Below are 144,179 nucleotides of genomic sequence, written 5' to 3' on the forward strand. Positions count from 1 at the left end.
TTATGCTTCAAAAGAACTCTAAAGCTACTGACCTAAAAAATATGAGGGGGTCTTCAAAAATTCATAGAAAGTGCATATTTTAAAAAAACTATGCATGGAGTTGAAACAGTTTTGCATCAAAATAAACATATCTTAATTTTATTTTTCCACAATTTTTGAAGCCCCCTTGTATACAGACTCTATAAATATTTCTATCAACACTTTTTATCCTACATAATGTTCAGTACTTGTTGACATCACAAGAAACAAGATTTGGGTGAGAAGACATTGCTCAAATAACCGAATCTTCAAAAAATTCCAAAGATTTTCAAATTATATCACTCCGAAGATGGATAGACATTTAAGCTATTTTGTAATTACATTCAATAAAAACACAAGCTATTGCTTTGGAAGATTATGTTTATCAGTTGACAGTATCAAATCAGTCAGCATAGGCATTTGGTTCAGTGGCTACGCTGCCTCTTGGGACACCTGCATTGCATACCAGAGCGCCTGGGTTGAAGTCTTGTCTCTGCTCCTAATTCCAGCTTCCAGCTAATGCAGACTCTCAGAAGGGATCCAATACTTGGGTGTGGGAGACCTGGATGGAACTTCCAGCTCCTGGCTTTGGCCTGGCCAAAGCCTGTCTGTTGCAGGCGCTTGGTGCATGAACCAGCACATGAGAGTTCTGTCTGTCAGTCTTGCTGCCTCTCAAAAAAAATCTGCAAAACAATATAAAAAGAACAGAAGCAAAATCAAGAGTTGGAAATGTGAATTGATCAGGAGGACACCTTCCCGACAACTTGATTTGTGCTTCCTGATCCGTGGTTATTCTCTCCATTCTTCCCATCCCCATTCAAGCTATGTCAGTGAACACTTCCCCCACTGTGAGATTAATCCATCCTTGATCCCAGTCCCTTCTTATGCTACTTTTTACCCTATAGTTAATCTGGCAGTGAGATCTCACCTATCTGAAATATGGCTTTTCAGAACTCAGGTCAAGTTCACTGATGTCTAAATCAAGTTCTTGTATACAGTTTTATACTCTGAAGATAAACACAATAATAATTCTCTACCCCTATACTTATGTGGTTATAAGTCCTTAGGGTAACCACAAAAAACTAGAATATCTATAAATTTTAATTAATTATCTAACTTAGCTGCTTAAGAAATACTCAAATGTGAAAACAAGCCAAATACATAAATCTTAAAAAAGAAATTATGACAACAGTTGTCATGAGGGAAAGGGGGCCAGTGCTGTGGCGTAGCAGGTAAAGCTGCTGCCTGCAGTGCCAGAATCCCATATGGGCTCCGGTTCAAGTTCCAGCTGCTCCACTTCCGATCCAGCTCTCTGCTGTGGCCTGGGAAAGCACTGAAGGATGGCCCAAGTCCTTGGGCCCCTGTACCCACATGGGAGATCCAGAATAAGCTTCTGGCTCCTGGCTTCAGATCAGCACAGCTCCAGCCCTTGCAGCCAACTGGGGAGTGAACCAGTGGATGGAAGACCTCTCTCTCTCTCTCTCTGTGTGTGTCTGTAATTCTGCCTTTCAAATAAATAAATAAGTCTCTTTAAAAAAAAGGGGGGCAGCACTGTTGTGTAGCAGGTAAAGCTGCCACCTGCAGTGCTGGCATCCCATACGGGCGCCCGTTCAAGTCTTGGATGCTCCACTTTTGATCCAGTTCTCAGTTATGGCCTGGGGAAGCAGTAGAAGATAACCCAAGTCCTTGGGCCCTCACACTCATGTGGGAGACCTGGAGGAAGCTCCTGGCTCCTGGCTTCAGATAGACTCAGCTCCAGCCATTGTAGCCATCTGGGGAGTGAACCAGCAGATTGAAAACTCTCTCTCTCTCTCTCTCTCTCTCTCTCTCTCTCTCTCCCTTTCAAATGAATAAATAAATCTTTTAAAAACAGGAATATCAGAATGTGTATCTATAAACAGCTAAAATCTTTTTTTAAAATTATTTATTTGAAAGAGTTACACAGAGAGGGAAGGAGGCAGAGACAGAGAGGTCTTCCATCCGCATCTTCTACTGCTTTCCTAGGCTGTAGCAGAGAGCTGGATTGAAGTGGAGCAGCCAGGTCTCGAACCGGCGCCTATATGGGATGCTGGCACTACAGGCAGCGGTTTTACCCACTACGCCACTGCACCTGGCCCATTGCTAAAATTTTTTTTTTTTTTTTTGACAGGCAGAGTGGACAGTGAGAGAGAGAGACAGAGAGAGAAAGGTCTTCCTTTTTGCCGTTGGTTCACCCTCCAATGGCCGCCGCTGCAGCCGGCACACCGCGCTGATCCTGGCAGGAGCCAGGAGCCAGGTGCTTTTCCTGGTCTCCCATGGGGTGCAGGGCCCAAGCACCTGGGCCATCCTCCACTGCACTCCCTGGCCATAGCAGAGAGCTGGCCTGGAAGAGGGGCAACCGGGACAGAATCTGGCACCCCAACCGGGACTAGAACCCGGTGTGCCGGCGCCGCAAGGTGGAGGATTAGCCTATTGAGCCACGGCGCCGGCTCTCTAAAATCTTTTAAAAGAAACAGTAGCAGTTGCAATAAGAACTTGCATTCATCACTGTCCCACCCTCCCTGTAGATTTGAGAAGGAAATTGCTTTTGAAAACAATCATGTCAACACCATGCAGGAAAAACAGAGACCATCCAACTTTATTTAACACAGTAAGCCCACCAAGTCCAGTGCAGCCACCTGCCAAACCAATCAACCTTACAGGATGTCACTATGCAGACATGATAGAGTAATACTGGAAGCCACACAGGGAACATCAAGTTAGTTTCAGAGATCAGATATCACACCATATTACAGGTCATCATGTGGACCTAAAAATCAGTATTACAGGTCACTGTCCAGGCCTCATACTAGTTTCAGTGGCCATCTTTTTTTTTGACAGAGTTAGACAGTGAGAGAGACAGAGAGAAAGGTCTTCCTTCCGTTGGTTCACCCCACAAATGGCCGCTATGGCCAGCAATGCGCCGATCCGAAGCCAGGAGCAAGGCACCTCCTCCTGGTCTCCCATGCAGGTGCAGGGCCCAAGCACTTGGGATATTCTCCACTGCCTTCCCGGGCCACAGCAGAGAGCTGGACTAGAAGAGGAGCAACTGGGACTAGTATCCAGCGCCCCAACCAGGACTAGAACCCGGGGTGCCAGCGCCACAGGTGGAGGATTAGCCTAGTGAGACACGGCGCCAGCCATGGATATCTTATTGGTAGATATCTTGTGCTTTAGGTGGAATTTCTTCCCCCGTCCCCCCAGACCTTTCTGTGTCCAGCACTCTGAAGACCTGTCAGCCAGAGATTGGAAGCATTTTACAGAGTGCAGATCTGAGAGTTCATCCTTGCTGGGAACCTGGCGCACTTCTCACACCCTTGATGGCTACAGCCAGAAGAGGCTGGCTCGCGCGCCCTCTGGTGCACTTCTCACACCCTTGATGGCTACAGTCAGAAAAGGCAGGCTCGCGCGCCCTCTGGTGGCTTCTAGGACTCCGCACAGGACTCGCGGCCGTTCGCCACAGACTCCATCTCCCAGTGGTCCCCACGGGCATCCTGCTTCAGAGGACCGCGTCTCCCAGAACACCTCACAGGCTCTGGACTCAGACTCCATTTCCCAGGGTCCTGTGGGCGCCCGCCTCAGACTCCATCTCCCAAAGCCCCATGGGCGCCTGCCTCAGACTGCATCTCCCGGAGCCCCGTGGACAGCCGACTTCCGAGTACTCCTCTCACGGAGGGCCCTGCGGGGGTACCCTCTTTGAGGAGCCCGTCTTCCGTCTTCCAGAGCACTCTGCGCAAATCCCTAAGACCCCATCTCCGAGAGCCCCATGGGCGCCTCAGACTCGAACTCCCAGAGCCAGCGAGCGACAAGCCTCAAAGGACTCCATCTCCTAGTGGTACCCGCGGGTGTCACGCATCAGAGGACCGTGTCTCCCAGAACACCTCACGGCCTCTGGACTCAGACTCCATTTCCCAGAGCCCCGTGGGCGCCTGCCTCAGACTGCATCTCCCAGAGCCCCGTGGGTGTCCAGCTTCCTAGGATTCCGTCTCACGGAGGGCCCTGCTGGGCTGCCCTCTTTGAGGACCCCAGTTTCCAGAGCCCCCTGAGCATGAAACCCTCAGAAAGCCATCTGCGAAAGCCCCGCGGGCGCTCCCCGCGACTCCAACTACCAGAGCCCAGCCAGAGACAAGCCTCAGAGGACTCCATCTCCCAGGGGTCCCCGCGGGCATCATACGTCAGAGGACCGCGTCTCCCAGAATGCACGGTGGTCTCCCGCTTCAGACTCCATCTCCCAGAGGTCCCCGCGCTCATTGTTCGTCAGAGGGCCACGTCTTCCAGACACCTCGCGGGCGCTCATCTCAGACTAACTTTCCAGGGTCCTGTGAGCGCCTGCCTCAGACTCCATCTCCCAGAGGTCCTAGCAGGATGCTCACGTCAGAGGACCGCTTCTCCCAGAACACCTTGCAGGCGCTTGCCTCAGACTCCATCTCCAGTGGAAGCTTCAAAGGACTCCATCTCCCAGCGCTCCCCGCGGGCACCGCGCGTCAGAAGACCGCGATTCCATGAAGGCAGCGGGGCGTCCATCCTCAGACCCCATCTCCCAGCGCTCCCCGCGGGCACACACACACACACACACACACACCCGTTATCCTCAGAACGATGGAGCCCTAGAGTGTGGAGTGCAGAGCACGACAGGACATCTGTCACAGATGCGTGGACACTCACGACGCGTGGTGGGAGACGGCGCTTGTGTGGAATCCACAGGCCGGAATGAAAGTGGAATGCACACGAGCAGTGCACCGTCCTTCTTACAGGGCCAACAGAGGCTTCGGGCGTCAGGCGTTGCGGCACAGCGGCTTAAGTGGCTGCCTGCAATGCCGGCATTCCCTATGGGCGCTGCTTAGATCAAGATACTGCACTCCCAATCCAGTTCCCCGCTGATGTGCCTGGGAAAGCCTTAGGTGGCGGCCAGAGTCTTGCACCCGTGCCACCCCCATGAAAGACACTGGGGGAGTTCCAGGCTCCTGGCTTCAGCTTGGCCCACCCCACCATTGTCGCCATTTGGGGAGTGAACCAGCAGATGGAAGATGTGTCTCTCCCTCTGTCACTGTAGCTCAAGAAAGAAAGAAAGAGAGAAGGAGGGAGGGAGGGAAGGAAGGAAGAGAAAAAAAAAGAAATTTAAAAAGACAAAAGAAAAGGAGTCTTAGGGAGCCTGTTTCACCGTCCCGCCATTCAAGGCCACAGCTGCAGACCCATCAGTGAAGAGCAGGTCTGCACCAGAAATCTCCAGAGCTTTAATCTTTGTCTACTGTCCAGGACCACGGGCAATACATTACTGTTGAGATCTACTTCCTGAAAACCCATAACCCCAGGCCCATTGTGAGGAAAGTCAGAAAAGAGAAACATGGCATAAAGCTGGAGACCTAGAAGCCATGAGCGATTTTCTAGTAAAAATACATAAAAGTTGGGGCCAGTGTTGTGGTGTAGTGGGTTAAACCACAACCTGTAGTACCAGCATCCCATATGGGCACCGGGTAAGTCTCTCCCTGGTACTCTGACACCATCAGAAGCACATGTCCTGCCTCTCCAGTCTACGCATATCCTGGAGCCTGTGTGAAGTGGCACAGACCCTAAATGCCTCCCTTCCACTTTTATCTTCACTCATTTCCCAGCGTGCAATCTTTTCCCTGAGGGCATGGATTGCAGGGGACACAGTGCACATCTGCGCTGGGAGATAAGTAGGAAGTGAGAGAAGCCTGGAAGTGGATTCTCTGAATCTGAGATCCCCAGAGGCGATCCTCGGCTCTGCCCTCCACTGCCCTCCTCTACAGTGGAGACTCCCTGGGTTCCTACAGCCACGGGACAGGTGTGGAGAGTCCTCCCCTTTGTGGTGCATCCTGCAGGGCAGTACAGTCGTGCACATTTATGTCCTTTATGTCTCAGCAAAGCTGAGTTCCCATCTCCATGGAGAACCTTAGGAAAGGTCATGTGGGGTGAGCTCCTGTTTCTATGTCAGCTTTGCAACACTGAATGTAAAAATGGTCACTGAAAAACCCAGGAAGCTTGCTTATTGTGAGAGTTGAAGGATCAAATTCCACTGCATATTAACTGTAAATTTCAATATTTAGAGGTAACTTTTTCTTTTTATAGTTTTCTTAAAGATTTTAAAATTTATATGAGAGTTACAGAGAAAGACAGAGAGGTCTTAGATCTACTGGCCCAGTCTCCAAAAGGCTACAATGGCCCAGACTGGTCCAGGCCAAAGTCAGGAGCCCAGAGATCTTTCCCAAGTCTCCTGCATGTGTACAGGGGACCAAGCACTTGAGTCGTCTGCCACTGTTTTTCCAGGCAAATTAGCCCAGAGCTGGACTGGAGATAAAACCGCCAAGTCCTGGACTTGTGCCCATACTGGATGCCAGCGTCACAGACAGCAGCTTAACCTGCTATACCACAACGTCAGCCCAAAGTAGTTTTATTTTTAAACATTGCCTTTGTTAATGAATTAATAAATCTATTCATCCTTGATTTTTCCAGTCATTTCTTTATTCTCTGTGAATTTGCATTTGCTCTTTGGGATACCAACCCTTCTGCATTGTTGACTGCAAACATTATATGAGGTTCCCTCAGTCATTCATGAAGGGATGAAAGCATAAACTCATTTTAATGTGAACCTAAGGAGATCATTTTAACATTAAAGACAGATAATCTTGAGGTAGCTTCCTTTTTCCCTTCATTTGCTCGATTTTATTTATTTCCCCACCTCTCTGGTGTAAGCATGGTTTTAATAGCACAAGTTTCCATTAGTTGTGTTTCCAGAGTGGCCATGAGAAGCCGCTCAGCTGATGCCTAGTAATAGTTCTGCAGTATAAAGCATAAGCACATCAGAGCACTGTGTTGGTTTCTGATTTTCAGACTGCTTTTTCCTTTGCTTTTTATAAACATCACAACTTGAATTAACATATCTCAGTCCACTGCTGTGGATAGAAGTTAAACCATGTGTTGTAGAAAATAGGGTGTGGAGGGAGAGTTTCTGGGGGATGTTCCATCTCTGTCTGGCTTCTTGGTGATTTGGACCTGGGTCAGTGATAAATTCATGATTCTCTCCGGTCTGCTTTGCCTTCTAGGAGTCCAGCTGTATATTATTCTAGCTATTTGTTCCTCCAGGTTATTGCTTTGCAGGTTCCTTTGAATGCCTGTTATAATTCAGGCCTATTTTTGGTTAGGAACGGCAGCAGTGGAGATGAATGTATGTGTTACTGTCGTCCCACTAAGCAGCCTGGAGTAGAGCCGATGGGTTTACTTGACAGTGTGAACTTCCCTTAGTGTCCCTGGAAGCAGCCTCGCCCCCTGCATGCAGGCAACAAGGTAGCAGGACAGAGGCACAGCAAACAATGCCATGGAAATTTACTGTTGCAGGGAGCTAGGCCATGCTGCATTGGCTTCTGCATTGGCAGTGCTTAGCCTTGCCAGCAGGGCCATCTGCTGGGGCTGCCTCCTTCATACAGTCAGCCCTTCTTTCTTAGTGACCATGGCTCCTGTGACAGCAAAGCTACAGGTTTGGGTGGTGGAAACCATGGAGGAGTCAACAGTGTGGAGCAGCTTGAGTATATTTCTTTGGTGCTTGAATGATCCTGGCCCACCCGTACAGCTTCTGTGTCTAACATCACTGCCTTCTGCTGCATGGTGGCTCTACTCTGTTGTGTGTCAGAGACCTTTGGGTGGCATTTCCATTTATAGAGCATGAGCCTAGAAATGTCACTTCCCCAGTGGTTTTAAGTATTAGTTCTTTGGCCTCAGTTTCTGGAAACTCTCTGTCTTAGTGTCATGGCCCAGCACAGAGATGGTGTTTTTCTGGCACTTGCTGTGTTGAGATGGCTGTGTGGCCTTCCTGCTTTATTCCATAAGTGAATGAAATCCTGTTTCAAAGATCAGAAACATGATTTGTTCATTTCTGAGTCATGGACAGCAGGCTACCTCACTGGCAAGGCATGCATAAATGGTTATCCCGTGATACCTGGTAAAAGCCACTTGGTTCTTTTTCCTTTAGTTCTGAAAAACTAGAGCTTGTAGAGTGTTTTTGTAGGCTACAAGCTGACCATTATTGAAGGTGCTGTAAGCATGTGGTAACCCTGTATTCCTAGTCTTGGTTAGCATGTGAACGGTTGTGTTTAATGTATAAAAAATATATAGATATATATTTCTAAACCTCCAAGAAATAAATAAAGGAAACAAATTGCTTTCAAATGCTTGTGAGTATTTAAATCTTTGGTAAGTAAAATAGTAGTATCATAGGCTTAATAATAGTAGCTCTGTCTCCCCATACGTACATGTTATAAAAAGTTACTAGGAAATTACTGAAAACAATGGCTAGCTTTCTTTAATATTATTTCTCTCTAGAGTAGAGTCTAGATCCTTTCTAAGCCAGATAAAGTACTGAAACAGTAATTACTGAACATAAGTTTATGTATTCTATTTGACATCTTGCTTCTGTATGATAAGGAGAAGCAAAATATCTTGGAGTATCTTAATGAATATGAAAAAGATAAGCCGGCACTGTGGCTCACTAGGCTAATCCTCTGCCTTGTGGCACCAGCACACCAGGTTCTAGTCCCGGTCGGGGCACTGGATTCTGTCCCAGTTGCCCCTCTTCCAGGCCAGCTCTCTGCTGTGGCCTGGGAGTGCAGTGGAGGATGGCCTAAGTCCTTGGGTCCTGCACTCCATGGGAGACCAGGATAAGTACCTGGCTCCAGCCATTGGATCAGCGCGGTGTGCCGGCCGCAGCACGCCGGCCATGGCAGCCATTGGAGGGTGAACCAATGGCAAAAGGAAGACCTTTCTCTCTGTCTCTCTCTCTCACTGTCCACTCTGCCTGTCAAAAAAGAAAAGATATCACATGAGGGTCCTTATTCCTCTAGAAATTACAGATTCACAAATGTGTTAGTCTGCTATCAAATGCTGCTCCATGACTGCACTATAATGTTAATGTTCATGGCTGCCTCAAACATATCTGGTGGTATATTTAGCCTGTTGTGATGGTCTTCGATACTGGGGTTATTGGTAAATGATATGGTCACTCTTACAACAGAACCCTATGTTTTTTTGTTTTTTGATGATTTCTTTTTTTTTTTTTGACAGGCAGAGTTAGACAGTGAGAGACAAAGAGACAGAGAAAAAGGTCTTCCTTCCATTGGTTCACTCCCCAAGTGGCCACTACACCTATCTGAAGCCAGGAGCCAGGTGCTTCCTCCTGGTCTCCCATGGGGGTGCAGGGCCCAAGCACTTGGGCCATCCTCCACTGCCTTCCTGGGCCACAGCAGAGAGCTGGCCTGGAAGAGGAGCAACTGGGACAGAATCCAATGCCCCCTCTGGTACTAGAACCCTGGGGTGCCAGCGCTGCAGGTGGAGGATTAGCCAAACGAGCCACAGTGCCAGCCTAGAACCCTATGTCTTAAACATTACTTGGCTGTTTCTGCTCTGAACAGCCCTCGGCAATTTTGACAAATTATTTCAACCATAATTGTTTCCATACTTCTCAGCATGTCCTAGGAAAATAATTTATTTGAAATCACAATTAAAAATTACAGAATCAAATTGTTGCAGGATTTTGAGTCAATTTTTATTTCAGGTTGGATAATGAGTGTGTGAAAAAGGAGAAGTAAAGTTTCACTGAGGAGGGGATCCAAGGGAGTGTTCCAGTAAGGTTGTGGACAACACAGCTTATTTAGCAATTGCCTGTTGATTGATTAATTGCCTATATCGGGGCCTGCTTTGTTGTTTTGTTTCATGTTTGCATATGTTTTCTTCAGGGGTCTGGTTTCTGGTGAATTGAGAAATGGCTTCCTTACATACATTTCAGGAAGTGGTCATTGTCTCTGACCAGGTTATCTCTCTATTGAGGTCTGATCTGGCTTCCAATACCTGGAACATTCTATACATCAAGGAAGTGGTCCTGGTCTCTGATGAGCTGAGAATGCCATCTTTCTGAGTAGAAAGAGTTGAAAGACGTTACCTCACTGATCACTATAGAAATGCCATAGTTGGAAACTTGCTGACGGGTTGAAAATGTGGTGGTCTGGCCGTTGCTGTGGCTCACTAGGCTAATCCTCCACCTTGTGGCGCTGGCACACTGGGTTCTAGTCCCGGTTGGGGTGCCGGATTCTGTCCCAGTTGCCCCTCTTCCAGGCCAGCTCTCTGCTGTGGCCAGGGAGTGCAGTGGAGGATGGCCCAAGTCCTTGGGCCCTGCACCCCCATGGGAGACCAGGATAAGCACCTGGCTCCTGCCTTCGGATCAGCATGGTGCACCGGCTGCAGCGGCCATTGGAGGGTGAACCAATGGCAAAGGAAGACCTTTCTCTCTGTCTCTCTCTCTCTCTCTCTCTCACTGTCCACTCTGTCAAAAAAAAAAAAGAAAATGTGGTGGTCTGCTCCAATACCAGAACCTGGTATCTTGTAGTTATTTAAGAAAAAAGGGCACTTCTATATCCCAGAACCTGTTATTTTCCTATCTTTCTGCTGGTATTTCACTTACTGCATTCTCACAAGATAGTTACTCAAAGAGCACCCCTCTGCTACCCTTACAATGCTATAGTTGATCTGCTGACTGATGTGAGATGAGAAGGCCATAGATATCCAACTGCAGCACCAGCAACAATAAGCACAAAGAAACACATAGGAACATCTGACTACAGAATTGCCCACTTTTGGCAACTGAGGTTTATCTTCAGTTATTGAAACTGGAGTTAGAGAAGTATTTAACTTCATAATAGTAAATGAGAAATGGGCATATCTTTCCCATTCATAAGATTCTTTTTTCAGTTGCTGACTGAGTGTGGTGGCTGCAGCTGAACAATTCTACAATAGCTTCTCTGTGCTGAGAACTACAGGCTGCACTGGGAGGCCACGATGCAGCCCCTCTCCTACCAACACCTCTTTTTCTGTTCTATCCTCCATGGTAGGAAGGTTTGATTGCTTCTACAACACAAAACTCAGAGATCGCAACCAGTTAAATTTGTGTTTTAACTCTGGTATACTATACATAAAACATGAATGCCCTGGCATTGTTCTCAACCATCATTTTTGTACTATGTCTATGATGATTAATAATTATTCTGTAAAGAACTTCGATGGTGTTCATGTTTGCAGGGAATTTCTCCCTATATTAATTATCTGTTTTTTTGAAGTTCCTTCTCCATAGACTTCTCTTATAATTCTGTTTCTGTGAATTCGTTTGTAACAGTCTATGTTTCACTTCTGAGTTAAGATTCTGAGTCTCTCCTTTGTAATCTAAGTGTTTGTAATATGTGTTCATTTGTCAAAGAATAAAGTTTGATTCTGGTGATTTTTAAAAAGATGTACTTATTTAAAGGCAAAGATGGAGGGGGTAGGGAGGGAAAGAGAGAGATATCTTTGACTTTCTGATTTAATCACCAAATCAGCACAGTTGCCTGGGCATAATCAGGCCAAAGCCAAGAGTACAGAACTCAATCAGGGTCTTCAAAATGGTGGCAAAAACCCAGGTGTTGGAACTAATATCTTCTGCCTCCTATTTGCACAGCAGTGAGCTGGATGGGGAGCAAAGCAATGTGATTGTTTACTTCCCACATACTCAATACAGTCAGGTCCAGGCTTGCCAAAAGCCAGAAGCTTGAAACTCTACAGCTATATCCCACATTGGTGGCCAGGACCCAGGTTCCTGTGCCATCACATGCTGCTCTCTGTGATCTACATTAGCAGAACAGGTACCAGTAGCCATAACTGTGACTAGAAACCAAGTATACGCATATGGTGCTTAGGCATCCTAACTGGTTGGTATCTTAACCAATAGGCCAAATGCCTATTCCATATTGTATGTTCTTTTTTAAAACATTTTATTTATTTTATTTGAGAGGTAGAGTTACAGACAGTGAGAAGGAGAATCAGGAAAGAAAGGTCTTCCCTCCGTTCGTTCACTCCCCAAATGGCTGCAATGGCCAGAGCTGCACCAATCCGAAGCCAGGAGCCAGGAGCTTCCTCCAGGTCTCCCACATGGGTGCAGGGGCCCAAGGACTTGGGCCATCTTTCAGTGCTTTCCCAGGCCTGAGAAAAGAGCTGGATTGGTGGTGGAGCAGCCAGGACCAGAACCAGCAACCAGATGGGATGCCAGTGCTGCAGGTAAAGATTAACCCACTACGCCATGGCAATGGCCCCTCCATATTATATGTTCTTTTTTTAAATTTTTTTTTATTTTTTTTATTTAATGAGCATGAATTTCCAAAGTACAGCTTATGGATTACAATAGCTTCCTCCCCCCCGTAACTTCCCTCCCACCCACAACACTCCCCTCTCCCACTCCCTCTCCCCTCCCCTTCACATCAAGATTAATTTTCAATTATCTTTATATACAGAATATCAATTTAGCGTATATTAAGTAAAGATTTCCACATTTTGCTCCCATACAGAAACACAAAGTGTAAAATACTATTTGAGTACTAGTTATAGCATTAAACACCTAAGAGTAATTGTGTGTTAATTACAGAGTTCAACCAATAGTTTTGGGTAGAATATAAAATGCAACTTTTGTATTGTTGTGGCTTCCCCCCACAACCTCCCTCCCTCCCGTGGCCCTCCCCTCACCCACTCCCTCTCCCATCCTGCCCTTCATCATGTTTCATTTTCAATTACCTTCATATACTGAAGATCAACTTAGTATATCCTAAGCAGGGATTTCAACAGGCTGTACTCACACAACCGCACAGGTATAGGGTATTGTTTGACTAGTAGTGTTGTTTTTGAGTTTCATAGTAAAACACATTAAGGACAGAGATCCTGAGTGGGGAGCATGAACCCAGTGACTCCCGTTGTTGATTTAACAATTGGCACTCTTATTTATGACGTCAGCAATCACCCGAGACTCTTACTATGAGCTGTCTAGGCTATGGAAGCCCCTTGAGTTCACCAACTCTGAATTTGTTTAGTCAAGGCCGTATCACAGTGGAGGTTCCTTCCTCCCTTCAGAGAAAGGTGCCTCTCTCCTTGATGGCCTGTTCCTTCTGCTGGGGTCTTGTTCACCAGGATCTTTCATTTAAATTGTTTTTTGCCACGGTGTCATGGCTTTCCATGCCTGTGAGACTCTCATGGACCTTTTAGCCAGATCCAAATGTCCCAAGGGTTGATTCTGAGGCAGGAGTGCTGTTTTGGGCATTTGTCATTCTATGAGTCTGCTGTGTGTCCTGCTTCCCCCACAGAATCATTCTCTCCCTTTTGATTCTATCTTTCATTATTTGCTTACACTGGTCTTATTTGTGTAATCTCTTTGACACTTACCCTATCTTTTTGATAAGTTGTGTATTTATATTTATCACTTTACCAAGTGTGCTGGCATTGGTACCTGCCTCCTTGGTAAGGTTGAGTTGAAATCCCCTGGCACATTTCTAGTTCCCCCATTGGAGGTAGGTCTGAGTGAGTATGTGCCGTCCTATATATCTCCTCCCTCTCTTATTCCCACTCCTATGTTTCACAGAGATCAATTTTCTGTTAATTTTTAAATGCTTAAGAATGGTTGTGCATTGATTGCAGAGTTCAACCAGTGGTCTTGTGTAGAGCAAACCGAGCAACAACAACAACAACAACAAAAATACTAAAGGAAACAAAATAGTAAGTTGTTCCTCAACAGTCTAGACAAGGGCTGCTCATGTCATTGTCTCTCACAGTGTCCATTTCACTTCAATGGGTATCATTTAGGTGCTCGTTTAGTTGCCATCGATCAGGGAGAACATGTGATATTTGTCCCTTTTGGACTGGCTTATTTCACTCAGCATGATGTTTTCCAGCTTCCTCCATTTTTTTGTAAATGCCCGGATTTCATTGTTTTTAACTGCTGTATAGTGTTCCATAGAGTACATATCCCATAGTTTCTTTATCCAGTCATCCGTTGATGGACATTTAGGTTGATTCCATGTCTTAGCTATTGTGAATTGAGCTGCAACAAATGTTGAGGTGCAAATGGCTTTTTTCACCCCTTTAATTCCATTTGGGTATACTCCAAGGAGTGGGATGGCTGGGTCCTGTGGTAGTGCTATATTCAGGTTTCTGAGGATTCTCCAGACTGTCTTCCATAGTGGCTTTACCAGTTAGCATTCCCACCAACAGTGGATTAGTGTCCCTTTTTCCCCACATCCTCGCCAGCATCTGTTGTTGGTTGATTTCTGTATGTAAGCCAATCTAACCGGAGTGAAGTGGAATCTCATTGTGGTTTTGATCTGCATTTCCCTGATGGCTAGGGATCCTGAGCATTTTTTCATGTGTCTGTTGGCCATTTGGATTTCCTCTTTTGAAAAAATGTCTGTTAAGGTCCTTGGCCCATTTTTTATTGGGTTGTTTGTTTTAATTCTGTGGTGTTTTTTGATCATTGTGTAGATTCTAGTTGTTAATCCTTTATCTGTTGTGTGGTTTGTGAATAATGTCTCCCATTCTGTTGGTTGCCTCTTTGCTTTCCTGACTGTTTCCTTTGCTGTTAAGAAACTCTTCAATTTGAGGTAATCCCATTTGTTTATTTTATCTTTGATTACCCGTGCCTGTGGGGTCTTCTCCAGGAATTCTTCGCCTATTCCAATATCCTGAAGGGTTTCTCCTATGCTCTCAATTAGTTTCATGGTATTGTGGTGCATCTCTAGTTCTCTGATCCATGTTGAGTGGATTTTTGTATAAGGTTTAAGGTAGAAGTCTTGCTTCATACTGCGACATGTGGACATCCAGTTTTCCCAGCACCATTTGTTGAAGAGGCTGTCCTTGTTCCAGGGGTTGGTTTTAGGTCCTTTGTCGAATATGAGTTGGTTATAGATGTTTGGATTGATCTCCGGTGTTTCTATTCTGTTCCATTGGTCTATCCATCTGTTTTTGTACCAGTACCAGGCTGTTTTGATTACAACTGCCCTGTAGTATGCCTTGAAGTCTGGAATTGTGATGCCTCCAGCCGTGTTTTTATTGTAAAGGATTGCTTTAGCTATTCTGGGTCTCATGTTTCTCCATATGAATTTCAGCATCATTTTTTCTAGGTCTTTGAAGAATGACTTTGGTATTTTGATTGGTATTGCATTGAACTTGTAAATTGCTTTTGGGAGAATGGACATTTTGATGATATTGATTCTTCCCATCCATGAGCATGGAAGGTTTTTCCATTTTTTGTGTCGTCTTCTATTTCTTTCTTTAGTGTTTTGTAATTTCCATCATAGAGGTCTTTGACCTCCTTGGTTAAGTTTATTCCAAGGTACTTTATTGTTTTTGTGGTTATCGTGAATGGGATTGATCTTAGTAGTTCTTCCTTGGCCCTGGCATTGTCTGTGTATACAAAGGCTGTTGATTTCTGAGCGTTGATTTTGTATCCTGCTACTTTACCAAACTCTTCTATGAGTTCCAGTAGTCTCTTATAGGAGTTTATCGGGTCCCCTATATATAGTATCATGTCATCTGCAAATAGGGATAGTTTAACTTCCTCCTTTCCCATTTGTATCCCTTTAATTTCTTTTTCTTGCCTGATGGCTCTGGCTAACACTTCTAGGACTATATTGAATAGCAATGGTGAGAGCGGGCATCCCTGTCTGGTGCCAGTTTTCAATGGAAATGCCTCCAACTTTTCCCCATTCAATATGATGCTGGCCTTTGGTTTATCATAGACTGCCTTAATTATGTTCAGGAATGTTCCTTCTAACCCCAATTTGATTAGGGTTTTCATCATGAAAGGGTGTTGTATTTTGTCAAATGCTTTCTCTGCATCTATTGAGATAACCATATGGTTTTTGTTTTTCAATTTATTAATGTGATGTATTACATTGATTGACTTTTGAATATTGAACCATCCCTGCATACCAGGGATAAATCCCACTTGGACCGGATGAATGATCTTTCTGATGTGTAGTTGGATTCGGTTTGCCAGAATTTTGTTAAGTATTTTTGCATCTATGTTCATCAGGGGGATAGGTCTGTAGTTTTCTTTCTCTGTTGTGTCTTTTCTGGGCTTAGGAATTAAGGTGATATTAGCTTCATAGAAAGAATTTGGAAGGATTCCCTCTCTTTCGATCGTTTTGAATAATTTGAGAAGAACTGGGGTTAGTTGTTCTCTAAATGTCTGGTAAAATTCGGCAGTGAAGCCATCCGGTCCTGGGCTCTTCTTTTTCGGTAGTGCGTTTATTACTGATTCAATTTCTTCCATGGTTGTGGGTCTGTTTAGATTTTCTATATCTTCACAGCTCAGTTTAGGAAGGTTGCATTTGTCCAGGAATCTATCCATTTCTTCCAGGTTCCCCAATTTGTTAGCATACATCTCTTTGTAGTAGTTTCTGATGATTCTTTTAATTTTTGTTGTGTCTGTTGTTACATTTCCATTACTATCTTTGATTTTACAGATTTGGGTCTTCTCTCTCCTTCTTTTTGGTTAGTTGGGCCAATGGTGTGTCGATTTTGTTTATTTTTTTCAAAGAACCAGCTCCTGGTTTTGTTGATCTTTTGTATTTTTTTTTTGGTTTCAATTCTGTTTATTTCTTCTCTGATCTTTAGTATTTCTTTCCTCCTTTTGGATTTGGGCTTGATTTGCTGCTGTTTTTCTAAATCCTTGAGGTGCATGGAGAGTTCATTTGTTTGGTTCCTTTCCAGCTTCTTGATGTAGGCACTAATTGCTATAAACTTTCCTCTTAGCACTGCTTTTGCTGTGTCCCACAGGTTTTGATAGGTTGTGCTATCATTTTCATTTGTTTCTGGAAATCTTTTGATTTCTCTTTTAATTTCTTCAATGACCCACTGTTCATTTAGGATCATGCTGTCCATTCTCCATATATTTGCATATGGTGTAGAGATTCTTGGGTTGTTGATTTGAAGTTTCACTGTGCTATGGTCTGAGAAGCTACATGGTATAGTTTCAATTTTTTTGAATTTGTTGAGGCTCCCTTTATGGCCTAGTATATGGTCAATCCTAGAGAATGTCCCATGTACTGGGGAGAAATACGTGAACTCTGTGTCTGTGGGGTGGAAGGTTCTGAAGATATCTATTAGGTCTATTTGGTCTATGGCATCAATTAGCTCAGTTGTTTCCTTGTTGAATTTCTGTCTGGTTGATCTGTCCATTGGTGAGAGTGGGGTGTTGAAGTCCCCTGTTACTATTGTATTTGAGTCTATATCTCCCTTTAAATTCTTTAGTAATTCTTTCAGGTAGCCAGGTGCCCTGTAATTAGGTGTGTATATATTTATAATAGTAATGTCTTCCTTTTGGATAGATCCTTTAATCATTATATAGTGCCCTTCTCTGTCTCTTTTAATAGTTTTTATGTTAAAGTCTATTTTGTCTGATATTAGGATGGCCACACCAGCTCTTTTTTGATTTCTGTTAGCTTGGAGTATCTTTTTCCATCCTTTCACTTTCAGTCTTCATGCATCTTTGCTGATAAGGTGTGTCTCCTGAAGGCAGCATATAGATGGATTCTCTTTCTTTATCCAATCAGCTAGTCTATGTATGTCTCTTTGTTGTGGAATTAAGACCATTCACATTCAATGTGATTACTGTTAAGTACTGTCTTTTCCCTTTCATGTTTCCTGAAACGAGCTGTTTATGTATTTTGAACTTTGTTTGTGGGTTACTCTACATTCGCTTTTTTTTTTTGTAGTGAAGTTCTTGTTTTTGTATTTCTGTGTGCAGCACGTTTTGAGCAAGTGTTGTAGTGTTGGACGCGTGGATACAAATTCTTTCAGTTTCTGTTTGTTGTGGAAGATCTTTATTTCCCCTTCATTCATAAATGATAGCTTTGCAGGATATAGTATTCTAGGTTGGCATTGTTTGTCTTTTAAAACTTGAAATATATCATGCCATTGTCTCCTTGCCTGTAGTGTTTGCGATGAGAAGTCTGGGGTGAGTCTGATTGACTTATCCCTGAATGTGATTTGTCGCTTTTCTCTGGCACATTTTAGGATTTGTTCTTTGTGTGTCACTGAACTGAGTGTTGCCACAATGTGTCGTGGTGAATTTCTCTTCTGGTCTACTCTGTTCAGAGTCCTGGCTATCTGTTGTATTTGTGTGTTGTTATCCAGCTGCCTTTGTTTGAAGTTTTCTGATATTATTTTGTTGAAGACACCTTCCAATCCATTCTCTCTTTCCACCCCCTCAGGGACTCCTATTATCGGAACATTACACTGTTTGATTGAATCTTGTAGGTCTCTGACAGTATTTTTTAATTTCTTCTTCCTGCATTTGAACTGACTGTATTATTTCTGGAAGTTTGTCTTCGAATTCTGATATTCAGTCTTCTATTTCATCTGTTCGATTTCCAAGGGATTCCAGTGTTTTTTATATGGTCAATTGAGTTTTTCAGTTCTAGAATCTCATTCTGGCTTCTCTTTAGGATCTCTAATCCTTGGGCTTGTTTTTCATTCAGCTCTTGACACTGTTTCTCATTATTTCTAAGTATTCTGATTATTAATTTTCTGAATTCTTTTTCTGGCATGTTTTCAACTTCTTCTTCTTCTGCCTCTGTTATGGTTGGTTTAGCCTGCTCCATTGGCAAGTTTATATGTTCTTCTATATTCTTATTGTGGGTTTTTGTTTTGTTTTTTGGCATTCCGTCTGGGTGGTTTTTCAGGTTGATTTCCCTCTGCTATAGGCTGCTGTGAGTCTGCACCAATATCCAGTGTAAGCAAGCTGCTCTACACAGCCCGAATGTAAACAGACAGGATGACTGCTCTCTGCCCGCTGCAGCTCTGGATGCTGCCCTTTCTCCCCCTTCAGGTGCTTCTCAGTTTTTTTTTTATTGCAACTTGAGTAGGTGGGCGTCAGGGCTTTGAGCTGCCCTCCCTCGAGCAAGAAGTGTCCTGTTGCTCTGCTCCACCTTTGAGCTCCACCTCTGAAGGTTAGTGTGGAGGCAAAGACAGTTCTCCTTTAAGCCCAAATGTAAACAGACAAAATGGCTGCTTCCTGCCTGCTAGAGCTCGGGGGAGGCGCCAAGAGATACTGGCTTACTCAGTCTCTCAATTAGTACCCCTGGATTGCACACTCTTTCTGCAGGTGCCACTCTGTTCTGTTTTCTATTTCCTCCCCCACTCAGTCGTGTGTGTCTCAGTGTCCATCCCAGGGTGGGTTGGGGGAGGGGTGGTGGTGGCTGTGCCGCGGTGCTGGGCCAGCGCGTCTCACCTCGGCTTCCAGCGCTGGTGTGTACACACTCCTGCTGATGTCCTGCGCCTCAGGCGTCCACGTCCTCCTCGTGTGTCCACCCTAACTCCCCAGTTTAAGGAAGGGCTTCTCGTTCCTTAAAAACTACAAATTCTCACCCCTCTTTGAACCTTCCCTTACTGGACCTTTGATGTGCTCCCTCCCTATTCCACCATCTTCCCCCAGAACCAATATGTTCTTAACACAGTAATTTGTATCAATATGTAATGTCCTTTTTGTCTCCTGCAATGATTTTTGTCTCTCATATAATTGTCTGATGGTAGTATAACCACACCAGTTGGATTTTTACCTATGATACAATTCTACATTTCCTTTTCTGTCCATCACTTTGAACCTCCTTTCTATTGAATCTACAGTGATTTTATGTAGACAGTGTATGGTTGGGTTTAGTTTTAAAGCATTCTGATATCTGCTTTTTCATTAGAGTGTTGACACTATTTATATTGGAATAATTATGACATTACTTCTGAAATTTCACATTTGCTTTTTGTTCTCAGACTATTTTTATCTCATTTCAACCCACACAGCATTTTCTTCATTTCCTTGAATTTTGTAGTGGACACTTTTGATTCCCTTCTCATTTTCCTATTTGTACATGTTTAGGATACTTTTGTTCTTATTACCAATACTTACCTTGGCAAGATTAATATAGGAGACAAAGAAGAACATTATTTTGAGGAAAATTACTGGGTCAAGAAGACAATATGGGGTTGGAATTGGGCCCGTTAGTTAATGCACCAGTAACGATGCATGCCCCAAATATGTAAAAAATCTCAAATGTATATTATATATAACATTCTGAATACATAGCCACTTAGCTTGAGTTGATGCCACCTGCAATAGCACGCAAAGACAATGTTCCTATACACCTCAGTCCAACCCTTTTTTTTCTTGGTCAAAGATAACATTATTAAAACTTCTGTGCACGAACATGCTTATTTCTAATTATGTTTATGTATTTCTCTTTTAATTGTAATAAGAAATAAAAGGAAAGGATGGACAACTATAAAACCATCCTCAATTCACCATCCTCTCAAATAGAGCAGGAGCTGAGGAGGGTCGTGGTGTAGTTGGTTTTCATGGTGGCATTAAACTTTGTTCCCTCTCTACATTCAGGAAACACCTTCAGAGCAACAGGTATTTCCCGGAGTTACCTTGATCTTTTGTCTTTGTTCTCAGTCATCTGGATTCTCCAACTTTCCTTCTAACAATGAACACATGGCCACTATGCTTGAATGTGCACTGGTCCTGGGGTTCTTCATACATCACACTTTTTAAAAATGCTTTGGGATGTAGCCAGAGTGCCAATTTCAGGGGTTCCCAATGGCCAGCCCGAATCCCTTCCTCATGCAGAACAATGTGTCATTACAAGCTTCTTCTGAAACTTTTTCTCTGGAACAATGAACAGTCAAGGTGAATCCAGATCATGTACCTGCTTCATGCAACATTTGAGGGAACTACAGGTCAGGGTGGTGAAAGCCATGGCCACAAGTGACATAGCTGGCAGGCATGGTGTTCTCTAGATGGTCAGATCCTCACAACATTTTGTTTCTCATCTTATAAAATGTGAACCATTGTCTTCTTTCCTCCTTCACCAAAAGTTCATCACACCAGAGTCAGTTGGCATATACACTGGGAGGAAAAATGATCCTAAGAAATGGTGTGTGTCACATTTGCACATGAGATGCTGGATAGCCTGAACCACAAGGGATCAGGTTTTAGGAAACTGCTCTCTCACTCTAGAGTTTTACACTTTCTGCTTGACCCTATGGGACTGTTTGTCTTTGGCTATTCACCTTTCCAGCATCATCATTTTCCTGCTCCCTAGTAAAATCCTTCCCTCGGCTCCCTTGTGAACCTGTTCTCCACTTCCTAACCCTTCTTCCTCCTCCTGCCTGTCTTTGCTTATCTAGGGTTATGGCTATGAATGCCAAAATCCTGCCTTAATCTTGGAGTTTCATTTTCTGTGTGCTCATAGTATGAACGTTAATTTTATATAATAACTGGCCTGAACCACCAACTGCCCATACATTTGGCCCAGCCTCATTCTCGATGTGTCTATGTGGGAATTTCTGGGTAGGTTTAACATCTGAACAGCTAGAGTTTGTAAAGGAAATTGCCCTTCCTGGTGAGGCTTGAATAGAGCAACAGGACTGAACAGTCTGATCAAGAGGGCACCCCCTCCCTTCATAGAACATGTGAGAGAACTTAGGGGCAGGGAAGTGAAAGACCTCACCCCAGTTGACACAGCTGACAGCCATTGCATTTTCCTGGTGATAATCCCTCTCACCATTCTGGGTATGTCACAAAATTTGAGCATAGGAACCATTATCTGCTTGCCTTCTTCAGCAAAGGATCATTGTAACAGCGCTGGTTGGCATATAATTTAGGGATGACAAATGATTCCAAGAAGCACTGTTTCACATTTGCACATGAGCCATATGATGCCCTGAACCATGAATGCTTCTGAAAGAGATACTAGGGATCTCTGAATATGGAGAAAGGAGGGGAAATGTCCCAGATGCTCCTGAGGAAGTAGGAGCATTGGATTCCCCCTGCTGGGTGTTTCCTTGGTGGAGAAGCCATTGCAGGTGCATGTTTGACATTTTGTTTTTGTTTTGTTTTGTTTCAGATGAATAATTCCAATTCATATTTATCTGGAACCCAAGAGAGAAATGAGCAGAGCCAGTGTGGACTATTGGAAGCAGGCATGAGGTGAGTGTTTTCCATCATCATCCACACAGCCCCTCACTCCATCCTCAGAATATCCCCAAGGTGCAGGCATCATTATCTTCACTCTGTGGGTGAGAAGATTGAGGCTCACAGAGGTAAAGGAACTTGTTTTAGCAAAGAAGGACTCAAAACCAGGGACAAAAAATGGCCAACTTGGACTTGATATAGAAAATTTGTAATGCTGCAAATCTACACCATCCTTTTAGGTTTCTCAACCAAAGAACACTTTGATGAAAACACATGGAAGAGCTGGCTGGTAGCATTTATAAAGGATTTACAGAGGTAGGAAGAAACTGGAGCATAGAGCAATGGCATAGAAGGCTGTGACTGCAATCCAGACACTGGAGATGGAGCAAACAGAGTGTGGAACTAGCAAACCTTGGTCCAGGACAGGCCTACTGGTTAACACAGTGGTTGGGATGCCCATATTCCATATTGGAACATCTGGGTTCAAGTCCAGGCACAGCTTCAGATTCTAGCTTCCTGCTAATGTGCACCCTTGGAGGCAGCAGGTCATGGGTCAAGTAGTTAGGTTCCTGCTACCCACAGGCAAGACCAGGATGGAGTTCTTGGCTCTCAGTTTCAGCCTGGCCCAGACCTGGTAATTTCTGGCATTTGAGGAGCTGGATTAGCAGACAGGAGCTTGTTTTCTCTGCCTCTCAAAAAATACATTAAAAAAAAAAACCAAACACCCACAAGACCTTGTTCTAGCCTTGTCCCTGCCATGCTTCCATTACTGCTGGGGAACCCTGAGAAAGTCACAGCCATTTCTCTGAAGCTTTGTAATTTGGCCCTAAGATGCTGATGAACTTGTAATAGAAAACCCTGAGGTTCTTTCAAACTCTAAAATTCTGCCTGAGATTTATAAATTTTAATGCACTCTGAATACCATCTTGAATCCAGAAGAGAATATAGATGTAGTAATTCTTAACATAATCTTGTCAAAGTACAAAGGAATAGGCTTGATTTTAAGAATGCCTTTTTTTTGGACAGGCAGAGTGGACAGTGAGAGAGACAGAGAGAAAGGTCTTCCTTTGGCATTGATTCACCCTCCAATGGCTGCTGCGCTGATCCAAAGCCAGGAGCCAGGTGCTTCTCTTGGTCTCCTGTGTGGGTGCAGGGCTCAAGGACTTGGGCCATTCTCCTCTGCACTCCCGGACCACAGCAGAGAGCTGGCCTGGAAGAGGAGCAACCGGGACAGAATCCAGCATTCCGACCAGGACTAGAACCTGGTGTGCTGGCGCCGCAGGCGGAGGATTAGTCTATTGAGCCATGGCGCCAGCCAAGAATGCTTTTTAAACCAGATTACATCACAACAAGCCCATCATTTCAGCATCTTTCTGTTTTCCTTGTTTATGAATATGATTTGGACACTGCTGCTATAGCAGTGGTTGACATTAAAGTCAAATAAGAATATTATGTTTGAAACAGAGGAGAGGATTTAAGCTTATCTTTCTAAGAAATTTATGAAAATATACTCGGCAGACAGAAACTGCATTGTCATCAAATTAGTTTTCTAAGCTCAAATTTAATTAAAATGAGACACTTCTACAACTGGTTCAATCAACAGAGCGTAAAGAGATTTTGGAGGGGCTGGCACTGTGACACAGTGGGCTAATGTCCTGGCCTGAAGCACCGGCATCCCTTAAGGGCACCAATTCAAGATCTCGCTGCTCCACTTCCGATCCAGCTCTCTGCTATGGCCTGGAAAAGCAGTAGAAGATGGCCCAAGTCCTTGGGCCCCTGCACCCATGTGGGAGACCAGGAAGAAGCTCCTGGCTCCTGGCTTTGGATCGGTGCAGTTCCGGCCATTGCGGCCAATTGGGGAGTGAACCAGTGGTTGGAAGACCTCTCTCTCTCTCTCTTTCTCTCTCTCTCTCTCTCCCCCTCTCCTCTCTCTATGTAACTCTGAATTTCAAATAAATAAATATTTTTAAAAAAAGAGAGATTTTGAATAGAGCACACAGGAAATAAATACAGTACTGCTCGAGCAAATAACCAACACAACAGTTGTGTCTGCTGTTGCTGGTGATGCTTCTCAAATATCTTTAACGACTTCTGGATGAATTGGCTTCTGTTGGTGTGAAGCAGGCTCATCACGCCTGGCTCACACTTGCAAATTTAGTTCTATAAGAACAAGAGCTCCCGGCCAGCACCACAGCTCAGTAGGCTAATCCTCCACCTTGCGGTGCCGGCACACTGGGTTCTAGTCCCAGTCAAGGCACCGGATTCTGTCCCGGTTGCCCCTCTTCCAGGCCAGCTCTCTGCTGTGGCCCGGGAGTGCAGTGGAGGATGGCCCAAGTGCTTGGGCCCTGCACCCCATGGGAGACCAGGAGAAGCACCTGGCTCCTGCCTTTGGATAGGTGTAGTGTGCCAGCCGCAGCATGCTGGCCATGGTGGCCATTGAAGGGTAAACCAATGGCAAAGGAAGACCTTTCTCTCTGTCACTCTCTCTCACTGTCCACTCTGCCTGTCAAAAAAAAAAAAAAAAAAAAAAACAAGAGCTCCCTCTTGAGGAAAAGACCTTAATTCATTTATCGAGGCTCCACTTCTATAAGTGACACACTTCCTACTAGGTGCCATGTCCAAAAACTGTCCCGTTGAATAATTAAAGTTCCAAACCATGAACTTTTTTTTCTTTTTCCCAGAATGTAAGTCCACCATTTCAGCTGTTTTCATGAAAGTGTAAGTTGGCAACTCTTTTTTTTTTTTTTTTTGACAGGCAGAGTGGACAGTGAGAGACAGAGAGAAAGGTCTTCCTTTTGCTGTTGGTTCACCCTCCAATGGCCGCTGCAGCTGGCACACCATGCTGATCCTAAGCCATGAGCCAGGTGCTTCTCCTGGTCTCCCATGTGGGTGCAGGGCCCAAGGACATGGGCCATCCTCCACTGCACTCCCTGGCCACAGCAGAGAGCTGGACTGGAAGAGGAGCAACTGGGACAGAATCTGGTGCCCCAACCGGGACTAGAAACTGTTGTGCCGGTGCCGCAGGTGGAGGATTAGGCTATTAAGCCGCAGCGCTGGCCCAAACCATGAACTTTTAATGGACATTTTGAAACCACAGTGCTATTTAAACCCTATCAGGTTTTTTTTCTTTGGTAGAATAGTTTCCTGGTTGACTTTTGTGATACCTCTCAACCAAGGGATAGGAGACGTGTATACAATTAATACTTTCCCACACATTGATTGTATGCTGGAGATAATATAAAGGGCTGATGTCAGATGCTAAGCATTCAGTCACAAACACCAAGTGGATTCATGGGGTGATTAACTGGGGACTGTTGGCGGAGGCCCATGAGAATGTCACTTAAGTAAGTTAGTTGACCCTCGCAGCCTGGTAGATGATGACGAACAGTTAACAATGCATCTGGTTACATGAAATGTGTGAGGTCTGGAAAACCTTGGGGATATCAAAGTCACATAAACAACACAACCTTGATCTGACTTGCATGATCCAGGCAGGGGCTAGTCATAGTTGTGAAAAGCACCAACATATCTCCCGGGATTTCTGGCTTCCCATCCTTATTAATCCTATGAGAAAGCATATTCTCACACTGGCAATTTTACCATACAGCTGTGTATGTTGGGGACCTCTTGACCAAAGGAATAAGATGCTTCTCTGAGAGTTCTTTACAACAAAGCCAAATTAATAGGAGAGATACATGAGGGAGCAACATTGTTTTCAGTTTGGTTTGTATTGACTGCATAGTCAGATACTCATGATTCATTTAAGGTGCACTCCTGTCCATGTTTGGCTTCGTCTCCATTGTGTAGCTTATGCTAACAGTTTTGGCAAGAAGGCTCTGCATTGCTTTGCTTGGAAGGTCAGGCGGACACGCAAGAAGGGCTCACAATCCCTTCTCACTGTATTTCTTCTGAGCAGAAGCCAGGTGAATTGGGTTGAAGTGATAGGTCTTTTCCCGTAGCAGAAATTCCCACCTGGGTCTATTCTTCTGGGAAGGGCTCAAAGCCAATGTCATGACACCAAGCACTTCCCTGTAGCTGAGGGCATTGGGCTCTAGTCACAGCCATGGCTACAGATTGCTTTTCACAATGATGTAGCTGACAGACAGCAGTATGTGATGGCTGAAGTACTATGTGGGAGATACCACATAGTTCTCAACTTCGGGCTGTGGATTGGCCTGGAGCTGACTCTTTTGAGCATTTGGGATTAGAACATTCAGATTGCTCTGCTCCTGATTCAGCTTGCCACTACGCAACCAGGATGCAGCAGATGATGGCTCAAACACTGAGTATTTGCCACCATTTGCAGGACCAGATGGAGTTCTGGGCTCCTGGCATTAGCCTGATTCTGCCCAGGCTACAGTGCTGATCTAGGGAGTAAATCAGCAGGCCAAAGACACATTCTCTCCCCAAATTGTGTGGCTTTGCCTTTCAAATACATTCATCTTTTTAAAAAAAATCACTGAAATAAAACATGATTGACTTTTTTAAAGTAAGACTGCTAGGTTATGTGCACCTGAAAGCTTTTACGCAAACAGATGAAACAAATGCCAGGAAGATTGTGACCTCAGCCAATTGTAACTCAGGCAATGAGGATTCTAACTCAAAGACTGTAACTCAGCCAATGAGGAACCAGGGGAGGGATCTGCATGCTAGGTAATAAATAGGTCGCACTAAACTTCCCCTCGTGTGCTGGCCTACCAAGCATGATGTCTTGAAGGCAGATAATCCAGTCTCAATTTTGGTGCACTTCCAGATTCCATCGCTTGACTGGATGGGTGAGGCTGTTTCTCACACAGAGGTGCCTTAAAAATCAACAGTTGACAAAGGCAGGGCCATCTGTGCTGAGTGTGTGTGCATTCATGAGTAAGTAGGAGTATTGGATTCCCCCTTCTTTGTGTTTCCTTGGTGGAGAAGCCATTGTTGCTCTTGTTTAAGATTTTGAAATTTGAGACCCATGCCTGGAAAGTTACTTATTCTGCATGCAGGGCTGCGTTCACTGGCTCTCTGGGATGGAGGGTCTGATTGCTACCCCAGTAATTTTCATTAGAATGAGGTTCCAGGCCTCATGTAAGAGGACTCCTGGGCCATTGGGCATGGTTTCAGGGCTCATTTAGGGACTATCATTATCTGAAGTCAGCTGATAAATGTGAATTCTTTGTTTCTCCAGCCTTTTGATTTGTTGTAAGCCAGATACCAGACTGGATAATCTACACAATGGTTTATTCTGGTTCATGGTTCTGGGAGCCAGGATTTCCAAGGTCTGGTAGTTAGAGCTGGTGAGACTCTGAGGCTGTCTCGTCTTGTGGCAGAGTCAGTGGAGGGCAGTGAAGGGAACAACACAGAGGGGGAGTCCTTGCTTTATTCCTACTCACTTTTGTGATAACAAATCTGATTTGGAAGAGAAAACACTCCTGGGAGAAAAACATGAATTCATTTATCCAGGGTCTACTCAAATGGCTGACTCAATTCCCACTATCTACCACTCCCTAAATCCTTCCCATTGAGTAATCAAGGTTCTAACCTGTGCACTTTTAGCAGACACTTTGAACCCATACCGTTACTTAACCATTATAAGATTTTTGTAGAGAAGCTTCATGGTTGACTTTTGTGACACCTCTGAATCAAGGGAGAGGGGAATTTCACGTGAATGCTGACTCTGCACACATTGCTTCTACTCTGAAGTTAATATGAAGGTCTGAGGCAGACACTTAGCATTCAGAGAAACAACATGTGCATTCCGTGTGTAAATAAATTGGAGAACATGGACATAGGCCGATGAGAATGTCACTTCTGTAACTTAGTTGACCCTTGCAGCCTGATAGATGACAAAAGATTAACAAAATGCATCTGGCTGCATGCAATGTGAGGTCTGGAAAGCCTAGGAGATACCAAAGTCACATTAGCAAACATTGCTTTGATCAGATGTGCATGATCCAGGCAGGCTAGTCATTAATTGTCAAAAGCACCAACATATTTCCCAGAGTTTGTAGCTTCCCATCCATGCTTATCCTAGGAGAACAGCATATTCCCACTCGGGCAGTTTTATCATACAGGTGTGCATGCTGGGGGCCTAGTGACCTAAGGAAGAATAATATCCTCTCCAAGAGTTCTCTACAGCAAAGCCCTGTTGATAGGAGAGATTCATGAGGGAGCAATATTGGTTTAGGTTTGGGGTTATTGACTGCATAGTCAGATACTCATGATTCATTTAAGGTGCACTCCTGTCCATGTTTGGCTTCGTCTCCATTGTGTAGCTTATGCCAACAGTTTAGGCAAGAAGGCTCTGCATTGCTTTGCTTGGAAAGTCAGGCAGACATGCAAGAAGGGCTCGCAATCCCTTCTCACTGTATTTCTTCTGAGCAGAAGCCAGGTGAATTGGGTTGAAGTGATAGGTCTTTTCCCTTAGCAGAAATTCCCACCTGGGTCTGTTCTTCTGGGAGGGGCTCAAAGCCAATGTCATGACACCAAGCACTTCCCTGCAGCTGAGGGCATTGGGCTCTAGTCACAGCTATGGCTACAGATTGCTTTTCATGCTGATGTAGCTCACAGACAGCAGCATGTGATGGCTGAAGAACCTGGGTCCCTGCCACAAAGGTGGGAGATGTCCACCTGGTTCCAAACTATGGCCTGGCCAGGACCTGACTCTCTTGAATATTTGAGATGTGAACACTCCATTTCCTCTGCTCTCAATTCAGCTCACTGCTGTGCAGCCAGGATGCAGCAGATGATGGTTCAAATACTTGGTATTTACTACAATTTGTAGGACACAGAAGGAGTTTTGAGCTCCTGGCTTTAGCCTGATTCTGAAATAAACCTTGATTTATGTTTTAAAGTAAGACTGCTAGGTTACAAGCACCTGAAAGCTTTTAGGCAAACAAGATAAACAGGAGTATAGTGGCAAGAACAGGTGAAGAGAATGCAGGACAGCTTGTAACCCCAGTGTTTCAGCCTGTGAGGAAGCAGGGGAGGGATCTCCATGCTAGGAAATCAATGGTCGGCTCTAACCGACCATTGTGGTATTCCAAGGTGTACATATCCCATAATTTCTTTATCCAGTCTTCAGTTCATGGGCATTTGAGTTGCTTCCATGATTTAGCTAGTGTAAACTGAGTTGCAATAAACATGGGGGGGTGCAGATAACTCTCATATGCTGATTTCATTTCCCTTGGGAAAATCCCCAGGAACGGATGGCTGGGACATATGGTACATCTATATTCAGATTTCTGAGCTATCTCCATACTGTCCTCCACAGTGGTTTTATCAGTTTACATTCTCACCGACAGTGGGTTAGGGTACCTTTATCCTCACATCCTCCCCAGCATTTGTTGATTCCTGTATGGAAGCCATTCTTACTGGGGTGAGGTGAAACCTCATTGTGGTTTTGATTTGCATTTCTCTGGTGGCTAGTGATCCTGAGCCTTTTTTCTGTGTCTGTTGGCCATTTGGATTTCCTCTTTTGAAAAATGTCTAAGTCCTTTGCCCATTTCTTCACTGGGTTGCTTGCTTTGTTGCTGTGGAGTTTCTTGATCTTTTTATATATTTTGGTTATTAAACCTTTATAAGTTGTATAGTTTGCAAATAATTTCTCCCACACAGTCATTTGCCTCTTCAAATAGTTGAATGTTTCTTTTGCACTGCATAACTTCCCAATTGGATATAATCCCATTTGTTAATTTGGCTTTGATTGCTTGTGCCTCTGGGGTCTTTTCCAAGAATGGTTTGCGTGTTCCAAAGTCTTACAGGGTTTCTCCAATGTTCTCTAATAAATTGATGGTATCGGGTCACAGATTTAAGTCCTTAATCTATGTTGAGTGGATGGTTAAGATGTAAGGTAGGGATCCTGCTTCCTACTTCTGAATGTGGAAATCCAATTTTCCTAACACCATTTGTTGAAGAGACTGTCCTTGCTCCAGGGATTGGTTTTAGATCCTAGGTCAAATATAAGTTGGTTGTAGATGCTTGGAATGAATTCTGGCAATTCTACTCTGTTCCATTGGTCTATCCATCTGTTTTTGTACCAGAACCAGGCTATTTTGCTTACAACTGCCTTGTAGTATGTCTTGAAATCTGGTATTGTGATGCCTTCAGCTTGGTTTTTCTTGTATAAGATTGTTTTAGCTATTTGAGGTCTCCAGTGTTTCCATATGAATTTCAGCATCACTTTTTATCCTTGGTCTTTGATTGAAATTGCATTGAATTTGTAAATTACCTTTAGAAGAATGGACATTTTGATGTTGATGCTTCTAATCCATGAACATGGCAGATTTTTCCATTTTTGTGGTATCTTCTATTTCTTTAATGATTTATAATTCTCATCATAGAGATCCTTGACATCCTTGGTTAAATTTATTCCAAGGTATGATTTTTTTTGAGCTATTATGAATGTAATTGATCTTAAAAGTTCTTTCTCAGCCATGGCTTTGTGTATTCAAAGGCTGTTGATTTTTCTGAATTGACCTTATACCCTGCTACTTTCCCTAACTTTTCTATGAGGTCCAATAGTCTTTTAGTGGAGTCTTTTGGATTCTCTATATAGAAGCATGTCATGTGCAAATAGGAATACTTTGACTTCCTCCTTCCCATTTTGTATCCCTTTACCTTATTTTTCTTGCCTAATGGCTCTGGCTAAAACTTCCAGGAATGTTTTAAATAGAAATGTTGAGAGTGGGCATCCTTGTCTGGTTCCATATCTCAGTGCGAATGGTTCCAACTTTTCCTCATTCAATAGGATGCTGGCTGTGGGTTTGTCATAAAATGCCTTGATTGTATTGAGGAATGTTGATTCTTTACCCAATTTTCTTAGAGTATTCATCATGAAAGGGTGTTGTATTTTATCCAATGGCTTCTCTGCAGCCATTGGATCACATGGTTTTTGTTCTTCAGGTTGGTAATGTGATGTTTGACATGGTTTGCTTTGTGAATGTTGACCTATTCCTGCATACCAGGAATAAATCCCACTTGGTCAAGCTGAATGGTCTTTCTGATGTGTTGTTGGATTCAATTGGATAACATTGTTTTGAGGATTTTTGTGTCTGTGTTCATCAGGGAAATTGGTCTGTGGTTCTCTTTTTCTGTTGCATCTTTTTCAGGTTTATGAATTAAGGTGATGCTGGCTTCATAGAATGAATTCGGGAGGATTGCCCCCCTTTCAATTGTTTCTGAATAGCTTGAGAAGGATTGGACCTTCTTCAAATTCCTGTTAGAATTCAGTAAAGCCATCCAGTCGTGGGCTATTCTTTGCTGGAAGGGTCTTTATTACTGATTCAGTTTCTGTCTTGGTAATGATTTCTTAATGTTGTTTTACTGTGTGGCACTTTATGTGTCTCTACTTTTGTTTTTTCTGCTAGTTTTTGATGGATTTAGGTTCTTCTTTTTTGCTTGTTCTTAAATATGTTCAAAGAATTGATTGATTTCAGATATTTTTTATTGTAGTTGCTCATAGGTATAAATTTTCTTCTAGGCCCTGATTTTACTTCATCCATTAGGTGATTGTATTTTGTTTTCATTGCAATTAAAATTCTAAGTGTTTTGCAATCTCTTTTTGACATCTTTGTTAACCTACTGTGTGTATGTGTGTATGTGCACTTCCATACCTGTGGCAAGCAAGATGTATTTAAGTCAGGATGCTCTTTCCACAGAGATCAGGAGGGGCCTCCAAGAGAGGAGAAAATTCTGGAAATGACAGACGGGGTCCTTTAGTACAATTGAGTTGAGGTACAGGATTTCAGGTAACAGATGGTAAGGGCCCAACTCAAGCCAGGAAATGCAGTCCCCTATAGACTGCTCATGATAAAATACAAAAGCCGTCAGAAGTATGCAATAGTAAACTTATATTCTCATGATAAAACCAGAGACCCAGGGGGCCGGTGCCATGGCTCACTTGGTTAATTCCCGCCTGCAGCGCTGGCATCCATATGGGAGCCAGTTTCTAGTCCTGGTTGCTCCTCTTCCAGTCCAGCTCTCTGCTGTGGCCCAGGAAGGCAGTGGAGGACGGCCCAAGTGCTTGGGCCCCTGCACCCGCATGGGAGACCAGGAGAAGCACCTGGATCCTGGCTTCAGTGTAGCTCCAGCCGTGGCGGCCATTTGAGGGGTGAACCAATAGAAGGAAAACCTTTATCTCTGTCTCTCTCACTGTCAAAAAAAAAAAAAAAAACACAAAAAACTAGAGACCCAGAATCATGGAATTGGCACTTTTGTCTTGCTAATGGTCTTTTTCTTTTTGTTAACTTTTATTTAGTAAATATAAATTTCCAAAGTACAGTTTATGGATTACAATAGCTTTTCCCCCACCATAACTTCCCTGCCTCCCACAACCTTCCCATCTCCCACTCCCTCTCCCATTCCATTCATATCAAGATTCATTTTTAATTATATACAGAAGATCAATTTAGTATATATTAAGTAAAGATTTCATCAGTTTTGCTAACGGTCTTGTCCATGCTTAAAGGGACATCCTCTTTCCCCATTTCAGTGGGGAACTGACCTAACTGTTCTTTCAAATACCTCCTCACATAACCACTCCCTCCCCACCCAGAAGAATGGACCCTAACTGCAGTTAGGGATACGGGGACTGCTACCATACTAATGGCTTCATGCTAAATGGGGCACCCTTCAGGGACAGCAGTAGGGCATCCTTCTGAGTGCTGATCTAAGGTCTCCACTAGAAGGCACTTTGCCTCAGGGTGTCATCTGGAATACTTCCTAGTGTTTGACTCTGGTTGTTTAGTCCTGGATAAAACAAAGCAGGTAAGGGAATTACTATCTCTCCCCTACTTCATGTTGACATTTTCAATTGGGAGAATTCACATTTGTGAATTCCAGGAATCTACCTAGAAGCATCAAGGTCAAAGACTCAGTGTCAGAGCTGAAGACATACTCTGATGTGGGATGGGGGTGTGCTCATTGGCATCTTATGGAGATGGGCAGATATGGTTCCCCAACTTTTTTAATAATTTGAGTATAAAATATCTCAATTTGGATGTCTTTGAGGTTTATTCTGCCATGGATTTGTTGTGTGTCTTTGAGGTGTAGGCTCAAGCTTTTCCTCCACCTGTAACTTTTCAGATAGTGTTTATGTCATTATTGTTTCTGCTTCTTAAAGTCTCCTTTTCTTATGCAGCTTATCTTGTACAAGTCATGGTATATTTGATACAGTTTCACTGCTTTTAAACTCTGTTCTTCATTATTTTTCCTCTGTGTTCCTTGCACTGGGACATCTCAATTATCTGGCATTCAGGTTCACTATTCTTCACACTCAAATCCACTTTTAAGATTTGTTGTGATTTTTTTTTCATTTCAGTTCTGCTTTGCAGCTCTAGAATTTGCTTCCTGTTTAAAATTTGTTTCTTTGAAGACATTCTCATTTTGGTCATGTGTGGTTTTCCCAATTTACTCTAGATCTTTATGATTTGTTTTTTTTTTTTTTTTGCACAAAAGAAAATTGACTTGATTTTGTCCTTGTAGAATATTTATGTTTTCATTTTCTTGTAAAAGAGACTTGCTTTCATGTTTCTTTGCATGGCACACAATTTCTTACCCAAGACGTATAGCTCTTGTCATCTCTGCTCCAACCCCACCTCAGGTTCATTGTTCCTGTTTTTGTGTGGTCTATGTGTTCGTTTTCTTCTATCATCTCTTTTTGGAATGTCTGCCTTATGTTTTCTGTGTCTACTGAAGTGTTCAGTTTCTGTTCCTAAAATTCTTTAAGTCAAAGGAAACTGAGGAAAAGAAAATCCTTTTCCAGTCCTGCAGATTGACTCCATGTTGCTCCACTCCTTCAGTGCTTTTCAGCAACTTGTCCTCTGTGCCACACTCAACACCTCCTGTGTGCATCCTGCACATCAGCCAGAGCTGAAATCTTGGGACACTTCTCCCATCTCCTGTGCACGCAGCCCACCTCACAGATGTGGTAGTGTCCGTGATTACAAGGCATACACAGGAAGTTTAAATGTCCTGCTATCCCAAGCAGCTCCTGACCCATCCCCTCACTTACCCCTCTTCAGAGTATCTGTGGCTCATCCCATCTGATCTCTGGTCCCTCAGCCTTCTGGGACCAATGCTGTGCCTTTCTGGACTTTCTGCAAGTGTCGCCTGAGAAGCTATCACATCCTTGGAAAGGCTTCAAGCTGGGCACACCAGAGGCAAGCAGCCTCCGTGCCACACCTCAGAGACCTTCTCACAGTCCAGTGGAGAAGCGTGGTCTTTGAGACTGATGTCGGCATTGCCCCTTCTGGTCTGAGTAGCTTGTGTCCGGAGTTTGTATTGCTGCCATTAGCACTGCCACTCACCTGAGAATGGAACATGAGGCAGGGATTTAAACTGCAGCAGGCTTCCTTAAAGCTGCAGCTTTCTGTATTAACCCCTCCCTCCCCTGACTGCTGTAAGGTGGTAAATCCATCCCAGGTTCTGGAAACTTGATTCCTGTGGATTTTCTAGGTTTTGTTGCTGCGGGGGCACAATGGAGCACTAGATCTCCCTGCTTGGGAATTTATAGTGATGTTACCATGAATGTACTTTTGATTATGAAAATGGGTCTAACGTGTGTGGCTGAGGTCATTCAGATGAGTGCAATCTGATGTCTGTTTTCACCCAAAGACTCCTTAACCCCTAGAAATGCATCATTAGTAAACGATGGGCATTCCACAATGAGAATGCCTGGCCAGGTGACCCAGAGGCTCTGTGGCTATTGGGCAAAACATTTTTGTTTAGGAAACAAACTATTTTGAGCAGATCAACCTGTCAGATGAATTCAGGCCTTACATTCCAAAAATTCTATCACTCTATTCCCAAAGTCATCTCGGAATTTCCAAAGCATGTTAAACGGAATTGCCGTTCTCTCCAGACACAAATTCATGTTGAAGCTCAACTTTCCAGGATTTCAAATGTAAAGATATTTATTAGGCATTAGCAGAGCTGTTGAATTAAAATGAGATCGTTCAGCCATAATCCAGCTGGAGTGTTCACTGAAGAAAGGAATATCAGGACACACTCAGAGAAGCAGTGGGGAGCTTTGTGCACTGACGGCAAGCCAGGTGAGGACAGTGTGAGGAGGCAGCCATCTGCAAACAAGGAGAGAGGCCAGAAGAAATGATACCTGCCCTTAGTGTGCTCTTTGTAACCCTTCCTCCAGAACTGTGAGGAATAAGCTCTTCTTTTACTTCATTATAGGTGGAATTCTGCGTTGAGTTCCCTAGAAAATTCATAAGGGCATTTCCTCTATCAAAATATGTCTCCCGTTTGGTCTAAAACATTCACAATGTGCACCTGATCTCACTGTGATTATTTTGGTTCTTAAACTTTGATTTTGATTGAAAGGCAGAATCACACAGAGATTTTCCGGTAGCCAGTTCACTCCCCAGGTGGCTACAATAGCCCAGGCTGGCTCGGACTGAGGGACTGAAGCCCAGAGACAGGGGTGTCATTCAGGCTTCCCACGTGGATTTCATTCAGAAATCAAGATTCTAGCTGGGGTGAGGTGAAACTTCATTGTGGTTTTGATTTTTGTTTCCCTCATGGCTAGTGATCCTGAGCGTTTTTTTTACAGGCAGAGTGGACAGAGAGAGAGACAGAGAGTAAGGTCTTCCTTTTTCTGTTGGTTCACCCTCCAATGGCTGCTGCAGCCAGCGCACCGTGCTGATCTGATGGCAGGAGCCAGGTGCTTCTCCTGGTCTCCCATGGGGTGCGGGGCCCAAGCACTTGGGCCATCCTCCACTGCACTTCCCTGGCCACAGCAGAGAGCTGGCCTGGAAGAGGGGCAACCGGGACAGAATCCGGTGCCCTGACCAGGACTAGAACCTGGTGTGCCAGCACCACAAGGTGGAGGATTAGCCTAGTAAGCCGCGGTGCCGGCAATCCTGAGCATTTTTCCATGAGTCTGTTGGCCATTTGGATTTTGTCTTTTGAAAAAATATTTCAGTCCTTTGCCAATTTCTTAACTGGGTTGTTTTGTTGTGGAGGTTTTAGATCTCTTTATATGTCCTGGTTATTCCTCTAGATTCACAGGTGCACCATCCCCATAGATCACAGTTGGTGAACTCAAGAGGCTTCCATAGCCTTGACAGCTCATGATTACTGACATCATAAATAAGAGTGTCAATTGTTAAATCAATAACGGGAGTCACTGTGCACCTGCTCCCCATGTAGGATCTCTGTCCTTAATATGTTGTACTATGAGAATTAACAGTAAAACTACTAGTCGAACAGTACTCTATTTTGTGTGGCTGTGTGGGTGCAGTCTGTTGAAATCTTTACTTAGTATATACTAAGTTGATCATCTGCATATGAAGATAATTGAAAATGAATCTCGAAGAATGGGATGGGAGAGGGAGTGGGAAATGGGATGGTTGCAAGTGGGAGGGAGGTTATGGGGGAAAAAGCCACAACAATGCAAAAGTTGTACTTTGTAAATTTATATTTATTAAATAAAAAAAGAAAAAAATTTCTGTTGCTTCTGGATCATGTCCAGATTGCAGACTATGGTAGCAGGATTTAGGGACAGATTATGCCCCTCCTTTGGGTATACCTTATCTGTAGTTCTTCTTGTAGTGGCTGGCATCTGGTAGACACTCAATGTATCAATGTATTTTAAAAAGCATTTAGAATTAAATTTTAAAGTATTTTTCATTTTGTTAAGATTTTTGATATTCATAAAATAGAATATATCAATGGCCTCAGCAGGGCCAATCTTAGTTGTAGACTGCAGCATTACCTTTGTTAACTTCTCCTTCTACTGGATAACATTGTCTGCTCAGAACTTATTTGAAAATCCCTACTTAGTTGCCAGAAGACTTGGCTGCAAAGAGATAATATTTAAGGCTTATGGTTAAATTGCTGCAGGTACCACTCAAAAATCAGCTCTTAGGTCAAATATCATTTTAGTAGCTGTCAGATTATTTTGAGCCCTGAGAAAAGAAGATGTAGGGCATTTGAATGTGATTTACTGGGAAAATTTCATGAAGACATCCATGGAGATAACTATTACTGTTACCAGAGACACAACCCTATTTTTAGGATCACTTTAACACTTAATCCTATCTATATGTTCATTTTAACACTTAAGGTGGCATTTTTACCACCCAGTCTAATGGGATTTGGGGTCCCATGGCAAGTTTTTAAACTGTACCCTTATAAGTAAGTCTATAGGAATGTATGCATAACTACAGCTTTAAAACTACAAACTTCCGGCCAGTGCCGCGGCTCACTAGGCTAATCCTCCGCCTTGCAGCGCCGGCACACTGGGTTCTAGTCCTGGTCGGGGCGCCGGATTCTGTCCCGGTTGCCCCTCTTCCAGGCCAGCTCTCTGCTGTGGCCAGGGAGTGCAGTGGAGGATGGCCCAAGTGCTTGGGCCCTGCACCCGCACGGGAGACCAGGAGAAGCACCTGGCTCCTGCAATCAGATCAGCGTGGTGCGCTGGCCGTGGCGGCCATTGGAGGGTGAACCAACGGCAAAGGAAGACCTTTCTCTCACTGTCCACTCTGCCTGTCAAAAAAAAAAAAACTACAAATTTCCTCCTCCCTCTCTTTATTCCCACTCTTGCTTTTTACTGAGACCCACCCTCAAGTAACTTTATATACACATGACTAGTGCTATGTTAAATAAAAAGTTTCAACAAATACTATGAAGAAAACCAAATAAAAAAACAAATGAAACTGTTCCTCAACAGTCAAGACAAAGGCAGCTCAATTCGTGACTTCTTGAAGTGTCAATATTACTTCTACAGATTTGGTTGTAGGTGCTCTATTCTCACAGATCAGGGAGAACATATGGTATTGGCCCATTTGGTACTGGCTTGTTTCACTAAGTGTGATGTTTTCTAGATTCATCCATTGTGTTGAAAATGACCGGATTTCATTTTTTACTGGTGTGTAGTATTCCATAGTGTAAGCAGACTCATAGAATGGCAGCACTCCTGCCTCAGAATCAACCCTTGGGACATTCAGATCTGGCTAAAAGGTCCATGAGAGTCTCACAGGCATGGAAAGCCATGACACCGTGGCAAAAAACAATTTAAATGAAAGATCCTGGTGAACAAGACCCCAGCAGAAGGAACAGGCCATCAAGGAGAGATGCGCCTTTCTCTGAAGGGAGGAAGGAACCTCCACTGTGCTATGGCCTTGACTAAACAAGTTCAGAGTCAGTGAACTCAAGGGGCTTCCATAGCCTAGACAGCTCATAGCAAGAGTCTCGGGTGACTGCTGACGTCATAAATAAGAGTGCCAATTGTTAAATCAACAACGGGAGTCACTGGGTACATGCTCCCCACATAGGATCTCTGTCCTTAATGTGTTTTACTATGAAACTTAAAAACAACACTACTAGTCAAACAATACCCTATACCTTGTGCGGTTGTGTGAGTACAGCCTGTTGAAATCTTTGCTTAGTATATACTAAGTTGATCTTCAGTATATGAAGGTAATTGAAAATGAAACGTGATGAAGGGCGGGATGGGAGAGGGAGTGGGAGAGGGGAGGGCCACGGGAGGGAGGGAGGGAGGGAGGTCGGGTGGGGGAAGCCACAACAATACAAAAGTTGCACTTTGTAAATTCACATTTATTAAATAAAAAAATAACTATATAACAAAAAAACTTAATACTTTACCCTTTTAGTATTTTTTATGTTCTACTTAAAACTATTGGTTGAACTCTGTAATTAATACACAATTACTCTTAGGTGTTTAATTAATGCTATAACTAGTACTCAAATAGTATTTTACACTTTGTGTTTCTGTGTGGGTGCAAACTGTTGAAATCTTTACTTAACATATGCTAAATTGATCTGTATATAAAGATAATTGAAAATTAATCTTGATGTGAATGGAAGGGGAGAGGGAGTGGGGGGGGAGTGTTGTGTGTGGGAGGATAGTTATGGGGGGGGAAGCTATTGTAATCCATAAGCTGTACTTTGGAAATTTATATTCATTAAATAAAATAAAATTTAAAAAAAGAAAAAAAAAGTATTCCATAGTGTACATATCCCATGATTTCTTTATCCAGTCTTTGGTTGACAGGCATTGAGGTTGACTCCATGTTGTAGCTATTGAGAATTGAGCTGCAATAAACATGAGGGTGCAGATAATTCTTTAATTAACTGATTTCATTTACCTTGGCTACATTCCCAGGAGTGGGGGTGGCCGGGCCATACGGCAGGTCTCAATTCAGATTTCTGAGGTATTTCCATACTGTATTCCATAGTGGTTTTACCAGTTTACACTCCCACCAACAGTGAATTAGGATACCTTTTTCCCCACACCCTCACCAGCATTTGTGGTTTGTTGATTTCTGTATGAAAGCCATTCTAACTGGGGTGAGGTAAAACCTCATTGTGGTTTTGATCTGCATTTCCATGGTGGCTAGTGAGCCTAAATATTTTTTCATGTGTCTATTGGCCATTTGGGTTTCCTCTTTTGAAAAATGCCTAAGTCCTTTGCCCATTTCTTAATATGGGTGTTTGTTTTCCTGTTGTTGAGTCCCTTGATGTATTTGTATATTCTGGTTATTAATCCTTAATTGGTCGCATAGTTTGCAAATAATTTCTCCCACTCTGTCAGTTGCCTCTTCACTTTCCTGAGTGTTTCTTTTGTGGTATAGAAACTTCTTGATTTGATGTAACCTCATTTGTTAATTTTGGCTTTGATTGCCTGTGCCTCTGGGGTCTTTTCCAAAAACATTTTGCCTGTGCCAATGTCTTGCAGTGCTTTACAAAATGTTCTCTAATAATTTGGTGCCGGGTCATAGATTTAGATCTTTTAATTCATGTTGAGTAGATCTTTGTGTAATGTGAAACGTATGGGTCTTCATACTTCTGCGTGTGGAAATCCAGTTTTCCAAGCACCATTTGTTGTAGAGACTGTCCTTGCTCCAAAGATTTGTTTTAACTCCTTTGTCAAATACAAGGTGGATGTAGATGCTTGGGTTGATTTCTAGATTTTTATTCTGTTGTATTGGTCTATCCATCTGTTTTTGTATCAGTACCAGGCTATTTTGATTATAACTGCCTTGTAGTATGTCTTAATCTTTTATTGTGATGCCTCTGACTTTGTGTTATAAAGATTGCTTTAGCTATTCAAAGTCCTCTGTGATTCCATGTGAATTTCAGCATCATATTTTCTATATCTGAAAAAAAGTCCTTGGTATTTTGATTGGTATCACATTGAATCTGAAAATTGCTTTCAGGAGAATGGACATTTGATGATATTGATAATTCCAATCCATGAACATGGAAGATTTTTCCAATTTTTTTGGTATCTGCTTCTATTTCTTTCTTTCATATTTGTTAATTCTCATTGTGAAGATCTTTGACTACCTTGGTTACATTTATTCCAAGGTATTTGATTTTTTTGTAGTTATTGTGAATGGGATTCATTTTTGAGGTTGTTTCTCAGTATTGGCATTCTCTGTGTATACAAAGGCCATTTTTTGTATTAATTTTATTTCCTGCTACTTTCCCACACTCTTCTATGAGTTCTAATAGTCTCTTGGTAGAGACTTTTGGATCCCCTATATAGAAATATTTTCTGCTAATAAGGATAGTTTGAATTCCTTCTTCCCAGTTTGTATCCATTTGATTTCTTTTTCTTGCCTAATGGCTCTGGCTAAAACATCCAGGAATATATTAAACATCAATGGTGAAAGTGGGCATCCTAGTCCAGTTCTGGATCTCAGTGGGAATGCTTCAAAGTCTTCCCCATTCATGGGATGCTGGCCGTGGTTGTGTCATAAATTGCCTTGATTATGTTGAGGAATGTTCCTTCTATACCCAGTTTGCTTAGAGTTTTCATCATGAAAGGGTGTTGTATTTTATCAAATTTTTCTCTGCATCTATTGAGACAATCACATGGTTTTTGTTCTGCAGTTTGTTAATGTGGCGTATCATATTGATTGATTTGCAAATGTTGAACTATCCCTGCTTACCAAGGATAAATTCCACTTGGTCCATCTGGGTGGATGATCTTTCTAATATGTTGTTGAATTTGATTGGCTAGAATTTTGTTCAGTATTGTTGCATCTATGTTCATCAGGGGAATTAATCTGTAATTCGTTGTTTTAGTTGCATCTTTTTCAGGTTTAGAGATTAAGGTGATGGCTGGCTTCATAGAATTTGGGAGGATTCCCTCCCTTTCAATTGTTTTGAATAACATGAGAAGAATTGCAGTTAGTTCTTTAAATGTCTGGTAGAATTCAGCAGTGAGGCCATCTGCTCTCAGGCTGTTCTTTTTTTTGCGAGGCTCTTTATTACTGATTCAATTTATGACTGGGTAATTGGTTTGTTTAGGTTTCCTATGTCTTCATGGCTCAACTCAGGAAGGTTGTATGTGGCCTGGAATCTGTCCATTTCTTGTAGGTTTCCCAGTTTGTTGTCATAGAGCTCTCTGGAGTAATTTCTGATTTTTTTTTCCTGTGGTATCTGTTGCTGCACTTCCTTTTTCACTTCTAATTTTATTGATTTGGGTCTTTTCTCTCTCTTGATGGCTAGTGGGAAAAATGTTTTGCCATTTTTGTTTATTGCATGAAAACACAGCTCTTTGTTTTGCTTTTGTATTTTTTGTTTGAATTTTATTGATTTCCTCTCACTTTAATTTTTTTTTCCTATTAGTTTTGAGTTTGGTTTCCTGCTGTTTTTCTAGGTACTTGAGATGCATTGACAGCTCATTTATTTGGTGTATACACCAATTGCTATAAACTTTCCTCTTAACACTTCTTTTGCTAAATCCCATAAGTTTTGGTATGTTGTATTGTCATCATTTGCTTTCAGAATTTTTTTTACTTCTTATTTTTTAAACTTTTATTTAACAGATATAAATTTTCAAAGTACAGCTTTTGGATTACAGTGGCTTTTTCCCCCCATAACTTCCCTCCCACCCGCAACCCTCCCATCTCCTGCTCCCTCTCCCATTCCATTCACATCAATATTCATTTTCAATTCTCTTTATATACAGAAGATCAATTTAGTATATACTAAGTAAAGATTTCAACAGTTTGTACCCACACAGAAACACAAAGTGTAAAGTACTGTTTGAGTACTAGTTATAGCATTAATTCACATTGTACAACACATTAAGGAAAGAGATCCTACATGAGGAGTAAGTACACAGTGACTCCTGTTGTTGACTTAACAAATTGACACTCTTGTTTATAGTGTCAGTAATCACTCTAGGCTCTTGTCATGAGTTGCCAAGGCTATGGAAGCCTTTTGAGTTCATCGACTTCGATCTTATTTAGACAAGGTCGTAGTCCAAGTGGAAGTTCTCACCTCCCTTCAGAGAAAGGTACCTCCTTCTTTGATGGCCCATTCTTTCCGCTGGGATCTCACTTGCAGAGATCTTTCATTTAGGTTTTTTTTCTTTCTTTTTTTTTTGCCAGAGTATCTTGGCTTTCCATGCCTAAAATACTCTCATGGGCTCTTCAGCCAGATCTGAATGCCTTAACAGCTGATTCTGAGGCTATTTAGGACATCTGCCATTCTATGAGTCTGCTGTGTATCCTGCTTCCCATGTTGGATCATTCTCTCCTTTTTAATGTTATCAGTTAGTATTAGCAGACACTAAGCTTGTTTATGTGATCATTTTGACTCTTAATCCTATCATTATGATTGATTGTGAACTGAAACTGATCACTTTGACTAGTGAGATGGCATTGGTACATGCCACCTTGATGGGATTGAGTTGAAATCCCTTGGCACATTTCTAACTCCACCATTTGGGGCAAGCCAGCTTGTGCATTTCCCAAATTGTACATATCCTCCCTCTCTTATATTTTAAAGGGATGACTTTTCAGTTAAGTTTCAACACTTAAGAATAATTGTGTGTTAATTAAAGAGTTCAACCAATAGTATTAAGTATTAAGTAGAACAAAAAAAACTAAAAGGGATAAAGTATTAAGTTGTTCCCCGACAGTCAGAACAAGGGCTGATCAAGTCACTGTTTCTCATAGTGTCCATTTCACTTCAACAGGTTTCCTTTTTGGTGCTCAGTCAAAATCTCTTGATTTCTTCTGTGATCCACTGTTCATTCAGGAGCATGGTGTTCAGTCTCCATGTGATTGCATATGTTCTAGAGATTACTGAGTTGCTGAATTCCAGTTTCATTCCATGATGGTCCGAGAAGATGCATGGTATGATGATGACTCTTTGGAACTGGTGAGACTTGCTTTATTGCCTAGCATGTGGCTGATACTAGAGAAAGTTCCATACACTGGAGAGAGAGATCTGTTAGGTCCATTGGTCTATAGTATCAATAACCTCTGCTGTTTCCTTGCTGATTTTCTGTCTGGTTCATCTATCCATTGCTTAAGTGTGGTGTGAAGTGCCCCATTAATATTGCATTTGAGTCTATGTCTCCATTTAGATTCCTTAACATTTATTTAAATAGCCAGGTACCCTGAAATTGGGTGCATATACGTTTATAATAGTCACATCTTCCTATTGAATTGATCCCTTAATCATTACACAGTGCCCTTCTTTGTCTCTTAAGTTTTTTTTGTTAAGGTCTATTTTGTCTGATATTAGGATGCCTACACAAGCTCTTTTTTGGTTTCTGTTAACATGGAATATCTTTTTCTATCCTTTCACTTTCAGTCTGTATGCCTCTTTGTTGGTGAGATGTATTTCTTGTAGGCAGCAAATAGATGAGTTTTGTTTTTTAATCCATTCAGCCAGTGTGTGTCTTTTAACTGGAGAGTTGAGGCCATTTACATTCAAGGTGATTATGGATAGGTAACAACTTTGCTCTGCCATTTTTCCAAAAATATTCCTGTTTTTTACTTTGGATTTTTTTGTACATTTACTGGGATATTTTCTCTTGTAGAGATGACCGTGTTTCTATGTTTCTGTGTGCAGCGCATTGTTAAGCATCTTTTGGAGGGCTGGATGGTTGGTGACAAATTCTTTCAGTTTCTGTTTGTTATGGAAGGTCTTTATTGCACCTTCATTCATAAATGAGAGAGTTTTGCTGAGTATAGTGTTCTGGGTTGACAGTTTTCTTATTACTTGGAATATATCTTGTCATTGTCTCTTATCCTCTGGGGTTTCTGATGAGAAGTCCACTGTGAGTCTAAGTAGAGATCCTCTGAAAGTAATATTGGCATTTCTCTTGCACATTTTAGTACATTTTCTTTATTTTACTGTGGAGAGTTTGATTACAATGCCATGGTAAGGATCTTTGATCATGTACATTAGTTCTGTGTGCTTCCTGTACTTGGAAGTCCCTTTCTTTTTCCTAATTAGGGATGTTTTCTGTTACTATTTCACTAAACAGGTCTTCCAATCCTTTCTTTCTATGCCTTCAGGAACTCCTAGAACTCATATTTTGGGTCATTTGATAGTATCCTGTAGATTTCCAACAGTGTCTTTTAGTTTTCTAACTTTTTCTTGTTTTTTGTCTGACTGTATAATTTCTTGTGATTTGTCTGCTAAGTTGGCTATTGTTACTTCTGCTTTTCCAATTCTGTTAAAGCTCTCCACTGCATTTTTATTTGTTCTATTGAATTCTTTTTTTTTTTTGACAGGCAGAGCTAGACAGTGAGAGAGAGACAGGTCTTCCTTCTGTTGGTTCACCCCCTAAATGGCCACTACGACTGGTGCGCTGCGCTGATCCAAAGCCAGGAGCCAGGTGCTTTCTCCTGGTCCCCCATGCAGGTGCAGTGCCCAAGCACTTGGCCCATCCTCCACTGCCTTCCCGGGCCACAGCAGGGAGCTGGAATGGAAGAGGAGCAACCAAGACTAGAACCCAGAGTGCCAGCACTGCAGGCAGAGGATTAGCCTAGTGAGCCATGGTGCTGGCTCTATTGAATTCTTAATTTCATTTTGATTTCTCTTTTAAGGTATCAATTTCATGGGAGAAATTTTCTTTCATGTCATTTATGCATTTCAGTAGTTTATGCATTTGCTTCTGATTATTTCAGAGTAATCAATTTTTGAATTCCATTTCTGGCATTTCTTCAGTATTATCATCTTCACAATCTAGTATTCAAGTGTTGTTTCATTTAGGTGTGTTGTTTTCTTCCTTACTGTTTCCTTTGGTGCATTTGTTAAATGGCATTTGTGGAGATGCCCAGTGGTTTCTTTTTTTTTTCACTGTGGTGGCTTTTGTCTTTGTATTATGCCTCTGTAGATTAGTGGAGTATCTGCTTTCAATGAATAGCTAGAGGCAGGTGGTAGGTGTGGCCAGGGAACTCTGTCAGTTCTCCATGGTGAAGGGCATGTCTATGGTGACACACCTGGATTTGACTTGGTAAATTTGCTCTTTATCAGGAGAGAGGTTTATTCTACTTAGCTGAACTCCTCTCCTCAAAGGAGACTGGTGTCTGAGTGCTAGCCCCTGGGAGTATTATATTCATCCACTCTGCCACAGTGACCACACAAAGGATCTGTGCAGTCCTCAGAGTAAGCTCAGATTCTGCAGCATGTCCCTCACCAGGTAACCAGGGAGTCCTAAGCCTGTGGGTTCTCCCACAGTGACATCCCAAAGTCCCAGCCACACCCTGAGCCCTCTCATGCACACATCTCAGCACACAAGCTTCCCACAGTCACGAACACCCAGCTCCCTGTTAGCTCTCCCCACCAGACTCGGGAGTCTCTACTTGGCTGGTTCTGGCACTGCAAAGCTGGTGCAGCTATTGGGTATGTCTGAAATGGTGCCTGCTCTATCATCTTGTACAGGACACAGTTGCAGTGTGGTGGGGAGAGAAAAACGTGCCCTCCCTTTTTCTTCCTCTCCTCTAGTTTTGCAGGTATACTATTCCCCATGGAGCTCCAAGAAGGGTTCCCTCTAGGCTCTTCATGCAGCTTTATCATCAGTGACTTGGGATGCTGGTCATCTTAATCTAAAAGCAGATGCTATATATTCATCGATTAATTTCTGGGATCTGTATTCCACTCCATTGAGCTATATATATTTTCTTTACCAATACTGTGTAATTTTAATATATATGGCTTTGTAATATGTTTTGTAGGCAGGTCTTGTGATGCCTGCAGGTTGACTGACCCTGCCCCCCAAATCCCCTTATACACCTTTGGCTAATCTGGGTCTTTTTTTTATCTCATGAATTTCAGGATCACTTTTTAATTCTGTAAATAATGTTCTTGATATTTTGATAGTTACTGTGTTGAATCTGTAGACTGCTTTATGTAGTGTAAGTATTTTAATGATATTGACTCTTCTGATCCATAAGCAGAGGTAACTTCCCAGGTTTTTGTTTCCTTGTTGATTGCCTTCATGAGTGATCTGCAGTTTGCATCGTAGAAATCTTCCACTTCTTTGGTTAAATTTATTCTTATCCATTTGATTTTTGTAGATATTGTGAATGATCTTTTTTTCTTGAATTCTCTTTCAAGGAGTTCATCCTTAGTGTATAAAAAAGCTAATTTCTTTCTCCTCCCTAAATGGTCTTGCTAATACTTCCTGTACCCTATTGAAGAAGTGTGGTGTAAGTGGACATTATCATCTTCATCCAGATCTGATGGGAAGTGTTTTCAACTTTTTCTCATTCAGGATATCATATACAGCCTTCATAATGATGAGTTATGTTTCTTTTTTAAAAAAGATTTATTTTATTTATTTGAAAAACAGAGTTACAGAGAGGTAGAGACAGAGAGAGAGAGAGGTCTTCCATCCGCTGGCTCACTCCCCAGCTGCAATGGCTGGAGCTGTGCCGATCCAAAGTCAGGTGCCAAGAGCTTCTTCCAGGTCTCCCACCTGGTCAGGGCCCCAAGGACTTGCAAAGACCCTATGTTTCTTCTATATCTAATTTGTGTATTTTCTTAAACATGAAAGGGTGTTGAATCTTATCCAACATTGTCTTTGCCTCTATTGAGGTGGCCATATGCTTTTTTATTTTTTAGTTCTTGTGATTTATGTTGTTTATTGACTTGCTATTGTTGAAACACTCTTGATTCTTGGGATAAATTGAAGTTGATCATGATGTCTGATTTTTTTATGTGGATTTTAATTGAGTTTTTTGAGAATCTCTGCATCTTTGTTCAATAAAGATATAGGTCTGTTTTCTTATTGTTTTGTCTTTTTTGTTTTTGATAAGAGTGACACTGGCCTTGTAAAGTCAGTTTAGTAGGGTTCCATCCCATTTAATATTTTGAAATGGTTTGAATATTACTGGAATAAGTTCCTATTCAAATGTTTAATAGAATTCAGTAGCAAATCCATCGTGTTTTGGATTTTTACTGGAAGGCAGATGTTTAATTACTGCTGCAATCTTGTTTCTTTTTATTCTTGTATTTAGATTTATATCATCTTGATTTAATCTTGATAGGCTCTAAGAATCCTCATTTATCCACTTTCTCGAGGTTTGCCAGTTTATGTGCACATGCTTGTTCATAGTAGTTTCTTAGCATCCTCTGTTTCAGTTCAAATGCCTGCTATTTCATCTCTAATTTTATTTGAATGTTTCTTTTTTTCTTTGCAAGTCTGGCTAAAGGAAAATCTATTACATTAATCAGCTAAAATATCTTTTTGTTTTATTGATCCTTTGCTTTTTTAAGTTTCAATTTCATTTGTTTCTGCTTTGGACATCATGATTTCTCACCTCTTTCTGGTTTTGCATTTGGTTTCCTCCTGTGTTTCTGTGTCTTTGAGATGCATCACTGGATCTTTGAGACCATTCTGTATTTTAATTAAATTAATGCTATCAACTTCCCTTTAAAACTGCTTTGGCTGTGTCCCATAGATGTTGATAAGTTATGATTTCATTTTATCTCAAAGTTTACGATTTTACTTTTTTCAGTAACTCCTATATTGTTAGGGAACCATTCACAGAGAAAGTAATTGTAGCACTGTTTGAAACAAAGTAACTGTAGCGCCCTTTGAAAGAAAGTAACTGCACAGCTGCAGTGACACGAAGCTTGAAGGAAAAGTAGAGTAGTAGCTACCCTAGCTGGTAAGATTTGAAAACCGATGGCCTAACTAGATGGCCTAACCACAAACTGTCATTGCCATGATGACGGGACCCTGGGGGGTGGGAATGTGGGCGGGGATAGCCTCTAGAAACTGTATATAAGGGGACCCTCAGACGCTGTAAACCAGAGGTTGCTCAGTCTCTTTCCCCGGGCCCTCGTGCCTAGTGCCCGCAGGGAGAAGCTCCTGGTCCATAGTGCCTAGTGCCTGCAGGAGTAGGCTTGAGTGATCTCTCCTCCTAGTCGCCTAGAGTATCAATAAAGTGTGTTTAGCTTGACCTTCCTCAGTCTCCTCAACTCTTCCTTCGTGGTAACCTGGCCAGTTCCCGAAGAGGGGAGATCCTGACAGCTGGCGCCCGAACAGGGACCTGAAGTCAGATGGTGGTGAGGAGACGAGCCCTTGAGGAATCGTCAAAAGGGTGAGTAGTGGTGGTTGAAAGAGACCACGATGGGTGGGACGTCCCAGTCAAAAGAATATAGACAGGCGCTAGTGAGTATAGAGAAGGTGAAGATCCTTCCAGGCCAGCCAACAAGATGCAAGAAAGTGAAGTGCTACTCACCAGGAAATGTAACATGGGCTTCTAAGCTGGCAGCAGCTTGTACAGGATGGGACCTCCAAGATCTGCAGACCTTGGAAGAGAAATTCCTCCTGGAGGAATTTCTACAAAAAGGAGAAGGCACCACAACAGGGAAAGACTATAAATGTGCAGTAGACACCCTTAAGGTGTTAATTTGTTGTGGCAAGGAATTAAATCCAAAAAATACAGGAGATGCCAGTAAGCTCTATGATGCCATAGCAGAATGTAGGGAAAAACCTCAGGTTGTTCCCAGGGAGTTAAGCAAGGAAGAAAAAGCAAAAGAACAGTCAGCTTACCTGATAATGTTAAGAGGTGGTAGATGAGAATATGAGCCTGTGGGACCTGGACTAATAGCCGCTTGGCTTAAACAAGTTCAGGAACATGGTCTCACACACCCGGCTACCATCACTTATTTTGCGGTAATTTCAGTGAACTTTACATCGGTAGACATCAATATGCTACTGAATGTAACTCCTGGCTTTGCAGCAGAGAAACAGCTAGTCATAGATAAGATAAAAGAGAAGGCGATGCTATGGGATGAGATGCATCCCCCTCCCCCAGCCGACGTGGCTGGATTAGTGCCACTAACATCAGATCAGATTAGGGGAATTAGATTATCACCAGAAGAAGCAGCTGGCTCTAGATTTGCTGATGCCAGAACCCTCTATAGAACATGGGTTCTTGAGGCACTTCAAGAATGCCAGAGAACTATCAGTGGGGCCCCTAAAGCAGTTAGCATCAGACAAGGGCCCAAAGAACCCTACCCTGAGTTTATTAATTGATTATTTACTCAGATTCATATGGAAACATCTAGAGAGGATTTGAGAACATATTTAAAGGACACCATGAGCATTCAAAATGCTAATGAAGAATGTAAAAAGTTGCTCAGAAATTTAAGACCAGGAGATTTGTTAGAAGAAAAAATGTATGCCTGTAGGGAATTTGGGTCCACCTCCTATAAGATGGCCATGCTGGCAGAGGCCTTAAAGGCTGGAGATAGACAGCAAGGGTCAAGAAGTTTTCAGGGAACTTGTTACAGATGTGGAAGAAAGGGGCATATAGCAAGAAATTGTAGGAGTGGAGAAAAACTCCGCTAAAATGCTATAATTGTGGGAGAACAGGACATATTGCAAAAGTATGCAGACAGCCAAAAAAATGGGAAAGCAGGGGGCAATGCCCCCCGGACCATGATGGCATCTTTCCAGAATATCCACTCATCTATCCCACCATCAGCCCCACCCCTGGGGGAAGCACAGACAGAAGCCCCTGCGACAGCAATCTACCCAAAACTAGCAAAGTAGAATTAAAACAAAGACATACCTTAAAGGTAAACCTGGGGGGGAGATATAATAGTACTGTTAGACACAGGGGCTGATTTAACTATAATAAGGAAACAAGAGGCTAAAGGAATAAAAGAAGGGATAACAGAAGGATGGAAAAATATAGAGGGGGTGGGAGGGTGCTCTAAATTACAAAAAATATCACAGATTACACTGAAAGACAAAAAAGGAAGGAAGACAAAGACATCCATTCTAATATCCCCAGATATTCCCATCAATATATTTGGAAGGGATATATTAACGAAGTTAGGGGTAGCCCTAATTATGGCGCAACTCTCTACCCAAATTACCCCAATAAAGATAAAAATGAAAGATCCTAATAAAGGTCCCTTGATTCCCCAATGGCCTTTAACCAAAGAAAAATTAGAAGGAATTAAGGAAATAACAAAAAGTCTACTAGAGGAAGGGAAGATATCTCCAGCAGACCCAGATAATCCCTGGAACACCCCAATATTTGTGATAAGGAAGAAATCAGGCAAGTGGCGAATGTTAATAGATTTTAGAGAACTTAATAAATTAGTAGATAAGGGAAGAGAAGTTCAGTTAGGTATTCCACACCCTGGAGGATTACAAAGAAGAAACCAGGTTACTGTTTTGGATATAGGGGATGCTTATTTTACCATCCCTCTGGATAAGGACTTCAGGCAGTGCACTGCCTTTACCATCCCAGAGGTTAATAATCAAGGTCCAGGCCATAGGTATGTTCAGAATTGCCTCCCACAAGGTTTTGTATTAAGTCCCTTGATTTACCAAAGTATACTAAGGGACATACTAGAGCCCTGGAGACAACAACACCCAGAAGTAGATCTTTATCAATATATGGATGATATATATATTGGGTCCGATCATTCCATAGAAAAACTCAGAAAAATGCTTTTAGAAAAGGGATTCGAGACACCAAATGAGAAATTACAAGAACAATATTCCTATTCATGGATGGGGTACTTGTTGCACCCAAATAAATAGACATTGCAAAAACTAGAGTTGCCAGAACTTCAGAGAAGCCCACCCTAAATGAACTACAAAAGTTAGTAGGACTCCTTAATTGGATGACCCAAGCTGTTCCCGGAATTAAGACAAAACCTTTTACTCTTATGATGAAGGGAAACCAAGAGTTAAATAGTATCAGGGAATGGACCCCCGAAGCAAGACAGGAGTTAGGGACTATAAGGAGGCTATTACAAGAACACAAACCTTTAAGCTACTGGTACCCCAGCAAGGAAGTTTACTGTACAGTTATGATGGGAGGTAACACCATAAATTATAAAGTGCACCAAGGATCTGATATCCTTTGGGTAGGTAGACAGGAATTTCCAAAGGTATTGACAGCATCTCCTCCAACTAGAGCCCTAAAATGTCTACATAAAATCAGACAAGAATGCATTATTCAAATAGGGCAAGAACCTATATATAGGTTACCTATTAAAAAAGAGGATTTAGATGTTATGATTCAGGAAGACCCCTACTTGCATTGGGTACCACAGATTGGATGTATCCATGTGCCTTTAATGCTTAGAAGGGCACTAAGCAGTCTTCAAGGTCATCCCGTGCCAGGACCTACTTACTATGTTGATGGAGGAAGCAAACAGGGGCAAGGAAAATATGGCTTTTGGAGATCAGATGGAGTTAAACTAGTTAAGGAAAGTGAGGGAAGTAATCAAGAATTAGAAAAAAGAGCCATGCTACTAGCCTTTCAAGAAGGACCCCCGATAATGAATATAGTTACAGATTCTCAATATGTATATACATTAATTGAGGCCATACCCCTACCTGTAAATATTGAAGAACCCTTGCTTAGAACCATACTAGAAGCTATGGAAAGTAAAGAAGAGATTTATATCCAATGGGTGCCTGGACATAAGGGAATCCCAGGCAAAGAAAATATTGACAAATTAGTTTCACAAATAAATACAACTCAAATAAACCTGGTAGTACAAGGTGGCCACATTAAGGAAAAAGAACCAGAACAGATTGGATACTCCATAAGTGCCCCCAAAAGATCTGGTACTTACGCCAAAGGTAATAGAGACCCTTAACCTTCAAACACAAATTACCATAATCCCAGGACAGTGGGGGTGGATAACAGAAACATCAGAGATGACTGAGGCCAAAGTAAGGGTAGTTGGAGGTTTCATCAGCCCAGGAGATCAAAATCCTTTAAAGATAAGATTGGTTAACCTATCCCCAAAAATAGTATAGGTAAAAACAGGACAACTAGTAGCTCAGTTATTTTTAATGCCTGTCCTCCATGACATAAGTAAGGCACCAAACATCTTTTTTCTAGAACATATTGAGACAGGCACGGACGATCATGCTAAATGGCATAGTGATGTGTCATACTTGAGACAACAATTCAGCTTACCAAAAATTGTAGCAGAACAAATAATAAAGAACTTCCCCAAGTGTGTACATAAAAGAGGAACTACTCCTCATATTAGTAGATTAGGGGTGAGACTGTGGCAAATGGATGTGACCCACTATGAGGCCCAGCTAATTCTGGTAGCCATTGAGACATCTACTGGCCTTCTATGGGCTAAGCTAATTCCTAAGGAGACTGCTCAGGAAACAGTATGGGGAATATTAGAACTACAGAACCTATTTCATATCCAAGCACTCCCTACAGATAATGGCCTAACTTCACAGCAGAAAGGGTCATGAGACTGTTCCAATATTTAAATATTGATCATACCACAGGCACACCCTATAATCCACAGTCACAAGGAATGGTTGAGAGAGCAAATCAATCCTTAAAACAAGAAATGGATAAATTTGCCAATGCAGTTCAAACCATTGAAGCACGGCTACAATTGGCTCTTTTCACCCTTAATCAAAAGAAAAGGGGAGGAATAGGGGGCTATACCCCTACTGAAAGATATATTCATCAGAGATGGCAAGAACTAGAGCAAACGCTCCAACTCCAGAAATTTAAAGATAAAAAACTCTTGCTTTTATAGATTACCAAACAGTAAAGACTGGAAAGGGCCCACAACCATCCTTTGGAAAGGAGAAGGAACAGTAGTGATCGACACATCTGAAAAGGGGATTATTAGCTTGCCCCAAAGACATGTTAGGATGGTTCCAGCCCCAGGACCTCAAGACTTGGGAATTTCCAATTAGGCACTAATGGAATATCAATTGCAATTATCCTGTCAAAAGAACTCATATGTTTGTAAGATGCTTTTTACAGAAAGAATTAGGGATTTCCTATTCCAGAGCTAGGACTAAAGAACTCCAGAAATGGCAGCAGCAGCAGCAAACAGAGATGGGACCCAGATAAAGGTAAGTTAATTGAAGGTGAGCAAACGCTTAAACAATTTAAAATATTAGGTAATTTAATGAGATTGTGGGAATCATCTTAATTATATTGCCAAGGATAAAAACAGAACAAGTGTTAGGCCTAGTAGAAAACCCACCAGCCTATACATACCCTGATATTAATAATTTGCTCTTTTATTTGTAAAAATGGCTCAGAGGAAAGATATACTATAGGTAGACCTCCAAGTAGCAATCAGTCAACACATTGTTTTTGGCAGGCAGGATATGAAATGTTTCACAAACATTTTGTAAAAATTCCAGTAAGGGAAGACCCAGGAAATTGGACAGGTAGAACAGAAGGGGAAGTATTGTATGCTAGATGCACACACTCATTAGATTCTAAAAAGGAGCTCGGTTGCTATATAAGAGGCCTGAAATGGGAAGAGAGAATGATAACATTCTTGGCTCCATATATGGTGGTAAAGGCAACTCCCTTCACATATGTACCAGTAAATATGTCTGATTTGATTATACCAATAAAACCGATGTGCAAAAAAAGAGACTTTGGAGTAACAGCAGCTATTGTCACTATAGCAGTGTCAGCAGCCACAGTAGCTGGCGCTGTGACTGGAGCACTGGCTCTAAGCACTACCCAACTACAGGGAGATTCCTTGGAGTCCCTCCTGAAGGTAATTCAGGAGCAGCGGGCTCAGCTAGGTGACCAGTCAACACTGCTTAAGACACATGCTGGCCGGCGCCGTGGCTCACTGGGCTAATCCTCCGCCTAGCGGCGCCGGCACACCAGGTTCTAGTCCCAGTTGGGGTGCCGGATTCTGTCCCAGTTGCCCCTCTTCCAGGCCAGCTCTCTGCTGTGGCCAGGGAGTGCAGTGGAGGATGGCCCAGGTGCTTGGGCCCTGCACCCCATGGGAGACCAGGAAAAGCACCTGGCTCCTGGCTCCTGCCATCGGATCAGCGCGGTGCGCCGGCCGCAGCGTGCCGGCCGTGGCGGCCATTGGAAGGTGAACCAACGGCAAAGGAAGACCTTTCTCTCTGTCTCTCTCTCTCACTGTCCACTCTGCCTGTCAAAAGAAAAAAAGACACATGCTATAGGGCTCCAGATGCTCGAAGCACGCATGGTATAAATAGAACAGATAATTACTATACTAGCTTTGGAAAGAGAACTCAAGTGTGAAGTGATTGGAAGAGTTTGCATTACTGTCGCTCCCCCATTTGCGGAGGAATGACACTAAACCCTGTACTGTTCTTTTGTCTGCTCGGCCCTTCCCGGGTTTGCTGCTGGTCCTTCCCGGGTTGGCTGCCGACCCCTCCACCTCTGTGGAGGGGCGGCTCCCCTGCCACTTTCCCCACTTCCGCGGAGGAGTGGCACACCACTGGCCGGCTCTCTCGGGGGCTGCTCAGATGTTATCCGGATGTTCCCAGTGCATGTTGTCTCTCTCCTCCTTTATAGTCCTCTTCCACCAATCCCAACTCTGCTACCCACACGCTGAGCATGCTGCTCTCCTCCAATCAGGAGCAGGATCACTACTGCAGCTTGTCAAACTGATGAGGCAGCTGCGTAGTGGTTGTTTGGTCTCTTTCTCTCAGTGCCATATTGTGGGAGAGCAGATGCATAGAATAAGTCTTAATTCCAGTAACTTAGTCTAGTCTCAGTTGCTCCCCACACATTACCACCATTCCGTGGAACAATCTATCCATTCCTAATGCAACGCAACTAGTTGATATGTTCAAACACAACCATTCTACCTGGCTAGAGTGGGTAAACGCAACAGCTCATCTTGAGGCTAACATTACTGAGAGCGCTCTACAGATAATACAGCTTCAACATATAGCAGCATTTAAGATAGGTCAAGTCAGAACAGTGGAACAGACAAGAAATACTCTGACTGACACAGTTTCCTCTTGGCTCCCATCCTGAAAATGGTTTAAAATAGGAGCAATATTTTGTATGGTTCTTGTATGCTTGCCTATCTTACAGTACCTCTTCTCAATTGGACAGAATTTCGTGAAGGGATACCTAGCCCTCCGAAAGGAACCCAGCCTGCCAGAAATAGAAGAGGAAAAGGAAGATCCCGAATCTGGAAATCAATCCGGAATATGCTCAAGAATGTTCATCCCCTTGGCCCAGCGGCTCAATGGGCTTTGCAGGACTACGAGCGCATTTAAAGAAAAGAAAAGGGAGGACTGTTAGGGAACCATTCATGGAGAAAGTAATTGTAGCACCGTTTGAAACAAAGTAACTGTAGCACCCTTTGAAAGAAAGTAACTGCGCAGCCACAGTCACAGTCGCAGTGGCGCCCAGCTTGAAGGAAAAGTAGAGTAGTAGCCACCCTAGCCGGTAAGATTTGAAAATGGATGGCCTAGAGGGCCTAACCACAAACTGTCATTGCCATGATGACGGGACCCTGGGGGGTGGGAATGTGGGCGGGGCTAGCCTCTAGAAACTGTATATAAGGGGACCCTCAGATGCTGTAAACCAGAGGTTGCTCAGTCTCTCTCCCAAGTCCCTCGTGCCTAGTGCCTGCAGGAGTAGGCTTGAGTGATCTCTCCTCCTAGTCGCCTAGAGTATCAATAAAGTGTGTTTAGCTTGACCTTCCTCAGTCTCCTCGACTCTTCCTTCGTGGTAACCTGGCCAGTTCCCAAAGGGGGAGATCCTGAAACAAAGGAAGCTCCTGGTTCCTGGCTTCAGATCAGCACAGCTCTGGCCATTGTGGCCATCTTGGGGTGAGACAGCGGATGAAGACCTCTCTGTCTCTACCTATTTCAAATAACTAAATCATAAAAAAGAATCACTATGGTACATTGTGCACCTCCCTGTGTGCCACTCACCAGCTGGCTGGGGAGTTTTGGATTCCACCCAAAGACTCTTCTTCTAGGTGTAGCAATAGATTATTCCTAGAAACCAAAGAAACAATCTTCCTTCCCCAGAGAAGCTACTGTATCATTGCAACTAGATTTGGTTAGACAGGTCCCTGGGGAGCATGAACAATTTAGCTCCTCCATTCCAAGAGTATCTCACTGAAGCTGTGACCATGGATCTAATCTGGGATGAGAACACACTAGTACATCACCACTAGCAGTTCAGCCATCAGACAGAGAGCTTGGACAAACTATTTCAGCACTGTGCAGGGCATTTTGCAAGGAGGGAATCTAATGCCTGGCCAGACCCACAGGCTCAGGCAAGGCTGAAACGTGTTGAGATCTTGGGCTCATCACGGTTCAGGGGTCTACCCAGGTGTGGCTGATGGACAGCCAACGTGGAGGAATCAGCTCATTTAAGGAAAAACCAGGGTGTCTTACTGCTCCTACCGATCCCGGAAACAGGTGAGTTAATTTCATTCTGACCACAATTGGCCCCATTGTGGATTACACAGGCACACATTTCAACTGTGCTCCTGTTCTGTGAGACAAAGTATCTCCCTGTGCTCTACTTTGATTTGTTCTTTGTCTTCTTAGGCGAGTTTGCTTTATCTACCCACCAAGCTTGTGCGTTCAGGGTACACTTCTGTTTTTTTCATCTTTACAAAATCACACTGCCTGACACCTTAGCATAATTCAGATCCTCAAGATTTCTGTGGAAATTAACCAGAAATGCCAATGTAAGTAGACACAACAGAATGCAGAAATCTCCATGTATGCATCTGTTGAATCTATTTAACCATCCATTCATCCCTCTATGTATCTGGCATTTGCCTGTATTGGGAAAGAAAGATGCATTATACAGCTACTGACACCCCTGAGTCATTTGGGGAGGATCCCAGGGACCAACATGTCCATGTCCCCATCTGGAGACCCAGGAGAGCCATTCATCCAATTCTAGGACACTATCAGAGTATTAGTCAATTACCTAAGGCACTAAGGTAGGAGGGCCCGCTCCTGCTCACGGACTGAGTAGCCCTTTTGCTCCACTCAAACCTGACCAGGAAGGGCGATTTCCCTGACAAAGTCTACAGATGTTAAACCTAGCCAGAAGTACCCACACAGAAACATCAAATTTATGCCTGGCCAAATGTGTGGGCACTTGGTGGCCCCATTCAGTCATTACATAAAATCACCTTTCATACTAGGATCAAACATGAAATGAAACACCAGGAGTAAGGCAGGCCTTTGCATTCACAGCCATAACAGTTGATATGCATAGGCAGACAGGAGGAGGAGGGCTGGAGGGGAGAAGGGGTGAAAAAGACAGGCAAGGGGAGGGGCTCACTGGAGGACAGGAAGATGGAGAGTTTGGAAACACCAGGAATCAGAAGACAAGACAGGGCTGGCGCTGTGCTGCAGCGGCTTAATGCCCTGGCCTGAAGGGCCATATGGGCACTGGTTCAAGACCCGGCTGCTCTGTCGCTCCCCCTATTTACGGAGGAATGACACAGGACCCTGCGCTGTTCTTTTGTCTGCTCAGCCCTTCCTGGGTTTGCTGCTGGTTCTTCCCGGGTTGGCTGCCGTCCTTCCACCTCCATGGAAGGGCGGTGCCCCCTGCCACTTTCCCCACTTCTGCAGGGGAGCAGCACACCACCGGCCGGCTTTCTCGGGGGCTGCTCAGATGTTCCTCAGGTGTTCCTGGTGCATGTTGTCTCTCTCCTGCTTTATAGTCCTCTTCCACCAATCCCAACTCTGCTACCCACACGCCGAGTATGCTGCTCTCCTCCAATCAGGAGCAGGATCAGCTCCTGCAGCTCATCACTCAAGTTGGTGAGAGGCAGCTGCGTAGAAGCTGTTTACTCCTCTCCCAGTGCCATATTGTGGGAGAGCAGATGCATAGAATAAGTCTTAATTCGAGTAACTTAGTCTAGTCCGAGTTGCTCCCCACATGCTCCACTTCTGATCCAGCTCTCTGCTATGGCCTGGGAAAGCAGAGGAAGATGGCCCAAGTCCTGGAGGAAGCTCCTGGCTTCAGGATCGGCACAGCTCCAGCCGTTGCGGCCAATTGTGGATGGAAGACCTGTGTGTGTGTGTGTGTGTGTAAAACTCTGACTTTCAAATAAATAAATCTTCAAAAAAAAAAAAAAAGCACAACAATGTCATAAGGATGAACAGCAGTGTGGCATAGCAGGTAAAGCCGCCACCTGCAGTGCCGGCATCCCATATGGGTGCCAGTTCAAGACCTGGCTGCTCCACTTCTGATCCAGCTCTCTACTAAGGCCTGGGAAAGCAGTAGAAGCTGGCCCAAGCCCTTGGGCCCCTATACCTGCATGGGAGACTCAGAAGAAGCTCCCGACTCCTGGCTTCAGATCAGCATGCTTCTGGCCATTATGGCCAACTGGGGAGTGAACCAGCGGATGGAAGACTGACATCTCCCTCTCTGTCTCTGCCTCTCTGTCTGTCTCTGCCTCTCTCTCTGCCTCTCTGTCTCTGCCTCTCTCTGCCTTTCCTTCTCTGTGTAACTCTTTCAAATACATAATAAATCTTTAATTTAAAAAAAGGCATCAGCAGAAAGAGTAAAACTTCAGACTGAGCACAGCCCCCTGAAGCGGAGCCCCGAGCTCTAGCTCAGTCCCTCACCCTCACCCCATCGTGACCAGCACTGCAACCAGGGCCAAGTTTCCTGAACTCAGGAAGCAGCTAGCAGAGATGTGCAGCTATCTCCAAACAACCCTCTCATGTGGGCAAAATGTATGCTTTCACAGGCATCACCTCAGTTCCCACAGCAAGGAAACTGAGGTCCCTGCCTTCTCTCATCCCTGGGGGTCTCTGAAGCTCAGAACAGCCCAGGAAACCACAGGCACGTAATGAAGGCAAGGCCACGCATGTTTGCCTCTCGGGGAACACACACACTCACCACGGGCAGCCCTCCATTGGCTGACAGATGATTCCTAAAGCTTGGTCTGTGTGAGAAACAGCCTCACCCATCCGCTCAAGCGATGGACTCGACTCAGTGAGTGCAAGAAGAGCAAGACACGACTTCCAATCTTGCAACGCCTTGTGCCAGCACACCAGGAGCAGGTTCCAGAAAGCTATTTATTTCCTAGCAAGCAGATCCCTCCCCCAGTTCCTCATTGGCTGAGTAACAACAGCGTGACAATCTTCCTGGCATTTGCTTCAGCTGTTTGGCCACAACCTTCCTGGGTCCCTAAAAACTCAGGTGCACGGAATCTACCATTCTTACTTTGAAAATGCACCAAGTGTTTACTTCTCACAGGGAGGAATAGTGGCGAGGAGTTCTTGGGCAAGGCACCTTTGTGCAGAGCAGTGTGTATGAGGGGTGAACAAGGGCTTGTCTAGGAGAAGATATACTATATTGGCTAACACAAATCTGCACTCATGTAGAAAACTCACACTCTCATCTGTGGGAAATCACTAACCTCTCCCACTCCTGAATATGGCCCGGAAAGGGTCTATTGTAAACTGCCTGCATGTCTGTATCCTCTGGCAAATTACAAATTCCCAAACACACCCCCAACAGTCTTAGCCTAGTACTTCTCCCAGTGGTGGCACAGATTCCCAGAAGTAACTTGGGGGTTTTGCCCCCACATGCTTGAAACAATGGGATTCAGACTCATCTCTGTGCCTTGGTTGTCAGCTTCTAAGCAGATGTGTTTCCAGCTCCCATTCCATGACAAGCAAAGTCCCATATCATCCATGCCCACCCACACTCCAACACTGGAGCCCACAAAGAACTGTGGGCTGTGTTTTGGGCCCTTGTGAGACTTGCTGTCTCCCACAGTGCACATCAGGAGGAAGCTGAAATCAGGACTGGACCAGATGTAAACCCAGGAAATCCTATGTGGGATGTAGACGCCAGGAGGTGACTTATTGCTGCCCCAGGAATCCACCTTTTACTCCTATAACACTTAAGAGGGAATTACATAAAATTATACACAGGCAAGTTTGTGCACACAAGGCATGACTATGTTATCAATAACAAGAAAAGCAGTATTGGACCAAGGCACACAGGAGCAGAATTTGTGTATGCTATTGTAGGTGGCATGGACTCAGACTAAGGGGCTATATATTTAGGATGCTGTATGTGATCTCAGTATCAACATATTTTTGATAATCTTTTAGAGATTTATTTTTATTTATTTGAAAGGCAGAGTTATAGGGAGAGGGGGGGAGAGAGGCAGATCTTCTATCCACTGGTTCACTACCCAAATGGCCTCATGGCTGAAGCTGGCCATGACCAAAGTCAAGAACCAGGAGCCAGGAGCTTCTTCCAGATCTCACATGGCTGCAGGGGCCCAAACACTTGTGCCATCCTCCACTAATTTCCCAGGTGCATTAACAAGGAGCTGGACTGGAAGTGGAGCAGCCAGGACTTGAACTGGTGCCCATATGGGATGCTGGCATCACAGGCAGCAGCATTACCTGCTACATCACAAACACCAGCCCCTAGATAATTTTTGTGTACATGGGGGACAAGTTCAAGGGCATTTAACTAGCTGTGAGCCAAAGCCATACCAAGGGTGCTCGAGGCTGGCCAGGATGCCACACGGCCCCTCAGGGCTCAGGCTGCGAGCACCTCCAGGCAGCAGCAGAGGTTAGGGCGCATCAGAATGAACTTTGAAAAATGGATTTGAGGGGCCAGTACCATGGTGTAGCAAGTTAAGCCTCTGCCTGCAGCACCGGCATCCCATATGGGTGCCAGTTCAAATCCCAGCTGCTGCACTTTTGATCCAGCTCCCTGCTGATGCACCTGGGAAAGCAGCAGAGGATGGCCTAAGAAATGCAAATGCAACAAACACAACAATGCACCTCAAGGACCGCAAAAAGCAAGAAAATCCCAGAGTTAGAAGACAGAAATAATATCAGAACTGAAACATGAAATAAAATTTTTTTAAAAAGATGAGTTGCAGGCATGCACCTTCCGGATAGGTTAATGCCAGAGAGACCTCGGAGACACCAGACGCGTTTATCGGCTTTTCAGCTTCCACTTTATTTTTTAGCAGTCTCTGGTTACATGTCACGAACGCCCGCTGTCTTCGCCTCCTCCAACCCTCATATATCCCGCCCACCGTCCACCTGTTTATATATGATTCACAGAAAACATGTTACCAAATCAGCAAGAAACAAAACTTAGTAAATGTGGGAAACATGCAATAACAGGATGCTTAAAGTCAAAACAGGATCTTGCGGTTAGAAATGGGCAGGGTGGAAAAAGCCCAGCACTAAACTTCTTGTGCTTGTACATGTCAGGAGGGGCACAGCTGGCCAGGCTGTCCCATTCCCCGACATCTCCCCCTTATTGCTTTGCAAAATGGAGTGGTACTGTGCCTGTCTTAGGTGACCAACAGCATCTATCGGGCTTACCCGTCATTGGCACATGAACATGAGGTGTGGAGGGAGCGTTCATGCCCTGTCTTAGGTTGCCTTGAAGACCTCTCAGAACTTACCCATCTTTGAATACCGGTCCAACAGATTCAGCCACACCTGAATCTGTCCATTTTGCATGGGGTACTGGTTATTGAATGTTAGCATGGCTTATTTAACCACCATTTGCGTATTACGCTGACGCCTAACAGCCCTTGCGAGATCCGAACAATAATTGATCCTGTTATAAGCACAACAAGAGCCAACCCTATAATAGCGGCCCATTGTTTAATTGGATTCCAACTACCATTTAACATGCTACCCAAAAGATGGGACTGATTAGCGGCAAATTAAAAGTGGTTGTAGGGTAGGCGGTAACACAAACTACAGTGGATCGAATAACACAGGGTATGCCAGCCAGGCCTGATCTTGCAATAAATCCGTTCATTGAGTTAACAGCTGAATAGCAGTATATCATCAAGTGCCTGGGCGGTAGATCTTGTGATGCTATCAAGTGTGGACAGTGTGGAGGTTTGGCTCACAGCCATGCCAATAGCGGCTGCACCAGCTGATAACGCCGCAATTACTGCAACGACGACTGCGGTGACCCCAAAGTCTCTCCTGTGTCAAATAGCCATTGAGAAGTCCTTCTCAGACACCGCAACTGGTACAGGAACCCAAATGGGAATCTGCACAACCACCAATGTTTCCGCTTCATTTAATTTTCCTTGAACACATGAGGAAATAACTCCTGTAGTGCAAGTATTATTACAGTGACACCAAAAGAAGGGAGACTGAAGGCAAACGGGATGATACATGGGTTTCATTGGGTGATGAAAAGGCAAATCATAGCCAGTGCCGCAGATCACTAGGCTAATCCTCCGCCTTGCGGCACCGGCACACCGGGTTCTAGTCCCGGACAGGGCGCCGGATTTTGTCCCGGTGGCCCCTCTTCCAGGCCAGCTCTCTGCTGTGGCCAGGGAGTGCAGTGGAGGATGGCCCATGTGCTTGGGCCCTGCACCCCATGGGAGACCCGGAGAAGCACCTGGCTCCTGCCTTTGGATCAGCGTGGTGCACCAGCCACTGCGTACTGGCCGTGGCAGCCATTGGAGGGTGAACCAACGGCAAAAGGAAGACCTTTCTCTCTGTCTCTCTCTCTCACTGTCCACTCTCTGCCTATCAAAAAAAAAAAGAAAGAAAAGGCAAATCAAGAAGGTGCAAAGAAATTAACATTAAGGAGCAACAGGGAATCAATCAGAGGTGGACAGGCATCTGGAGAATTGGGGGTGCCTGAGGAGTGCAAGAAGGAAGTGGATTGGTAGGAGGGTAAGGAGCAAATGGTCTGTGACACTCCTGGCACCTGAAAGGTAGCGACTCAGATCGAAAGGCTATAAGTTCCCCTGTAATATTGGCTGTGTAAGAACTACCTGACTCATTCCAGTTGATAACATCTCCCATGGAATAAGTGGCCAAATTAATACATGGCATAGGAAAGCAGGTATAATTATAACCACAAAGATCTGCACCAAACTTAGGCTTATGGAAGCATAGCGCTCCCGAAAGGTGGATGGATAAGTTAACCTGGCCCTGATGGGAAGAATTGACAAGACTGTTGTAAGGCACTCCGAGTCTTTCACCTATGGTAGAGTTATGCAAATACACAACTGGCAGAAGGTTAGAAGAATTAGAAACAGGTAGAAGGAGAGGTAGGGCTCTCAAGAGACCCCAATACTCATCCAGCTTGGCCATCGTCGGTGACAGTGGCGTCATTATTAGGAGTAGGATCACGATCATCTTGCCACTCTATTGTTCTTGTCCGTCTTTCTGGAGTCCAGATTGGATATTTTTCTTCCTGTGGGAGAAAGCAAACAGCACCTCATACCCTTCTTATTAATGGGTATGGGCCTTTCCATTTGTTATCTTGTGGGTCTTTCCACATAATCATTTTTCTAACGGGTGGCTGAGCTTCTGTCGGTTCATGGGGTTTATTACTATTGGGGGTCTGTTCCGAGATTACATAACGTTCTGCTGGGGTGAGACCATCAGCTTTTTTATTTAAAAAATTTATGGTAAGTAAGGCAAGGTTGAGAATGTCTTTAAGGGGAACGGGATAGTGCCCCTATTCCCCCTTTTTGTTTTAATACAAAATTTTTCAGATACAGATTAGTGCGTTCCACAACGGCTTGTCCAGTAGGGTTATATGGGATGCCAGTTAAATGAGAAATATGAAAAGTTGCTAAAAACTCAGCAAAAGCCTTAGAAGTATAAGCAGGTCCATTATCAGTTTTTATTATATTAGGAATTCCCCAAGAAGCAAAACATTGTAACATATGTTGCATTACATGGGAGGCGGACTCTTTGGCGGCGGCGGTAGCCATAACTACTCCTGAGTAAGTATCCACCGTAACATGGACACAGGATAGCTTGCCAAAGGCAGGGATATGCGTTACATCCATTTGCCAAATGTGACATGGGTAAAGGCCCCGGGGATTAGCTCCAGTGGGCATAGTAACAGGCTGATGAATAACACATTTTTCACAATTTTGGACAATAGATTTAGCTTTACAAATAGGGATATTAAACCTCATACTTAAGGTCTTACTATTAACATGCCAAAGTTTATGATATTCCATTGCCTGTTCCATGGCAGTGCAAGCTAAAAGGAAGCGGGAATGTTGATCGGCAAGGGCGTTTCCCGTGGTGAGAGGACCTGGCAGAGAGGTATGTGCTCTAATATGGGTGATAAAAATAGGATCTGATCTCCTAAATAAAGCGTGCTGAACAAGCTCAAAATAAGGAAACACTGTAGAACTTTTGGAAATTAGCGAAGGGGAGCCTAGCCTCTTAACAGCATTAACAACATATAAGCTATCAGAAACGATATTAAGAGGACCCTCAACCATATTTAATAACTTAGCCACTACAGCTAGCTCTGCATGTTGAGGTGAGGGAGACGCAGTAACTGCATGATGCACCTGACCTTGTAAAATAGCCACCCCGGTACCTCCTTTTGCTCCATCAGTAAAAGCTATGGGTGCTTTGGGAATGGGATTAGAATAAACTCTTTTAAAATAGTGTAAGGGTACCATGTCGCAAAATCTAATAAAGGGATGATGGGGATAATGGTTATCTACACTTATGTTAAGGGTGATGGTGATGTGGGACCGTTGCCAAGTTTCCTTAGCCCACTCCTGAATGACTACAGACTCTAATGGAAGAATGCAGGACTGTGGTCTTCTCCCTGCAATTTCTACGACTCGGTGGATGGCTTGTAAAACTAAATTTCCCATAGCCTCCACATAGGAGGTAATAGATCTGGGCATATGGTTATGTGGGTATATAGACAACAACGGTCCTTCTTGCCAGAGTAAAGCATAGGGATAATGACTTTGTATGAACACCAAAATACTTAAGGGCATAGTGGGGTCACACCGCTGCATAGCGGTGCTCTTAAGGCGCTGTTCAAAATTTTTTAATACTGCTTTTGCCTCCTTTGTAAGTTGTCTGGGTGAATTTAGGCATGCATCACCTTCCAAAGTCGGAACAAAGGGTGCATTTCTTCAGTAGTGATTTTACAATAAGGCCGAATCCGGTTTAAATTTCCACACAATTTGGGCCAGCGCCACGGCTCACTAGGCTAATCCTCCACCTAGCGGCACCGGCACACCGGGTCTAGTCCCAGTTGGGGTGCCGGATTCTGTCCCAGTTGCCCCTCTTCCAGGCCAGCTCTCTGCTGTGGCCAGGGAGTGCAGTGGAGGATGGCCCAGGTGCTTGGGCCCTGCACCCCATGGGAGACCAGGAAAAGCACCTGGTTCCTGGCTCCTACCATCGGATCAGCGCGGTGCACTGGCCGCAGTGCGCTGGCCACGGCAGCCATTGGAGGGTGAACCAACGGCAAAAGGAAGACCTTTCTCTCTGTCTCTCTCTCTCACTGTCCACTCTGCCTGTCAAAAAAATTTAAAAAAAATTAAATTTAAAAAATTTTCCACACAATTTTTGTAAGTCATTTAAGGTTTTAACATGATGAGTGGAGATATTAAAATCAAGAGGCTTTACTGTGGTAGGGGTAATCCGTAGTCCTAAATATTGTGCTGCAAGAACTCGTTGAATCTTTTCAGGGGATAAGATAAGATTATAATTGTTTAGGGATTGCTCTAATGCAAAAAAGGCTTTATCTAATTCTTCCTGGTTAAGAGCAGCCAATAGACTATCACCCATGTAGTGTACTATTGTCATTTGTGGAAATAATTTTCTTACAGGTGCAATAGCCTTAGCAACATATATTTGACATAATGTGGGACTATTAGTCATTCCTTGTAGCAATACTGTCCATTCAAAATGAGCACTGGGTCCTATATGATTTATAGAGGGAATTGTAAAGGCAAAACGTTGTCTATCTTCCTTGGCTAGGGGGATAGAGAAAAAACAATCCTTTATGTCAACTACTATTAGTTTCCATTCTCTAGGTAGCATGGTTAAAACGGGGAGGCCGGATTGGGTGGCTCCCATAGGTTGCATTTGTTTATTTATAGCTCTTAAATCATGAAGTAGGTGATATTTACCTGATTTCTTTTTAATCACAAAGATAGGAGTATTCCAAGGAGAAGTAGATGGCTGAAGATGTCCTGCCCCTAATTGTTCCTCTACTAAGGTTTTTACAGCAGCCAATTTTTCTTCTGTAAGGGGCCACTGCGAAATCCACACTGGCTTAGAGGAGAGCCAAGTTACAGGGATTGGCTGCGGTGCGGTGGCCCCTCCTGGAAACCCAGTCCATGCCTGTCCTTTTCTCCTTTTGGACTAATGGGCGTTGTAATACCCTGTTCCCTAGCTCCCAGGCCTCCACCTTTATATCCCATTCATGTCATGATGTTAAACACAGCCTGCGATCCTTGTTGTTTTCCCTTTTCATTAGTCAAGGTAAGTCTTAGTTCCTGTAGGACGTCTCGTCCCCAAAGGGTAACTGGCAGCTTACAGATATATGGTTGGATCTATCCAGAATGGCCTTCATTGTCGGTCCAAGTGAGGATGCTGGCACTCCTAGGTGGAGCATGGGTAGTGCCCAACCCTACCAGTGTATTCTATGACTCTTGTGTTGGCCAGGAGGGAGGCCAGTCGTCTGCGACTATAATACATCAGCCCCAGTATCTAACAAGCCTTGTATTGTTTTTCCCTGAATGACAAGAGGCCAAAGTGGTCTGTTTTCCAATGATAAGGAGAGTGCTGCAAAATTACTTCCTTGTTTAGCTCTCTGATCTCTAATTTTTTCCCAGCATAGTAATTGTGCTAGGGGTCTGTCATTATCTACGATAGCTGCACCTAAGGTGGCTTGAACGATAACTTTAGGTTTGCATGTGGGGAAAGTTACTATTGTTGGCTGAATTTGGAGTCCGCGCTGAAAATTGGTGGCTCGTCCAATCACTAGTCCGAAGCCAGTATTGGGAAGAGAATTTTTAGAAGGGACTACATCAATGATTTGAAGACCCATAGCTGGAGTTAATATTTGAGACTCCGTTGGCTGCAATTCGAAACAGCTTACTGTTCCTGATCCCCCTTTTTTGATTGCTGGCGCACCCAATTTTGCTTCGGGCCCCGGTGTGCTGGGGCCCCTCTCCCGTTTTTTGACTCTTGGGGAATGGGGTTTCCTGCTCTATCAGTCTTAGAATAACAATCACTGGCCCAATGATTACCTTTCCCACATTTAGGGCATAATCCTGGCTGTCGTTTGTTGGGCTTATGTTGTCTACATTCCTTTTTTACATGTCCGGGCTGGCTGCAAGCGAAACATTTGCAGTAACTCGCTCTATTGGCCTTAGCCATTGCCATAGCAGCATGAGCCAAGAGGCAACATCATCCATGACATCTCTGCAAATTTTCATAAAGGTAGGGATGTCCTTATGTTGCGAAGGCCTTAGCGCGGAGCGACATGTCTTATCAGCATTTTCATATGCCAGTCGTCTCAGCAAGGGTGCGGCCTCTTCAGGAGACTCAAACAGATTGCCCGCAGCTTCATAAAGGTGGTTAATAAAATCTGCATAAGGCTCGGTCGGTCCTTGTATTATCTTAGTAAGACTGTATTTAACTTCCCCTTTTTTTGGCACTACCTTCCAGGCCCTCAAGGCTGTATCTCTTATTTGTTGTAATACCTCCCGGGGACACCAAGCTTGCACCGCTTCTGCATGGAATGCTCCCTCTCCATTTAACATGTCCTCATTCCAGGCAGGTTGCCCATTGACTCGGTTTTGTGCCGCCTGAGTACGAGCTAGTTCCCTATAAGCGGCTGACCATAAGAGATAATCTCCCCCTGAAAGGACTGCCTTGCAGACATTTCTCCAATCTTCAGGGACTAGTCCCTGAGTGCCTAAGGTTCCTAGGATAGCTTTGGTGAAGTTAGCATGTGGCCCGTAGAGAGTCACTGCCTTTTGCAGCTCTTTTAATGCTGTAAAGTTGACCGGAGTCCACCCGCGATTTCCTTGGCGGTCTTCAGTCACTGGAAAGATCTGATGGGGATTAAAGAACTCTGCCCAATTTGGTTTCAGGCGCCGCGGTGGGTGGGGAGTTGAATCCCCAGTATTTATAAGAAAAGCGGCTTCATCGTCATTACGAGCACTTTCATTTTCAAGTATTTGCCTTCTAGTCTGTTTCTCCGGCCCAGACTCTAAAACTATGGGCCTCATCTCGCTTGAAGCATTGCCGGCAAAACAGCAACAGCACATAAGATGAGGGGGCGGTTCATAAGGAGGAGCGGAGGGCATTAAGGGCAACTCGGGGTATAGTGGAGGCAATTCCAGCGTCTGCGGATGTTTCGCTTTTGGTCGGGCTCCTCTGCTTGCTTCCATCCTTTGTTCCTCTACATTGTCTCCTTTTTCGCTACTATCACGGGAGTCTCTGCTGAGCTCCTCCAGTAGTTCGGAGCCTTCATCTGAGAGTTCCCTGACCTGGTCATCCTCTGACCGTAAGGCAGTATCTATCAGATACCACAAGCGGATCACTCCCTCCTCGACTCCAGCGTTTCGCAATTCACGTCCCACCCATCTCCACCAAACCTGTGATAAATCTCCTTCTTCAACAAACCAAGGACAAGTTTTAAATAGTATCCTAGTAAAATTGCACACAGCTACACTCTTTACGGGCGTCCCCATTGCCTTTAAAAGGCGGCTAATCAATAGGTGCATTTTCGTGGTGGACTGTGTGTTCCCCATTGTACCGCGGTATTCCTAGGCTTTTTCCCCTAGACTCCTGTCTATAGACTTTTTTTTTTCTTACATTCTTTCCGCGTCGCAGCGATCCGAGTCACAGCACCAGTTGCAGGCGTGCACCTTCCGGATAGGTTAACGCCGGCGAGAGCTCGGAGACACCAGACGCAGACGCGTTTATCGGCTTTTCAGCTTCCACTTTATTTTTTAGCAGACTCGGGTTACATGTCGCGAACGCCCGCTGTCTTTGCCTCCTCCAACCCTCTTATATATCCCCCTCCCACCGTCCACCTCTTTATATATTATTCATGGAAAACATGTTACCAAATAAGCAAGAAACAAAACTTAGTAAATGTGGGAAACATGCAATAACAGGATGCTTAAAGTCAAAACAGGATCTTGTGGTTAGCAACAGGCAGGGTGGAAAAAGCCCAGCACTAAACTTCTTGTGCTTGTACATGTCGGGAGGGGCACAGCTGGCCAGGCTGTCCCATTCCCCAACAATGAGTGGATCAGGTTTTTTGAAAAGGTGAACAAAATTTGTATTTATTTTTATTTTTTGAGGTCTGAAACACAATCTTATTTATTTGTTGTTATTAAACCTTAGTTTTGACTGGACTCAGATTTAGCAGTAGACACTCTCAGAGAAGACAGCCCACATCTCCCGGCAATCCGTTCCTGGCATTTTTCTTTGGCCTCCTCCATTCTCTTGGCTGAGAGTTTAGCATATTCTGCAGCCTCCTCCTTGTTCTCCTTAGTACACTGTTTCTTCAGAGCAATTCACCGGCGTCTGTGTCGCAGGACACGTGGAGTAACTAGACGCTGAATCTTGGGTGCTTTGGTCCTAGGTTTCTTACCCTGTTTAAGGGCTTTTCTTACAACATACTGGCATACATCATCTTCTTTAGAGAAACTGAAAAGCTTACGAATTCTGCTGGCTCTTTTAGGACCCAGGCAACGAGGCACCGTGGTATCTGTCAATCCAGGAATATCTCTCTCTCTCTCTTTGTTTTTTTTACAATGACCAAGTTGAGAACACTCAAATTGGCATCAACAATGCAGCCCCGAACTGATTTGAGCTTTCTTTCTCCAGTTCTCCTTGGTCAGTAACAGGAATGCCCCTTATTCAGCAGAAGGTGGACCCGCCCATGGGTCAAGACACCTTGCTTCATGGGAAAACCTTGTTTGTCATTCCCACCACTGATCCGGACCACATAACCCTTCCATTCTTCACCCAGGGTGTCGGCAGCAACTTCTGTGGCCATACACTTCTCATAGAAAGTACGAAGTTTACGTTCATTGTGCACTTGGATGAGTTTCTGGCAGCCAGTGGCTGAGAAGGAGGTATTCAGCTTCATTTTGAAGCAGCTGGCCACTTCGGAGGCTAAATTTTATTTAAGGTATACAAGTTTCATGTATTTCCTATATACAGATCTAGGAACATAGTGATATTCCCCATCCTTCCCTCCCTCCCACCCACGCTCCAACCCTTCTTCCTCCTCCCTCTCCTATTTCCATTAATTTTTACAAAAATCTATTTTTAGTTTACTTTATACTCCTAAGGGTAACTCTACACTAAGAGTTCAGGTAGTATGAAGGAAAAAATACTGTTGTGGGGGCTGGTGCTGTGGCACAGCAGGTTAAAGCCCCAGTCTGCATTGCGGGCATCCCGTAAGGGTGCAGGTTGAAGTCCTAGCCACTCCACTTCTGACCCGGCTCTCTGCTGTGGCCTGGGAAGGCAGTGGAAGATGGCCCAAATCCTTGGGCCCCTTTACCCACGTGGGAGACCTGGAAGAGGTTCCTGCTTTGGATCAGCACTGCTTCAGCCATTATGGCCAACTGGGGAGTGAACCAGCAGATAGAAGGCCTCTCTCTGCCTCTGTTAGGGTCATTTCTGGGCCAGGGGCATCTTCAGGCGAAGTTATTTTCAGGAAAGGGCATCTGGGTGAGGATCATTGCTGGCAGGGGCTTCCAGGCAAGGGCATCTTCGGGCAAGGGTCACTTCTGGGCCAGGGTCATCTTCAGGTGAGGTCAATTTCAGGGATGGCATCTGGGTGAGGAGGGCATCTGGGTGAGGGGCATTGCTGGGTGGAGGCACCAAGGCAAGGGCAAGGGTCAATCCTGGGGCAGGGGTATCATGGGTAAGGGCAGTCTGGGTGAGGTTCACTTAGGGCCAGGGGGCATCATGGGAGAAGGCATCTGGGTGAGGAGAGCATCTGTGTGAGGGTCATTGCTAGGCAGGGGCACCTGGGCAAGGGCATCTTGGACAAGGGTCACTTCTGGACCAGGGTCAGCATTGTCCCAGGGCCCAGGGTCTCCTATGCTGCGGGTGGGCACTGCACAGGGCAGCAGGGCCTGCCAGCAGTGGGCAGCCTGTTGTGCTGTGCTGTACTGAGCATTCAGTGGGGTGAAGAGGCCTCTTCCAGGCTGGTCTTATTACACTGTGACTCCAGGGGCACTGCCGTGTGTGTGTGTGTGTGTGTGTGTGTGTGTGTATTTATGAGTATTTATAGATATTTATAGAACAGGGCAGGAGCAGGACTGCAGAGGGGCACAAATTTTCACCAAGGTCATGCCTGGAGGTGTGAGCTCACCACACAACAGAAAGTCACAGATGAAGGGGAGGCTTTGAGGCTGAGGGGCCACTGTCAAGTCACAGAACAGCTCTCTGGACAGACTGGCAAAGGGAGGTCTCTGAGGAAGAGAAAGGATCTGGTTAGATGTCAAAGGGGGGCCTGGGGCTCTCAGGACAGCATGGCCTTGCCTGACCCAATCAGCTGGCAGTGGGAGAGAGAGCAGAGAGAACAGTGGAGAGAGAGGAGGGAGACAGGTGGTAAGGCAAGAGCAGCCAGGCCACGGCACTGGTGGGCAGGGCGGAGGTGGGAAGCAGCAGGAGGTGGGCATGTGGGTGAGCTTTCTGGAAAAGGCCATGGACAGGAAGGAGAAGGAAGATGGGAGGAGGAGCTGGAGTGGGTGACCAGAGTTTCCAGGGAGTCGGGGTGGAGGCTGGAGAGGGCCTCCCCTGCCAATCACGCCACCTCTCACTCACCACCCAGGCAGCACACCCACAGTCCTGACTCAAGCCTAGCCCTCTCAGACTTCCCTCCTCCCTGACAGCCCTGCCTTTGGACCCACTGGCCAGGGCCAGCACTAGCCTGGGAGGCCCATGTGGCAGCCAACAGGCCTGATGGAGAAAGACAGGAGGAAGAACCCTGCTTGAACCAGGAGCGCGCAGCTAAAATGGATGGCTGGAGGGGGTGCCGGAGGCCCCTCAGGTACTCAAAAAGCCCAGCATCCTCAAAGGGGACACTGGAGAGGCAGGGCGGGCAGGGGGCCACAAACTCACAAATCTAAGAGGGGAGCCTCAGCTGGTCGGGGGGCTGCAGGTCGTGGAGGTGAGTCTGGGCCCTCCCTGCTGGGGAAAAGCAGAAGAGGGAGAGTCAGAGGCCAGCGATGAGTGGCAGGTGGGGCCCTGGGCCAACTCTGTGGCCCAGCCAGGCGGAACTCAGAGTAGCTGACCTGCCCTGGCTACGGGACTTCATCCGGGGCTGAGGATCCCGCCTTCAGCCAGTAGCAGGTGTGACAATGCCCAGGTGGGAGGCAGGAGGATGTGCGTCCCTGCCTCACCTGGGCTGATGGGTACAGAGGATTCTCAGGCTTTGAGGTCATCAAGCAACCGAAGGCTTCACCCCCGGCCACTCTCAACTGCACACCCAAGGGACGAGGTGACCCCCGGCCTGTCACCCTGGCCTGTGCTGGGGCTCCCAGTCTGGGGGGCTTGATACCCCCTGTTCCCTGCCCCCAGCAGCACAGCTCCGATTGGGGCAGATGTGGCATGCCCAGGAGGAAGTTCAAAGGCCTCTGGCTGTCCCACAACACCCCCCAAGTTCCCAGCCCCTATACCATCAACCACAAGCTCCCTGGCCTCTCTGAGAGCTCAGAGGACACCCACATCTGCCAGTGATGCGGATCCTGTCCCGAGAACCCCCAGGCTCAGGCACGGAGGCCCTGGTTAGTGACACTGAGTCTGCCTGGGAAGGGAGAAGAGAGAGCCAGCTGGCCCAAGGACAGAAATAGGAACGAGGGAGTCTGGCGCTGCAGTAGGGAAAGGGAAGGTCCTGGCCCTGAGGTCCCAGGGGTGCCCCCCAGTGTGGGGCTGGTGCAGTGCGGGCAGATGTGGTCCTGAGGCAGGCAGAGTGGCAGGTACCTACCTTGGCTGATGCTCCTCAGGGGCCACTGAGAGGGATTCTGAAAGACAGCTCGGGAGCCTCCCGGAGTTTTGTCTGCTCAGGAAGACTGAGGAAGGCCCACCTGTGGGCTGTGGTTGGGGTGGAGGAGGGCTGGGGGTAGCCATGATGCCACTGTGTGGGGGGCACATAGACATCCTCCCCAAGTTGGGTGGGCTCGGAAATCCTCATGGGGGATGGAGGACATTGGCACCACAGGGGTTGGCAGGTGCTGGCAACCTCATGGGTCGGGGGACAGAGGCACCCTCATGGGTCGGGGGCATGGGCACTGTCACAGGGTCGGTGGCCACAGCCACCCTCACCAGGTCGGGCAGCAGCCATCCTCACAGGTTCAGGGGCAGCAGCCACCCTCATGGGGTTGGTAGTTCAGGCACACTCATGGGGCTGGGGATGGTGGCACCCTCATGGGTCGGGGGGCACTGGCACCACATGTTGGGGCCCCTGCACCCTCAAGGGATCATGTGGTATAATGAGAAGGCCATGCCAAGATGGCTGCTGGCAAGTAAGTGTCAGTTACTCAGGAATTGCTTCAGAAACTCCCTGGGAAACCACCTGGCAATGGAGTCTGCCTGGCAACAGGCTGTGATTGGTCAGGGCATAAACCACCCCTTGACAAGATTGGCTGCCTTGGCTATATAAACTGCTGCACCAACTGAAATAAACAAGTCTGCTGGCTGCTCACCTCTGGCCTGCTTTCACCCAACTCCTGGCATCTGTGTGGTGACTCTGCGCCTCTTGCCCCCACCATGCTCCTCCTCTCAGAATGAATCCATAGCAACATCTGGCACCAACGTGACTGAGAGAGAGACAGTGTGTTGGACTCGGTGAGGTCCCCCCTTGATTTTGGCAAGTAGGCCCTTCAGTGTTTTGTGTGCTATTCGGTTCTGTGAGGGTGAGCACAGAACCCCCTCCTACGCCCCTTTCCTTGTCCTTGTACTCAGTCTAAGTGACCCCAGGTTAGTCACACACCACCCAGAAACCTAATGCCGCTTCTCAGCTCCTCCTTTTACTTCTGGTTTGCCTGGCGAATTCACATAAGGGACCAATCATCCCAGAATTTGTAACCAAGTCATCTACCCTCCCTTGAGAGAGTTGACGCTCTGGAGACACCATGTGGACATACGGCCTTGACCTAATGAATCAAGGAAGTCCCTGCAGAGGACAACATATGACCTGATACACCACTGTCTGTCCGTCTAACGTAGGGAACCCCTGCATAATGCCATCAACCACTGAGGTGCTAGGAATTTGTTTTGTTATGGCAGCAGTGCTGTGCGTGTCTTTCCTTTGGCTAGAGTTGGTGTGCCGTGCCGCTCTTAAGCACTCAAACATGGGAAAGACACCCCCTCTCAGAAACCCACACAGATGACCAAACATAATGAATCTGTGAGTGATGAGAGCCTGTCACTCCAGGTCCCTGTCTCACAGACATCAGTTGATGACTTAGGGAGAGAGCGCTCTGACAGTGAAAATGACGTGTCAGCAGAAAACGCAGCAATGCCTAGTCAGACACCCCCCAGATACCCATGGGATGAACTTAGATGACCTCGAGGCAATAACCCATGTGAGGTCATCCCATCCGCACCCAGTGAGGATCCCCATGTTTGTGGCAGTCCCCAGGTACCCCAGGCTCTCAGAGCAGCTGCTAGACCCCATCCCATCTGCATGTTTGCCCTAAATGTAGGAGCAGATGTAGAATTCAGGCCCTGGATTCCAACACCCATAGAAAGGCTTTTGCTGACCAAGGGCCAAGGATATGCTTGTGTCTATCCAGAGAATGTGGGACAGCCCATTTGGGTACCAGCCAGAAACATCAAGCCTGCAACTGTTAGTCAACCAGAACCAGCTGAACAAGACAGAGTCCACCTTGTTAGTGGATGCACCTGCTACCAATTGTCAAGCTGCTGCCCTATCATCCTACCCTCAGGAACTGCCCATAGCCACATCCGCTACTGTTTTATATCCCCACTAGCTCTGGTCAGCCACTCAAATGGCCCACAGCCTGCATGTGGTTACCATTGTTCCTCATTCCTACCCCCATCTGAGCAAGCACTCCTATTGTCTCCCATTTTGAGCGCTGGTTAGTCAATGACGGGTAAGATCCCCTGGGGGACAACCTTAGACAGGCACAGCCATGAATGGAGACCACATGAAAACGGGTCAACAATGGTATGGCCAAGAATCATGCCTCCCATTGCTCCAAAATAAACAAAAAGGGGGCAATGTGGTGGAACAAGAAGGCCATGCCAAGATGGCTGCTGGCAACGGAGCCTGCCTGGCAATAGACTGTGATGGGATGGCTTTGGAAACCACATGGCAATGGAGCCTGCCTGGCAACAGGCTGTGATTGGATGGCTTCCAAAACCACATGGCAATGGAGCCTGCCTGGCAACAGGCTATTATTGGTTAGGGCATAAACCGCCCCTTGACTGGATTGGCTGCTTCGACTATATAAGCTGCTGTACCAACTGAAATAGATGAGTCTGCGGGCTGCTCGCCTCTCACCCGCTTTCACCCAACTCCTGGGATCTGTGTGGTGACTCCGCACCTCTTGCCCCCACTGTGCTCCTCCTCTCAGAACGAATCCACAGTAACAATTAAGTTCGGGGGGAAGCAGGGGCTGCCTCAGAATGTGGATTAAAACTCGAGATTTGCACTCTGGCCCAGGGGCACCTCTTTGAGGACAGCCAGGCCTGGATGCAGCTCCAGGAGCCCTGCAGGAACACACCTGCCAGAGAGAAGCTGCAGGGTAGCTCCTGTTAGTTACCTGATAACCCACCCTTGATTAGCTTGAAGGGTCTTACCCTGCTACTTCATTCCCCCATCCAAATTTTATCTTCTCTCCTTTATTCAGAAAGAAACTGCATTCTGCACCTGGATGTTGTTAACCAAGAATTCATACTTAGCTTCCAGTCCAAGCCAGGTCTCCAGGTGCCACTTGGTGGATGCCTGACAAATGATCAGGTATCCACACCACACAGAAGAGATGTTCCAGTTACTGGTGTTACTTCTCTAACGATGAGGTGGTTTGGGCCCCATGTGAATACTCATGAGCTTTGCACACACTGATACATAGACCAGCCTGGAGCTCCCCAAGGCCTGGATCCAGGAAGAGGATTCTCTCTAGTGCTTTGTACTTGGCTAGAGTTGAGGATGCCTGCACTCATTTCTGCCCACTCACACAGCCCCACACCCTGGGTGCCTAAGATCCATTCTCAGGCCTGCCTCACCACCACGGACCAGCATCAGGATATTCTGAGACTCCCCACAAAACCTCTGGAGGCTCTGAGAGTACACAGGGAGGGCAGGATGACTGAGCCAGAAGAGACTTTTGCCTATGGGGGCCTGAGGCTGCAGGAAATTGTTTTTTTTCTCCCCCAGGCTATGGAGTAATTGAATCTAGGAGTAGAGATGCCCCTTGCAGCTCAGTGACTAGAGAACAACCTCTCTTTCATCCTTTCAAAAGGTCAGCACCTTCAACACCAGAATGGGCTCATCCTGGCCCCCACTTCACATATGATCTCAGTGACAGCTCCAAGGCCAGCAGTCAGGCCTCTTGGAACCTGTCTGGGGCATGTAGGAAAAGAAGGGGCCTCTTGGGAGAGAACATGATGCCTTGGGCCACCTGGCCAGGTTTTCTGTGATATCCCCAGGACAATGGCAATCTCAAAAGCAAAAATAATCAGGTTTTGCAAAGAATGATATTCATTTGGGAATGGTAGAGCAACACAATGGTTGAACATGTGTCATAATAGACTATGAGTGCACTCCAAGGGTCTGAAGGAGGGGAAGTTCTTAAAGGAAAACATAAGGAATGCTATACCAAATACCTTGAAACAACAATATTGGATCACAATGGATAATACCTAGGCTGAGTCCTTTACAATAGTTACTATTAGGCAACCAAGAGGTTAGCATTAGCTCCAGGGCTGCAGCAGGTTGGACATGACAGGAGCTGAGATGGCACTATGGGACTCATGGTTGTTAGTGACCATACAGGAAGTGTCCCTAGAATGGTGGTAAATGCCCAATTAGGGTGAGCCCAAGAAAGAATGGCAGAAGCATGGACAAGAGTATACACACGAGTCCATGCTTCCTGCTGAAAAGAGAGTCAAGTGTTCACAAAGACATGTGATGCAGAGGTTTTGTCTCACAGATGAACATTGCATACGATGCTCAGACCATGCAAAGAGATTGATGCGAGACACTGGTAGAAAATCAACATACAAGGGACTTTGGAGTGCACTTACTTTAGAAATGAGAAATATCAACAAACAATTTCTCTTTGGTTTGTCTGTGCTTTGATGAGGGAAGATTGCCTTTCATCTGAGAGCCATTTTTCGTTGTGTGGTATGCTGCAATTGCACCAAATTAAAATATTTTTCCTAGTTGTTTTCTTTCTCTGAAAATGTTCATCTTAAGGATGTATTTACAATAAGATTGCATTTTGGGGCTGGTACTGTGGTGCAGTGGGTTAAACCACTGCTTGAGGTGCTAGCATCACATACAGGTGCCAGTTTGAGTCCTGGCCACTCCACTTCCAATTCAGCTCCCTGCTAACGTACCTGGGGTAGTAGCAGAAGTGCTTGGGCCCCTGCACTCATGTGGGAGACCTGGAATAAGCTCCCAGCTCCTAGCTTTGGTCTGGCCCAACTTTGGCCATTGCAGCCATCTGGGGAGTGAAGTAGATAGAAGATACCTCTCTCTCTCTCTCTCTCTCTCTCTCTCTCTCTCTCTCCTCTCTCTCTCTTCCTCTAACTCTATCTTGCAAATAAAGTAAATAAATCATCTTAAAAGATATTGCATGTTATATACCTTATTACCATCAGATAGCTGAATAATTTTGGGGCTCCTAAGCTTACTGGGGATGCATTAAAGACCTGAATTTAAGGCCTACAACTAAATTTGCTAGGAGATAATATAGGGGAAACACTTCAAGACATTGGTGTAGATGGTGACTTCTTGGTTAAGGTCTCCAAGGCATAGACAACAAAAGCAAAACTAGACAAATGGTATTTTATCAAAACTCAGAAGCTTCTGCATGTCAAAGGAAAATGTAGAGTGAAGAGACGTCCAACAGAAAGTGCAAAAATACTTGTGAGCTACTCATCTGATAAGGGGTTAACATTCAGAATATATCAGCAACATAAAAAACTCAACAACAAACAACCAGTCGAGTTAAGAAATGGGGAAAGGACCTCAGAAGACAGTTCTCTAAAGAAGAAATGCAAATGGCTAACAAATATAGTGAGGGAATTCTTAGGGGATAATAATGTAAACCAACCCAAGCATTTGGTATATGATTGTCCTTGAATTCAGAACATGGCCATCAGGAGGTAATTAGTTCTGACCAAATGATACTGCATTATTGGTTTTGTAATAATTGTCAAATATCATCAGTTTCTCATAGTGGATTCCAAAACATTTGGAGAGGCTTATTATTTTTTAGACATTTGGGAAGGAAGGAGAGACTGTTCAGTGCTCAGAAAGGTGTTCTTTAGAACCACCACAAGAAAGCAGTAAGACGTAGGCTTTAATATCTGCACCCCTGTTTCTCAGGGGCTTGGGAATATGTTTATTCCACCTTTCTTGTGTTAGTGTCTCCTTTTCTTCATTTTAAAATTCTCAAACATCTTGTAGAGATAAATTTACTTTCTCTGGAACCTTCTGATTGTGCATCTGTGTCTGTATCTGTGTGCACATGTGCATGAGTATATGTTAATGTTCATACATGCATTGTGATGTGCGTGCTTGTCTAACATATGTATACATCTCTGTTAGTGTTGCTATTGTATATCTTCATGTGTACCTTCACCTGTGTGTACTATGTAAGTGTGTGAGGGTTAAGTGTATGAGTGTGTGTGTACCTTTATGAAATATATGTTTGTGTATACCCACTCACATCAAATACTATGCACATGTATGTGTGTGTGTGTGTTAGATGTGCACTGTGGTGTGTCCATTTGTGTGGTTCAGGCCTATTCAAGTGTGGGCTAGGGTATGTGACATATGTGTGCCTGTGTTCATGTTTGTGGGATTTTGTTGGATGGGCAGGGAGATTTCAAATAGCATTTATATGTGTGTGTAATGACAAGGAACTAAACCAACTGCCCTCTTTTTAAAAGATTTATTCATTTATTTGAAAGTCAGAGTTACACAGGGAGAGGAGAGGCAGAGAGAGGGGGAGAGAGGTCTTCCATCTGATGGCTCATTCCCCAATTGGCCACAACAGCCAGAGCTGTGCCAATCTGAAGCCAGGAACCAGGAGCTTCCTCCATGATTCCCATGTGGGTGCAGGGACCCAAGGACGTGGGCCATATTCTACTGCTTTCCCAGGCCATAGCAGAGAGCTGGATTGGAAGTGGAGCAGCCAGGTTTTGAACCAGCACCCATATGGGATGCCAGTGCTTCAGGTCACAGCGCTGTGCCACAGTGCCGGTCCCACAAACTGTCCGTAGAACTTTCTTCCCAATTGAACACCTCACTCTGGCAGTGTGCTGTCTGCACTCTCTGAAGAGATCAGAGGAAACCCTTTGACTCCCATGTTGAGACCACTACTCTGTCTGTGTTTCTCTGTCCTGCACAACAGTTACATTCACTGGATTGTGTGGGGGCCATTGTAAGCCTATTTGTTCTGTGTAGAAGCTCTGAGTCTAAAGAGCACTTTAGTATTTATTTCTATCACCACACAGTCTTACTTTCTCTGATATTTGACCATTTCATCTCTAATGATTGACTTTCTTAGGAAAATACAGGTGTCAACTATCCTCTCAAATAATCTGTTTCTAATATGACCATTTTCTTGGCTTCAGCAGATTCTTTTGAAGTAAAACTTGTCAGCTTATCTTCCTAAACCTTATTTATGCACGCCTTTATTTTAAACTCTGTATTCCTTTGCAAAAATGCCAGAGGAACCTTCACAAGCTCTGTTTTCTTAAAAAGAATTGATTACTTGCTTTTGAGGTTTGTCTTGAAATGGTGTTCTCTGATCTTAGTGCCTGATATGTAGTCATTTTTCATGTTTTCCCACCTAGCATTTTCTTTTTATTTATTTATTTTTTGAAAATAACACACAGAGAGAAGAAGAGGCAGAGAGGCAGAGGTCTTCCATCCACTGGTTCATTCCCCAATTGGCTGCCATGGCTGGAGCTGCATCGATCCGAAGCTAGGAGCCAGGAGCTTCTTCTGAGTCTCCCACGTGGGTGCAGGGCTCCAAAGACTTGGACCATCTTCTACTGCTTTCCAAGGCCATAGCAAAGAGCTGGATTGGAAGTGGAGCAGCCTGGACTCAAACCGTCACCCACATGGGATGCCAGCACTGCTGGCAGCAGCTTTACCTGATACACCATGATGCCAGCACCCCCACCTAGCATTTTCTAACTTCATAGCATTCTGAAAGAGCAATGACTTTGCAGGCAGGGTAGCCCAAGATCAAACCAGGCCAAATCACTTGGCCTTTACAGTAGTGGCATTGGCTATAGCCTGAACACTAAGTTATATAGTAGATTACCCATAAACTCCTACTGATTTTCATTTAAATTTTATGAAGGAAATGTTTTAAAAACAGTTTCTCAGACAAATTATAGTTGAAAGATGTTAATGTATGGTGGAATGAGAAGGCCATGCCAAGATGGCCACTGGCAAGCAAGCGTCAGTTACTCAGGAGTGGCTTAGGAAACCCCTGGGAAACCCCCTGGCAACAGAGCATGACTGGCAACAGGCTGTGATTGGATGGCTTTGGATACTTCCTGGTAACAGGCTGTGATTGGTTAGGGCATAAACCACCCCTTAACCAGATAGGCTTTCTTGGCAATTTAAGCTGCTGTTGCAACTGAAATAGATGAGTCTGTGGGCTGCTCGCCTCTGGCCTGCTTTCACCTGACTCCCGGGGTCTGTGTGGTGACTCCACGCCTCTTGCCCCCACCATGCTCCTCCTCTCAGAATGAATCCACAGCAACAAATGTAGCTGATTTCCTGCATAAGAGTCAGAAAATATTAATTCTACATTATTCAAAATGGAGAACTTTATGCTTCAAAAGAACTCTAAAGCTACTGACCTAAAAAATATGAGGGGGTCTTCAAAAATTCATAGAAAGTGCATATTTTGAAAAAACTATGCATGGAGTTGAAACAGTTTTGCATCAAAATAAACATATCTTAATTTTATTTTTCCATAATTTTTGAAGCCCCCTTGTATACAGACTCTATAAATATTTCTATCAACACTTTTTATCCTACATAATGTTCAGTACTTGTTGACATCACAAGAAACAAGATTTGGGTGAGAAGACATTGCTCAAATAACCGAATCTTCAAAAAATTCCAAAGATTTTCAAATTATATCACTCCGAAGATGGATAGACATTTAAGCTATTTTGTAATTACATTCAATAAAAACACAAGCTATTGCTTTGGAAGATTATGTTTATCAGTTGACAGTATCAAATCAGCATCAGCATAGGCATTTGGTTCAGTGGCTACGCTGCCTCTTGGGACACCTGCATTGCATACCAGAGCGCCTGGGTTGAAGTCTTGTCTCTGCTCCTAATTCCAGCTTCCAGCTAATGCAGACTCTCAGAAGGGATCCAATACTTGGGTGTGGAGACCTGGATGGAACTTCCAGCTCCTGGCTTTGGCCTGGCCAAAGCCTGTCTGTTGCAGGCGCTTGGTGCATGAACCAGCACATGAGAGTTCTGTCTGTCAGTCTCGCTGCCTCTCAAAAAAAAATCTGCAAAGCAATATAAAAAGAACAGAAGCAAAATCAAGAGTTGGAAATGTGAATTGATCAGGAGGACACCTTCCCGACAACTTGATTTGTGCTTCCTGATCCGTGGTTATTCTCTCCATTCTTCCCATCCCCATTCAAGCTATGTCAGTGAACACTTCCCCCACTGTGAGATTAATCCATCCTTGATCCCAGTCCCTTCTTATGCTACTTTTTACCCTATAGTTAATCTGGCAGTGAGATCTCACCTATCTGAAATATGGCTTTTCAGAACTCAGGTCAAGTTCACTGATGTCTAAATCAAGTTCTTGTATACAGTTTTATACTCTGAAGTTAAACACAATAATAATTCTCTACCCTATACTTTTGTGGTTATAAGTCCTTAGGGTAACCACAAAAAACTAGAATATCTATAAATTTTAATTAATTATCTAACTTAGCTGCTTAAGAAATACTCAAATGTGAAAACAAGCCAAATACTCAAATCCTAAAAAAAGAAATTATGACAACAGTTGTCATGAGGGAAAGGGGGCCAGTGCTGTGGTGTAGCAGGTAAAGCTGCTGCCTGCAGTGCCAGAATCCCATATGGGCTCCGGTTCAAGTTCCAGCTGCTCCACTTCCGATCCAGCTCTCTGCTGTGGCCTGGGAAAACACTGAAGGATGGCCTAAGTCCTTGGGCCCCTGTACCCACATGGGAGATCCAGAATAAGCTTCTGGCTCCTGGCTTCAGATCAGCACAGCTCCAGCCCTTGCAGCCAACTGGGGAGTGAACCAGTGGATGGAAGACCTCTCTCTCTCTCTCTCTGTGTGTGTGTGTGTAATTCTGCCTTTCAAATAAATAAATAAGTAAGTCTCTTTAAAAAAAGGGGGGCAGCACTGTTGTGTAGCAGGTAAAGCTGCCACCTGCAGTGCTGGCATCCCATACGGGCGCCCGTTCAAGTCTTGGATGCTCCACTTTTGATCCAGTTCTCAGTTATGGCCTGGGGAAGCAGTAGAAGATAACCCAAGTCCTTGGGCCCTCACACTCATGTGGGAGACCTGGAGGAAGCTCCTGGCTCCTGGCTTCAGATAGACTCAGCTCCAGCCATTGTAGCCATCTGGAGAGTGAACCAGCAGATTGAAAACTCTCTCTCTCTCTCTCTCTCTCTCTGCCTTTCAAATAAATAAATAAATAAATAAATAAATCTTTTAAAAACAGGAATATCAGAATGTGTATCTATAAACAGCTAAAATCTTTTTTTAAAGATTATTTATTTGAAAGAGTTACACAGAGAGGGAAGGAGGCAGAGACAGAGAGGTCTTCCATCCGCATCTTCTACTGCTTTCCTAGGCTGTAGCAGAGAGCTGGATTGAAGTGGAGCAGCCAGGTCTCGAACCGGCGCCTATATGGGATGCTGGCACTACAGGCAGCGGTTTTACCCACTACGCCACTGCACCTGGCCCATTGCTAAAATCTTTTAAAAGAAACAGTAGCAGTTGCAATAAGAACTTGCATTCATCACTGTCCCACCCTCCCTGTAGATTTGAGAAGGAAATTGCTTTTGAAAACAATCATGTCAACACCATGCAGGAAAAACAGAGACCATCCAACTTTATTTAACACAGTAAGCCCACCAAGTCCAGTGCAGCCACCTGCCAAACCAATCAACCTTGTAGGATGTCACTATGCAGACATGATAGAGTAATACTGGAAGCCACACAGGGAACATCAAGTTAGTTTCAGAGATCAGATATCACACCATATTACAGGTCATCATGTGGACCTAAAAATCAGTATTACAGGTCACTGTCCAGGCCTCATACTAGTTTCAGTATTTTTTTTTTCAGTTTTTTTTTTTTTTGACAGACAGAGTTAGTGAGAGAGAGAGACAGAGAGAAAGGTCTTCCTTCCGTTGGTTCACCCCACAAATGGCCGCTACGGCCAGCGCTGCGCCGATCCTAAGCCAGGAGCCAGGCACCTCCTCCTGGTCTCCCATGCAGGTGCAGGGCCCAAGCACTTGGGATATTCTCCACTGCCTTCCCGGGCCACAGCAGAGAGCTGGACTGGAAGAGGAGCAACTGGGACTAGTATCCAGCGCCCCAACCAGGACTAGAACCCGGGGTGCCAGCGCCACAGGTGGAGGATTATCCTAGTGAGACACGGCGCCAGCCATGGATATCTTATTGGTAGATATCTTGTGCTTTAGGTGGAATTTCTCCCCCCGTCCCCCCAGACCTTTCTGTGTCCAGCACTCTGAAGACCTGTCAGCCAGAGATTGGAAGCATTTTACAGAGTGCAGATCTGAGAGTTCATCCTTGCTGGGAACCTGGCGCACTTCTCACACCCTTGATGGCTACAGCCAGAAGAGGCAGGCTCGCGCGCCCTCTGGTGCACTTCTCACACCCTTGATGGCTACAGCCAGAAGAGGCAGGCTCGCGCGCCCTCTGGCGCACTTCTCACACCCTTGATGGCTACAGTCAGAAGAGGCAGGCTCGCGCGCCCTCTGGCGCACTTCTCACACCCTTGATGGCTACAGCCAGAAGAGGCATGCTCGCGCGCCCTCTGGCGCACTTCTCACACCCTTGATGGCTACAGCCAGAAGAGGCAGGCTCGCGCGCCCTCTGGCGCACTTCTCACACCCTTGATGGCTACAGTCAGAAAAGGCAGGATCACGTGCCCTCTGGCGCACTTCTCACACCCTTGATGGCTACAGCCAGAAAAGGCAGGCTCGCGCGCCCTCTGGTGGCTTCTAGGACTCGGCACAGGACTCGCGGCCGTTCGCCACAGACTACACCTCCCAGTGGTCCCCACGGGCATCCTGCTTCAGAGGACCGCGTCTCCCAGAACACCTCACGGGCTCTGGACTCAGACTCCATCTCCCAGAGCCCCGTGGGCGCCTGCCTCAGACTCCATCTCCCAGAGCCCCGTGGGCGCCTGCCTCAGACTCCATCTCCCAGTGATCTCCGCCGGCACTGCGCGTCAGAAGACCGCGATTCCATGGAGGCAGCGGGTCGTCCATCCTCAGACCCCATCTCCCAGCGCTCCCCGCGGGCACCCCCCTCCCCCGTTATACTCTGAACGATGGAGCCCTAGAGTATGGAGTGCAGAGCACGACAGGGCATCTGTCACAGATGCGTGGACACTCACGACGCGTGGTGGGAGACGGCGCTTGTGTGGAATCCACAGGCCGGAATGAAAGTGGAATGCACACGAGCAGTGCACCCTCCTTCTTACAGGGCCAACAGAGGCTTCGGGCGTCAGGCATTGCGGCACAGCGGCTTAAGTGGCTGCCTGCAATGCCGGCATTCCCTATGGGCGCTGCTTAGATCAAGACTACTGCACTCCCAATCCAGTTCCCCGCTGATGTGCCTGGGAAAGCCTTGGGTGGCGTCCAGAGTCTTGCACCCTTGCCACGCCCATGAACGACACTGGGGGAGTTCCAGGCTCCTGGCTTCAGCTTGGCCCACCCCACCATTGTCGCCATTTGGGGAAATGGAAGATCTGTCTCTCCCTCTGTCACTGTAGCTCAAGAAAGAAAGAGAGAGGGAGGGAGGGAGGGAAGGAAGGAAGCGAAAAAAAAATTTAAAAAGAAAAAGAGAAAAGGAGTCTGAGGGAGCCCGTTTCACCGTCCCACCATTCAAGGCCACAGCTGCAGACCCATCAGTGAAGAGCAGGTCTGCACCAGAAATCTCCAGAGCTTCAATCTTTGTCTGCTGTCCAGGACCACGGGCAATAAATTACTGTTGTGATCTACTTCCTGAAAACCCATAACCCCAGGCCCATTGTGAGGAAAGTCAGAAAAGAGAAACTCATGGCATAGAGCTGGAGACCTAGAAGCCATGAGCGATTTTCTAGTAAAAATACATAAAAGTTGGGGCCAGTGCTGTGGTGTAGTGGGTTAAACCACAACCTGTAGTACCAGCATCCCATATAGGCACCGGGTAAGTCTCTCCCTGGTACTCTGACACCATCAGAAGCACATGTCCTGCCTCTCCAGTCTACGCATATCCTGGAGCCTGTGTGAAGTGGCACAGACCCTAAATGCCTCCCTTCCACTTTTATCTTCACTCATTTCCCAGCGTGCAATCTTTTCCCTGAGGGCATGGATTGCAGGGGACACAATGCACATCTGCGCTGGGAGATAAGTAGGAAGTGAGAGAAGCCTGGAAGGGGATTCCCTGAATCTGAGGTCCCCAGAGGCAATCCCAGCTCTACCCTCCACTGCCTTCCTCTACAGTGGAGACTTCCTGGGTTCCTACAGCCACGGGACAGGTGTGGAGAGTCCTCCCCTTTGTGGTGCATCCTGCAGAGCAGTGCAGTCGTGCACATTTATGTCTCAGCAAAACTGAGTTCCCATCTCCATGGAGAACCTTAGGAAAGGTCATGTGGGCTGAGCTCCTGTTTCTATGTCAGCTTTGCAACACTGAATGTAAAAATGGTCACTGAAAAACCCAGGAAGCTTGCTTATTGTGAGAGTTGAAGGATCAAATTCCACTGCATATTAACTGTAAATTTCAAGATTTAGAGGTGACTTTTTCTTTTTTAGTTGTCTTAAAGATTTTAAAATTTATATGAGAGTTACAGAGAAAGACAGAGAGGTCTTAGATCTACTGGCCCAGTCTCCAAAAGGCTACAATGGCCCAGACTGGTCCAGGCCAAAGTCAGGAGCCCAGAGATCTTTCCCAAGTCTCCTGCATGTGTACAGGGGACCAAGCCCTTGAGTCGTCTGCCACTGTTTTTCCAGGCAAATTAGCCCAGAGCTGGACTGGAGATAAAACCGCCAAGTCCTGGACTTGTGCCCATACTGGATGCCAGCGTCACAGACAGCAGCTTAACCTGCTATACCACAATGTCAGCCCAAAGTAGTTTTATTTTTAAACATCGCCTTTGTTAATGAATTAATAAATCTATTCATCCTTGATTTTTCCAGTCATTTCTTTATTCTCTGTGAATTTGCATTTGCTCTTTGGGATACCAACCCTTCTGCATTGTTGACTGCAAACATTATATGAGGTTCCCTCTGTCATTCATGAAGGGATGAAAGCATAAACTCATTTTAATGTGAACCTAAGGAGATCGTTTTAACATTAGAGACAGATAATCTTTTTTTTTTTTTCAGGCAGAGTGCACAGTGAGAGAGAGAGACAGAGAGAAAGGTCTTCCTTTGCCGTTGGTTCACCCTCCAATGGCCACCGTGGCCATCACACTGCAGCCGGCACACCGCGCTGATCCGATGGCAGGAGCCAGGAGCCAGGAACCAGGTGCTTCTCCTGGTCTCCCATGGGGTGCAGGGCCCAAGCACCTGGGCCATCCTCCACTGCACTCCCTGGCCACAGCAGAGAGCTGGCCTGGAAGAGGGGCAACCAGGACAGAATCCGGCACCCCAACTGGGACTAGAACCCGGTGTGCCGGCGCCACTAGGCAGAGGATTAGCCTAGTGAGCCACGGCACCGGCCGAGACAGATAATCTTGAGGTAGTTTCCTTTTTCCCTTCATTTGCTCGATTTTATTTATTTCCCCACCTCTCTGGTGTAAGCATGGTTTTAATAGCACAAGTTTCCATTAGTTGTGTTTCCAGAGTGGCCATGAGAAGCCGCTCAGATGTAGTCAGCTGACGCCTAGTAATAGTTCTGCATTATAAAGCATAAGCACATCAGAGCACTGTGCTGGTTTCTGATTTTCAGACTGCTTTTTCCTTTGCTTTTTATAAACATCACAACTTGAATTAATGTATCTCAGTCCATTGCTGTGGATAGATGTTAAACCATGTGTTGTAGAAAATAGGGTGTGGAGGGAGAGTTTCTGGGGGATGTTCCATCTCTGTCTGGCTTCTTGGTGATTTGGACCTGGGTCAGTGATAAATTCATGCTTCTCTCTGGTCTGCTTTGCCTTCTAGGAGTCCAACTGTATATTATTCTAGCTATTTGTTCCTCCAGGTTATTGCTTTGCAGGTTCCTTTGAATGCCTGTTATAATTCAGGCCTATTTTTGGTTAGGAACGGCAGCAGTGGAGATGAATGTATGTGTTACTGTTGTCCCACTAAGCAGCCTGGAGTAGAGCCGATGGGTTTACTTGACAGTGTGAACTTCCCTTAGTGTCCCTGGAAGCAGCCTCGCCCCCTGCATGCAGGCAACAAGGTAGCAGGACAGAGGCACAGCAAACAATGCCATGGAAATTTACTGTTGCGGGGAGCTAGGCCATGCTGCATTGACTTCTGCATTGGAAGTGCTTAGCCTCGACAGCAGAGCCATCTGCTGGGGCTGCCTCCTTCATACAGTCAGCCCTTCTTTCTTAGTGACCATGGCTCCTGTGACAGCAAAGCTACAGGTTTGGGTGGTGGAAACCGTGGAGGAGTCAACAATGTGGAGCAGCTTGAGTAGATTTCTTTGGTGCTTGAATGATCCTGGCCCACCCGTACAGCTTCTGTGTCTAACATCACTGCCTTCTGCTGCATGGTGGCTCTGCTCTGTCGTGTGTCAGAGACCTTTGGGTGGCATTTCCATTTATAGAGCATGAGCCTAGAAATGTCACTTCCCCAGTGGTTTTAAGTATTAGTTCTTTGGACTCAGTTTCTGGAAACTCTCTGTCTTAATGTCATGGCCCAGCACAGAGATGGTGTTTTTCTGGCACTTACTGTGTTGAGATGGCCGTGTGGCCTTCCTGCTTTATTCCATAAGTGAATGAAATCCTGTTTCAAAGATCAGAAACATGATTTGTTCGTTTCTGAGTCATGGACAGCAGGCTACCTCACTGGCAAGGCATGCATAAATGGTTATCCCATGATACCTGGTAAAAGCCACTTGGTTCTTCCTTTAGTTCTGAAAAACTAGAGCTTGTAGAGCATTTTTGTAGGCTACAAGCTGACCATTATTGAAGGTGCTGTGAGCATGTGGTAACCCTGTATTCCTAGTCTTGGTTAGCACGTGAACAGTTGTGTTTAATGTATGAAAAAATATATAGATATATATTTCTAAACCTCCAAGAAATAAATAAAGGAAACAAATTGCTTTCAAATGCTTGTGAGTATTTAAATCTTTGGTAAGTAAAATAGTGGTATCATAGGCTTAATAATAGTAGCTCTGTCTCCCCATATGTACATGCTATAAAAAGTTACTAGGAATTTCCTGAAAACAATGGCTAGCTTTCTTTAATATTATGTCTCTCTAGAGTAGAGTCTAGATCCTTTCTAAGCCAAATAAAGTACTGAAACAGTAATTACTGAACATAAGTTTATGTATTCTATTTGACATCTTGCTTCTGTATGATAAGGAGAAGCAAAATATCTTGGAGTATCTTAATGAATATGAAAAAGATAAGCCAGCACTGGGGCTCACTAGGCTAATCCTCCACCTTGTGGTGCCAGCACACTGGGTTCTAGTCCTGGTTGTGGCACCGGATTCTGTTCCAGTTGCCCCTCTTCCAGGCCAGCTCTCTGCTGTGGCCAGGGAGTGCAGTGGAGGATGGCCCAAGTACTTGGGCCCTGCACCCCATGGGAGACCAGGATAAGTACCTGGCTCCTGCCATTGGATCAGTGCGGTGCACCAGCTGCAGCACACCAGCTGCAGCAGTCATTGGAGGGTGAACCAATGGCAAAGGAAGAACTTTCTCTCTGTCTCTCTCTCACTGTCTACTCTGCCTATCAAAAAAAAAAAGAATTACAGAATCAAATTGTTGCAGGAGTTTGAGTCAGGTTTTATTTCCAGTTGGATAATGAGTGTGAGAAAAAGGAGAAGTAAAGTTTTGCTGAGGAGGGGATCCAAGGGAGTGTTCCAGTAAGGTTGTGGACAACACAGCTTATTTAGCGATTGCCTGTTGATTGATCAATCGCCTATGTCGGGGCCTGCTTTGTTGTTTTGTTTCATGTTTGCATGTTTTCTTCAGGAGTCTGGTTTCTGCTGAATTGAGAAATGGCTTCCTTACATACATTTCAGGAAGTGGTCATTGTCTCTGACCAGGTTATCTCTCTATTGAGGTCTGATCTGGCTTCCAATATCTGGAACATTCTATACATCTGGGAAGTGGTCCTGGTCTCTGATGAGCTGAGAATGTCATCTTTCTGAGTAGAAAGAGTTGAAAGACGTTACCTCACTGATCACTATAGAAATGCCATAGTTGGAAACTGTTGCTGACAGGTTGAAAATGTGGTGGTCTGCTCTGACACCAGAACCTGGTATCTTGTAGTTATTTAAGAAAAAAGGACACTTCTATATCCCAGAACCCGGTATTTTCCTATCTTTCTGCTGGTATTTCACTTACTGCATTCTCACAAGATAGTTACTCAAGGAGCACCCCCCTGCTACCCTCACAATGCTATAGTTGATCTGCTGACTGATGTGAGATGAGAAGGCCATAGATATCCAACTGCAGCACCAGCAACAATAAGCACAAAGAAACACATAGGAACATCTGACTACAGAATTGCCCACTTTTGGCAACTGAGGTTTATCTTCAGTTATTGAAACTGGAGTTAGAGAAGTATTTAACTTCATAATAGTAAATGAGAAATGGGCATATCTTTCCCATTCATAAGATTCTTTTTTCAGTTGCTGACTGAGTGTGGTGGCTGCAGCTGAACAATTCTACAATAGCTTCTCTGCTGAGAACTACAGGCTGCACTGGGAGGCCAAGATGCAGCCCCTCTCCTACCAACACCTTTTTTTCTGTTCTATCCTCCATGGTAGGAAGGTTTGATTGCTTCTACAACACAAAACTCAGAGATTGCAACCAGTTAAATTTGTGTTTTAACTCTGGTATACTACACATAAAACATGAATGCCCTGGGATTGTTCTTAACCATCATTTTTGTACTATGCCTGTGATGATTAATAATTATTCTGTAAAGAATTTCGATGGCATTCATGTTTGCAGGGAATTTCTCCCTATATTAATTATCTGTTTTTTTGGAGTTCCTTCTCCATAGACTTCTCTTATAATTCTGTTTCTGTGAATTCGTTTGTAACAGTCTATGTTTCATTTCTGAGTTAAGATTCTGAGTCTCTCCTTTGTAATCTAAATGTTTGTAATATGTGTTCATTTGTCAAAGAATAAAGTTTGATTTTGGTGATTTTTAAAAAGATGTACTTATTTAAAGGCAAAGATGGAGGGGGGTAGGGAGGGAAAGAGAGAGCTATCTTTGACTTTCTGATTTAATCACCAGATCAGCACAGTAGCCTGGGCATAATCAGGCCAAAGCCAAGAGTACAGAACTCAATCAGGGTCTTCAAAATGGTGGCAAAACCCCAGGTATTGGAACGCACATCTTCTGCTTCCTATTTGCACAGCAGTGAGCTGGATGGGGAGCAAAGCAATGTGATTGTTTACTTCCCACATACTCAATACAGTCAGGTCCAGGCTTGCCTAAAGCCAGAAGCTTGGAACTCTACAGCTATATCCTATGTTGGTGGCCAGGACCCAGGTTCCTGTGCCATCACATGCTGCTCTCTGTGATCTACATTAGCAGAACAGGTACCAGTAACCATAACTGTGACTAGAAACCAAGTATACGCATATGGTGCTTAGGCATCCTAACTGGTTGGTATCTTAACCAATAGGCCAAATGCCTATTCCATATTGTATGTTCTTTTTTAAAACATTTTATTTATTTTATTTGAGAGGCAGAGTTACAGACAGTGAGAAGGAGAATCGGGAAAGAAAGGTCTTCCCTCCATTGGTTCACTCCCCAAATGGCTGCAATGGCCAGAGCTGCACCAATCCGAAGCCAGGGGCCAGGAGCTTCCTCCAGGTCTCCCACATGGGTGCAGGGACCCAAGGACTTGGGCCATCTTCCAGTGCTTTTCCAGGCCTGAGAAAAGAGCTGGATTGGCGGTGGAGCAGCCAGGACCAGAACCGGCAACCAGATGGGATGCCAGTGCTGCAGGTGGAAAGATTAACCCACTACGCCATGGCACTGGCCCCTCCATATTATATGTTCTTAACACAGTAATTTGTATCAATATGTAATGTCCTTTTTGTCTCCTGCAATGATTTTTGTCTCTCATATAATTGTCTGATGGTAGTATAACCACACCAGTTGGATTTTTACCTATGATACAATTCTACATTTCCTTTTCTGTCCATCACTTTGAACCTCCTTTCTATTGAATCTACAGTGATTTTATGTAGACAGTGTATGGATGGGTTTAGTTTTAAAGCATTCTGATATCTGCTTTTTCATTAGAGTGTTGACACTATTTATATTGGAATAATTATGACATTACTTCTGAAATTTTACATTTGCTTTTTGTTCTCTCTTAGACTATTTTTATCTCATTTCAACCCACACAGCATTTTCTTCATTTCCTTGAATTTTGTAGTGGACACTTTTGATTCCCTTCTCATTTTCCTATTTGTACATGTTTAGGATACTTTTGTTCTTATTACCAATACGTACCTTGGCAAGATTAATATAGGAGACAAAGAAGAACATTATTTTGAGGAAAATTACTGGGTCAAGAAGACAATATGGGGTTGGAATTGGGCCTGTTAGTTAATGCACCAGTAAGGATGCATGCCCCAAATGTGTAAAAAAATCTCAAATGTATATTATATATAACATTCTGAATACATAGCCACTTAGCCTGAGTTGATGTCACCTGCAATAGCACACAAAGACAATGTTCCTATACACCTCAGTCCAACCCTTTTTTTTCTTGGTCAAAGATAACATTATTATAACTTCTGTGCACTAACATGCTTATTTCTAATTATGTTTATGTATTTCTCTTTTAATTGTAATAAGAAATAAAAGGAAAGGATGGACAACTATAAAACCATCCTCAATTCACCATCCTCTCAAATAGAGCAGGAGCTGAGGAGGGTCATGGTGTAGTTGGTTTTCATGGTGGCATTAAACTTTGTTCCCTCTCTACATTCAGGAAACACCTTCAGAGCTACAGGGATTTCCCAGAGTTACCTTGATCTTTTCTCTTTGTTCTCAGTCATCTGGATTCTCCAACTTTCCTTCTAACAATAAACACATGGCCACTATGCTTGAATGTGCACTGGTCCTGGGGTTCTTCATACATCACACTTTTTAAAAATGCTTTGGGAGGTAGCTAGAGTGCCAATTTCAGGGGTTCCCAATGGCCAGCCCGAATCCCTTCCTCATGCAGAACGATGTGTCATTACAAGCTTCTCCTGAAACTTTTTCTCTGGAACAATGAACAGTCAAGGTGAATCCAGATCATGTACCTGCTTCATGCAACATTTGAGGGAACTACAGGTCAGGGTGGTGAAAGCCATGGCCACAAGTGACATAGCTGGCAGGCATGGTGTTCTCTAGATGGTCAGATCCTCACAACATTTTGTTTCTCATCTTATAAAATGTGAACCATTGTCTTCTTTCCTCCTTCACCAAAAGTTCATCACACCAGAGTCAGTTGGCATATACACTGGGAGGAAAAATGATCCCAAGAAAGGATGTGTGTCACATTTGCACATGAGCTGCTGGATAGCCTGAACCACAGGGGCTCAGGCTTTAGGAAACTGCTCTCTCACTCTAGAGTTTTACACATTCTGCTTGACCCTATGGGACTGTTTGTCTTTGGCTATTCACCTTTCCAGCATCATCATTTTCCTGCTCCCTAGTAAAATCCTTCCCTCGGCTCCCTTGTGAACCTGTTCTTCACTTCCTAACCCTTCTTCCTCCTCTTGCCTGTCTTTGCTTATCTAGGGTTATGGCTACAAATGCCAAAATCCTGCCTTAATCTTGGAGTTTTATTTTCTGTGTGCTCATAGTATGAACGTTAATTTTAAATAATAACTAGCCTGAACCACCAACTGCCCATACATTTGGCCCAGCCTCATTCTCGATGTGTCTATATGGGAATTTCTGGGTAGGTTTAACATCTGAACAGATAGAGTTTGTAAAGGAAATTGCCCTTCCTGGTGAGGCTTGAATAGAGCAACAGGACTGAACAGTCTGATCAAGAGGGTACCCCCTCCCTTCATAGAACATGTGAGGGAACTTAGGGGCAGGGAAGTGAAAGACCTCACCCCAGTTGACACAGCTGACAGCCATTGCATTTTCCTGGTGATAATCCCTCTCACCATTCTGGGTATGTCACAAAATTTGAGCATAGGAACCATTATCTGCTTGCCTTCTTCAGCAAAGGATCATTGTAACAGGGCTGCTTGGCATGTAACTTAGGGATGACAAATGATTCCAAGAAGCACTGTTTCACATTTGCACATGAGCCATATGATGCCCTGAACCATGAATGCTTCTGAAAGAGATACTAGGGATCTCTGAATGTGGAGAAAGGAGGGGAAATGTCCCAGATGCTCCTGAGGAAGTAGGAGCATTGGATTCCCCCTGCTGGGTGTTTCCTTGGTGGAGAAGCCATTGCAGGTGCATGTTTGACATTTTGTTTTGTTTTGTTTCAGATGAATAATTCCAATTCGTATTTATCTGGAACCCAAGAGAGAAACAAGCAGAGCCAGTGTGGGCTATTGGAAGCAGGCATGAGGTGAGTGTTTTCCATCATCATCCACACAGCCCCCCACTCCATCCTCAGATCATCCCCAAGGTGCAGGCATCATTATCTTCACTTTGTGGGTGAGAAGACTGAGGCTCACAGAGGTAAAGGAACTTGTTTTAGCAAAGAAGGACTCAAAACCTGGGACAAAAAAATAGCCAACTGCGACTTGATATAGAAAATTTGTAATGCTGCAAATCTACACCATCCTTTTAGGTTTCTCAACCAGAGAATACCTTGATGAAAACACATGGGAGAGCTGGCTGGTAGCATTTATAAAGGATTTACAGAGGTAGGAAGAAACTGGAGCATAGAGTAATGGCATAGAATGTGGGGAGCAACTCGGACTAGACTAAGTTACTGGAATTAAGACTTATTCTATGCATCTGCTCTCCCACAATATGGCGCTGGGAGAGGAGGAAACAGCTTCTACACAGCTGCCTTTCACCAACTTGACAAGGTGTAGGAGCTGGTCCTGATTGGAGGAGAGCAGCGTACTCAGCATGTGGGTAGCAGAGTTGGGATTGGTGGAAGAGGACTATAAAGGAGGAGAGAGACAACATGCACCAGGAACATCTAAGGGGAACATCCGGATAACATCTGAGCAGCCCCCGAGAGAGCCGGCCGGAGGTGTGCCGCTCCCCCGCGGAAGTGGGGAAAGAAGTGGCAGGGGGCACCGCCCTTCCACGGAGGTGGAAGGATCGGCAGCCAACCCGGGAAGAACCAGCAGCAAACCCAGGGATGGCCAAGCAGACAAAAGAACAGCGCAGGGTCCTGTGTCGTTCCTCTGTGAAGAGGGGGAGCGACATAATGGTGCCGTGACTCGGATATGAAGCCTAGGCAGGGTTTAGTGTCGTTCCTCCACAAAGAGGGGGAGTGACAATAGAAGGCTGTGATTGCAATCCAGACACTGGAGATGGAGCAGAGTTTGGAACTAGCAAGCCTTGGTCCAGGACAGGCCTACTGTTTAACACACTGGTTGGGATGCCCATATTCCATATTGGAACATCTGGGTTCAAGTCCAGGCACAGCTTCAGATTCTAGCTTCCTGCTAATGTGCACCCTTGGAGGCAGCAGGTCATGGGTCAAGTAGTTAGGTTCCTGCTACCCACAGGCAAGACCTGGATGGAGTTCTTGGCTCTCAGTTTCAGCCTGGCCCAGACCTGGTAATTTCTGGCATTTGAGAAGTTGGATTAGCAGACAGGAGCTTGTTTTCTCTGCCTCTCAAAAAATACATTTAAAAAAACCCCAAACACCCACAAGACCTTGTTCTAGCTTTGTCCCTGCCATGCTTCCATTACTGCTGGGGAACCCTGAGCAAGTCACAGCCATTTCTCTGAAGCTTTGTAATTTGGCCCTAAGATGCTGATGAACTGATAATAGAAAACCCTGAGGTTCTTTCAAACTCTAAAATTCTGCCTGAGATTTATAAATTTTAATGCACTCTGAATACCATCTTGAATCCAGAAGAGAATATAGATGTAGTAATTCTTAACATAATCTTGTCAAAGTACAAAGGAATAGGCTTGATTTTAAGAATGCTTTTTTTTTTTTTTTGCACAGGCCGAGTGGACAGTGAGAAAGACAGAGAGGAGATAAAGGTCTTCCTTTTTCCATTGGTTCACCCTCCAGTGGCTGCTGCACTGATCCAAAGCCAGGAGCCAGGTGCTTCTCCTGGTCTCCAGTGCAGGTGCAGGGCCCAAGGACTTGGGTCATCCTCCTCTGCACTCCCGGACCACAGCAGAGAGATGGCCTGGAAGAGGAGCAACCGGGACAGAATCCAGCATTCTGACCAGGACTAGAACCTGGTGTGCTGGCGCCGCAGGTGGAGGATTAGCCTATTGAGCCACAGCGCCGGCCAAGAATACTTTTTAAACCAGATTACATCACAACAAGCCCATCATTTCAGCATCTTTCTGTTTTCCTTGTTTATGAATATGATTTGGACACTGCTGCTATAGCAGTAGTTGACATTAAAGTCAAATAAGAATATTATGTTTGAAACAGAGGAGAGGATTTAAGCTTATCTTTCTAAGAAATTTATGAAAATATACTCGGCAGACAGAAATTGCATTGTCATCAAATTAGTTTTCTAAGCTCAAATTTAATTAAAATGAGACACTTCTACAACTGATTCAATCAACAGAGTGTAAAGAGATTTTGGAGGGGCTGGCACTGTGACACAGTGGGCTAATGTCCTGGCCTGAAGCACCAGCATCCCTTAAGGGCACCAATTCAATATCTGGTTGCTCCACTTCAGATCCAGCTCTCTGCTATGGCCTGGGAAAGCAGTAGAAGATGGCCCAAGTCCTTGGGCCCCTGCACCCATGTGGGAGACCAGGAAGAAGCTCCTGGCTCCTGGCTTTGGATCAGTGCAGTTCCAGCCATTGCGGCCAATTGGGGAGTGAACCAGTGGTTGGAAGACCTCTCTCTCTCTCTCTCTCTCTCCCCCTCTCCTCTCTCTATGTAACTCTGAATTTCAAATAAATAAATAAATCTTCAAAAAAAGAGAGATTTTGAATGGAGCACACAGGAAATAAATACAGTACCACTCGAGCAAATAACCAACACAACAGTTGTGTGTCTGCTGTTACTGGTGATGCTTCTCAAATATCTTTAATGACTTCCGGATGAATTGGCTTCTGCTGGTGTGAAGCAGGCTCGTCATGCCTGGCTCACACTTGCAAATTTAGTTCTGTAAGAACAAGAGCTCCCTCTTGGGGAAAAGACCTTAATTCATTTATTGAGGCTCCACTTCTATAACTGACACACTTCCTACTAGGTGCCATGTCCAAAGACTGTCCCGTTGAATAATTAAAGTTCCAAACCATGAACTTTTTTTCTTTTTCCCAGAATGTAAGTCCACCATTTCAGCTGTTTTCATGAAAGTGTAAGTTGGAAATTCTTTTTTTTTTTTTTTTGACAGGCAGAGTGGACAGTGAGAGAGAGACAGAGAGAAAGGTCTTCCTTTTGCCGTTGGTTCACCCTCCAATGGCTGCTGCAGCTGGCACACCATGCTGATCCGAAGCCAGGAGCCAGGTGCTTCCTCCTGGTCTCCCATGTGGGTGCAGGGCCCAAGGACATGGGCCATCCTCCACTGCCTTCCCAGGCCACAACATAGAGCTGGACTGGAAGAGGAGCAACTGGGACAGAATCCGGTGCCCCGACTGGGACTAGAAACCAGTGTGCCAGTGCCGCAGGTAGAGGATTAGGCTATTAAGCCGTGGTGCCAGCCCAAACCATGAACTTTTAATGGACACTTCAAAACCACAGTGCTATTTAAACCGTATCAGGTTTGTTTTGTTTTTTTTTTTTTTTTGTAGAAAAGTGTCTTGGTTGACTTTTGTGATACCTCTGAACCGAGGCATAGGAGATGTGTATACAATTAATACTTTCCCACACATTGATTGTATGCTGGAGATAATATAAATGGCTGATGTCAGATGCTAAGCATTCAGTCACAAACACCAAGTGGATTCATGGGGTGATTAACTGGGGACTGTTGACGGAGGCCCATGAGAATGTCACTTAAGTAAGTTAGTTGACCCTCGCAGCCTGGTAGATTATGACAAACAGTTATCAATGCATCTGGTTACATGAAATGTGTGAGGTCTGCAAAACCTTGGGGATATCAAAGTCACATAAACAACACAACCTTGATCTGACTTGCATGATCCAGGCAGGGGCTAGTCATAGTTGTGAAAAGCACCAACATATCCCCCGGGATTTCTAGCTTCCCATCCTTATTAATCCTACGAGAAATCATATTCTCACACTGGCAGTTTTACCATACAGCTGTGTATGTTGGGGACCTCTTGACCAAAGGAATAAAATACTTTTCTGAGAGTTCTTTACCACAAAGCCAGATTAATAGGAGAGATACATGAGGGAGCAACATTGTTTTCAGTTTGGTTTGTATTGACTGCATAGTCAGATACTCATGATTCATTTAAGGTGCACTCCTGTCCATGTTTGGCTTTGTCTCCATTGTGTAGCTTATGCCAACAGTTTTGGCAAGAAGGCTCTGCATTGCTTTGCTTGGAAGGTCAGGTGGACACGCAAGAAGGGCTTGCAATCCCTTCTCACTGTATTTCTTCTGAGCAGAAGCCAGGCGAATTGGGTTGAAGTGATAGGTCTTTTCCCTTAGCAGAAATTCCCACCTGGGTCTGTTCTTCTGGGAGGGGCTCAAAGCCAATGTCATGACACCAAGCACCTCCCTGCAGCTGAGGGCATTGGGCTCTAGTCACAGCTATGGCTACAGATTGCTTTTCACAATGATGTAGCTCACAGACAGCAGCATGTGATGGCTGAAGAACCTGGGTCCCTGCCACAAAGGTGGGAGATGTCCACCTGGTTCCAAACTATGGCCTGGCTGGGACCTGAGTCTTTGGAATATTTGAGATGTGAACACTCCATTTGCCTTGCTCTCAATTCATCTTGCTGCTGTGCAACCAGGATGCAGCAGATGATCATTCAAACACTGAGTATTTACCACCATTTGTAGGACCCAGATGGAGTTCTGGGCTCCTGGCATTAGCCTGATTCTGCCCAGGCTACTGAAATGAAACTTGATTTATGTTTTAAAGTAAGACTGCTAGGTTACAAGCACCTGAAAGCTTTTAGGCAAACAAGATAAACAAGAGTATAGTGGCAAGAACAGGTGATGAGAATGCAGGACAGCTTCTAACCCCAGTATTTCAGCCTGTGAGGAAGCAGGGGAAATAGCCAGTGCCACAGCTCAATAGGCTAATCCTCCACCTACAGCACCGGCACACCGGGTTCTAGTCCCAGTCGGGGTGCTGGATTCTGTCCCGGTTGCCCCTCTTCCAGGCCAGCTCTCTGCTATGGCCTGGGAGTGCAGTGGAGGATGGCCCAAGTCCTTGGGCCCTGAACCCACATGGGAGACCAGGAGGAAGCACCTGGCTCCTGGCTTTGGATCAGCGCAGTTCAGTGGCCACTGGGGGGTGAACCAACTGCAAAGGAAGACCTTTCTCTCTGTCTCTCTCTCTCTCACTGTCCACTCTGCCTGTCAAAAAAGAAGAAAAGAAGGGGAGGGATCTCCATGCTAGGAAATCAATAGTCGGCTCTAACCGCCCCAGGTATGCTGACCTACCAAGCTAGAAATCTTGCAAGATTGTTAATCAAGTTTCGATGTTGGTACATGCACTTCCTGAACCCATCACTTGACTGGATGAGTGAGGTTGTTCATCATACAGACAAGTCTATGAAGCATCAGTCAACAAATGCAGGGCCATCCAAGGTGAGTATGTGTCCCTAGAGAGACAAACACACATGTGTTGGCCTTCATTACTTGGATGTGGTTTACTATACTAAACTGAATTCCAAAGATGCCCAGAAATGAGGGCAGGCAGGAGCCCCCATTTCACTGCTGTGGGTACTGAGAAGCTGCCTGTGGATGAACCTTTTGTGAGAGTGAGAGTTGTTTGGAGATGGCTGCCCATGTCTACTCTGATACCTTCTTCCTGTATTTGGGGAAATGGGCCCTGGTTGGCCCAGTGATATTTTTGGTCATCATGGGGTGAGGGAGGAGGGATTGAGGTAAACTTGGGGGCTCAGGCTTCAGATACAGCTCTCACTCCAGAGTTTTACTCCTTCTGCTCACCCCTCAGGAACTGTTTTCTCTTTGGTCATTTGCCTTTTCAGTCTCATCATTTTCCTGCCCTCTAGTATCCCCTTCTCTTGGCTCCTTTTTTACCTCTTCTCCCTTTCCAGCCTCCTTCTTCCTGCCTAACTATGCATATCAAGGATTATGGCTATGAGTGCAAAAACCCTGCCTTAATCTTGTTTTTATTTTTTATTTTCTGTGTGGTCATAGTACGATAGTTAATTTTACACAATGACTGGATTGGGCCACCGAGTGTCCATACATTTGGCCTAGCCTCATTCTTGATGTGTCTATGTGGGTATTTCTGGCTTGGTTTAACATCTGAACAGCTACAGTGTGCAAAGAAAATGGCCCTTCCTGGTGAGGCTTGAATAGAGCAAAAGGACAGCAGTCTGTAATCAAGAGGTCACACTCCTTCCTTCACTGTCTTAGATAATTGACGTCAGAATATTCTGGATAGTGTTCTAGAATTTGATGAATGACTCTCCTGGGTATCCAGATTGGGAAATGGGCACACACGAAGGTTTCTGCAGTAATGTTTGATCTTTCCTTCACAGGACCTCTGCCTCCACCTCTATCTGAATATGCTCTAGTCCTGGGTGTCTTCCACATACCACACTTGTTTCAATGCCTTTGGGAGGTGGCTCAGGTGCCAGTTTCAGGGGCTTTCAATGTCGGCCTCTGTCCTTCCCACATGCACACCAGCTGTGACATTGCAGACTTTTTCTGAAACTTTCATCTGGAAAAATTAACAGTCTAGATGCATGCAGATTATGTACTTTCTTCATAGAACATTTAAGGGAACTAAGGGCAAGGGATAAAGTTTGTTAATTTCAGAGCATCTTTCTAGTATAAACCTTGGGGAAAAGCACAAAAGTGTCCATTCCTTTCCTTGGCACTCACAACCTAGCAGAGATATTTTCCAGACCAATCTTTCTAGTCTAGCACCATGTACCGGAATATTTGTTTTTGAAGGATCCCATATCTCGGAAAATTTAAAAAACATTTTTATAATGATTGGCTGGTAGCAGGAATCCCATCCTGCTTCGCCAGTTTCACTACAGTCTCACAAAGTGTCTCAGTATGGGATTTTAACTTTCATGTGAAGTGTAGATGCTGTCGAAATCTTTCCATTCTTTCCATATTCTCCATATCCTTTATTTCCAAACATATTTATAAAGTCGTTCACAATGGTCAGTAGCATGTCTTGATTAGGATCAATGCAGTTTGAGATCTTGTCAAAGTTAAGATATTGAGGAAGCAGTTTCTGCTGATTAACTGGAAGTGATCAAAATTCTCTTTCTATTCAATGTGCCAACTCTTACATTCTGGGGCCATAGTGGCTGAGAGCATTTGTGATCTTCCAGAATTGCTAGTGCTCCAGCCTGTCCTTTTCCTCCTCCATGCTGCTCAAGGCAGCAGAGGACATCGCCATGGCCGAGCCCCAGTGCAGGGTGGAGAACAGTGATTCCACCACACCACTTCCAGCACAGCTGCCGCTGCTTTCTGGCCAGCAGCCTTTGGCAGCTGAGTGGCGGGAAGCTGTGCTAAACTCCTCTGCTGCATCCCTGCCACCATCCTTGGCTTGGTGGCAGATGCTCCGTCCTCCTCTTGATGGTGCCAACATGAACCTGCTGCAAACTCAGTGCACATTTCACTCCCTGCTCTCCTAAGTGCTGCCTCCATGCTGGAACCCCTGAGGTGCTGAGGGATCCTTGGCATTCCCCACAGGGTTAAAGGGCTGTGCATGGCCTTAGTAAGAGTTGGCCCAAGGCACAGTGACAGGATTTGTGCACGTATTACCAAGAAATATTTCCAAGGTCCTGTACTCTGATGTGTCATGGGCATAATTCCTGGGGCCAATGGCAATGGGGATCTTCCCACAGCTGAAGGGCTCTTGTATGCCACTCCAAGGCTCCCCAAGATACAGCTCAGACACCCAGGGTAAGCCTGGTGGGTCATCTCTGGGCATCAAGCTCAGCAAAGCAGAGCTGCTTCCGTTCATACTCTCCCATTGGTCCCTGGACCAAAGCAGGTGGGTCTAAGGAAGACGGGGCAGGGCTGGGTCCAGGCACCTGAAGCCATCCTTTCTAGTCTTTGTGATCTGACTGGAGCTTAGCTGTCTGACCCTGCCCAGCCCCTTCACTTTTGCTTTCTTGTCTGCCAGTTGCAAACTCTATTCCTGCATTTACAGGAAAGAAGCTGTGGTCTAGCTTCTTCTGCAAGTAGATGCAGGACCCTGCAGTGTGCCTCAGTGAGATGCATGCGCCTAACCTCCTGTGAGCACACTTGTCATTAGACAAACATCCTGTCATCCGGTGCTTCCAAACATGAGTATTTCCTTCTCCCTGCTTGCCTTGTTCTGACTTTGATCCGTTACCTTCCTGCCCTTGAGTTCTCATTTTTGTTCCCCTAAAACAATGCCCTGGTCCCCTTTACCTCATTCCACCTCTGACTGTGTAGACATGCCTCAGGACTTCAGACTTAATGGGATTAGAATTAACTTGCTCTATCAAGCATTTAAAACAATCATAACTAGGGTGTTGTGTTGTGGAGCAGCAGGCTAAGCAGCTGCTTGCAAAGTCAGCACCCATAAGGTCATGAATGTTAGTACCTGTAACCCCACTTCCTATTGAGCTCCCTTGTATAATGCCTGGAAAGACAGCAGAAAATTGTCCCATTCCTTGGGTGCATGCCTCCCATGTAGGAGACCCAGATGGAGCTCCATGTCCTGGCTGTGGCCTGGCCCAACCACTGCTGCGGTGGCCATTTGGACAATGAACCAGAGGATAGAAGATGTCTGTCTGTCTCTCAAGCTCTCTCCCTGTCTTCTTTCCCTGTTACTTTGCTTTTCAAATGCTAACAAAAATATACATCTCTAAAGTTACCAGTAGCCTAAGCTCATGCAAAAGAGGAGCCCTATTTTATTAACCACAGCATCTGTAGTGCCAGGGACATCTCTGTCCTTTCAAAAATGGGTACAAATGAGAGACATTCTTCTTCTAAAGATTTATTTATTTACTTGAAAGAGTTACACAGAAAGAAGGAGAGGCAGAGAGAGAGAGAGGTCTTCCATCTGCTGGTTCACTCTCTAGTTGGCTGCAATGGCTGGAGCTGGGCCAATCTGAAGCCAGGAGCCAGGAGCTTCTTCCAGGTCTCCCATGAGGGTGCAGGGGCCCAAGGACTTGGGCCATATTCTACTGCTTTCCCAGTACATAGCAGAGAGTTGGATCAGAAGAGGAGCAGCTGGGGCTAAAACCAGTGCCCCTAGGGGATACTGGCACTCAGGGGTTGCCTTTACTCACTATGCCACAGCACTGGCCCTGAGACACATTATTTGTATACCTGGGCCATTGTCTGTCCTAGACTGCAGAAAATGCAGTGAGCGATAAGGACTGTGTCATACACGTACCTGATGGGATGCATTCAGCCTCCCAGCCTGCATTTGTGGTCTGCCTTGTCAGGCTGTCCTTAGTACACACCATCTGATAATTCTGTCAGATTCTCAAGTTCAGCATATTGAGTTTACAGAGTCTAGATTGTGCCTACTATTTCTGAGCCTCTTTCTGGAAGGGGTGATATGAACTGGAGTATTCATGAGGAAATAAAATTATAGCTTGTTCTTACACCTTCGTACTCTGAGGCCTGTATTTTGTTTTTTACTATCTTCCCTCTTCAGTCTCCTGAGAAGCTCAATGCAGGTGACAGAGAAGTGTTTCCTGACTCTTAATAGGAGGCAGATTTGAACTTGAGCATGGCCTAATCAAGTGAGCAATGTGAAACCTTCTCAAACCAAAAAGGAAAACAAGGCATCTGCTAAAGGCATCCTCACAGAATGTATATAAACTACACTTGTTACTTTTGCATGTTGATTCATGTATATGTATTCATTTAAATGGTGTAGCAGGTAGCCCACATTCTCAGATTGCCCTCCAGTCTCTCCTCACCTGAGGAAGAGGCCAACGGTGGGGATCATGAGAGCAGTTGTGTCCAGCAAGCCATTATCACTGACCCAATATTGCAACTCACTTCTCATGTGCAGGGAAATTGGCAAACTTGTCTTATACTCTGGAGGTCTGTCCAGCTTGAAGTCACCTCATTTTAAAATCTCAGGATGAGCTGTGGAGGGCATGCCAAGGCAGCAACACAGATCTGTCTCCCAGAGTCTACTCATGGTGGATGGGCCTGAGAAGCTTCTGTTTGCATGGTTTGCGATAGTACCAAGCAGATCTGCGGATGGAGACCTTTGAGTAGGGGCCTCATGCTGTCTCTGGTTGTCTTGAGCAGAGGGAAGTAGAGGTTGGGGAGAGAAGTAGAAGGTGTAGAATATTGCATGACATGTTTAAGCTGTTCTGAATTGTGGAGAGGCATCCTCCAAGGTTCTGGGCCCCCAGGCACCTCATCTCTCTCTTGCTTCAGTCTCCTCATGGCTCTGGGATGGACAGGAAAAAAACAACTCACTTGGCTCTTAGCAGATGACCCTCTTCATGAACTAGCTATGCACTGCAAAAGGAGAGGGGGTGAAGAAAATGAGTTGAAATATTTTGACACAAATGGATCTATGGTATCACATCATGATACCAAGAACAACATCCCACATTGTCTGCTTCCACTGATTATTTTTTAAAGATTTATTAATTTAAAAGTGACCATGACAGAGACAAAGGAACACACACACAAACACATGAAGTGGGGGTGTAAAGGGAGGGAAAGAGAGGGAGGGGGAGGGGCAGAGGGAGAGAGAGAAAGGGAGGGAATGAGGGAAGTCTTCAACCCACAGGTTCAACCAGCGCTGGACAGGTAGAATCCAGAATTCAGGAACTCCATGTGGATCTCCGAGGTGGGAGCCAGAGACTCAAGTCCTTGAACCATGGTCTGCAGCCTCCTAGGGATGTTAACATGGAGATGCTTGGAAACAAAGCATCTGGGACTTGGTCTGCCATTCTGATGTCAGCTGAGCAGCAGAAGCCTAACTTGCTGTGCCACAACACCCACTCTGATTTTTTTGTAAAGCTTTATTTGAAGGAGAGAGTGACTGACTGACTGATTGATTGATTCAGAGACAAAGACGATCTTCCATCTGTTGGTGCCCTCCCCAAATGACTGCAGTGATTGGAGCTAGGCCACTCTGATGACAGGAGATTCTTGTGTGTCTCCCACAAGGGTGCAAGGACCTAAAAACTTGAGATTCTCTGACTTTCCCAGGTGCATTGTGGAGCTGGATTGGAAGTGGAGCAGCTGGAACTTGAACTGCCCAAGTGGCAACATTATGCTACAGCACCAGTCCCATCCATGATTTCTTTTTTCACAAAGAAGACTTTCATTTAAGGAATACAAACTTCATGCATTTCATAAGTACGGCTTTAGGAATATAGTGATTGTTCACACCATACCCACCCTCCCACCACTCTCTCATCCCACCTCCTGCTCCCTGACCCATTGCCAGTCCCATTTTCTACTAAGGTCCATTTTCAATTAACTTTTTTCTTTTTTTAAACTTTTATTTAGTGAATATAAATTTCCAAAGTACAGCTTATGGATTACAATGGCTTCCCCCCATAACTTCCCTCCCACCCACAACCCTCTCCTCTCCCGCTCCCTCTCCCCTTCCATTCACATCAAGATTCATTTTCAATTCTCTTTATATACAGAAGATCAATTTAGTATATATTAGTAAAGATTTCAACAGTTTGCACCCACACAGAAACACAAAGTGAAAAATACTCTTTGAGTACTAGTTATAGCATTAAATCACAATGTACAGCACATTAAGGAAAGAGATCCTACATGAGGAGTAAGTGCACTGTGATTCCTGTTGTTGACTTAACAAATTGACACTCTTGTTTATGGCATCAGTAATCACCCTAGGCTCTTGTCATGAGTTGCCAAGGCTATGGAGGCCTGTTGAGTTAACTTTATACACAGAAGACCAGCTCTTTACTAAGCAAAGAGTTCCACAGTTTGCACCAAAAAACTGTTCCTCAACAGTTGAGACAAGGACTGTTCAAAGTCCTTTCATCTTGAAGTTAGTTTCACTTCATTTTTTTAGAAACTTAATTAACTTTAAAGAAGCACTGAAGAATGATACATCATTTTGCAAGCACCTAGACATAATACAACACTTAGAGGTACTTCATGAGAAGTTAGTGCACAGCAACTCCTGTGTTAACAGTTAAAACTCTTGACCAGCACTGCGGCTCACTTGACTAATCCTCTGCCTGCAGCGCCGGTACCCAGGGTTCTAGTCCCGGTTGCTCCTCTTCCAGTCCACCTCTCTGCTGCGGCCCGGGAAGGCAATGGAGGATGGCCCAAATCCTTGGGCCCTGTACTGGCATGGGAGACCAGGAGGAAGCTCCTGGCTTCATATCAGTGCAGCATGCAGGCCATGGTGGCCATTTGGGGGGTGAACCAATGGAAGGAAGACCTTTCTGTCTGTCTCTCACTCTCACTCTGTCTAACTCTGCCTGTCAAAAAAAAAAAAAAACAGTTAAAACTCTTATGTATAATGTCAGTAACCACCCAAGGCCCTTGACATGAGCTCCCTAGGCTATGGAAGCCTTTTGAATCCACAAACTCCATCAGCATTTAGAAAAGGCCATAAGCAAAGTGGAAGTCCTCTCTTGCCTTCAGAGAAAAGTACCTCCTTCTTTGATGACCACTTCTTTCCACTGAACTCTCGCCCACGAAGGTCCTTCTTGTCAGATATTTTTTGCACAGTCTCTGGCTTTTGATGCCTGAAATGCTCTCATGGATTTTTCAGACAAACCAAGAAGACTTAAAGGGCTGATTCTGAGGTCAGAGTGCTACTTAAAGGGATTGTCTATCAGAAGCTACTCAGATTCTGAGTCTGCTGTGTGGACTGCTAATCATGTTGGAACATCCATTCCTTTTTAATTATTACAAGACCCCTAATCCTACCCATATGATCAATTTAACATTTAAGATGATATATTTACCACCCAGTTTAATGGTATTTGAGATCCCATGGCAAGTATTTAAACTGCAAGTAAGTCCGTAGGAAAGTATGCAGAACTATACAGCTTTAGAGTTAGAAACTCCACATGCTTCATAATTACAACTTTAGAAACATGGTGATTCTTCCCACTGTGCCCACCCTCATGCCCATACTCCCACCCCTCTTCCTCCTCCTCTTATTCCTACTCTTACTTTTTACTGAGATCTATTTTCAATTGACTATATACACATATATTAAACTGTTAAGAGTTTGACAAATAGTATAAAAAAATTCCTCAACAAGACAAGGGCTGTTAGAGTCATTGCCTCTCTTCTACAGATTTCTTTTTACGTGTTCTATTATCACAGATCAGGGAGAACATATGGTAGTTGTCCCTTTGGGACTGGCTTTTTTCAGTAAGTATGATTTCCACATTCATTCATTTTGTTACAAATGATCGGATTTCATTTTTATAACCCCTGTGTGGTATTCCAAGGTGTGCATATCCCATAATTTCTTTATCCAGTCTTCAGTTGATGGGCATTTGAGTTGCTTCCATGACTTAGCTAGTGTAAACTGAGTTGCAATAAACATGGGGGGGTGCAGATAACTCTCATATGCTGATTTCATTTCCCTTGGGAAAATCCCCAGGAATGGGATGGCTGGGACATATGGTACATCTATATTCAGATTTCTGAGCTATCTCCATACTGTCCTCCACAGTGGTTTTATCAGTTTACATTCTCACCGACAGTGGGTTAGGGTACCTTTATCCTCACATCCTCCCCAGCATTTGTTGATTTCTGTATGGAAGCCACTCTTACTGGGGTGAGGTGAAACCTCATTGTGGTTTTGATTTGCATTTCTCTGGTGGCTAGTGATCCTGAGCCTTTTTTCTGTGTCTGTTGGCCATTTGGATCTCCTCTTTTGAAAAAATGTCTAAGACCTTTGCCCATTTCTTCACTGGGTTGCTTGCTTTGTTGTTGTGGAGTTTCTTGATATTTTTATATATTCTGGTTATTAAACCTTTATAAGTTGTATAGTTTGCAAATAATTTCTCCCATGCAGTCATTTGCTCTTCAAATAGTTGAATGTTTCTTTTGCACTGCATAACTTCCCAATTGGATATAATCCCATTTGTTAATTTGGCTTTGATTGCTTGTGCCTCTGGGGTCTTTTCCAAGAATGGTTTGCGTGTTCCAAAGTCTTACAGGGTTTCCCCAATGTTCTCTAATAATTTGATGGTATCGGGTCACAGATTTAAGTCCTTAATCTACGTTGAGTGGATGGTTAAGATGTAAGGTAGGGATCCTGCTTCCTACTTCTGAATGTGGAAATCCAATTTTCCTAACACCATTTGTTGAAGAGACTGTCCTTGCTCCAGGGATTGGTTTTAGATCCTAGGTCAAATATAAGTTGGTTGTAGATGCTTGGAATGAATTCTGGCAATTCTACTCTGTTCCATTGGTCTATCCATCTGTTTTTGTACCAGAACCAGGCTATTTTGCTTACAACTGCCTTGTAGTATGTCTTGAAATCTGGTATTGTGATGCCTTCAGCTTGGTTTTTGTTGTATAAGATTGTTTTAGCTATTTGAGGTCTCCAGTGTTTCCATATGAATTTCAGCATCACTTTTTATCCTTGGTATTTGATTGGACTTGCATTGAAATTGTAAATTACCTTTGGAAGAATGGACATTTTGATGTTAATGCTTCTAATCCATGAACATGGCAGATTTTTCCATTTTTGTGGTATCTTCTATTTCTTTAATATTTATAATTCTCATCATAGAGATCCTTGACATCCTTGATTAAATTTATTCCAAGGTATGATTTTTTTTGCAGCTATTATGAATGGAATTGATCTTAAAAGTTCTTTCTCAGCCGTGGCTTTGTGTATTCAAAGGCTGTTGATTTTTCTGAATTGACCTTATATCCTGCTACTTTACCTAACTTTTCTATGAGGTCCAATAGTCTTTTAGTGGAGTCTTTTGGATTCTCTATATAGAATCATGTCATGTGCAAATAGGAATAATTTGACTTCCCCCTTCCCATTTTGTATCCCTTTACCTTATTTTTCTTGCCTAATGGCTCTGGCTAAAACTTCCAGGAATGTTTTAAATAGAAATGTTGAGAGTGGGCATCCTTGTCTGGTTCCATATCTCAGTGGGAATGGTTCTAACTTTTCCTCATTCAATAGGATGCTGGCTGTGGGTTTGTCATAAAATGCCTTGATTGTATTGAGGAATGTTGATTCTTTACCCAATTTTCTTAGAGTATTCATCATGAAAGGGTGTCGTATTTTATCCAATGGCTTCTCTGCAGCCATTGGATCACATGGTTTTTGTTCTTCAGGTTGGTAATGTGATGTTTGACATGGTTTGCTTTGTGAATGTTGACCTATTCCTGCATATCAGGAATAAATCCCACTTGGTCAAGCTGAATGGTCTTTCTGATGTGCTGTTGGATTCAATTGGCTAACATTTTTTTTGAGGATTTTTGTGTCTATGTTCATCAGGGAAATTGGTCTGTAGTTCTCTTTTTCTGTTGCATCTTTTTCAGGTTTATGAATTAAGGTGATGCTGGCTTCATAGAATGAATTCGGGAGGATTCCCCCCCCTTTCAATTGTTTCTGAATAGCTTGAGAAGGATTGGACCTTCTTCAAATTCCTGTTAGAATTCAGTAAAGCCGTCCAGTCGTGGGCTACTCTTTGCTGGAAGGGTCTTTATTACTGATTCAGTTTCTGTCTTGGTAATGATTTCTTAAAGTTGTTTTACTGTGTGGCACTTTGTGTCTCTACTTTTGTTTCTTCTGCTAGTTTTTGATGGATTTAGGTTCTTTTTTGCTTGTTCTTAAATATGTTCAAAGAATTGATTGATTTCAGATATTTGTTTTTTATTGTAGTTGCTTGTAGGTATAAATTTTCTTCTAGGCCCTGATTTTACTTCATCCATTAGGTGATTGTATTTTGTTTTCACTGCAATTAAAATTCTAAGTGTTTCTCAATCTCTTTTTGACATCTTTGTTAACCTACTGTGTGTATGTGTGTGTGTGCACTTCCACACCTGTGGCAAGCAAGATGTATTTAAGTCAGGATGCTCTTTCCACAGAGATCAGGAGGGGCCTCCAAGAGAGAAGAAAATTCTGGAAATGACAGACAGGGTCCTTTAGTACAATTGAGTTGAGGTACAGGATTTCAGGTAACAGATGGTAAGGGCCCAACTCAAGCCTGGAAATGCAGTCCCCTATAGACTGCTCATGATAAAATACAAAAGCCGTCAGAAGTATGCAATAGTAAACTTATATTCTCATGATAAAACTAGAGACCCAGGGGGCCGGTGCCATGGCTCACTTGGTTAATTCTCCGCCTGCAGTGCTGGCATCCATATGGGCACCAGGTACTAGTCCTGGTTGCTCCTCTTCCAGTCCAGCTCTCTGCTGTGGCCTGGGAAGACAGAGGAGGATGGCCCAAGTGCTTGGGCCCCTACACCCGCATGGGAGACCAGGAGAAGCACCTGGATCCTGGCTTCAGTGTAGCTCCAGCCATCGCGGCCATTTGAGGGGTGAACCAACAGAAGGAAGACCTTTCTCTCTGTCTCTCTCGCTAACTGTCAAATAAATAAAAAAAAAAAAAACTAGAGACCCAGAATCATGGAATTGGCACTTTTTTCTTGCTAATGGTCTTTTTCTTTTTTTTAAACTTTTATTTAGTAAATATAAATTTCCAAAGTACAGTTTATGGATTACAATGGCTTTTTCCCCACCATAACTTCCCTGCCTCCTGCAATCCTCCCATCTCCCACTCCCTCTCCCATTCCATTCACATCAAGATTCATTTTTAATTATATACAGAAGATCAATTTAGTATATATTAAGTAAAGATTTCATCAGTTTTGCTAACGGTCTTGTCCATGCTTAAAGGGACATCCTCTTTCCCCATTTCAGTGGGGAACTGACCTAACTGTTCTTTCAAACACCTCCTCACATTACCACTCCCTCCCCACCCAGAAGAATGGACCCTAACTGCAGTTAGGGATACGGGGACTGCTACCATACTGATGGCTTCATGCTAAATGGGGCACCCTTCAGGGACAGCAGTAGGGCATCCTTCTGAGTGCTGATCTAAGGTCTCCACTAGAAGGCAGATTGTCTCAGAGTGTCATCTGGAATACTTCCTAGTGTTTGACTCTGGTTGTTTAGTCCTGGATAAAACAAAGCAGGTAAGGGAATTACTATCTCTCCCCTACTTCATGTTGACATTTTCAATTGGGAGAATTCACATTTGTGAATTCCAGGAATCTACCTAGAAGCATCAAGGTCAAAGACTAAGTGTCAGAGCAAGCTGAAGACATGCTCTGATGTGGGATGGGGGTGTGCTCATTGGCATCTTATGGAGATGGGCAGATATGGTTCCCCAATTTTTTTATAATTTGAGTATAAAATATCTCAATTTGGATGTCTTTGAGGTTTATTCTGCCATGGATTTGTTGTGTGTCTTCGAGGTGTAGGCTCAAGCTTTTCCTCCACCTGTAACTTTTCAGATAGTGTTTATGTCATTATTGTTTCTCCTTATTAAAGTCTCCTTTTCTTATGCAGCTTATCTTGTACAAGACATGGTACATTTGATACAGTTTCACTGCTTTTAAACTCTGTTCTTCATTATTTTTCCTCTGTTCCTTGCACTGGGACATCTCAATTATCTGGCACTTAGGCTCACTATTCTTCATCACACTCAAATCCACTTTTAAGATTTGTTGTGATTTTTGTTTTCATTTCAGTTCTGCTTTGCAGCTCTAGAATTTGTTTGCTTCCTGTTTAAAATTTGTTTCTTTGAAGACATTCTTATTTTGGTCATGTGTGGTTTTCCCAATTTGCTCTAGATCTTTATGATTTGATTATTTTTGTGCAAAATAAAATTGACTTGTTTTTGTCCTTGTAGAATATTTCTATGTTTTCACTTTCTTGTAAAAGAGACTTGCTTTCATGTTTCTTTGCATGGCACACAATTTCTTACCCAAGACGTATAGCTCTCGTCATCTCTGCCCCAACCCCACCTCAGGTTCATTGTTCCCGTTTTTTTGTGTGGCCTAAGTGTTCATTTTCTTTTATCATCTCTTTTTGGAATGTCTGTCTTATGTTTTCTGTGTCTACTGAAGTGTTCAGAGTTTCTGTTCCTAAAATTCCTTAAGTCAAAGGAAACTGAGGAAAAGAAAATCCTTTTCCAGTCCTGCAGATTGACTCCAGGTTGCTCCACTCCTTCAGTGCTTTTTAGCAACTTGTCCTCTGTGCCACACTCAACACCTCCTGTGTGCATCCTGCACATCAGCCAGAGCTGAAATCTTGGGACACTTCTCCCATCTCCTGTGCACGCAGCCCACCTCGCGGATGTGGTAGTGTCCATGATTACAAGGCATACACAAGAAGTTTAAATGTCCTGTTATCCCAAGTAGCTCCTGACCCATCCCCTCACTTACCCCTCTTCAGAGTATCTGTGGCTCATCCCATCTGATCTCTGGTCCCTCGGCTTTCTGGGGCCAATGCTGTGCCTTTATGGACTTTCTGCAAATGTCGCCTGAGAAGCTATCACATCCTTGGAAAGGCTTCAAGCTGGGCACACCAGAGGCAAGCAGCCTCCATGCCACACCTCAGAGACCTTCTCACAGTCCAGTGGAGAAGTGTGGTCTTTGAGACTGATGTCGGCATTGCCCCTTCTGGTCTGACTAGCTTGTGTCCGGAGTTTGTATTGCTGCCATTAGCACTGCCGCTCACCTGAGAATGGAACATGAGGCAGGGATTTAAACTGCAGCAGCGCTTCCTTAAAGCTGCAGCTTTCTGTATGAACCCCTCCATCCCCTGACTGCTGTAAGGTGGTAAATACATCCCAGGTTCTGGAAACTTGATTCCTGTGGATTTTCTAGGTTTTGTTGCTGCGGGGGCACAATGGAGCACTAGATCTCTCTGCTTGGGAATTTTTAGTAATGTTACCATGAATGTACTTTTGATTACAAAAGTTGGTCTAACGTGTGTGGCTGAGGAGAAATTTTCCTTCATGTCATGTATGCATTTCAGTAGTTTATGCATTTGCTTCTGATTATTTCAGAGTAATCAATTTTTGAATTCCATTTCTGGCATTTCTTCAGTATTATCATCTTCACAATCTAGTATTCAAGTGTTGTTTCATTCAGGTGTGTTGTTTTCTTCCTTACTGTTTCCTTTGGTGCACCTGTTAAATGGCATTTGTGGAGATGACCAGTGGTTTCTTTTTTTTCACTGTGGTAGCTTTTGTCTTTGTATTATGCCTCTGTAGATTAGTGGAGTATCTGCTTTCAATGAATAGCTAGAGGCATGTTGTAGGTGTGACCACGGAACTCTGTCAGTTCTCCATGGTGAAAGGCATGTCTATGGTGACACACCTAGATTTGACATGGTAAATTTGCTCTTTATCAGGAGAGAGGTTTATTCTACTTAGCTGAACTCCTCTCCTCAAAGGAGACTGGTGTCTGAGCGCTAGCCCCTGGGAGTATTATATTCATCCACTCTGCCACAGTGACCACACAAAGGATCTGTGCAGTCCTCAGAGTAAGCTCAGATTCTGCAGCATGTCCCTCACCAGGTAACCAGGGAGTCCTAAGCCTGTGGGTTCTCCCACAGTGACATCCCAAAGTCCCAGCCACACCCTGAGCCCTCTCATGCACACATCTCAGCACACAAGCCTCCCACAGTCACGAACACCCAGCTCCCTGTTAGCTCTCCCCACCAGACTCGGGAGTCTCTACTTGGCTGGTTCTGGCACTGCAAAGCTGGTGCAGCTATTGGGTATGTCTGAAATGGTGCCTGCTCTATCATCTTGCACAGGACACAGTTGCAGTGTGGTGGGGAGAGAAAAATGTGCTCTCCCTTTTTCTTCCTCTCCTCTAGTTTTGCAGGTATACTATTCCCCATGGAGCTCCAAGAAGGGTTCCCTCTAGGCTCTTCATGCAGCTTTATCGTCAGTGACTTGGGATGCTGGTCATCTTAATCTAAAAGCAGATGCTATATATTCATCAATTAATTTCTGGGATCTGTATTCCACTCCATTGAGCTATATATATTTTCTTTACCAATACTGTGTAATTTTAATATATATGGCTTTGTAATATGTTTTGTAGGCAGGTCTTGTGATGCCTGCAGGTTGACTGACCCTGCCCCCCAAATCCCCTTATACACCTTTGGCTAATCTGGGTCTTTTTTTAATCTCATGAATTTCAGGATCACTTTTTAATTCTGTAAATAATGTTCTTGATATTTTGATAGTTACTGTGTTGAATCTGTAGACTGCTTTATGTAGTGTAAGTATTTTAATGATATTGACTCTTCTGATCCATAAGCAGAGGTAACTTCCCAGGTTTTTGTTTCCTTGTTGATTGCCTTCATGAGTGATCTGCAGTTTGCATTGTAGGAATCTTCCACTTCTTTGGTTAAATTTATTCTTATCCATTTGATTTTTGTAGATATTGTGAATGATCTTTTTTCTTGAATTCTCTTTCAAGGAGTTCATCCTTAGTGTATAAAAAAGCTAATTTCTTTCTCCTCCCTAAATGGTCTTGATAATACTTCCTGTACCCTATTGAAGAAGTGTGGTGTAAGTGGACATTATCATCTTCGTCCAGATCTGATGGGAAGTGTTTTCAACTTTTAAAAGATTTATTTTATTTATTTGAAAAACAGAGTTACAGAGAGGTAGGAACAGAGAGAGAGAGGTCTTCCATCCGCTGGCTCACTCCCCAGATGGCTGCAACAGCTGGAGCTGTGCCGATCCAAAGTCAGGAGCCAAGAGCTTCTTCCAGGTCTCCCACCTGGTCAGGGGCCCAAGGACTTGCGCAGACCCTGTTTCTTCTATATCTAATTTGTGTATTTTCTTAAACATGAAGGGGTGTTGAATCTTATCCAACATTGTCTTTGCCTCTATTGAGGTGGCCATATGCTTTTTTACTTTTAATTTCTTCTTGTGATTTATGTTGTTTATTGACTTGCTATTGTTGAAACACTCTTGATTCTTGGGATAAATTGAAGTTGATCATGATGTCTGATTTTTTATATGGTTTTTTAATTAAGTTTTTTGGGAATCTCTGCATCTTTGTTCAAAAAGGATATAGGTCTGTTTTCTTATTGTTTTGTCTTTTTTGTTTTTGATAAGAGTGACACTGGCCTTGTAAAGTCAGTTTAGCAGGCTTCCATCCCGTTTAATATTTTGAAATGGTTTGACTATTACTGGAATAAGTTCCTCTTCAAATGTTTAATAGAATTCAGTAGCAAATCCAAAATGTTTTGGATTTTTACTGGAAGGCAGATGTTTAATTACTGCTGCAATCTTGTTTCTTTTTATTCTTGTATTTAGATTTATATCATCTTGATTTAATCTTGATAGGCTCTAAGAATCTTCATTTATCCACTTTCTCGACGTTTGTCAGTTTATGTGCACATGCTTGTTCATAGTAGTTTCTTAGCATCCTCTGTTTCAGTTCAAATGCCTGCTATTTCATCTCTAATTTTATTTGAATGTTTCTCTTCTTTTCTTTGCAAGTCTGGCTAAAGGAAAATCTATTACATTAATCAGCTCAAATATCTTTTTGTTTTATTGATCCTTTGCTTTTTTAAGTTTCAATTTCATTTGTTTCTGCTTTGGACATCATGATTTCTCACCTCTTTCTGGTTTTGCATTTGGTTTCCTCCTGTGTTTCTGTGTCTTTGAGATGCATCACTGGATCTTTGAGACCATTCTGTATTTTAATGTAAGTTAATGCTATCAACTTCCCTTTAAAACTGCTTTGGCTGTATCCCATAGATGTTGATAAGTTATAATTTCATTTTATCTCAAAGTTTACGATTTTACTTTTTTCAGTAACTCCTATATTGTTAGGGAACCATTCACAGAGAAAGTAATTGTAGCACAGTTTGAAACAAAGTAACTATAGCTCCCTTTGAAAGAAAGTAACTGCGCAGTCACAGTGGCACGCAGCTTGAAGGAAAAGTAGAGTAGTAGCCACCCTAGCTGGTAAGATTTGAAAACGGGTGGCCTAACTAGATGGCCTAACCACAAACTGTCATTGCCATGATGATGGGACCCTGGGGGGTGGGAATGTGGGTGGGGATAGCCTCTAGAAACTGTATATAAGGGGACCCACAGATGCTGTAAACCAGAGGTTGCTCAGCCTCTCTCCCTGGTCCATAGTGCCTAGTGCCCGTGGGGAGAAGCTCCTGGTCCCTAGTGCCTAGTGCCCGCAGTAGTAGGCTTGAGCGATCTCTCCTCCTAGTCACCTAGAGTATCCATAAAGTGTGTTTAGCTTGACCTTCCTCAGTCTCCTCGACTCTTCCTTCATGGTAACCTGGCCAGTTCCTGAAGAGGGGAGATCATGACAGCTGGTGCCCGAACAGGGACCTGAAGTCAGATGGTGGTGAGGAGACGAGCCCTTGAGTAATCGTCAAAAGGGTGAGTAGTGGTGGTTGAAAGAGACCACGATGGGTGGGACGTCCCAGTCAAAAGAATAGACAGGCACTAGTGAGTATAGAGACGGTGAAGGTCCTTCCAGGCCAGGCATCAAGAGGCAAGAAAGTGAAGTGCTACTCACCAGGAAATGTAACATGGGCTTGTAAGCTGGCAGCAGCTTGTACAGGACGGGACCTCCAAGAACTGCAGACATTGGAAGAGGTAGAAAACCTCCTGGAGGAATTTCTACAAAAAGGAGAAGGCGCCACAACAGGGAAAGACTATAAATGTGCAGTAGACACCCTTAAGGTGTTAATTTGTTGTGGCAAGGCATTAAATCCAAAAAATACAGGAGACGCCTGTAAGCTCTATGACGCCATAGCAGAATGTAGGCAAAAACCTCAGGTTGTTCCCAGAGAGTTAAGCAAGGAAGAAAAAGCAAAAGAACAGTCATCTTACCCGATAATGTTAAGAGGTGGTAGACGAGAATACGAGCCTGTGGGACCTGGACTCATAGCCGCTTGGCTTCAACAAGTTCAGGAACATGGTCTCACACACCCGGCTACCATCACTTATTTTGCGGTAATTTCAGTGAACTTTACATCGATAGACATCAATATGCTACTGAATGTAACTCCTGGCTTTGCAGCAGAGAAACAGCTAATCATAGATAAGATAAAAGAGAAGGCGATGCTATGGGATGAGATGCATCCCCCTCCCCCAGCCGACGCAGCTGGACAAATGCCACTAACATCAGATCAGATTGGGGGAATTGGATTATCACCAGAAGAAGCAGCTGGCCCTAGATTTGCTGATGCCAGAACCCTCTATAGAATATGGGTTCTTGAGGTGCTTCAGGAATGCCAGAGAACTATCAGTGGGGCCCCTAAAGCAGTTAGCATCAGACAAGGGCCCAAAGAACCCTACCCTGAGTTTATTAATCGATTATTTACTCAGATTGATATGGAAACATCTACAGAGGATTGGAGAACATATTTAAAGGACACCATGAGCATTCAAAATGCTAATGAAGAATGTAAAAAGTTGCCTAGAAATTTAAGACCAGGAGATTCGTTAGAAGAAAAAATGTATGCCTGTAGGGAATTTGGGTCCACCTCCTATAAGATGGCCATGCTGGCAGAGGCCTTAAAGGCTGGAGATAGACAGCAAGGGTCAAGAAGTTTTCAGGGAACTTGTTACAGATGTGGAAAAAAGGGGCATATGGCAAGAAATTGTAAGAGTGGAGAAAAAACTCCACTAAAATGCTATAATTGTGGGAGAACAGGACATATGGCAAAAGTATGCAGACAGCCAAAAAATGGGAAAGCGGGGGGCAATGCCCCCCGGACCATGATGGCATCTTCCCAGAATATCCAGTCATCTATCCCGCCATCTGCGACACCCCTGGGGGAAGCACAGATGGAAACCCCTGCGACAGGGATCTACCCAAAACTACCAAAATAGAATTAAAACAAAGACCTACCTTAAAGGTAAACCTGGGGGGGGAGACATAATAGGACTGTTAGACACAGGGGCTGATTTAACTATAATAAGGGAACAAGAGGCTAAAGGAATAAAAGAAGGGATAACAGAAGGATGGAAAAATATAGAGGGGGTGGGAGGGTGCTCTAAATTACAAAAAATATCACAGATTACACTGAAAGACAAAAAAGGAAGGAAGACAAAGACATCCATTCTAATATCCCCAGATATTCCCATCAATATATTTGGAAGGGATATATTAACGAAGTTAGGGGTAGCCCTAATTATGGCGCAACTCTCTACCCAAATTACCCCAATAAAGATAAAAATGAAAGATCCTAATAAAGGTCCCTTGATTCCCCAATGGCCTTTAACCAAAGAAAAATTAGAAGGAATTAAGGAAATAACAAAAAGACTACTAGAGGAAGGGAAGATATCTCCAGCAGACCCAGATAATCCCTGGAACACCCCAATATTTGTGATAAGGAAGAAATCCGGCAAATGATGAATGTTAATAGATTTTAGAGAACTTAATAAATTAGTAGATAAGGGAAGAGAAGTTCAATTAGGTATTCCACACCCTGGAGGATTACAAAGAAGAAACCAGGTTACTGTTTTGGATATAGGGGATGCTTATTTTACCATCCCTCTAGATAAGGACTTCAGGCAGTGCACTGCCTTTACCATCCCAGAGGTTAATAATCAAGGTCCAGGCCATAGATATGTTTGGAATTGCCTCCCACAAGGTTTTGTATTAAGTCCCTTGATTTACCAAAGTATACTAAGGGACATACTAGAGCCCTGGAGACAACAACACCCAGAAGTAGATCTTTATCAATATATGGATGATATATATATTAGGTCCAATCATTCCATAGAAAAACTCAGAAAAATGCTTTTAGAAAAGGGATTCAAGACACCAAATGAGAAATTACAAGAACAATATCCCTATTCATGGATGGGGTACTTGTTGCACCCAAATAAATGGACATTGCAAAAACTAGAGTTGCCAGAACTTCAGAGAAGCCCACCCTAAATGAACTACAAAAGTTAGTAGGACTCCTTAATTGGATGACCCAAGCTGTTCCCGGAATTAAGACAAAACCTTGTACTCTTATGATGAAGGGAAACCAAGAGTTAAATAGTATCAGGGAATGGACCCCCAAAGCAAGACAGGAGTTAGGGACTATAAGGAGGCTATTACAAGAACACAAAACTTTAAGCTCCTGGACCCCAGCAAGGAAGTTTACTGTACAGTTATGATGAGAGGTAACACCATAAATTATAAAGTGCACCAAGGATCTGATATCCTTTGGGTAGGTAGACAGGAATTTCCAAAGGTATTGACAGCATCTCCTCTAACTAGAGCCCTAAAATGTCTACATAAAATCAGACAAGAATGCATTATTCAAATAGGGCAAGAACCTATATATAGGTTACCTATTAAAAAAGAGGATTTAGATGTTATGATTCACTGGTGCCACAGCTCACTAGGCTAATCCTCCACCTAGCGGCGCCAGCACACCGGGTTCTAGTCCCGGTTGGGGTGCCGGATTCTGTCCCGGTTGCCCCTCTTCCAGGCAAGCTCTCTGCTGTGGCCAGGGAGTGCAGCGGAGGATGGCCCAAGTGCTTGGTCCCTGCACCCCATGGGAGACCAGGAAAAGCACCTGGCTCCTGGCTCCTGCCATCGGATCAGCGCGGTGCACCGGCTTCAGCACGCCGGCCACGGCGGCCATTAGAGGGTGAACCAACAGCAAAGGAAGACCTTTCTATCTGTCTGTCTCTCTCACTGTCCACTCTGCCTGTCAAAAATAAATAAATAAATAAATAAATAAATAAAAAATAGATGTTATGATTCAGGATGACCCCTACTTGCATTGGGTACCACAGATTGGATGTATCCATGTGCCTTTAATGCTTAGAAGGGTGCTAAGCAGTCTTCAAGGTCATCCCGTGCCAGGACCTACTTACTATGTTGATGGAGGAAGCAAACAGGGGCAAGGAAAATATGGCTTTTGGAGATCAGATGGAGTTAAACTAGTTAAGGAGAGTGAGGGAAGTAATCAAGAATTAGAAAAAAGAGCCATGTTGCTAGCCCTTCAAGAAGGACCCCTGATAATGAATATAGTTACGGATTCCCAATATGTATATACATTAATTGAGGCCAGACTCCTACCTGTAAATATTGAAGAACCCTTGCTTAGAACCATACTAGAAGCTATGGAAAGTAAAGAAGAGATTTATATCCAATGGGTGCCTGGACATAAGGGAATCCCAGGCAAAGAAAATATTGACAAATTAGTTTCACAAATAAATACAACTCAAATAAACCTGGTAGTACAAGGTGGCCACATTAAGGAAAAAGAACCAGAACAGATTGGATACTCCATAAGTGCCCCCAAAAGATCTGGTACTTACGCCAAAGGTAATAGAGACCCTTAACCTTCAAACACAAATTACCATAATCCCAGGACAGTGGGGGTCAATAATAGAAACACCAGAGATGACTGAGGCCAAAGTAAGGGTAGTTGGAGGTTTCATCAGCCCAGGAGATCAAAATCCTTTAAAGATAAGATTGGTTAACCTATCCCCAAAAATAGTATATGTAAAAGCAGGACAACAGTAGCTCAGTTATTTTTAATGCCAGTCCTCCATGACATAGTAAGGCACCAAACATCTTTTTTCTAGAACATATTGAGACAGCCACGGATGATCATGCTAAATGGCATAGTGATGTGTCATACTTGAGACAACAATTCAGCTTACCAAAAATTGTAGCAGAACAAATAATAAAGAACTGCCCCAAGTGTGTACATAAAAGAGGAACTCCTCCTCATATTAGTAGATCAGGGCTAGGACTGTGGCAAATGGATGTGACCCACTGTGAGGCCCAGCTAATTCTGGTAGCCATTGAGACACCTACTGGCCTTCTATGGGCTAAGCTAATTCCTAAGGAGACTGCTCAGGAAACAGTATGGGGAATATTAGAACTACAGAATCTAGTTCATTTCCAAGCACTCCATACAGATAATGGCCCTAACTTCACAGCAGAAAGGGTCACAGGATTGTGCCGATATTTAAATTTTGATCATACCACAGGCACACCCTATAATCCACAGTCACAAGGAATGGTTGAGAGAGCCAATCAATCCTTAAAACAAGAAATGGATAAATTTGCCGATGTAGTTCAAACCGTTGAAGCATGGCTACAATTGGCTCTTATCACCCTTAATCAAAAGAAAAGGGGAGGAATAGGGGGCTATACCCCTACTGAAAGATATATTCATCAGAGATGGCAAGAACTAGAGCAAACGCTCCAACTCCAGAAATTTAAAGATAAAAAAACTCTTGCTTTTATAGATTACCAAACAGTAAAGACTGGAAAGGGCCCACTACCATCCTTTGGAAAGGTGAAGGAGCAGTAGTGATTGACACACCTGAAAAGGGGATTATTAGCTTGCCCCAAAGACATGTTAGGATGGTTCCAGCCCCAGGACCTCAAGACTTGGGAATTTCCAACTAGGCACTAATGGAATATCAATTGCAATTATCCTGTCAAAAGAACTCATATGTTTGTAAGATGCTTTTTACAGAAAGAATTAGGGATTTCCTATTCCAGAGCTAGGACTAAAGAACTCCAGAAATGGCAACAGCAGCAGCAAACGGAGATGGGGCCCAGATAAAGGTAAGTTAATTGAAGGTAAGAAAATGCTTAAATGATTTAAAATATTAGGTAATTTAATGAGATTGTGGGAATCTTCTTAATTATATTGCCAAGGATAAAAACAGAACAAGTGTTAGGCCTAGTAGAAAACCCACCAGCCTATACATACCCTGATATTAATAATTTGCTTTTATTTGTAAAAATGGCTCAGAGCATAGATATATTATAGGTAGACCTCCAAGTAGCAATCAGTCAACACATTGTTTTTGGCAGGCAGGATATGAAATGTTTCACAAACATTTTTTAAAATTCCAGTAAGGGAAGACCCAGGAAATTGGACAGGTAGAACAGAAGGGGAAGTATTGTATGCTAGATGCACACACTCATTAGATTCTAAAAAGGAGCTTGGTTGCTATAAAAGAGGCCTGAAATGGGAAGAGAGAATGATAACATTCTTGGCTCCATATATGGTGGTAAAAGCAACTCCCTTCACATATGTACCAGTAAATATGTCTGATTTGACTATACCAATAAAACCTATGCACAAAAAAGGAGACTTTGGAGTAACAGCAGCTATTGTCACTATAGTGGTGTCAGCAGCCGCAGTAGCTGGCGCTGTGACTAGGGCACTGGCTCTAAGCACTACCCAACTGCAGGGAGATGCTTTGGAGTCCCTCCTGAAGGTAATTCAGGAGCAGCAGGTTCAGCTAGGTGACCAGTCAACACTGCTTAAGACACATGCTATGGGGCTCCAGATGCTCGAAGCACACACGGTACAAATAGAACAGATAATTACTATACTAGCTTTGGAAAGAGAACTCAAGTGTGAAGTGATTGGAAGAGTTTCCATTACCACCATTCCGTGGAACAATCTATCCATTCCTAATGCAACGCAACTAGCTGATATGTTCAAACACAACCATTCTACCTGGCTAGAGTGGGTAAACGCAACAGCTCATCTTGAGGCTATCATTACTAAGAGAGCTCTACAGATAATACAGCTTCAACATATAGCGGCATTTAAGATAGGTCAAGTCAGAACAGTGGAACAGAAAATAAATACTCTGACTGACACAGTTTCCTCTTGGCTCCCATCCTGGAAATGGTTTAAAATAGGAGCAATATTCTGTATGGTTCTTGTATGCTTGCCTACCTTACAGCACCTCTTCTCAATTGGACAGAATTTCACGAAGGGATACCTAGCCCTCTGAAAGGAACCCAGCCCGCCAGAAATAGAAGAGGAAAAGGAAGATCCCAAATCTGGAAATCAATCCAGAATATGCTCAAGAATGTTCATCCCCTTGGCCCAGCGGCTCAATGGGCTTTGCAGGGCTACGAGCACATTTAAAGAAAAGAAAAGGGAGGACTATTAGGGAACCATTCATGGAGAAAGTAACTGTAGCACCCTTTGAAAGAAAGTAACTGCGCAGCCACAGTTGCAGTCGCGCCCAGCTTGAAGGAAAAGTAGAGTAGTAGCCACCCTAGCTGGTAAGATTTGAAAATGGATGGCCTAGAGGGCCTAACCACAAACTGTCATTGCCATGATGATGGGACCCTGGGGGGTGGGAATGTGGGTGGGGCTAGCCTCTAGAAACTGTATATAAGGGGACCCTCAGATGCTGTAAACCAGAGGTTGCTCAGCCTCTCTCTCCGGTCCATAGTGCCTAATGCCCGCGGGGAGAAACTCCTGGTCCATAGTGTCTAGTGCCCGCAGGAGTAGGCTTGAGCAATCTCTCCTCCTAGTCACCTAGAGTATCAATAAAGTGTGTTTAGCTTGACCTTCCTCAGTCTCCTCGACTCTTCCTGCAGGGTAACCTGGCCAGTTCCCGAAGGGGGAGATCCTGACACAAAGGAAGCTCCTGGTTCCTGGCTTCAGATCAGCACAGCTCTGGCCATTGTGGCCATCTGGGGGTCAGACAGCGGATGAAGACCTCTCTGTCTCTACCTATTTCAAATAAATAAAATAAATCATAAAAAAGAATCACTATGGTACATTGTGCACCTCCCTGTGTGCCACTCACCAGACAGCTGGCTGGGGAGTTTTGGATTCCACCCAAAGACTCTTCTTCTAGGTGTAACAATAGATTATTCCTAGAAACCAAAGAAACAATCTTCCTTCCCCAGAGAAGCTACTGTATCATTTGCAACTAGATTTGGTTAGACAGGTCCCAGGGGAGCATGAACAATTTAGCTCCTCGATTCCAAGAGTATCTCACTGAAGCTGTGACCATGGATCTAATCTGGGATGAGAACACACTAGTACATCATCACCACTAGCAGTTCAGCCATCAGACAGAGAGCTTGGACAAACTATCTCAGCACTGTGCAGGGCATTTTGCAAGGAGGGAATCTAATGCCTGGCCAGACCCACAGGCTCAGGCAAGGCTGAAACGTGTTGAGATCTTGGGCTCATCACAGCTCAGGGGTCTACCCAGGTGTGGCTGATGGACATCCAACGTGGAGGAATCAGCTCATTTAAGGAAAAACCAGGGTGTCTTACTGCTTCTACCGATCCCCGAAACAGGTGAGTTAATTTCATTCTGACCACAATTGGCCTCATTGCAGATTACAAAGGCACACATTTCAACTGTGCTCCTGTTCTGCGAGACAAAGCATCTCCCTGTGCTCTACTTTGATTTGTTCTTTGTCTTCTTAGGTGAGTTTGCTTTATCTACCCACCAAGCTTGTGCGTTCAGGGTACACTGCCGTTTCTTTCATCTTTACAAAACCACACTGCCTGACACCTTAGCATAATTCAGATCCTCAAGATTTCTGTGGAAATTAACCAGAAATGCCAATGTAAGTAGAAACAACAGAATGCAGAAATCTCCATGTTTGCATCTGTTGAATCTATTTAACCATCCATTCATCCCTCTATGTATCTGGCATTTGCCTGTATTGGCAAAGAAAGATGCATTATACAGCTGCTGACACTCCTGAGCCATTTGGGGAGGATCCCAGGGACCAACATGTCCATGTCCCCATCTGGAGACCCAGGAGAGCCATTCATTCAATTCTAGGACACTATCAGAGTATTAGTCAGTTATCTAAGGCACTAAGGTAGGAGGGTCCGCTCCTGCTCACGGACTGAGTAGCCCTTTTGCTCCACTCAAACCTGACCAGGAAGGGCGATTTCCCTGACAAAGTCTACAGATGTTAAACCTAGCCAGAAGTACCCACACAGAAACATCAAATTTATGCCTGGCAAATTTGTGTGGGCACTTGGTGGCCCCGTCCAGTCATTACATAAAATCACCTTTCATACTAGGATCAAACATGAAATGAAACACCAGGAGTAAAGCAGGCCTTTGCATTCACAGCCATAACAGTTGATATGCATAGGCAAACAGGAGGAGGAAGGGCTGGAGGGGAGAAGGGGTGAAAAAACAGGCAAGGGGAGGGGCTCACTGGAGGACAGGAAGATGGAGAGTTTGGAAACACCAGGAATTAGAAGACAAGACAGGGCTGGCGCTGTGCTGCAGCGGCTTAATGCCCTGGCCTGAAGAGCCAGCATCCCTATGGGCACTGGTTCAAGACCCGCCTGCTCCACTTCTGATCCAGCTCTCTGCTATGGCCTGGGAAAGCAGAGGAAGATGGCCCAAGTCCTGGAGGAAGCTCCTGGCTTCAGGATCAGCACAGCTCCAGCTGTTGCGGCCAATTGCAGATGGAAGACCTGTGTGTGTGTGTGTGTGTAAAACTCTGACTTTCAAATAAATAAATCTTCAAAAAAAAAGCACAACAATGTCATAAGGATGAACAGCACTGTGGCATAGCAGGTAAAACCGCCACCTGCAGTCCCGGCATCCCATATGGGTGCCAGTTCAAGACCTGGCTGCTCCACTTCTGATCCAGCTCTCTGCTAAGGCCTGGAAAGCAGTAGAAGCTGGCCCAAGTCCTTGGGCCCCTATACCTGCATGGGAGACTCAGAAGAAGCTCCTGACTCCTGGCTTCAGATCAGCACAGTTCTGGCCATTATGGCCAACTGGGGAGTGAACCAGCAGATGGAAGACTGACATCTCCCTCTCTGTCTCTGCCTGTCTCTGCCTCTCTGTCTCTGCCTCTCCTTCTCTGTGTAACTCTTTCAAATACATAATAAATCTTTAATTTAAAAAAAGGCATCAGCAGAAAGAGTAAAACTTCAGACAGCACAGCCCCCTGAAGCAGAGCCCTGAGCTCTAGCTCAGTCCCTCACCCTCACCCCATTGTGACCAGCACTGCAACCAGGGCCAAGTTTCCTGAACGCAGGAAGCAGCTAGCAGAGATGTACAGCCTTCTCCAAACAACCCTCTCATGTGGGCAAAGTGTATGCTTTCACAGGCAGCACCTCAGTTCCCACAGCAAGGAAACTGAGGTCCCTGCCTTCTCTCATCCCTGGGGGTCTCTGAAGCTCAGAACAGCCCAGGAAACCACAGGCACGTAACGAAGGCAAGGCCATGCATGTTTGCCTCTCGGGGAACACACACACTCACCATGGGCAGCCCTCCATTGGCTGACAGATGATTCCTAAAGCTTGGTCTGCGTGAGAAACAGCCTCACTCATTCACTCAAGCGATGGACTCGACTCAGTGAGTGCAACAAGAGCGAGACCCAACTTCCGATCTTGCAACGCCTTGTGCTAGCACACCAGGAGCAGATTCCAGAAAGCTATTTATTTCCTAGCAAGCAGATCCCTCCCCCAGTTCCTCATTGGCTGAGTAACAACAGCATGACAATCTTCCTGGCATTTGCTTCAGCTGTTTGGCCACAACCTTCCTGGGTCCCTAAGCACTCCCATGTGCACGGAATCTACCATCCTTACTTTGAAAATGAACCAAGTGTTTACTTCTCACAGGGAGGAATAGTGAAGAGGAGTTCTTGGGCAAGGCACCTTTGTGCAGAGCAGTGTGTATGAGGGGTGAACAAGGGCTTGTCTAGGAGAAGATATACTATATTGGCTAACACAAATCTGCACTCATGTAGAAAACTCACACTCTCATCTGAGGGAAATCAACTCCCACTCCTGAATATGGCCCGGAAAGGGTCTATTGTAAACTGCCTGCATGTCTGTATCCTCTGGCAAATTACAAATTCCCAAACACACGCCCCGACAGTCTTAGCCTAGTACTTCTCCCAGTGGTGGCACAGATTCCCAGAAATAACTTGGGGGTTTTGCCCCCACATGCTTGAAACAATGGGATTCAGACTCATCTCTGTGCCTTGGTTGTCAGCTTCTAAGCAGATGTGTTTCCAGCTCCCATTCCATGACAAGCAAAGTCCTGTATCATCCACGCCCACCCACACTCCAACACTGGAGCCCACAAAGAACTGTGGGCTGCGTTTTGGGCCCTTGTGAGACTTGCTGTCTCCCACAGTGCACATCAGGAGGAAGCTGAAATCAGGACTGGACCAGATGTAAACCCAGGAAATCCTATGTGGGATGTAGACGCCAGGAGGTGACTTATGCTGCCCCAGGAATCCACCTTTTACTCCTATAACACTTAAGAGGGAATTACATAAAATTATACACAGGCAAGTTTGTGCACACAAGGCATGACTATGTTATCAATAACAAGAAAAGCAGTATTGGACCAAGGCACACAGGAGCAGAATTTGTGTATGCTATTGTAGGTGGCATCGACTCAGACTAAGTGGCTATATACTTAGGATGCTGTATGTGATCTCAGTATCAACATATTTTTGATAATCTTTTAGAGATTTATTTTTACTTATTTGAAAGGCAGAGTTACAGGGAGAGAGGGGGAGAGAGGCAGATCTTCTATCCACTGGTTCACTACCCAAATGGCCTCATGGCTGAAGCTGGCCCTGACCAAAGTCAAGAGCCAGGAACCAGGAGCTTCTTCCAGATCTCACATGGCTGCAGGGGCCCAAACACTTGTGCCATCCTCCACTAATTTCCCAGGTGCATTAGCAAGGAGCTGGACTGGAAGTGGAGCAGCCAGGACTTGAACAGCAGCCCATATGGGATGCTGGCATCACAGGCAGCAGCATTACCTGCTACATCACAAACACCAGCCCCTAGATAATTTCTATGTACATGGGGGACAAGTTCAAGGGCATTTAACTAGCTGTGAGCCAAAGCCGCACCAAGGGTGCTCGAGGCTGGCCAGGACACCACACGGCCCCTCAGGGCTCAGGCTGCGAGCACCTCCAGGCAGCAGCAGAGGTTAGGGCGCATCAGAATGAACTTTGAAAAATGGATTTGAGGGCCCAGTACCATGGTGTGGCAAGTTAAGCCTCTGCCTGCAGCACCGGCATCCCATATGGGTGCCAGTTCAAATCCCAGCTGCTGCACTTTTGATCCAGCTCCCTGCTGATGCACCTGGGAAAGCAGCAGAGGATGGCCTAAGAAATGCAAATGCAACAAACACAACAATGCACCTCAAGGACCGCAAAAAGCAAGAAAATCCCAGAGTTAGAAGACAGAAATAATATCAGAACTGAAACATGAAATAAAATTTTTTTAAAAAGATGAGTTGCAGGCGTGCACCTTCCAGATAGGTTAATGCCAGAGAGACCTCGGAGACACCAGACGCGTTTATCAGCTTTTCAGATTCCACTTTATTTTTTAGCAGACTCGGGTTACATGTCGCGAATGCCCGCTGTCTTCACCTCCTCCAACCCTCTTATATATCCCGCCCACCATCCACCTGTTTATATATGATTCACAGAAAACATGTTACCAAATCAGCAAGAAGCAAAACTTAGTAAATGTGGGAAACATGCAATAACAGGATGCTTAAAGTCAAAACAGGATCTTGCGGTTAGCAACGGGCAGGGTGGAAAAAGCCCAGCACTAAACTTCTTTTGCTTGTACATGTCAGGAGGGGCACAGCTGGCCAGGCTGTCCCATTCCCTGACATCTCCCCCTTATTGCTTTGCAAAATGGAGTGGTACTGTGCCTGTCTTAGGTGACCAACAGCATCTATCGGGCTTACCCATCATTGGCACATGAACATGAGGTGTGGAGGGAGCGTTCATGCCCTGTCTTAGGTTGCCTTGAAGACCTCTCAGAACTTACCCGTCTTTGAATACCGGTCCAGCAGATTCAGCCACACCTGAATCTGTCCATTTTGCATGGGGTACTGGTTTTTGAATGTTAGCATGGCTTATTTAACCACCATTTGCGTATTACGCTGATGCCTGAACAGCCCTTGCAAGATCTGAACAATAATTGATCCTGTTATAAGCACAACAAGAGCCAACCCTATAATAGCGGCCCATTGTTCAATTGGATTCCAACTACCATTTAACATGCTACCCAAAAGATGGGACTGATTAGCGGCAAATGAAAAGTGGTTGTAGGGGTAGGCGGTAACACAAACTGCAGTAGATCGAATAACACAGGGTATGCCAGCCAGGCCTGATCTTGCAATAAATCCGTTCATTGAGTTAACAGCTGAATAGCAGTATATCATCAAGTGCCTGGGTGGTAGATCTTGTGATGCTATCAAGTGTGGACAGTGTGGAGGTTTGGCTCACGGCCATGCCAATAGTAGTCACACCAGCTGATAACGCCGCAATTACTGCAACGACGACTGCGGTGACCCCAAAGTCTCTCCTGTGTCAAACAGCCATTGAGAAGTCCTTCTCAGACACCGCAACTGGTACAGGAACCCAAATGGGAATCTGCACAACCACCAGTGTTTCCACTTCATTTAATTTTCCTTTAACACATGAGGAAATAACTCCTGTAGTGCAAGTATTATTAGTAGCATTACAGCGACACCAAAAGAAGGGAGGCTGAAGGCAAACGGGATGATACATGGGTTTCATTGGGTGATGAAAAGGCAAATCATAGCCAGCGCCAGAGCTCACTAGGCTAATCCTCCGCCTTGCGGTGCCAGCACACCGGGTTCTAGTCCTGGACAGGGCGCCGGATTTTGTCCCGGTGGCCCCTCTTCCAGGCCAGCTCTCTGCTGTGGCCAGGGAGTGCAGTGGAGGATGGCCCAAGTGCTTGGGCCCTGCACCCCATGGGAGACCAGGAGAAGCACCTGGCTCCTGCCTTTGGATCAGCGTGGTGCACTGGCCACAGCATGCTGGCCGCGGCGGCCATTGGAGGGTGAACCAACGGCAAAAGGAAGACCTTTCTCTCTGTCTCTCTCTCTCACTGTCCACTCTCTGCCTGTCAAAAAAAAAAAAAAAAGAAAGAAAAGGCAAATCAAGAAGGTGCAAAGAAATTAACATTAAGGAGCAACAGGGAATCAATCAGAGGTGGACAGGCATCTGGAGAATTGGGGGTGCCTGAGGAGTGCAAGAAGGAAGTGGATTGGTAGGAGGGTAAGGAGCAAATGGTCTGTGACACTCCTGGCACCTGAGAGGTAGCGACTCAGATCGAAAGGCTATAAGTTCCCCTGTAATATTGGCTGTGTAAGAACTACCTGACTCATTCCAGTTGATAACATCTCCCATGGAATAAGTGGCCAAATTAATACATGGTGTAGGAAAGCCGGTATAATTATAACCACAAAGATCTGCACCAAACTTAGGCTTATGGAAGCATAGCGCTCCCGAAAGGTGGATGGGTAAGTTAACCTGGCCCTGATGGGAAGAATTGACAAGACTGTTGTAAGGCACTCCAAATCTTTCACCTATGGTAGAGTTATGCAAATACACAACTGGCAGAAGGTTAGAAGAATTAGAAACAGGTAGAAGGAGAGGTAGGGCTCTCAAGAGACCCCAATACTCATCCAGCTTGGCCATCATCGGTGACAGTTGTGTCACTACTAGTAGGAGTAGAATCATCATCATCTTGCCACTCTATTGTTCTTGTCCGTCTTTCTGGAGTCCAGATTGGATTTTTTTCTTCCTGTGGGAGAAAACAAACAGCGCCTCGTACCCGTCTTATTAATGGGTATGGGCCTTTCTATTTGTTATCTTGTGGGTCTTTCCACATAATCATTTTTCTAACGGGTGGTTGAGATTCTGTCAGTTCATGGGGTTTATTACTACTGGGGGTCTGTTCCGAGATTACATGATGTTCTGCCGGGGTGAGACCATCAGTTTTTTTATTTAAAAAATTTATGGTAAGTAAGGCGAGGTTGAGAATGTCTTTAGGGGAACGGGATAGTGCCCCTATTCCCCCTTTTTGTTTTAACACAAAATTTTTCAGATACAGATTAGTGCCACCACAACGGCTTGTCCAGTAGGGTTATATGGGATGCCGGTTAAATGAGAAATATGAAAAGTTGCTAAAAACTCAGCAAAAGCCTTAGAAGTATAAGCAGGTCCATTATCAGTTTTTATTATATTAGGAATTCCCCAAGAAGCAAAACATTGTAACATATGTTGCATTACATGGGAGGCGGACTCTTTGGCAGCCGCGGTAGCCATAACTACTCCTGAGTAAGTATCCACCGTAACATGGACACAGGATAGCTTGCCAAAGGCAGGGATATGCATTACATCCATTTGCCAAATGTGACATGGATGAGGCCCAGGGGATTAGCTCCAGTGGGCATAGTAACAGGCTGATGAATAACACATTTTTCACAATTTTGGACAATAGATTTAGCTTTACAAATAGGGATATTAAATCTCATACTTAAGGTCTTACTATTAACATGCCAAAGTTTGTGATATTCCGTTGCCTGTTCCATGGCAGTGCAAGCTAAAAGGAAGTGGCAATGTTGATCGACAAGGGCGTTTCCCGCAGTGAGAGGACCTGGCAGAGAGGTATGTGCTAATATGGGTGATAAAAATGGGATCTGATCTCCTAAATAAAGCGTGCTGAACAAGCTCAAAATAAGGAAACACTGTAGAACTTTTGGATATTAACGAAGGGGAGCCTAGCCTCTTAACAGCATTAACAACATATAAGCTATCAGAAATGATATTAAGAGGACCCTCAACCATATTTAATAACTTAGCCACTACAGCTAGCTCTGCATGTTGAGGTGAGGGAGACGCAGTAACTGCATGATGCACCTGACCTTGTAAAATAGCCACCCTGGTAGCTCCTTTTGCTCCATCAGTAAAAGCTGTGGGTGCTTTGGGAATGGGATTAGAATAAACTCTTTTAAAATAGTGTAAGGGTACCATGTTGCAAAATCTAATAAAGGGATGATTGGGATAATGGTTATCTACACTTATGTCAAGGGTGATGGTGATGTGGGACCATTGCCAAGTTTCCTTAGCCCACTCCTGAATGACTACAGATTCTAACGGAAGAATGCAGGACTGTGGTCTTCTCCCTGCAATTTCTACAACTCAGTGGATGGCTTGTAAAACTAAATTTCCCATAGCCTCCGCATAGGAGGTAATAGATCTGGGCATATGGTTATGTGGGTATATAGACAACAACGGTCCTTCTTGCCAGAGTAAAGCATAGGGATAATGACTTCGTATGAACACCAAAATACTTAAGGGCATAGTGGGGTCACACCGCTGCATAGCAGTGCTCTTAAGGTGCTGTTCAAAAATTTTTAATACTGCTTTTGCCTCCTTTGTAAGTTGTCTGGGTGAATTTAGGCATGCATCGCCTTCCAGAAGTCGGAACAAAGGGCGCATTTCTTTAGTAGTCATTTTACAATAAGGCCAAATCCAGTTTAAACTTCCACACAATTTTTGTAAGTCATTTAAGGTTTTAACATGATGAGTGGAGATATTAAAATCAAGAGGCTTTACTGTGGTAGGGGTAATCCGTAGTCCTAAATATTGGACTGCAAGAACTCGTTGAATCTTTTCAGGGGATAAGATAAGATTATAATTGTTTAGGGATTGCTCTAATGCAAAAAGGCTTTATCTAATTCTTCCTGGTTGAGAGCAGCCAATAGACTATCACCCATGTAGTGTACTATTGTCATTTGTGGAAATAATTTTCTTACAGGTGCAATAGCCTTAGCAACATATATTTGACATAATGTGGGACTATTAGTCATTCCTTGTGGCAATACCGTCCATTCAAAATGAGCATTGGGTCCTATATGATTTATAGAGGGAATTGTAAAGGCAAAACGTTGTCTATCTTCCTTGGCTAGGGGGATAGAGAAAAAACAATCCTTTATATCAACTACTATTAGTTTCCATTCTCTAGGTAGCATGGTTAAAACGGGGAGGCCGGGTTGGGTGGCCCCCATAGGTTGCATTTGTTTATTTATAGCTCTTAAATCATGAAGTAGGTGATATTTACCTGATTTCTTTTTAATCACAAAGATAGGAGTATTCCAAGGAGAAGTAGATGGCTGAAGATGTCCTGCCCCTAATTGTTCCTCTACTAAGGTTTTTACAGCAGCCAATTTTTCTTCTGTAAGGGGCCACTGCGAAATCCACACTGGCTTAGAGGAGAGCCAAGTTACAGGGATTGGCTGCGGTGCGGTGGCCCCTCCTGGAAACCCAGTCCATGCCTGTCCTTTTCTCCTTTTGGACTAATGGGCATTGTAATACCCTGTTCCCTAGCTCCCAGGCCTCCACCTTTATATCCCATTCGTGTCATGATGTTCCACGCAGCCTGCGATCCTTGTTGTTTTCCCTTTTCATTAGTCAAGGTAAGTCTTAGTTCCTGTAGGACGTCTCGTCCCCAAAGGGTAACTGGCAGCTTACAGATATATGGTTGGATCTGTCCAGAATGGCCTTCATTGTCGGTCCAAGTGAGGATGCTGGCACTCCTAGGTGGAGCATGGGTAGTACCCAACCCTACCAGTGTATTCTCTGACTCTTGTGTTGGCCAGGAGGGAGGCCAGTCATCTGCGTCTATAATACTTACATCAGCCCCAGTATCTAACAAGCCTTGTATTGTTTTTCCCTGAATGACAAGAGGCCAAAGTGGTCTGTTTTCCAATGATAAGGAGAGTGCTGCAAAATTACTTCCTTGTTTAGCTCTCTGATCTCTAATTTTTTCCCAGCATAGTAATTGTGCTAGGGGTCTGTCATTATCTACGATAGCTGCACCTAAGGTGGCTTGAACGATAACTTTAGGTTTGCATGTGGGGAAAGTTACTATTGTTGGCTGAATTTGGAGTCCGCGCTGAAAATTGGTGGCTCATCCAATCACTAGTCCGAAGCCAGTATTGGGAAGAGAATTTTTAGTAGGGACTACATCAATGATTTGAAGACCCATAGCTGGAGTTAATATTTGAGACTCCGTTGGCTGCAATTCGAAACAGCTTACTGTTCCTGATCCCCTTTTTTTGATTGCTGGCGCACCCAATTTTGCTTCAGGCCCCGGTGTGCTGGGGCCCCTCTCCCATTTTTTGACTCTTGGGGAATGGGGTTTCCTGCTCTATCAGTCTTAGAATAACAATCACTGGCCCAATGATTACCTTTCCCACATTTAGGGCATAATCCTGGCTGTCGTTTGTTGGGCTTATGTTGTCTACATTCCTTTTTTACATGTCCGGGTTGGCCGCAAGCGAAACATTTGTGGTCATTCACTCTATTGGCCTTAGCCATTGCCATAGCAGCATGAGCCCCAGAGGCAACATCATCCATGACATCTCTGCAAATTTTCATAAAGGTAGGGATGTCCTTATGTTGCCAAGGCCTTAGCGTGGAGCGACAAGTCTTATTAGCATTTTCATATGCCAGTCGTCTCAGCAAGGGTGCGGCCTCTTCAGGAGACTCAAACAGATTGCCCGCAGCTTCATAAAGGCGGTTAATAAAATCTGCATAAGGCTCGGTCGGTCCTTGTATTATCTTAGTAAGACTGTGTTTAACTTCCCCCTTTTTTGGCACTACCTTCCAGGCCCTCAAGGCTGTATCTCTTATTTGTTGTAATACCTCCCGGGGACACCAAGCTTGCACCGCTTCTGCATGGAATGCTCCCTCTCCATTTAACATGTCCTCATTCCAGGCAGGTTGTCCATCTGCTCAGTTTTGCACCGCCTGAGTACGAGCTAGTTCCCTATAAGCAGCTGACCATAAGAGATAATCTCCCCCTGAAAGGACTGCCTTGCAGACATTTCTCCAATCTTCAGGGACTAGGCCCTGAGTGCCTAAGGTTCCTAGGATAGCTTTGGTGAAGTTAGCATGTGGCCCGTAGAGAGTCACTGCCTTTTGCAGCTCTTTTAATGCTGTAAAGTTGACCGGAGTCCACCCGCGATTTCCTTGGCGGTCTTCAGTCACTGGAAAGATCTGATGGGGGTTAAAGAACTCTGCCCAATTTGGTTTCAGGCGCCGCGGTGGGTGGGGAGTTGATTCCCCAGTATTTATAAGAAAAGTGGCTTCATCGTCATTATGAGCACTTTTGTTTTCAAGTATTTGCCTTCTAGTCTGTTTCTCCGGCCCAGACTCTAGAACTATGGGCCTCATCTCACTTGAAGCATTGCCGGCAAAACAGCAACAGCACATAGGATGAGGGGGCAGTTCGTAAGGAGGAGTGGAGGGTATTAAGGGCAACTTGGGGTAAAGTGGAGGCAATTCCAGCGTCTGTGGATGTTTCGCTTTTGGTCGGGCTCCTCTGCTTGCTTCCATCCTTTGTTCCTCTATATTGTCTCCTTTTTCGCTACTATCACAGGAGTCTTCGCTGAGCTCCTCCAGTAGTTCAGAGCCTTCATCTAAGAGTTCCCCGACCTGGTCATCCCCCGACCGTAAGGCAGTATCTATCAGATACCACAAGCGGATCACTCCCTCCTCGACTCCAGCATTTCGCAATTCACATCCCACCCATCTCCACCAAACCTGTGATAAATCTCCTTCAACAAACCAAGGACAAGTTTTATATAGTATCCTAGTAAAATTGCACACAGCTACACTCTTTACAGGCGTACCCGCTGCCTTTAAAAGGCGGCTAATCAATAGGTGCATTTTCGTGGTGGACTGTGTGTTCCCCATTGTACCGCGGTATTCCTAGGCTTTTTCCCCTAGACTCCCGTCTATAGAATTTTTTTTCTTACCTTCTTTCTGCATTGCAGCGATCCGAGTCATGGCACCAGTTGCAGGCATGCACCTTCCGGATAGGTTAACACCGGCGAGACCTCAGAGACACCAGACACGTTTATCGGCTTTTCAGCTTCCACTTTATTTTTTAGCAGACTCGGCTTACATGTGGTGAACGCCCGCTGTCTTCACCTCCTCCAACCCTCTTATATATCCCCCTCCCACCGTCCACCTGTTTATATATGATTCATGGAAAACATGTTACCAAATCAGCAGGAAACAAAACTTAGTAAATGTGGGAAACATGCAATAACAGGATGCTTAAAGTCAAAACAGGATCTTGCGGTTAGCAACAGGCAGGGTGGAAAAAGCCCAGCACTAAACTTCTTGTGCTTGTACATGTTGGGAGGGGCACAGCTGGCCAGGCTGTCCCATTCCCCAACAATGAGTGGATTAGGTTTTTTGAAAAGGTGAACAAAATTTGTATTTATTTTTATTTTTTGAGGTCTGAAACACAATCTTATTTATTTGTTGTTATTAAACCTTAGTTTTGACTGGACTCAGATTTAGCAGTAGACGCTCTCAGAGAAGACAGCCCACATCTCCCGGCAATCCATTCCTGGCATTTTTCTTTGGCCTCCTCCATTCTCTTGGCTGAGAGTTTAGCATATTCTGCAGCCTCCTCCTTGTTCTCCTTAGTACACTGTTTCTTCAGAGCAATTCACCGGCGTCTGTGTCGCAGGACACGTGGAGTAACTAGACGCCGAATCTTGGGTGCTTTGGTCCTAGGTTTCTTACCCTGTTTAAGGGCTTTTCTTACAACATACTGGCATACATCATCTTCTTTAGAGAAACTGAAAAGCTTACAAATTCTGCTGGCTCTTTTAGGACCCAGGCGACGAGGCACCGTGGTATCTGTCAATCCAGGAATATCTCTCTCTCTCTCTCTTTTTTTTACAATGACCAAGTTGAGAACACTCAAATTGGCATCAACAATGCAGCCCCGAACTGATTTGAGCTTTCTTTCTCCAGTTCTCCTTGGTCAGTAACAGGAATGCCCCTTATTCAGCAGAAGGTGGACCCGCCCATGGGTCAAGACACCTTGCTTCATGGGAAAACCTTGTTTGTCATTCCCACCACTGATCCGGACCACATAACCCTTCCATTCTTCACCCAGGGTGTCGGCAGCAACTTCTGTGGCCATACGCTTCTCATAGAAAGTACAAAGTTTACGTTCATTGTCCACTTGGATGAGTTTCTGGCAGCCAGTGGCTGGGAAGGAGGTATTCAGCTTCATTTTGAAGCAGCTGGCCGCTTCGGAGGCTAAATTTTATTTAAGGTATACAAGTTTCATGTATTTCCTATATACAGATCTAGGAACATAGTGATATTCCCCATCCTTCCCTCCCTCCCACCCACGCTCCAACCCTTCTTCCTCCTCCCTCTCCTATTTCCATTAATTTTTACAAAAATCTATTTTTAGTTTACTTTATACTCCTAAGGGTAACTCTACACTAAGAGTTCAGGTAGTATGAAGGAAAAAATACTGTTGTGGGGGCTGGTGCTGTGGCACAGCAGGTTAAAGCCCCAGTCTGCATTGCGGGCATCCCGTAAGGGTGCAGGTTCAAGTCCTAGCCACTCCACTTCTGACCCAGCTCTCTGCTGTGGCCTGGGAAGGCAGTGGAAGATGGCCCAAATCCTTGGGCCCCTTTACCCATGTGGGAGACCTGGAAGAGGCTCCTGCTTTGGATCAGCACTGCTTCAGCCATTATGGCCAACTGGGGAGTGAACCAGCAGATAGAAGACCTCTCTGCCTCTGTCTCTCTGTAACTCTTTCAAATAAATGAAATAAATATTTTTAAAAATACACTTGTGAACAAATTTTTAGGTAGACAATAAAAACAGAGAAGACTCAAGTCAATAGCAGACATGAAAATGTGACAACGTGTATGATAACACAGAAACATCACTGCCCATTATAGACTGTGAAAACCACATGCCAACAAATTTGAGAACCATTAAGAGAAAGATAAGGGCTGGCGTCATGGCTCACTAGGCTAATCCTCCGCCTGCAGCGCCGGCACACCGGGTTCTAGTCCCAGTCAGGGTACCAGATTCTGTCCCGGTTGCCCCTCTTCCAGGCCAGCTCTCTGCTGTGGCCCGGGAAGGCAGTGGAGAATGGCCCAAGTGCTTGGGACCTGCACCCACATGGGAGACCAGGAGGAAGCAGCTGGCTCCTGGCTTTGGATCGGCGCAGCATGCTGGCCACAACGAGCTGGCCGTAGCAGCCATTTGGGGGGTGAAACAACGGAAAAAGGAAGACCTTTCTCTCTGTCTCTCTCTCACTGTCTAACTCTGCCCGTCAAAAAAGAAAGATAAAATTCTGTAGGTGTGACTTACCACACCTGCAGCATGAAGAGAGACCAACAAAAGCTGAGAGTTGGAAGCAGTAAGAAAAAAGCTCCCAGCAAGGAAAAGCCCAGGACCAGATGGCTTTGTGGCTTCATTTTAGCAAACTCTCAGTAAGAACCAAACTGATTAATCTCAAAGTAGCCCCTAAAAATTCAAAGGGAGAGAAACCTTCCAAATTCATTCTAGGAGGACAGCATTACCTCTACTTCAAAACCAGGCAAGGATACAACCAAAAAAATAAAACTACAAGTCAGTGTCCCCAGTGGACACAGCTGCAAAATCCTCAACCAACTCTAGCAAAATGAACTTAATAAGAAATCATTCATACTGATCAAGTGGGGTTTATCACAGGGATTCAGGTACATTCAACCTGTGCACACCAAGAAGCCTATCACAAATCACTTCAATAGAAGGAAGGAGAAAGCTCATATGATCACCTCGACAGAGAAATCACTTGATACAATTCAACAATCTCTCCTCATTTAGAAATCTTGCACATGGGGCTGGCGCTGTGGTGCAGCGGGTTAACACCCTGGCCTGAAGTGCCAGCATCCCATATGGGCACTGGTTTGAGATCTGGCTGCTCCTCTTCCAATCCAGCTCTCTGCTATGGCCTGAGAAAGTAGTAGAAGATGGCCAAGGAGAGAGGCACCTTTCTCTGAAGGGAGGAAGGAACCTCCACTGTGATATGGCCTTGAATAAACAAATTCAGAGTTGGTGAACTCAAGGGGCTTCCATAGCCTAGACAGCTCATAGCAAGAGTCTCAGGTGATTGCTGACATCATAAATAAGAGTGCCAATTGTTAAATCAACAGGAGTCACTGGGTTCATGCTCCCCACACAGGATCTCTGTCCTTAATATGTTTAACTATGAAACTCAAAAACAACACTACTAGTCGAACAATACCCTATACCTTGTGCGGTTGTGTGAGTGCAACCTGTTGAAATCTCTGCTTAGTATATACTAAGTTGATCTTCAGTATATGAAGGTAATTGAAAATGAAATGTGATGAAGGGCGGGATGGGAGAGGGAGTGGGAGAAGGGAGGGCCACGGGAGGGAGGGAGGGAGGTGGGGCGCGGGAAGCCACAACAATACAAAAGTTGCACTTTGTAAATTCACATTTATTAAATAAAAAAATAACTATATAACAAAAAACTTAATACTTTACCCTTTTAGTATTTTTTATGTTCTACTTAAAACTATTGGTTGAACTCTGTAATTAATACACAATTACTCTTAGGTGTTTAATTAATGCTATAACTAGTGCTCAAATAGTATTTTACACTTTCTGTTTCTGTGTGGGTGCAAACTGTTGAAATCTTTACTTAATATATGCTAAATTGATCTTATGTATATAAAGATAATTAAAAATTAATCTTGATGTGAATGGAAGGGAGAGGGAGTGGGAGAGGGGAGTGTTGTGGGTGGGAGGGAAGTTATGGGGGGGAAGCTATTGTAATCCATAAGCTGCACTTTGGAAATTTATATTCATTAAATAAAATAAAATTTTAAAAAAAGAAAAAAAAAGTATTCCATAGTGTACATATCCCATGATTTCTTTATCCAGTCTTTGGTTGACAGGCATTGAGGTTGACTCCATGTTGTAGCTATTGAGAATTGAGCTGCAATAAACATGAGGGTGCAGATAATTCTTTAATTTACTGATTTCATTTACCTTGGCTACATTCCCAGGAGTGGGGGTGGCCGGGCCATACGGCAGGTCTCAATTCAGATTTCTGAGGTATTTCCATACTGTATTCCATAGTGGTTTTACCAGTTTACACTCCCACCAACAGTGAATTAGGATACCTTTTTCCCCACACCCTCACCAGCATTTGTGGTTTGTTGATTTCTGTATGAAAGCCATTCTGACTGGGGTGAGGTAAAACCTCATTGTGGTTTTGATCTGCATTTCCATGGTGGCTAGTGAGCCTAAATATTTTTTCATGTGTCTATTGGCCATTTGGGTTTCCTCTTTTGAAAAATGTCTAAGTCCTTTGCCCATTTCTTAATATGGGTGTTTGTTTTCTTGCTGTTGAGTCCCTTGATGTATTTGTATATTCTGGTTATTAATCCTTAATTGGTCGCATAGTTTGCAAATAATTTCTCCCACTCTGTCAGTTGCCTCTTCACTTTCCTGAGTGTTTCTTTTGTGGTATAGAAACTTCTTGATTTGATGTAACCTCATTTGTTAATTTTGGCTTTGATTGCCTGTGCCTCTGGGGTCTTTTCCAAAAACATTTTGCCTGTGCCAATGTCTTGCGGTGTTTTACAAAATGTTCTCTAATAATTTGGTGCCAGGTCATAGATTTAGATCTTTTAATTCATGTTGAGTAGATCTTTGTGTAATGTGAAACGTATGGGTCTTCATACTTCTGCGTGTGGAAATCCAGTTTTCCAAGCACCATTTGTTGTAGAGACTGTCCTTGCTCCAAAGATTTGTTTTAACTCCTTTGTCAAATACAAGGTGGATGTAGATGCTTGGGTTGATTTCTAGATTTTTATTCTGTTGTATTGGTCTATCCATCTGTTTTTGTATCAGTACCAGGCTATTTTGATTATAACTGCCTTGTAGTATGTCTTAATCTTTTATTGTGATGCCTCTGACTTTGTGTTATAAAGATCGCTTTAGCTATCCAAAGTCCCCTGTGATTCCATGTGAATTTCAGCATCATATTTTCTATATCTGAAAAAAAGTCCTTGGTATTTTGATTGGTATCACATTGAATCTGAAAATTGCTTTCAGGAGAATGGACATTTGATGATATTGATAATTCCAATCCATGGACATGGAAGATTTTTCCAATTTTTTTGGTATCTGCTTCTATTTCTTTCTTTAATATTTGTTAATTCTCATTGTGCAGATCTTTGACTACCTTGGTTACATTATTTCCAAGGTATTTGATTTTTTGTAGTTATTGTGAATGGGATTCATTTTTGAGGTTGTTTCTCAGTATTGGCATTCTCTGTGTATACAAAGGCTATTTTTTGTGTTAATTTTACTTCCTGCTACTTTCCCACACTCTTCTATGAGTTCTAATAGTCTCTTGGTAGAGACTTTTGGATCCCCTATATAGAATTATTTTCTGCTAATAAGGATAGTTTGAATTCCTTCTTCCCAGTTTGTATCCATTTGATTTCTTTTTCTTGCCTAATGGCTCTGGCTAAAACATCCAGGAATATATTAAACATCAATGGTGAAAGTGGGCATCCTAGTCCGGTTCTGGATCTCAGTGGGAATGCTTCAAAGTCTTCCCCATTCAATAGGATGCTGGCCGTGGTTGTGTCATAAATTGCCTTGATTATGTTGAGGAATGTTCCTTCTATACCCAGTTTGCTTAGAGTTTTCATCATGAAAGGGTGTTGTATTTTTTCAAATTTTTCTCTGCATCTATTGAGACAATCACATGGTTTTTGTTCTGCAGTTTGTTAATGTGGCGTATCATATTGATTGATTTGCAAATGTTGAACTATCCCTGCTTACCAAGGATAAATTCCACTTGGTCCATCTGGGTGGATGATTTTCTAATATGTTGTTGAATTTGATTGGCTAGAATTTTGTTCAGTATTGTTGCATCTATGTTCATCAGGGGAATTGATCTGTAATTCGTTGTTTCAGTTGCATCTTTTTCAGGTTTAGAGATTAAGGTGATGGCTGGCTTCATAGAATTTGGGAGGATTCCCTCCCTTTCAATTGTTTTGAATAACATGAGAAGAATTGCAGTTAGTTCTTTAAATGTCTGGTAGAATTCAGCAGGAAGGCCATCTGGTCTCAGGCTGTTCTTTTTTGCGAGGCTCTTTATTATTGATTCAATTTATGACTGGGTAATTGGTTTGTTTAGGTTTCCTATGTCTTCATGGCTCAACTCAGGAACGTGGTATGTGGCCTGGAATCTGTCCATTTCTTGTAGGTTTCCCAGTTTGTTGGCATAGAGCTCTCTGGAGTAATTTCTGATTTTTTTTCCTGTGGTGTCTGTTGTTGCACTTCCTTTTTCACTTCTAATTTTATTGATTTGGGTCTTCTCTCTCTCTTGATGGCTAGTGGGAAAAATGTTTTGCCAATTTTGTTTATTGCATGAAAAAACAGCTCTTTGTTTTGCTTATCTTTTGTATTTTTTGTTTGAATTTTATTGATTTCCTCTCACTTTAATTTTTTTTTCCTATTAGTTTTGAGTTTGGTTTCCTGCTGTTTTTCTAGGTACTTGAGATGCATTGACAGCTCATTTATTTGGTGTATACACCAATTGCTACAAACTTTCCTCTTAACACTTCTTTTGCTAAATCCCATAAGTTTTGGTATGTTGTATTGTCATCATCATTTGCTTTCAGAATTTTTTTTACTTCTTATTTTTTAAACTTTTATTTAACAGATATAAATTTTCAAAGTACAGCTTTTGGATTACAGTGGCTTTTTCCCCCCATAACTTCCCTCCCACCTGCAACCCTCCCATCTCCTGCTCCCTGTCCCATTCCATTCACATCAAGATTCATTTTCAATTCTCTTTATATACAGAAGATCAATTTAGTATATACTAAGTAAAGATTTCAACAGTTTGTACCCACACAGAAACACAAAGTGTAAAGTACTATTTGAGTACTAGTTATAGCATTAATTCACATTGTACAACACATTAAGGAAAGAGATCCTACATGAGGAGTAAGTACACAGTGACTCCTGTTGTTGACTTAACAAATTGACACTCTTGTTTATAGTGTCAGTAATCACCCTAGGCTCTTGTCATGAGTTGCCAAGGCTATGGAAGCCTTTTGAGTTCGTTGATTTCGATCTTATTTAAACAAGGTCGTAGTCCAAGTGGAAGTTCTCGCCCCCCTTCAGAGAAAGGTACCTCCTTCTTTGATGGCCCGTTCTTTCCACTGGGATCTCACTTGCAGAGATCTTTCATTTAGGTTTTTTTTTTTTTTTGCCAGAGTGTCTTGGCTTTCCATGCCTAAAATACTCTCATGGGATCTTCAGCCAGATCTGAATGCCTTAACAGCTGATTCTGAGGCCAGAGTGCTATTTAGGACATCTGCCATTCTATGAGTCTGCTGTGTATCCTGCTTCCCATGTTGGATCGTTCTCTCCTTTTTAATGTTATCAGTTAGTATTAGCAGACACTAGGCTTGTTTATGTGATCATTTTGACTCTTAATCCTATCATTATGATTGATTGTGAACTGAAACTGATCACTTTGACTAGTGAGATGGCATTGGTACATGCCACCTTGATGGGATTGAGTTGAAATACCTTGGCACGTTTCTAACTCCACCATTTGGGGCAAGCCAGCTTGTGCATGTCCCAAATTGTACATCTTCTCCCTCTCTTATTCCCACTCTTATATTTTACAGGGATGACTTTTCAGTTAAGTTTCAACACTTAAGAAGAATTGTGTGTTAAAGAGTTCAACCAATAGTATTAAGTATTAAGTAGAACCAAAAAAAAAAAAAACTAAAAGGGATAAAGTATTAAGTTGTTCCCCGACAGTCAGGACAAGGGCTGATCAAGTCACTGTTTCTCATAGTGTCCATTTCACTTCAACAGGTTTCCTTTTTGGTGCTCAGTCAAAATCTCTTGATTTCTTCTGTGATCCACTGCTCATTCAGGAGCATGGTGTTCAGTCTCCATGTGATTGCATATGTTCTAGAGATTACTGAGTTGCTGAATTCCAGTTTCATTCCATGATGGTCCGAGAAGATGCATGGTATGATGATGACTCTTTGGAACTGGTGAGACTTGCTTTATTGCCTAGCATGTGGCTGATACTAGAGAAAGTTCCATACACTGGAGAGAGAGATCTGTTAGGTCCATTGGTCTATAGTATCAATAACCTCTGCTGTTTCCTTGCTGATTTTCTGTCTGGTTCATCTATCCATTGCTTAAGTGTGGTGTGAAGTGCCCCATTAATATTGCATTTGAGTCTATGTCTCATTTAGATTCCTTAACATTTATTTAAATAGCCAGGTACCCTGAAATTGGGTGCATATACATTTATAATAGTCACATCTTCCTATTGAATTGATCCCTTAATCATTACACAGTGCCCTTCTTTGTCTCTTAAGTTTTTTTATTAAGGTCTATTTTGTCTGATATTAGGATGCCTACACAAGCTCTTTTTTGGTTTCTGTTAACATGGAATATCTTTTTCTATCCTTTCACTTTCAGTCTGCATGCCTCTTTGTTGGTGAGATGTATTTCTTGTAGGCAGCAAATAGATGAGTTTTGTTTTTTAATCCATTCAGCCAGTGTGTGTCTTTTAACTGGAGAGTTGAGGCCATTTACATTCAAGGTGATTATGGATAGGTAACAACTTTGCCCTGCCATTTTCCCAAAAATATTCCTGCTTTTTACTTTGGATTTTTTTTGTACATTTACTGGGATATTTTCTCTTGTAGAGATGACCGTGTTTCTGTGTTACTGTGTGCAGTGCATTGTTAAGCATCTTTTGCAGGGCTAGATGGTTGGTGACAAATTCTTTCATTTTCTGCTTGTTATGGAAGGTCTTTATTGCACCTTCGTTCATAAATGGGAGAGTTTTGCTGAGTATAGTGTTCTGGGTTGACAGCTTTCTTATTACTTGTAATATATCTTGTCATTGTCTCTTATCCTTTGGGGTTTCTGATGAGAAGTCCACTGTGAGTCTAACTAGAGATCCTCTGAAAGTAATATTGGCATTTCTCTTGCACATTTTAGTACATTTTCTTTATTTCACTGTGGAAAGTTTGATTACAATGCCATGGTAAGGATCTTTTCTGGTCATGTACATTAGTTCTGTGTGCTTCCTGTACTTGGAAGTCCCTTTCTTTCTCCTAATTAGGGACATTTTCTGTTACTATTTCACTAAACAGGTCTTCCAATCCTTTCTTTCTATGCCTTCAGGAACTCCTAGAACTCATATTTTCAGTCATTTGATAGCATCCTGTAGATTTCCAACAGTGTCTT

General features: G+C 44.3%; 1 protein-coding gene, 2 long non-coding RNA genes and 3 pseudogenes across 5 annotated transcripts; 1 reads left to right on the forward strand and 5 right to left on the reverse strand.

Annotated features, from left to right (window-relative positions):
- Window positions 1-26,550: 26,550 nt before the first annotated feature.
- On the forward strand, window positions 26,551-55,450 carry LOC149120283 (uncharacterized). Of its 2 annotated transcripts, XR_016225696.1 has the most exons (5): window positions 26,551-26,725; window positions 42,810-42,994; window positions 48,085-48,180; window positions 52,893-52,958; window positions 54,952-55,450. It is a non-coding gene; the product is annotated as an uncharacterized LOC149120283 (long non-coding RNA). The 2 variants fall into 2 exon arrangements; XR_016225697.1 differs by lacking the exon at window positions 42,810-42,994.
- A 7,481-nt stretch (window positions 55,451-62,931) lies between these two features.
- Window positions 62,932-68,338, reverse strand: LOC149120284 (endogenous retrovirus group K member 10 Gag polyprotein-like). The gene is made up of 3 exons (XM_089321935.1): window positions 67,301-68,338; window positions 63,542-63,622; window positions 62,932-63,051 (listed from the first exon to the last, which is right to left on the reverse strand). The coding sequence occupies exons 1-3, from the start codon at window positions 68,336-68,338 to the stop codon at window positions 62,932-62,934; spliced, it is 1,239 nt and encodes a 412-aa protein (XP_089178061.1).
- Window positions 68,339-68,995: 657 nt separating this feature from the next.
- LOC149120285 (small ribosomal subunit protein eS6 pseudogene) lies at window positions 68,996-69,750 on the reverse strand (annotated as a pseudogene).
- A 30,480-nt stretch (window positions 69,751-100,230) lies between these two features.
- Window positions 100,231-101,251, reverse strand: LOC149120286 (protein-L-histidine N-pros-methyltransferase CARNMT1 pseudogene; annotated as a pseudogene).
- Window positions 101,252-104,062: 2,811 nt separating this feature from the next.
- Window positions 104,063-125,649, reverse strand: LOC149120287 (uncharacterized). 2 transcript variants are annotated; one of them, XR_016225695.1, is made up of 4 exons: window positions 125,483-125,649; window positions 116,010-116,113; window positions 109,467-109,545; window positions 104,063-104,331 (listed from the first exon to the last, which is right to left on the reverse strand). It is a non-coding gene; the product is annotated as an uncharacterized LOC149120287 (long non-coding RNA). The 2 variants fall into 2 exon arrangements; XR_016225694.1 differs by lacking the exon at window positions 109,467-109,545.
- Window positions 125,650-135,369: 9,720 nt separating this feature from the next.
- Window positions 135,370-136,122, reverse strand: LOC149120288 (small ribosomal subunit protein eS6 pseudogene; annotated as a pseudogene).
- Between the last annotated feature and the right edge of the window lie 8,057 nt (window positions 136,123-144,179).

This window comes from Oryctolagus cuniculus, chromosome 19 (genome assembly GCF_051225735.1).
Source record: "Oryctolagus cuniculus isolate XC-2025 breed Fujian yellow rabbit chromosome 19, ASM5122573v1, whole genome shotgun sequence".
Classification (NCBI taxonomy): Eukaryota; Metazoa; Chordata; class Mammalia; order Lagomorpha; family Leporidae; genus Oryctolagus; species Oryctolagus cuniculus.

What these genes read in the sequence shown, in the direction of transcription:
- LOC149120284 (XM_089321935.1), bottom strand. Translation starts at nt 68,338, where the DNA reads ATGGGGACGCCCGTAAAGAGTGTAGCTGTGTGCAATTTTACTAGGATA. An exon ending in CAGCCTTGAGGGCCTGGAAG is followed by an intron (nt 63,623 to 67,300) that starts GTAGTGCCAAAA and finishes GCCTTTGGCAAG; the next exon opens with CTATCCTGTGTCCATGTTAC. An exon ending in CCAAAGAGTCCGCCTCCCAT is followed by an intron (nt 63,052 to 63,541) that starts GTAATGCAACAT and finishes TTTCTCCCACAG; the next exon opens with GAAGAAAAATATCCAATCTG.